This window comes from Nerophis lumbriciformis, linkage group LG17 (genome assembly GCF_033978685.3).
Source record: "Nerophis lumbriciformis linkage group LG17, RoL_Nlum_v2.1, whole genome shotgun sequence".
Lineage (NCBI taxonomy): Eukaryota > Metazoa > Chordata > Actinopteri > Syngnathiformes > Syngnathidae > Nerophis > Nerophis lumbriciformis.
The window spans coordinates 17,821,255-17,955,000 of record NC_084564.2 but is presented as its reverse complement, the minus strand read 5'-3'; the positions used below and the strand labels follow the sequence as shown (position 1 = coordinate 17,955,000).

The 133,746-nt window shown below is 40.0% G+C and overlaps 2 protein-coding genes across 5 annotated transcripts in view; both read right to left on the bottom strand.

Annotated features, from left to right (window-relative positions):
* Positions 1–10,962, bottom strand: part of brca2 (BRCA2 DNA repair associated) — a 25,819-nt gene extending 14,857 nt beyond the window's left edge. Inside the window, exons 1-11 of the mRNA XM_061972644.1 lie at positions 10,764–10,962; positions 10,410–10,508; positions 9,928–10,146; positions 8,887–8,947; positions 8,768–8,820; positions 8,658–8,692; positions 7,329–7,440; positions 7,190–7,245; positions 7,003–7,093; positions 4,934–5,509; positions 1–3,971 (exon numbers count right to left, since the gene is read on the bottom strand). The exon at positions 1–3,971 is cut by the window's left edge and continues 1,336 nt beyond it. Coding sequence (XP_061828628.1) covers positions 1–3,971; positions 4,934–5,509; positions 7,003–7,093; positions 7,190–7,245; positions 7,329–7,440; positions 8,658–8,692; positions 8,768–8,820; positions 8,887–8,947; positions 9,928–10,146; positions 10,410–10,464 — 5,229 coding nt within the window. The 5' untranslated portion in view covers positions 10,465–10,508; positions 10,764–10,962. The remainder of the gene's footprint in view (positions 3,972–4,933; positions 5,510–7,002; positions 7,094–7,189; positions 7,246–7,328; positions 7,441–8,657; positions 8,693–8,767; positions 8,821–8,886; positions 8,948–9,927; positions 10,147–10,409; positions 10,509–10,763) is intronic.
* Positions 10,963–12,472: 1,510 nt separating this feature from the next.
* LOC133614571 (protein furry homolog) lies at positions 12,473–99,572 on the bottom strand. Of its 4 annotated transcripts, none has more exons than XM_061972640.2 (61): positions 99,302–99,572; positions 83,324–83,523; positions 72,071–72,124; positions 71,352–71,491; positions 71,191–71,281; positions 69,459–69,538; positions 69,292–69,372; positions 68,284–68,452; positions 65,706–65,798; positions 65,521–65,619; positions 62,285–62,386; positions 62,047–62,150; positions 61,860–61,968; positions 61,714–61,800; positions 61,477–61,648; positions 61,265–61,397; positions 61,085–61,192; positions 59,560–59,806; positions 59,284–59,466; positions 59,127–59,213; positions 54,414–54,673; positions 54,086–54,272; positions 53,801–53,928; positions 53,486–53,543; positions 52,141–52,232; positions 51,894–52,066; positions 51,395–51,555; positions 49,679–49,789; positions 49,258–49,412; positions 49,058–49,157; positions 48,789–48,960; positions 47,140–47,396; positions 46,885–47,031; positions 45,506–45,677; positions 45,341–45,428; positions 45,186–45,268; positions 43,962–44,112; positions 43,182–43,285; positions 42,856–43,029; positions 42,246–42,444; positions 41,945–42,060; positions 41,679–41,866; positions 36,680–37,358; positions 36,518–36,615; positions 36,264–36,434; positions 36,049–36,189; positions 33,714–33,884; positions 33,050–33,214; positions 30,257–30,331; positions 30,013–30,183; positions 28,691–28,894; positions 27,131–27,265; positions 26,341–26,471; positions 26,069–26,276; positions 24,521–24,670; positions 22,535–22,633; positions 22,384–22,467; positions 19,663–19,680; positions 17,483–17,593; positions 17,218–17,414; positions 12,473–13,549 (listed from the first exon to the last, which is right to left on the bottom strand). In XM_061972640.2, exons 1-61 carry the CDS (start codon positions 99,456–99,458, stop codon positions 13,291–13,293), a joined length of 9,039 nt encoding a protein of 3,012 aa, XP_061828624.1. In that variant the 5' UTR covers positions 99,459–99,572; the 3' UTR covers positions 12,473–13,290. The 4 variants fall into 4 exon arrangements, with proteins under 4 accessions (XP_061828624.1, XP_061828625.1, XP_061828627.1 ...); XM_061972641.2 differs by lacking the exon at positions 99,302–99,572 and adding an exon at positions 89,878–90,138; XM_061972643.2 differs by lacking the exon at positions 19,663–19,680.
* Between the last annotated feature and the right edge of the window lie 34,174 nt (positions 99,573–133,746).

Genomic DNA, 133,746 nt, shown 5'->3' with positions numbered 1-133,746 from the left:
GTCTAAGGCCTCAGTTATAATGCTTTCATTCAACATGGAGTTTGCCCTTGTCATTGCATCATCGACGACAAGCACTTTTTTGCTGGCTGTGCAGAATCCACCACTGCTGGATGTAGATGAAAGGGTTGAATCTGCTGGGTCAAACACATGTTTCAGATTGTCCACATTTAACATCTTTTCACTGACTTTCTCCTCATTTTCATGACAATCACTGAAGACGGATTTTGCCCTGTTGAAAGGCGCGGATGAAACTGACACTCCTTTGCTGCTTGCTGTCTGGAAGCCAACATTTTTGTGATATTGCACTTTTTCCAAGCCCTCAACCGTGATGCTTTCATTCATCAGAGACTTTGCTCTTGTCACGGCATCACCGGATACAAGAACCTTTTTGCCACTGGCCGTGCAGAATCCGCCACCGTTGGACAAAGACACGTTGGGGGTTAAATCTGCTGGCTCAAACACATGTTTGGAGTTGTCCAGATGTAACATATTTTCAGTGACTTTCCCCTTATCTTCATAACAATAATTTAAGAGAGATTTTGCCTTGAGAGACGCTGATGAAACAGCCACTCCTTTGCCGTTGGCTGTCTGGAAGCCAACATTTTTGTGATATTGCGCTTTCTCCAAGCCCTCAACCATGATGCTTTCATTCATCAAAGACTTTGCTCTTGTCACTGCCTCACCGGATACAATAACCTTTTTGCCACTGGCCGTGCAGAATCCGCCACCGTTGGACAAAGACACGTTGGGGGCTAAATCTGCTGGCTCAAACACATGTTTGGAATTGTCCAGATGTAACATATTTTCAGTGATTTTCCCCTTATCTTCATAACAATCATTTAAGAGGGATTTTGCCTTATTGAGAGCCGCGGATGAAACAGCCACTCCTTTGCCGCTGGCTGTCTGGAAGCCAACATTTTTGTGATAGTGTAGTTTGTCCAAACCCTCAACTCCGATGCTTTCATCCAACATAGACGTTGCTATTGTCATTGCATCATCAGATACAACCTCTTTTTTGTCAATGGCTGTGCAGAATCCACTACTGTTAGACATAGATGCATGGAGGGTTGAATTTGCTGTATAAAACACACTTTGGGAATTTTCTAAGTTTGAGGTAGTCAACATCTTTTCACTGGCTTTGTCCTCTTCGTGGCAATCACTGAAGAGGGATTTTGCATTCTTAAGAGCCGCAGATGAAATGGCCACTCTTTTCCCACCGGCTGTCCAGAAGCCAAAGGGTGCTTTCGCAAGAGTTTCATGGGCAGAATCTGCTTTATAATACACACTTTTGGGATTGTTCACATTTGGCCTCCTCAACATGTCACTGACTTCATCCTGATCTTCACAGTCACTGAACAAGGACTTTGCCTTCTTGAGAGCCGCAGATGAAACAGAAACTCTTTTGTCGCCAGCTGTCTGAAACCCAACACTTTGCAAAATGTCCTCCTTGCTGGTTAGAGAAGCAGCTTTTGATTGTTGCTGTTGGCTTTCCTTTTCAACATCATCTAAGAGTGGCCTGGCTCTCAGCATTGCTTCATCCAAGACAGACCTGCTCTTTCCACTGGCAGTATGGAAACCACTGCCACCCACGGAACAAGATCTGGTGTTTTTTGGCAAGAAGGAAGGTAGAGTTGAAGACTCGTTTGTGTTATTGAATGATGGAGCTTCCATGTTTCTAATGTCTCCGCATCCTTTAACCATGGGCATATTTGCATTAAAGCATTCATCTTGAACAATTTCCTTTGTTTGCTGCTCTTTTACTAACAATCCCTCATTGCTCTCTGTCATGTCTCTAAAGTAAACATCTGCTTGTTGCAGTACTTCAGTGGGTAAAGTGCTGTCTGGAGTCAACAAGTCTAGAGTTTTTAAATTTCTCACACCTGCAAGTGTTGCACCTGCTGTTGAAAAGCAACCATCCATCTTCTCCACGTTTGTAGCATTTCCTGTTTTTTCATCCATCTTTTCAGTAGAAACAGGTAGACTATCAAAGAGGTAGCTGGTCAACATTTGCTTTCCAGTAGCAGACAGGAACTCACACCCCATTGATGGAGGACTTTGGGCTAGGGTTTTGGAACATTTTGTTTCAATATCTACATCATCTTTGATTCCATCAAACAAGGATTTTGCTTTTTTAAGAGCGTCAGAAGATATAGCAACTCTTATGCCATTGGCTGTTTGGAATCCGCATGGCTGATGGTTGACAGGGTCAACTCCTGGGAAACTTCCTTGTTTAGTTTCTGTGCTTGTGTTGTCGACTTGCAAAATACTTTTTGCTTTTGCCATTTCCTTGGCTGACACAGACACCTTGTTCTCGCTAACTGTGCAGAACCGAGCACTGCTGCTAGAGTCGATATCAACAGAGGAACCATGATTCAGTGAAGAAGATGCTGCTTTAGGTAAAGGGTCAATCCGTACAAGATGTAGTCCATCTTCTACACTCTTTTTGGTACCATTATTGTCCATATTGGCGCAATCTTTGAAGAAAGCGTTTGCCTTTAGCATTGCATTGGCTGAAATTGAAACAGTTTTCCCACTGGCCATCTGGAAGCCACTTGGACATGCGGCTGAGTTTTCCAAGCTTATTGAAGCATGTTGGACAGGTTTGACTGGTGAAAAGCCACTTTGAATTGTCTCCTCAGCTTTGTAACTGCCAAATGCCAACTGGTCCTCTTGCCTCGGGTCTCTACTCTTTGTTTGATGTGTGGAAATACTTTCCTCCAAATCCTGAAATAAAGCCCTGGCTTTCCTCAAACACTTTTTGGAAACTCTCAAAAAGTTTCCTTCTGCTGTTTCGGATGTGCTTCCTCTAGGTGAGATCCCAGCAGGGAAGGCAGAAGTTGTCCTGTCGTTCGTTTCCATAAAACTGGACAAAGGTGCGATTGGAGGTATTCTTGAGAGATTGGATTGTTCAAGATTGGTCGCTTGCTTTTCTGCCTCAAAACTATCATCAAAATCTATCCCCGACAGGAAGTTGGGATCAAGTTCTCTGTCCGCTTTTGGGCATGGGACGCCACTTCCTCTGCCCGATTGGGTTGACTGTGCAGTTCTAAACTGAGTGAATTCAAACTGACTGTCAGCTTCTTCAAGGAGTGTGCACAGCTCCATTACCTCTGCCCTCTGGGAGTCGGTCAGCTGGCAGTCATCCACTTTTTGGCCTGAGCCAGAAGCCACAGTTGCAGCTGCAGGAACTTTTATGGTTTGATCACCGAGAAGCGTTTGTGCTTCAGTCTCCTCCAAGAGACTTTTGTCTCTCTGAAGATTGGCGGTTGATATGCTTACTCTTTTGTTCGATGCAGTTTTGAACCCTGATGCCTGTATAGAGGGAAGCGAAACAGCGTTCTCGCTTTCATGATACTCATATTGAACTGAACCTGAAGCGCAGTTTAAGTTGTCGGCATCTGCTTTTGGACAGCTGAGTGACTGTACAGGTGTGTCCTTAGTGCATAAGGTGACATCAATGTGTGTTTTAAGTTCTTTACTTGTATACTTCAAAGGAGTAGTACATTGTGCACTAGAACCCGGTTTCTCCTCGCTTGGGAGAGCAGAGGATGCAGTCACATGAGAGATGTCAGCACCGGCTGACATGAAGCCGCTGTCACCCGATGCGTCCTCTGCGATGCACTCATGGGATTTATTAAGAGACTTTTTACGCACACAACTAAGGCTAGCTTGCCTCTTGGCTTCCTGTCGAGCCACCTTCAATGCAGTCAGACATGCTGATGAAGAGAAGCTGTCGCTATAAAGAGGTGGAGGAGGAAGCAGCGCTACCTTAGGTGGTGCGACAGAGTTGGAAGCTTGACTGAAATCTTGCGCAAATGCTCTGCAAAGCTGCGACATATCCAAATCCTGCATGCTTGAGCGATGAGATGGAGGCAGCTTTTCTTCAGGGATGTGTCCCTGTTGCAGATGTTTGCTGCTGAAGTCTGCTTCATCCTTGGCTTGAGGACTCAGCTTACCATGTTGGTTATGGCCTGAAATAAAATAACAAATGGTTAAAATTAGTGAATAAATTTGACCCCATCTCATTAACCTACTGATGACACGCATCAGGAGCTACTGGAGATTCGGTATCTGTCCCAAGGGTACTTTGACATATAAAGTATAGTTGAACCGCTATAGTGAATTATTCTATGACACTGGACGGCTTCAAAGTTGTTTTAATTTATAAAATGTTTATCCATGACATTTGAATAATAATTTTAAATATTTTGTCAGCTGATAAAACCTATAGAGAATCACAAATTATTAACTACTTAAGAATAAAAACAAGATGAAGTAAAAGTACTCATTCTTTAAAGACAACTGACAGACACATACTGTATTAGGGAACAGCCAGGCAACATTGTACCATGTACCTCCGCCACTAGGTTATGTATTCACTGGGGTTTGTTTGTCTGTGTGTTAATGGGGGATTTTGATGAAACGTTAAAGAAATGTCAGATATGGGATAAAGAACAAGTGATTAGCTTTTAGGAGTGTTCCAAAACATTTCTACTACATTACCTTACATTGATTTTACATTAGGAGGCTAAACTTCTGTGTGTGTATGCTATCCGTCCTGCCTCCACTCAGAGAGACATAGCGAGTGGATGATTGACAATTTCACTCTGTTTATTTATTTCCACTTGAGAACAACCATGCATATGGGTGGATTTGGATTGAACTGTCAGGAAATGGAATAACAAACAAGTGATTAGATTTTGGGGATGATCCAAATCACTGTCTGGGTTCAGGATTTTTTAACGGTTATTTTCTGTTGGGAAACAGGGCCTAATGGAGATCTGCGCTCTCCGAGGGCTTTTATTTTTTTTATTCTGTATTTGACTGTGGAGGTTCCACTGTGATATTTGTCACTCACAATTTGTTGAGATTTGTTTTCATTTAAATTTGACAAACGTGTTTCTGCAAGTTTAAATGGTATTTAAATAGTTACCTTGAAAAGATTTCTCCTTCAGCCTTTCCTTGTCAATGGTGTAGACAAATGTTCTCTTTTTCTTGATAAATGCGGAATCAGATATATTCACAGATGGTTTGACTGGCTGATCAGACCTGCATTGACTCTCTACTTGTGCTGTACTTGCATCTTGTAGTGTAGCAACATTAGTTTCCACAGTGGTGGCTGGAATCTCAGATAAACTCAATGGTGACCACTGTGTGAGTACAGCCTCTTCACTTTTCACAGGACTTTTTAGAGCGGTCTCCACATCAGATTCTCTTTGTTCAATGGATGCAGGCTTGGACTCTGCGGAGCTGCTGTTGTGTTCTTTCGCCAAAATAGATTGCCTCCTTTTCGTATTGTCAGCCTTCACCTTTCTCAGCGCCAAATGGGTGTTGGCAAAAACCACTGACAGGGTGTTTTCCTGTCTCTCGAGAACATTGCCGACTGTGCTGCAAATTCCCTCGTCCTCATTGCCGTGTGGGAGCTTTTGTCTCCAGATGCCCTCGCTCTGGTTTTGGGAATTTGACTTTGGGGACTCAGGATGAGGAGCAACCTCTGGAGGGTCAGCATCTGTTAATTGCACGTAAACAATCAGTCCAATAGTGGTGAAAGGCCAAAACATTAGATACAGCTACAAAATCCTCCGAGTGCCTAAACAGAACTGTATTAAAATTAATAATTTAAATGTAAATATTAATTGGAATTGCTTATTATTGTTGTCATACGTGACAGTGAATCATACACATAGATGTTTCTAATAGTTTGTCCCTCTCGAGCTTAATAAGGTACATTGGAACTTTGATTTAAGAACCACACACCGAATAAGAATATGCCTGGTGTGCCTCGCAGTACATCAGTACTATTGTTAGCTACTGTGCAACTTTGTGTGTTTTACAGCATTTTTCCAGTTTTGCTAGCTCAGTATGACTCCAAAGAAAGCAATGGACAAGCTAAGTGTTGTTTAAAACCTTCAACATTCACAGCGTTGTCGACACTGCCTCCTCTCCCTTCCCCCTCTCTTCCGCTGAACATGAAGCAGATTAACCAACAAAGTAAAGTGGAATTTATTTTTATTCCCTGTCATTCTAGCGACCTGGCTGGTACAGAGTTTTGTGATTTCAAACTGTGGGTGCACTACAGGCCTAGTGACTGTGTGTGCATGTCAGCTGGGCGGCTGAAAACACTATTTAGCACTTTATATTGGCTCAAAATGTATAAACTTTTACTAAAATATTGACTTTTGTCGATGCTGGAACCCATTAGTCATGTTTACAGTGGTTCTTATAGAGAAATTTGCTTCACAATACAACCTTTTCTATTTATAAACCCTGTTCAAAAAACAATGAAGTTAATAAATCTAGGTTTCACTGTATTAGAAAGGAAAAGAAAGAAGTAAAATATTAGAAATGGCTCTGTATGATTCAGTAAAATAGTAGACAGCATACTACAACCACTACACACACGCATGGTGCAAGGTGTGTCCAAACATTTGGCCTGTACTGTATATATACATTTACATACTATATATACTGTATACACACACACACACACACATATATATATATATACAAGCAGTATATATTGCTGAATTAGTAAATAACAATTATACAACTATTTTTATAACAAAATTACAATAAATGTATATTGATTTTATATTTGTCATCCTTGGAGAGAGAAAATTGTGGATCCATTTTTTTCTTAGCTCTTCTAAGCTACTGCTGCTACTACTACTACTACTACTGCTGCTACTACTACTACAATGCATTGGAAAAGCATTTACACCACTTCACTGTTTTTACATTTTGCTATGTTATAGCCTTATCCTAAAATGGAATACATTGATCTTTCTTCTCAAAATTACAGTATACAAACAACAACCCATACTGACAGCATATAGAACATTGCTTTCAAACGGCTGCAAATGTATTGACAAACACTAAGACCATATATAAAGCCTTTGCCATGATAGCTGGAACGTAGCATGTGGAAAAAAGTGAAAGGCTCTGAATACTCCCAGGATGCATCGTTGTGTACAAAATAGGCTCAAAACAATGTAGCAGTACCTTCTACAATCACAGACAGGTCATTGCTTTGGGGTGATGTTGCTTCATTTCTGGAAACATTTGAAAGAGAAGGGAAGAGCTTCCGAACAAACTTGAGAAAGTAGACAAAAAAGAAGAAAATTATACAAATTTACTCAAGACGGCTACAAATCATGTCCTATATATTACCGTACTTGAAAGAACTCACCACAACACTCTTGTCATCAAAGAATGTCGCAGAGCAAGGACTTTCATCGGTTTTAGCTACGGGATTAATAATACAAGTCATTCCAAAGCTTGCCTTGGTAGGTAAGAATCAATTAAACCATGCTGGTGAATGTGCTTACATAAAATCAGGGTGGACGCCAGAGCAGGTGGTGTATTCAGAGAGCTGGTCCATGATATGTCAGGGTGAATGTTTGCACCGAGGCTTTCAGATATGTGTTGGGCGTAGCTCAGCTGCATCATTATTAAAACAAAAAATGTTTTAAAACAGTAAAAGGTAATACAGTGGCACCTCAACTTAAGAGTGTTTTAAGATAAGAGCTGTCTCGACTAATTTTCACGCATTAAATTGCAAGCAAAAATTTGAGGTACAGTTATCACCGCCATTAGCTGGCGCAGCACATGTCACAGTCAACTCCTTGAGATCCACCCAAAACATCTCCAATGGTTGTTTTCCAACCAATGGAGGGAATAAAGTGAGTGTGAAGGACAGTACTGAGAAGAAAAAGTAGATGATATTCACCGAACGAAAGAAAGAAATTATCGAAAACATGACCGAAAATTTAGCCAACTTGGCGAGGCAATTTGAGAGTATCACTGCTCGTCTGCGCCATACTGAAGCAGAATGAGTAACGCCAGCCATCCATCCATCCATCCATTTTCTACCGCTTATTCCCTTTGGGGTCGCGGGGGGCGCTGGAGCCTATCTCAGCTACAATCGGGCGGAAGGCGGGGTACACCCTGGACAAGTCGCCACCTCATCGCAGAGCCAACACAGATAGACAGACAACATTCACACTCACATCCACACACTAGGGCCAATTTAATGTTTCCAATCAACCTATCCCCAGGTGCATGTCTTTGGAAGTGGGAGGAAGCCGGAGTACCCGGAGGGAACCCACGCAGTCACGGGGAGGACATGCAAACTCCACACAGGAAGATCCCGAGCCTGGGATTGAACCCAAGACTACTCAGGACCTTCGTATTGTGAGGCAGATGCACTAACCCCTCTTCCACCGTGCTGCCCTAACGCCAGCCAAGGATGTTAAAATAATATCTAAAGGGTGGACGTTTATCCATGAAAATATGCAAAAGCTGTTGACAGAGAAGCATCTCCTGTAGAAATCAACTCTTCAAGGTAAATGCTGTACATGATTATTACATTACATCATAAAACTACTATAGTTGTTTGTGCTACATTATATTGTATTGTTTTATACAACATGTATTATATAAAAACTTTGTTGTTGTTTTTTTAAAGGAAGTAACATGTCAAACGTGTGCTGTTTTGGGGGGTAAGCACCAATTAAATGTAATCAATTCATTTCAGTGGGAGACTTTGATTTGAGATACAGGTGTTTTGAGTTAAGAGCTTTGTCACAGAACCACTGGTAAGTTGAGGTACTACTGCACTAGAATTACAAAATGTATCATTTAATAAGTGGACTTACTGGGGATTTTTGTGGTGTATGAAGCAGATCTAGGCCTTGAATACAAAAATATATACAGCAGCAATATTAAAGCAAGTCAGCAAATTTAAATAATGTGACGTTAAACTTACCAAAACAGTCGCGAGTGTGGGGCTGTGCCTCTCCATATTTTGAACCCTTGGTCCTGTGTAATGGCAGCACTAGTAAGTCCAATCTATCCGCATTTGAACACAATTTAAAATTGACTTACGTCTCTTTTGAAAGATGAAACAAATATGGACTTCTTGTAACCCATGGAGCGGTTTCTTTTTCTAAGAGGGAGAAAAAAGCTTTAACTTTAACAGTGACATCTGATGCAAGAGTTTCATAAAAAAAATGTGGCTTTTGTAAAAATAATAATGCTCACTTTTACAGTATGGGCCTGATCCAAATAGGCACTGAATAGCATGTGCAAAATATAAAATTGTGTGTACTATTGTTTGAAAACCGCCATATTTAAGTACGTTTTTAGCGTGTATACTGGCTGTTACCATGCAGACACTCATTTCCCTCCACATTCATGAATTCATCTGTTGCAACCTGTAGCGTTTCGTCATGTTGTTGACAGGCGGCACACAAATATGTTCTTTCACCGTCGTCATTATCTTCCTCTTTATGCTCTACTCACTCTATACAACTCTCTTTGAACCACATCAAAACGAATCAATTACATTTGTTTTAAGTCATCAAGCAGCTATAAGATTATAAAATGTCATTGCTAAATAGATGATATATTTAATATTTTTATTTCTGATGATTAAAATATGTTGACACCCACACAAGCTATTCTCTCTCTTAATCGACTGCCTCTGCACCGTGATTGCCTCCTTTCTCACAGCCATTGGTGCGTGACTGTGCCAGTTTGCAAGAACGATCCCGACGTGCCAGGTATAGACACAAAGCAACGGCGGAAGAACAGTTTCAGGTTTGATAAATCACATTAGGAGCGAGAAATGATTATCACCCTTCCTACTATTTTGGGCGTTCTGATAATCGCTAAATGAATCGCGCTCGCTATTTTGCTCATTTAAGAGACACACTTTTTTTTCGCACAAACTGAGTAGATCATCTTTGCGTGCGCTCTTAAGTTGACACGCAATTTAATACATGCAAACCTTTAGTAGATCAGGCCCTATGTGTATTGTTGTTGTTGTAGTGTGCTGAGGTGTTAGCATTATACTGAGTCGTGCTTGTTTTAAATCAGTACCGCTCTGACAGTGTTAATCAACATAAAGTAAAATTTGCTTCGTACCTTGTTTGTCTTCGGTGTCCGGGAACAAAACACATGCACGTCTGAATACTTTTGGCGTTGAAAAGAGCTGACTTTCCACTGTGGTTTTCTCCAAAGGTGTTTTGAAGTTTGCCTCCTGGTTTGCACATAGGTCCTCCTGATCTGAGGCGTTTCCCTCAAGAGCGGCGGATGCTTTCGCTGTTAAAACATTGAACCAGTCTGGGTCCACTGGTCCCAGTTCTGGCATGGAAATCAGGAGGAAAATGAGTCACAATGAATGCACAATTAAATGAAATCATATATAAGAGCTCTATCAGAATTGTAATATGACAAAAAAAATTATGCTCAATTTTGATTGGCACTATTTTGTGAGAGGGTGTTCCAATGGTGCACAAAATATGACCCAAAGCTGATTTTATGAGTTGTATCTATTTGTATAAGTAGTTTTAATTCCCAATGGGTACCTTATGTTGTGGCCAATGTGTGTCTATTGTATGTTATACCTTTCCAGAGGTCTTCTGTCAAAGTATCGTACATGCTTCCTGGAGGTAAATCCATTCCCAGAGACTTGGATCATCCCTATTTTGTATCGTTTGTCCCACCTACGGAGGCAATAGTCCACATTTTACCTTTAGCATCAAACTGTTCAACGTTAGGCTTGGGGAATGTGTCACATATTAAGCTACATTGACTTCTACTAACGTCCAAAGAGATGCCGAACGCCGAGAAGCTGACTGTATGTTGTTTACAACCGTAACATATGTTTATAATGTTTCAAAATTTAGAAAATATGAAGTATCTTATTAAATGCTTAAAATACCAATAGGGCTGCTGAATTGGAATCTAAAGTTACTTACCATGACGCTGAGAGACACTACTAACTTTCATAACGACACGACTTCAACATAAAGTGTCAAAGTGAGACCAAAACGTAGTGAGATTGTTCGAAACACATCTTGGAATAGTCAACTTGAGAATATCGTACAAAAGTAAGTAATATTTAAACTATCTTGAAGATTTGTAACAATATAAACCTCGCGCCCGATGCCGGATACAGGAAACTACTTGTCATGCCTTCAAAGTAAGAGTATAGACGTGCTTAAATGTTCAAAATACGTTTTATTAAATTAATTTTCATTTTCATTTTTTTATTCATTTAGTTCAGGCTATGACATAAAAAAGTACCAGGTAGACAACACATAATAATAATATAAATTAATATAATGCAAAAGGTAATGCACAGTATGTAAGCATGATGATCCAGTTTTGCCTGAAATGGAGTGAGAAGAAGATAACTATCCACCCATCCATCCATTTCCTACCGCTTGTCCCTTTCGGGGTCGCGGAGGGTACTGGAGCCTATCGCAGCTGCATTCGGGCGGAAGGCAGGGTTCGCCCTATTAAAATAAAATAAAATAAAATAAAATAAACATAATTTATCAACGTCCTAAACAAACTAAATTGTTCGTTTTTAATACTATAAATTGTAGCAATAGTAAACAAGCAGCTTTGTTGCAAAATGAACCTCGCGCTCTCCCAGGATACCGGAACTACTTGATTTACTTTTAAAGTAAGAGTCCAGACGTGTTTCTCTTTAGAGCTGTTATAAATTATTCTGCAACAAATGACGCTAACCTCTCCTAACGAATTACAAACATGAGCAATTTATGAATGACCCAATCAAACAACATTGATTTATTAATGTGTTTTTTTTATCAGCATATGCAGCTGAGTTTTTTTCCAAACCTGTGACAGCATCCATCCATCCATTTTTCTACTGTTTGTCCCTTTCGGGGAAGCGGGGGGGGGGGGGGCCTGCTTCCCCGAAAGGGACAAACAGTAGAAACATGGATGGATGGATGCTGTCACAGGTTTGGAAAAAAACGGAGATTTGTTTTAAATTAATCCTACTACAGTAGCTATATGCGATACCACAATTTTTTTTCGGATCCAATACCGAATAAAATTCAGGCTGGTATTGCTGATACCGATCCGATACCGACATTTTGCGCAAATAAAACCTAAGGGACAAGCGGTAGAAAAATGAATGGATGGAAAACCTAATGTGTCTGGTTAAATATAAAATATATTTCTAGTGTTGCTGCACCAATGCGCGTTACTTATTTATATCAAACTCTGTAGCTGTAGGTGTCTCCAAATAGCCTACAAAAACGATACCTAAACTTGTTTTATAATATTGTGTGACTCATTTTAATTGCCAATTATTGTCTCGCTTGCGCATTACCGAGGCGGAAGAAAAATAGTTCCCACCATCCATCCATGCATCCATTTCCTACCGCTTATCCCCTTCGGGTCGCGGGGGGCGCTGGAGCCCACCAATTGCGTTTAATTCAGACATGGTCTCAGTTATTTAGTTACTTTATAGTGTTCCTAGTAATGATATGGATAATCTCAAATAACTGAAGTATCAAAAATATAGATATTTCGATTTGAAAATCGATATTATGCGCATAAAGAGCTTGTATTGGCGGTATCCGTATTTCAGTATCGACAGTAGTCCTCCTGCTAGAATGATAATAAAACGATTGATGTAAAAACGACATAGCAATGTTTAACAAATGTATGTTTTATTTGTTATTGTTACACAAGTGTACAGTACACCACTTTCAACACATTGCAAAGGCAAAACTATGTACAACATCAGACACACATACAATTCCTCTTGAAAGCTTTAAAAAATAACGTAACTATCTCCTCAAATTGCAATTTCATAAAAATACAATCTTGTGGCGCCAATAAAGCGCTCTATGTACAAGTGCTCCATGAAAATATTTGTTCCTAAAGATGACTAAGATAGAATTTGCAAACTTGACAAGGTTCAATAAAATAATTTCCTTTAAAATCTAGGCAGGAAAAGCTTGTATTCTCTCTTGCAAATATAAATTATTTGTCATATGCTGAAAAGCTGCAAAGTACAGTCAGGTGTTTGTAAATTAAAGCATAACTCAGACACCAGCAATGCACATTACAGTAGATCTGCAGCATTCCCAAGCAGCAATAAACTACAGTTCATGTCCTACACAACACGCTAAATTCCACACTCAAGCACACAAACACACAATCCCACCCCCACGCACACAAAGTAACCAAGTCTCCCTTATGTTTTTTTCCTGCGAAATTCAAATACATTCTTTGACTGTACAGTTAAACTCCTTCCACATGTGTGAAAAATTGCACAATTCCCCTTTTGACAGTTTAAGATGAGCTGCAAAGCTTTGGTATGCTATATTGTGAAATGTTAACGTTGTCGCTTTGTGACAACATCCATTGGTGCAATAAAAGCCTCTCAATATTGCTGCAAAGATCTCAGAACATTCTGATGTTTGTTATTCCTAAGTGCGGGCATCCGCTGGCGGTCTGCCGTCAGAGACTCGATCCCGAAACCCTGGCGTCCGGGAGGAAAGCAGTGATGGCTCGGTAGCCGCGCGCTTGCCGAATCATGTCCCGCATCTCTCCGTTGAGTTCCATCAACTTGGCGGAGATGTCTGTCAGGTCCTGCTTTGAGCCCACCAACGCGAACGTTCCCGTCTGACCCAGGGTTTGATGGCGAAAGTAGATGTTCAGTAAAGTCTGGACCTCATCCTCACAATGGTTGCCGAATATGTCATTAGGCCACGTTGCTCTGGAATCGAAACAAGGATTACACTGCAAATTACTTACAAAACCTAAAACTAGTGAAGTTGGCACGTTGTGTAAATCGTAAATAAAAACAGAATAAAATGATTTGCAAATCCTTTTCAACTTATATTCAATTGAATACAAACACCGTTTCCATATGAGTTGGGAAATTGTATTAGATGTAAATATAAATGGAATACAATGATTTGCAAATCATTTTCAACCCATATTCAGTTGAATATGCTACAAAGACAACATATTTGATGTTCAAACTGAACTTTTTTTTTTTGCAAATAATCATTAACTTTAGAATTTGATGCCAGCAACAGGTGACAAAGAAGTTGGGAAAGGTGGCAATAAATGCTGATAAAGTTGAGGAATGCTCATCAAACACTTATTTGGAACATCCCACAGGTGAACAGGCAAATTGGGAATAGGTGGGTGCCATGATTGGGTATAAAAGTAGATTCCATGAAATGCTCAGTCATTCACAAACAAGGATGGGGCGAGGGTCACCACATTGTCAACAAATGCATGAGCAAATTGTTGAACAGTTTAAGAAAAAACAGCTATTGCAAGGAATTTAGGGATTTCACCATCTACGGTCCATAATATCATCAAAGGGTTCAGAGAATCTGGAGAAATCACTGCACGTAAGCAGCTAAGCCCGTGACCTTCGATCCCTCAGGCTGTACTGCATCAACAAGCGACATCAGTGTGTAAAGGATATCACCACATGGGCTCAGGAACACTTCAGAAACCCACTGTCAGTAACTACAGTTGGTCGCTACATCTGTAAGTGCAAGTTAAAACTCTCCTATGCAAGACGAAAACCGTTTATCAACAACACCCAGAAACGCAGTCGGCTTCGCTGGGCCTGAGCTCATCTAAGATGGACTGTTACAAAGTGGAAAAGTGTTCTGTGGTCTGACGAGTCCACATTTCAAATTGTTTTTGGAAACTGTGGACGTCGTGTCCTCCGGACCAAAGAGGAAAAGAACCATCCAGATTGTTATAGGCGCAAAGTTGAAAAGCCAGAATCTGTGATGGTATGGGGTGTATTAGTGCCCAAGACATGGGTAACTTACACATCAGTGAAGGCACCATTAATGCTGAAAGGTACATACAGGTTTTGGAGCAACATATGTTGCCATCCAAGCAACGTTACCATGGACGCCCCCGCTTATTTCAGCAAGACAATGCCAAGCCACGTGTTACATCAACGTGGGTTCATAGTAAAAGAGTGCGGGTACTAGACTGGCCTGCCTGTAGTCCAGACCTGTCTCCCATTGAAAATGTGTGGCGCATTATGAAGCCTAAAATACCACAACGGAGACCCCCGGACTGTTGAACAACTTAAGCTGTACATCAAGCAAGAATGGGAAAGAATTCCACCTGAGAAGCTTAAAAAATGTGTCTCCTAAGTTCCCAAACATTTACTGAGTGTTGTTAAAAGGAAAGGCCATGTAACACAGTGGTGAACATGCCTTTTCCCAACTACTTTGGCACGTGTTGCAGCCATGAAATTCTAAGTTAATTATTATTTACATAAAAAAAAAAAAGTTTATGAGTTTGAACATCAAATATCTTGTCTTTGTAGTGCATTCAATTGAATATGGGTTGAAAAGGATTAGCAAGTCATTGTATTCCGTTCATATTTACATCTAACACAATTTCCCAACTCATATGGAAACCGGGTTTGTACACTGCAAAGACAATATATTTAATCTTGGAACTGAGAAACTTCATTTTTTTTTTGCAAATAATCATTAACTTAGAATTTAATGGCAGCAACACATTGCAAAAAAGTTGGCACAGGGGCATTTTTACCACTGTGTTACATGGCCTTTCCTTTTAACAACACTCAGTAAACGTTTAGGAACTGAGGAGACCAATTTTTAAAGCTTTTCAGGTGGAATTCTTTCCCATTCTTGCTTGATGTACAGCTTAAGTTGTTCAACAGTCCGGGGTCTCCGTTGTTGTAGTTAACGCTTCATAATGCGCCACACATTTTTAATGGGAGACAGGTCTGGACTACAGGCAGGCCAGTCTAGTACCCACACTCTTTTACTACGAAGCCACACTGTTGTAACACGTGCAGAATGTGACTTGGCATTGTCTTGCTGAAATAAGAAGGGGCTTCCATGAAAAAGACGTTGCTTGGATGGCAACATATGTTGCGGCAAAACCTGTATGTACCTTTCAGAATTATTGGTGCCTTCACAGATGTGTAAGTTACCCATACCTTGGGCACTAATACACCCCCATACCATCACAGATGCTGGCTTTTCAACTTTGCGCCTATAACAATCTGGATGGTTCCTTTCCTCTTTGGTCCGGAGGACACAACGTCCACAGTTTCCAAAAACAATTTGAAATGTCAATTCGTCAGACCACAGAACACTTTTACACTTTGCATCAGTCATCTTAGATGAGCTCGGGCCCAGCGAAGCCGGCCGCATTTTTGGGTGTTGCTGATAAATGGCTTTGGCTTTGCATAGTAGAGTTTTAACTTGCACTTACAGATGTACCGACAAACTGTAGTTACTGACAGTGGTTTTCTGTAGTGTTCCTGAGTCCATGTGGTGATATCCTTTACACACTGATGTCGCTTTTTGATGCAGTACCGCCTGAGGGATCGAAGGTCACGGGCAGTGATTTATCCAGATTCTCTGAACCTTTTGATGATATTACGGACCGCAGATGGTGAAATCCCTAAATTCCTTGCAATAGCTCGTTGAGAAATGTTTTTCTTAAACTGTTCGACAATTTGCTCATGCATTTGAAAGGTAAAAAAAAAACCTTACTATATTGTGGTTATTTTACATACCAGGAAACACATTAATACAAAAACAGTGTAAACCTTGAATAATCTCAAATGCACAACTGGTTGTTTGTTTATACTGTATGGTGACAGAATGAATGTCAACAACAAGTGCTTTGACAAGCTCATACATCAATAATAATACAAACTAGAAAAGCACTTGTGCCAGGTCCTATTTCGGACATTTTCTGAACATTTAATCAAAATCTGTCCATTACTTATGTTGGTAACTACCAATTTTTTTTCAAAGCAGTCACATTTTTCAGAACACACTTCATAGTTAACTTTGTTGAAAACTAATGAACATTTTGGCAAAAATGCACCAAATTACTTAACGCAGAGTTGATATAGAGGCATACAAAGTAGGGTAACTAATAAATACAGATACATTCTAAATTGTTTTTTTCTTTTTGGTTAAAATCTTTTAAAGTTATTTTATGTTATCATTATTACTCATATCATTATTTGTTTAGTATTGAATTTATTTTACCTAAAATCTTGTATTCCTATTTGTACTATGCTGTCTGCAAACGTGGCTGCTGTAGCAAAGTAATTTTCCTGCAAAGGATCAATAAATCATCGACTGTATCCACAGTGTCAATAGCTATACGAGCACAGGTGGGTTGGACACTGCTGGAGTTCCTATCCCCTGACATATTTGACGCCTCACATGAATGCATTTGTATTTATTTGTCACATTAAGTATGAAAATGTACCACCTCTTGTTTAAATCAAAGTTATTTGCTGTAACTAAAGCTAAACAACACGCTTATTTTTTGTTAGCTTGCAACTGCCACTTGATTGGGACCAGAGAAGTATGTAGTGTTTTTATGCTTCACTTTTCTTACCTGCATTCCCTTATATAGTAAATAGCCGTAGCGAAGGTGTTGCTCTTCAGAGCTTCCAGGATGGCCTGCACAGCCGCCTCAGAGGAGCTGAAGGTGGAAAGCTGGGACGAGTGATGAACCACTTTGTCATCATCCGCCATGAGGGCTGCTCTGAGATGACTCTTCAGCTCGGTCAGCTCTCCGGATGCATTGGTTAGCTGCGCGGTGAAAGGACCAAATAAGCGTCATGGATGAATATGACAAGAAAAACAGTGTGTTTACCTACTTTGGGAATGGAGCTTATTGCGTAGACCTGCTCGATCAGCTTACAGTAGGACTGAAACAGCAGCAGGAGCTGAAAGTGGAGTTTGTAGAGTCTATGACAGAGCTCCAGTTGCTGAGAAGTTCAAGAAAAAGATGTTACCATGATTACTCCAGTGCTCCCTTGTAAGACTCTAGTCCAGGGGTCTTCAACGTTTTCTAGGCCAAGGTCCCCCAAACTAATGGAGAGATAGTGCGAGGACCCCCTACTTATATATCCCGTACAAAACTGTGATTGTGTTTTCAATTAAACTGGTCCTAAAGGTACCTTTTTATTGTGCAGAACTAAGATACTTAAGTGATACAGAATAGCACCGCTAATAGCTAGCTGGAAACGAGCACGCTAATTGCTAGCTGCAACTGGCGCGCTACTTGCTCGCTGGCAAAAATGGTGCGTTTTCAATTACAAGGTCGGGTCTCCTACTCAAAAAGTTGGGAGAGTCGTCACCACTTTGGCTTTCAAAGATGGCTGCTCTGACGGTAAACAATAATAGAAGCTTCAATAATAATGAAAAATTATTGGCACTTCTGACTAGTTTTTGCTGAACTAAATCAACCGTAAACGATGTATTGTTGGACGTATACCACCTGACAAAAGGTCATTTACACTTAAGTAAAAGTACCATATACAGGTGAAATATAAAAAAATTGGAATATCGTGCAAAAGTTCATCCATGTCATCAATTCAACTTCAGATGTGAAACTAATAAGCGATATAAACTCATTACATGCAAAATTAGATATGTCAAGCCTTTATTTGTTTAATTGATGATCATGGCCTACAGTTTTTGAAAGCCCCAAATATTTTACAGCTTTCCAATTTAAGGTTTTCAGAAGCTGAACATCATCAGAATTGTATCAAAAGAAGGCTTGAAATATCTTGAGTTGCATGTTATGAGCCTCAGTCGTACAATAATGAAGGGATTCATAGACCCCATTCCTGGGTGGACCTCGTGTAAGAGGAAGGGGTGGGGGAATAATTTTTCAATGCAGTCTGCTGAAAATGCTGGAAAGCGACACTCTACATAGCAACCGACTCAGTGGTCAAAGTAAGAATTGCCACAAAACACATTTTAAGGTATTTAACACTACTGCTTACTGGCGGCTAAAGTGCATAATGCACCTCCCCAATTCGTCACGTTTCATGTGTCAGGTAAACCGCGACGAATGGGGCCATATGAATCCCCTTCCTACTGTATGTTAGTTTCATCTGATTGCTGGAATAAACAAACATTTACACGACATTCTAATGTTTTAAGTTTAAGTTTTGTGTTTCCTCTTCATAAACTGTGTTTGAAGGCTGCAGTGGCTTTGTGGTTAGAGTGTCCGCCCTGAAATCGGTAGGTTGTGAGTTCAAACCCCGGCCGAGTCATACCAAAGACTACGAAAAATGGGACACATTGCCCCCCTGCTTGGCACTCAGCATCAAGGGTTGGAATTGGGGGTTAAATCACCAAATGATTCCCGAGCGCGGCCCACGCTGCTGCTCACTGCTCCCCTCACCTCCCAGGGGGTGAACAAGGGGATGGGTCAAATGCAGAGGACAAATTTCACCACACCTAGTGTGTGTGTGACAATCATTGGGACTTTAACTTTGACTTTAACATATTTGTCCAGAAGTTGTTTGTATTCAGATGAGGCGAGCAATAGAATAGCTTTTAGCTTGATTGCATACTTTGTTACTGGAATGCTCGTAGCTCGGCTGTGACGTCACTCTCAGCTCCGACTTCCAAGGTGAATTGAACGCACCATTAGCGGGCTAATCGTTAGCTAACATGAATAAATAATACAATTATTTATTCAAGTTTTTATTTAAAACCTGCACGCTACAGTGAGTAGGGTGGTCATGCATGTTATTTCTAAACTACACTACAGTGTGTTGGATTAATGTATATTTAAAGACATTTGTGAAAAAATTGTGAAGAGAATATAAAAAATATATATTAAAAAAAAAAAGTCTAATCATTAAAATATTTCACGATCCCCAGGCAGTACATCTGCCGACCCCCTGGGGGCCACGGAACCCCTGTTGAAGACCTCTGCTCTAGTCTATTAGCTGCTCTACTATTCCAAGCTATTGTGCAACTAACTAACTGTAGTCCATGCGACAGGCAAATTAGGGGAAACAAGCCTCATCCAACTTACAGCCAGAGATTCCATTTGCTACAAAGCGAGCATGTTGCAGGACAGAAAATAAGGAAGAATCAAAAAGAGACGCCGTGCAAATTCATTGTTGACATGCACTCAGAGTTCATGTGTCGACCACACCACACCTGTCAATTCAGAGTTGAAAGGTGACGTGTGTGTGTAAATGCATGCAAATATTGTTTGTTAGAGCGATGACTATATGTCTACTGTATGTTTTCTACAGCTTCATCTTTCTCTTATCCTCATGAGCGAGAGGAATTGTTTGATGATAAAGGGTTTGCACAAACATTGTATTGTAGGACTTATTTACTTGAGTTTGAGTTTATTTCGAACATGCAAGCATACAACATGATACATCACAATTTCCAGTTTCTCTTTTCAACATGTTCGAAAAGGAGTAGGAAGAAGCAGAGTTTATTTAATCCTACCCCTTTTCTTTACATAACAGTTGCTAAAACTTTTTGTTCGCTTCCTGTTCACAATTTATTCACAATATACTCCATAAGTAATCACAATAATAAAAAAATAAATAATAATAATAATAATTTAATAATAATAATTGGTGAAGTAAGTCATATTTCATATGATGAGATAAGTAAGATTATTTTGAGAATAAATGAATGGATGGATGAAATAAATTGAGAATGTTTGTCATGATTCTTGTTCTTTGTACTTTGTAAACACTAAGTTTGAAGAGTTTCTTGAAGTGGATCATATTAGTACATTGTTTGATTGCTTTGCTTAATCCATTCCATAATTTAATTCCACATACTGATATACTGAAGGTCTTAAGTGTTGTACGTGCATACAAACGTTTTAAATTAAAAAAAATTCTAAGATTATATTTCTCCTCTTGTTTAAGCATGTTAAGTACACTGCTTTTCAACTGAAGATCAAAGCAGACCAAAGCTGAGATTTTTTATACAACAGATTCCTAAAAAAATATAGAGGATCTTTGACTTGCGTTTTGGCAGTTTGTCCTTACAAACAGCCTATCACCCCTGCCTCCATCAGTGTGTGAATGTGTGTGTGAATGGGTAAATGTGGAAGTAGTGTCAAAGCGCTTTGAGTACCTTGAAGGTAGAAAAGCGCTATACAAGTACAAGTACAACCCATATAGAGGATCTTTGAGTAGCATATTGGCAGTATGTTCTTAAAAACAGCAGAGCGCCCCTGTCATTTGGAGGATCTTTGACTAGCATTTTGGCTGTACTTTCTTAAAAAACAAACTTCTGAAAGCGCTTGTATTGTCATCATGTACAGGATCCTTGACAAGCATTTTGGCAGTGCAGTACATCCTTAAAAACAGCAGAGTGCTCCTGTCATAGAGAGGATTTTTGACTACCATTTTGGCAGCACGTCCTAAAAAACAGCATAGTGCTTCTGTCATATGGAGGACCTTTAACTAGAGTTTTGGCAGTACGTCCTATAAAACAGAAGAGTGTTTGTCTTGTCATCGTATAAAGGATCTTTGACTGGCATTTTGGCTGCACTCGCTTAAAAACAGCAGAGTGATCCTGTCATGTAGAGGATCTTTGATTAGAGTTTTGGCAGTATGTCCTAGAAAACAGTTCTTTTATTGTTATCATATAAAGCCCATGTGTCAAACTCATGGCCCGGGGGCCAAATCTGGCCTGCCACATAATTTTATGTGGTCCGCAGCGTCATTTTATGTTGTCTGCCATATAATTTTAAGTGCCATGCCAAATCATTGTATGTGATATGCCGCATTATTGTCATTATCTGTTGACTGGATCATGTTTTGTTTAGTTTGATATTTCTTTAGCTGGTGATTAATTCTGATTCAGCACCCTTGTTTGTTTTCTTTGTTGCCATGCTGCTGATTTTTGTCACCTGCCTCTGATTAGTGGTCGGGACGCTCACCTGCTCCTGGTCACTAATCAGACAGCTACTTATTCCTGCCTCACACCACACTCTGCCTGGCAGTCTTATTCGCAACACGCAACATTTACATTGGTTCTACTTGCTTCTTGCTCCTTTTGTTGTTAATCCTTTACAGTAGCTTCCCATGCCAGCGGCACATTTTGTATTTTTGTATTCTTGCCTGATTATTGGATTAAATCCTCACAAACATGCGACTCCGACTGTTTGTTTGAGATTGTCATTACTGCTACAAGAGGTGCCCCGCAGCTGAGAAACATATATTTTTTGGCGGCCCAACAATTGTGGTTAGGGAACACTGGTATAGAGGATCTTTGACTAGCATTTTGGCAGTGCAGTACGTCCCTAAAAACCCCAGAGTGCTCCTGTCCTATAGAGGATCTTTGACTCACGTTTTTGCAGCATGTCACAGTGGAGTGCTCCTGTCATATAGAGGATTTTTGACAAGCTTAATCATATTTACGTTTTAATATTTGACTTTATTAGAGACAGAACCTTACGCTGGAGTTATATACAAAATAAGATTTATAATAAAGGCAAAAGTCTAATGTCCAAGCAGAGCAATACATTACCACAAAGCACAGCTGATCATCAAGCAAATAGATATACAGTACACAGTGCACAGTTGGAGGAAATGAAGGGAAGCACTCACAGAACTACAGAGTCACAAATTAATGGCATAGCAGAGGAGACAGTGTGACAAGTCAGTTTAAATGGAATCCGGAATCTTGCGTTATTTCATGTGTCAGAACACCATTCATAAAGCTGCATAATAACATTATGATAGAATTGCAGACTGACAGGTGACTGCATTACCTTTTCCTCCTGCTCAGCTGGCTGACATGTGACCATAATGCCAGCGGGACTTCTGGGAAAAGTGGCCTTGCAGTTGCTGAGCCACTGAGAATGAGACAATGTGGTAAACGCATGAACTTTTAAGACGTGAATACTCAACGTTTGTCCTTACCGTCAGAGCTGCCTCCTTTTTGCTGTTATAAGTGTCGAGATACTCCTGAAGCTCCAACACGCTGAATTTCATTTTCTCCAGGAGTCCATACGACATAATCTGTGAACATCAGCAGGTGTTTGGTAAGGTTTGCTTACAGTACCATGAATACTTTTAACATCAAGGGTGATGGGTCAAATGCAGAGAATAATTTCACCACACCTAGTGTGTGTGTGTGACAATCATGGGTATTTTAACTTCAACTTGGTTTAGTACTGTGTTACTGACCAAACATTTTAAAAAGATACTTGTTGCGTGCTTTGGTGTGGTTAGGTTCACACTGGTATCATTTGTCATGTGATCAAAGGCAGTACATTAAAAAACAATTGGTTAACATATGGACTTAATTAGGCAGCATGGTGACAAACAGTGCATCCGGAAGGCAACGTGCTTCACTTTTTCCACATTTTGTTATGTTACAGCCTTATTCCAAAATAAAATAAATTTAATAATGACAATGTTACAAGGTTTTTAAAAACTTCTTTTTTTTTTTTGCTAATTGATTAAAAAGCTTAAATAAAAAAACATATGTACATAAGTATTTACAGCCTTCATACTTTGTTGATGCACCTTTGGCAGCAATTACAGCCTCAGACCTTTTTGAATACGATGCCACAAGCTTGGCACACCTATCACTGGGCAGTTTCACCCATTCCTCTTTGCAGCACCTCTCAAGCTCCATCAGGTTGAATGGGAAGCATTGGTTTTCATCCAGGATGTCTAGTCTGTACATTGTTGCATTTATCTTTCCCTCTATCCTGACTAGTCTCTCAGTTACTGCCGCTGAAAACCATCCCCACAACATGATGCTGCCATCACCATCATTCACTGTAGTTACGGTACTGGCCTGTTGATGAGCGGTGCCTGGTTTCCTCCAAACATGACTTTTGACATTCATGCCAAAGAGTTCAATCTTTGTCTCATCAGACCAGATAATTTTGTTTCTCATGGTCTAAGAGTCTTTCAGGTGCAAAACTTTTTACTATGAAATAGCTACTATTATATACAGGCCTGATTTGTGGATTGCTGCATAGATGGTTGTCGTTCTGGTAGGTTCTCCTCTCTCCACAGAGGAATGCTGTAGCTCTGACAGAGTGACCATCAGGTTCTTGGTCACCTCCTTGACTAGACCAAGATGTATTGTACTATGTGACGTGACTCAAATATTCAAAACCTGGGCTGTCCAAACCTTTTCAAACCAGGGCCACACAAAAAAATTAAAGGCTTTGTGGTATAAGTAACAAAGCAAATTAGTGAAATATCTAATCTAACACTCTTGAAGTATTTAATTCATTCTTATTATTATTTACTAATATTATTATTATCCTGCCAATTAAAACCTTTTTAAGGGTTTTAGCTAACTCAAAAATGGACCATATCTCACAAGAAAACATGTTTATTTGGACAGGATGCTTGGCGGAAGCCGGATACGAATCTGAAACGCTCAAGTTGCTGGCACACTTGCTCTACCATCTTTATCCAGGATGTGTGGTTTTTTTGTGTATAGATTGTGTCGTGCGACAGTAAAAACAAGCTGAGGGCTACAAATGTCCGTTTTTAAATTCTGTTTTTTTTACCAGCATAGATTTCAGAAAAAGCTTCTGAAATGTACAAAATACAAAAATATACTGAAGAGCAGACACACACTGTCCGGCAACTATATCTCTTAAGCCGTTACGGTACGTTTGTTTGGTGCACACAAGGGTTCAGATGATCAGAGCGGAGCAGACTTTTCTTCAACCCAACATGACAGAACTGAACGCGTAACGGAGAAACTTTGGTAAAACCTCACTCCCTGACGCCTTAAGCCTTTGCACTACACATTAGGTTTTAGCTTGTTGCCTAGCGCTCTCGCACTCTCATTTGGAGGACCGGGCTGGACTCGGTGCTGGACCAGGCGTGTTATCAGCACACCCTAAAATGATTGGAAAAGGCCAGGTTACTCACTGTGTCGGCATCGATAAACAACGTGGGACACTCGGCACACGCTGTCAGCATTTGAGACGACCTCAGGAACTTTGATCCTAATCCTCTCAGGCTGTCGCCGAGGTAACTGACGGCCTCACAGGTCAGGGAGCTAAATTTGATCTGGAGACTCTGCAAAGCAAATGAACATGCTTACTAGTGACAACATCTTGAAGGAGACCTATTATGCAAAACCAACTTTTCTTACCTATTGGTACCAGTTTTTGTGTATTTGGGATCTACATAAGTCCTGAAAATGTGAAATCAAACCGTGGAGACATTGCAGATATATTTATAAAAAAATCTCGCCTTCTTTCATACCTTGTCCAAATGAGCCGTTTGGAATTTGCCCAATTTGGGAAGTTTTTTTCCAAGTGTGACATCAGCGGATATCGCCATATATAGTAGAAATTTACCCGAAAAGCTTGCGCGAGTCCGCCATTGTAGTCTGACGTTGGAGTCAATAGGCTCCTTTTTCTCTATCTTCTTGTAGTGGGGCAGACTGCCTCTTACATGCACGTGCACCCTCCGCTGTTGCCATTTTTTAAAAACTACAACATGGATGACAGAGAGAAGACACTGTCGAAGTGGAGGCACGTGAATAAGACCGGCCGTAAAACGGCGCAACCTTAAGTGACGGTCAGAAAGTGGCTTGAAGATAGATTGTAAAACCTAATCTATGCAACATTTTGACCAAAGAACCACCATTACTTGTTATGTAGATCACAAGGAAGAGTTTTAAATATAGAAAAAAATATCATAGTATGACCCCTTTAAGTCTCACATGACATTTGATAATGGCACACTTAGCTGACTACATAGTACCTGTTCTTTTAAGGGTATTACCAAGCAGAGCCGTAAAATGAGTAGGTACCATGCAGTGGAAAATGGGCATAAAACAGTCTACAAAGTACATATGTAGTAGTGGAGTAGTCTAAAAACATTGCCATTAACAACTGTAAGTGTAGGTAACCTCCTGATGGAGCGTTTTTTATTATATCCACAAGATGGCAGTGGCTGCATTTGAAGGACTCATCTCTACTTACTATATAAAGAGACATTTTATCCAAGAGACTGAGGGCAGCCACTAAACCGACCGCTACAGCAAAATGTAAACTGTGGGCTAACACATTGCTTAGCTCATAATTAACATGTGGATTTGATGTAAATATTCCAATTGAAACCCTATTCAACTGTTTTCACTTTCTCATGCACTCCAAAATATTAATAAAGTAGATAAATAAATTGTTGCATTTAACACCTTGTGCTCTTTGCGGTTAGGGTAAAAAAATATATGGCCTCTCAAGTCATGCTTGCAGGGTGTCATCCCTCTGGGACGCCGCCCTGTCAGACTTGGTCAACATCTGCTTAATGAAGCTTGCAGGACCACTAATTGCCTTTTTCCCCAAATCAAGCAGACATCTTTTGACACAAAGCCTCTTTTCTAAGCTGAGGGCTAATCCTTTCACCCTTTCACTTTGATTAGTGGCTTCCAAGAGGCCCACTCCCTTAATGGACTTAATGGACTACCTGGAAGAGGGAGGAGAACACATGGAAGGTGTAGACCGCACAGGAGCCGTCCGAGTCGGACACGAGCTGGTTGACGTGAGTCCGCCAAGCCTCCTCGGCGTCGTCGCACACCGCCGGCTGGAACGCCGCCAGGATGGCTGAGAAGAAGGGAGATGGCGGCGGGGATGAGCCGGATTCCACTGTGTCGTCTCTCTCCTCCTCTGCGAGACTGAGGGCGGAGAGGATGTTTAGTCGTCATTATCTCGTTAGCCAGCGGGGAGGAGAGGGCGTACCTGGGCAAGCAGCTGTCAAGGTCCAGCTCTTTGTAGAACCCGTGAGTGCAGTGAAATTCAGGGGGAAGATCGCTGATGGAGAGCGACATGTTCTCCTCGTGTACATCTTTATCCTCTTGTGAGAAGTCATGCTGTTTGAAAGCAGGGGACATATTTTTTTTAGCACTTACACAAACACTAATGCAGAATGCACCACACCTCAATTCATAGAAACACATTCTTGGCGGTAAACGGTCACACTAACCTTGCTATGGGACACTCCTTGAGGTCTTTCATCGCATCAATTTAGCGTGGAGTCAGCCAATTTGTATTAATTATGCCGTCATTGCGGCCTTGCACACATTTTGAGGTAGGCAATGTGTACACCTTTCTTGACGTCCCGCATGCCACAATAAGAGTTTTTAGTAGCTGCTTAGCCCCACCCACACTGAAGCAATAGGTATACACATTGCCGAAGAGCGGACGGACACACAGAGAAAGACTCCAGAACTTCTAATACCCCAAAATAATCACTACTATGAAATTATGCTTGCAAGTTCAATCCCTTTTTTGACATGCAGCTGCAAAAAAAATAAAAATACGAGCGTCTCATGCTCTTTTCTGAGGAGAGGAAATGTAGAAAAGGAGGGGAGAACGTTTAAGAAAAACCCAAAGTGCAAAAAACAAAAACTATAGAAAGAGGGAGAGAAAGTAGCAACTATTTGGCAAAGTTAGTAAAGAACTCTAGGAAGGAGGAGCGATAGGATTGGTTAGTTCCCAGAATCTCAGACACCCTGAAGCCCTTATTCACCCGCTGCTTCGAGTCCTCCGGCAGTTGGACCTCGAAACTGGGATTTTTGGAACTCGGCGGCGTCGAGTCAGTCGAGGTTGTGTTACAAAAGGAGTCCATGTTATTGATCTCAGAGGTAGGAGAGAGGCTGCCGGTCTGCAAGAGAGAAAGAGAGAGAGAGAGAGAGAGTGAGAGACAAGACGAGAGCTGAGTGGACACACCCTGGGCCAAAGACATTTGACAAGAGTGGGCAACATTCCCCAAATGCGTGGAAGCGCGGGCAGCTGTGTGAATACATGCTTGTGCATCTACGATCCACCCATCCATTTTCTATACCGCGTGTACTCATTATGGTCACGGATGAGCTGGAGCCTATCCCAGCTGACTTTGGGTGAAAGGTTCTACACTCTGCCCTTGTCAATGTAAGGGCACATACCGGGGGGGCCTCAATCTACGCATGAGTTCTGTTCCTACGACGGTGATATAAATCAAGAATTAGTCCAAACTTTCAGCTAAATCAACACCTAAGTCGTCCACAAAACATGTTAAGACAGTGTTTCTTAACCATTGTTGGGCGGCGAGTGCCCCCAAGACGGCCGCCAAAAAAAAAAAGTTTCTCAGCTGTGGTCCTTAGAAGACGTCTGGAGCTAACGTCATAGAGAAGTTTGTTAAACGCAAAAAGTATAACCAAAAGTGGGGAAGCTGTATTTTCATTTGCACTTTAACTTTGACAGTTTACTTAAGAAACATATTCATTATTAATTTATTTTATTTGTTTAAGGACAACATAATAGCATGTCAATTATTTTTTTTGGTCAGTTATTTAGGGTACCTTCTTATGCAGTATATATATATTTTTTATTAGCCTGCTCTAAGTCTAAAGTGTATGTGTTACATAAATATTAATATTTGTGATCAACCTTGTGTGCTTGTTGGAGGACATTTAACTGTTAGCTGGCCTAAACATGCTTCAGGACTGCTTGTATCGGAGCGTTTATATCGGAGCGCTGATTCAATCTGATATTTGTTACTGATATCGGACTAGTTTCTCTACAATGTCCAATTCTACTTCACTTTCCTTTTATTTGACACACTGCCCACAGAAGAGTCACCTCATGCTTGGGAGACTTAATGGAGGAAAAGTTGTTTAGTAAAGAACAAAAGTGACATTGTCCTTCTTAAGTGTAGCAATGTCCGACTATGTGTTCTTCCAACCCACGCACGTAACTATTTTTTATTTTTTTGCACTGTGTTAATTTATAGGGGCGGACCCTAACGACAAAACAACGTAGAACGAGGACAGGCTGTAGAAACAATTATTCACACTCACCTCCACATCTGCGGACAATTTAGAGTCTCCAATTAGCTTACTATGTTTTGGGGATGTAGGAGTAAGCCGCAGTACGCAAAGAGAACCCACATACAAATGGGGAGAACATGTAAATTCGAACACAAAATCTCTAGACCAACGTGCAACGTTCAGTTTAGCTACAACTCTACTAAACGGATTAAACACATACTGGCACTTGCCACTGTATTGTCCGTATACGAGTCGGAAAGTAATAATAAAGGTTAACCTACAAACTGAGAGTGGGAGATTATTTGGCTGGCAGAGAGTGAATCCTCCTCAGATGACTCGTCAGAGTCCTCCTCGGGCGTGATGTGGCTCAGGCTGGGCATGCTGCTGGACAGATGGCTCTCCTCCAGTGCGTGCAGGTCGCTCTGGTCCAGGCTGTCCACCGAGTGACGGCGCACGCCCCAGTTGAAGTTGTCCATGGTCTCCCCCTGCAACAGCGAGCGAGAGATGGTTATCAAGCACAAGGTCATGTCTGTAACGGCCACAACATTAGGTACACCTACACAATCCGATACAAGCTGCACCATGTTTGTTGATCTATATCCATTTGTATTTGTACACGTTGATTCTGTGTACCTAATGGAGTGCTCATTTCGTGTTTGTACATATTCATGCAGTGGTCTAAATATTGTCCTTCTCAAGAAAAGGTTGTAATGAATGCTGTAGTCTGACCCATAGTCTAACTATTCACCTTCGCATCACACCCACTCTACTGATGTTTTTAGGAAAACTGAAGCAATCTTAGCATCTTTAAAAATAACATTGAAGTAAAAATTGCATTAAAGGTACAAAGTAGTTCCCTTTGAAATTCCTACAGGGCTGTATCCTAATCTAATTTTGAATATATTTTAAAATGTGTATTAATGTTAACACACTTAATTTAATTATTTTATGTTTATTTTTTTATGCATTTTATTCAAATAAAAATATATCATTATGAATAATGTATTGTATTTATTATAATTCTTACAGTTTTCTTAATTTGCTCATTATTTAATGGGCTGGCATGAATGCACTCTATAAATAAATAAATAAATAAAATGTGAAAAAACAATATATATTTGCAAATATTAATTAACAGTGGGCTTCATCCTGTAAATTACTAAAATAACATTTCTTTAAATAAACAACAAAAACAAGATAATTAATCTCGACTTTCAATTATTATATTACATTACATTAAATAATATTCTGTTATACTAAATTATATTATCTATATACATATACATATATACATACATATATATATATATATATATATATATATATATATATATATAAATAATTTTTATTGTTTTTATTTTTGAATAATACATAAAAAACATGCAATTTCCACTAACAATAATTAGTCATACCCCTGAACAAACAGTACAAATCATCGCATGCACACAGCAAAAACAACATCAACAAAACGGTAAAAAAAACTTACCTGCAACTCCTAGACAGCACACAGAAACAGAAAAGTAAAGCATTACTGCTTGAACCTGCATTGTGTAAGCAGATCCAAAACGACCGAGGATCAGTGTTTCCCTTATGGAGAACTCACCTCTCCATCCTCAAGCTCCACATCCAGGAAGTCAAAGTCCCTGAAGACTCTAAACTGCTGCTCTGAGGCGCTGTCATCCACTGTGTCCGCTTCTCGGGTCCCGTCGTCGGAAGACACGAGGCTGGGTTGGTGCTCCATGAGGTCCAAGTCTCCACAGCTCGAGAAAATTACCTTCACCACCAAAACAACAATTAATCAGGACAGTCCTGGATGAACAGCGTTTTCATCTATCAGTGTCACTTGCCGAAGGATTTTTTGTGAGGCCCACTTCTTGTCCGCACAGAGATAAAACATTGACAAGTTTCTCTCGAGTTCTTTTCTGCGGAGGGAACAAAGCCATAGAAATATAATCAGAAAGTTTTCGAACACGGCTTGGAAACGTGTCTTGAGCTATGATCTTTATTTAGCTAAAATAAAAAGAGAAGATATTTCATCCAATGGGACAAAAAAATCCTAAATAACCCTCGAATAGACAAGTAAAATTCTATTAAAAAGAATACCTGGAATTTTGGCGTTAAATTGTTGTTCTTTGCAGTGCTACCTAATAAGCAATCTAGATCAGATCCAAATTGGTTGGTGTTACATTACAGCTTCAGAGTTTGCATACACATTAGGGCCTGATCTACTAAGATCCAAATACCACACGATAATAGCATGTGCAAACTATAAAAAAGCCTGTACTGTTAGTGAGCGTGTTGCGTGTGAACTCAGAGGCAATGCAGCAGCAGCAGCTCAGTATGTCAATAGTTGCAGTAGTTACCTCTCTGTCATCAGGGCGCCGTGTTACTAAAAATTGTTTCTCAGCATTAGCTCTTATTAAAACAATGATGCCAATACTTATTTAATTTGATATGGAGTAATGTTGGCGCTTTTTGGATGTTTTTTTTAGAGGGCTTTATTAGCCGAATAGATGACTCCACTCCCAAATTGTTAGATTTAGAATGCATCAAAAAGACAAACATATGTGTTCTTGTCTCACATAGGGATTTTTAATGATAGGCAAAACAAAAAAAGTGCAGTTTTAAGAGACGCACTCCTGTGCACAGGAGCTTAATAAATTTGCATGTGTTTTCTTCGCTAACAGCCATAATATTTTGTATTCAACACATAATTTTAATACAACAGAGACACTGAAAAGGTGTTATCATTTGTGCTATGGCGCCATCTTTTGAACGAGTTCGCTCACTGCAGGTTGAAAAAATACCAGTTTTGTGCCTTGAACCGGAAGTTCCTTTTTCGTCTATTATTCGTCCAGAGCATTTCTGCTCGAAATGATTCTACATCAATCACTCCAAGCGACATTTGTTAGTTTTACAATATACCAAAAACAATTCATACTTAGTAAACCGTCCAATGTGTGATGTCTGTAAGAGTGTTTTTATGCATATTTGCACATGCTATCATTATGTAATGAAGCCAGTTTTGTTAGCATTAGCAAATATGCTGTTAGTATTATTAACTTACAATGGCAGTCTTTTTGTAATGTTTTAGTTTCGTAAATTCACCCAACCGTCACCATGGAGTTATTGAGTCTGTTTAGTTGATTAGAGAGTGAGCTGCTGCAGCTAGTGGGTCCATGACGATGGCTAATGTTTTGTTTGATCAATCCCTGTTTTAATGCTGTATGAAAGGCACTGTTTGGAAACAATTAAAGTATGTAAATAAACATTTACGAAATAGTTTGTACTGGTATGTGACTGCAGCTTATAGTTCGGTGCGGCTAATATTTATTTCTTCTAAAATTTGGTGGGTGCTACTTAAATACCACCTGGAAATATAGCCTGGAAAATACGATACATTACACCTTCTGACCCGACATACATCCATCCATTTTCTACCGCTTGTCCCTTTTGGGGTCGCGGGGGGTGCTGGAGCCTATCTCAGCTGCATTCGGGCGGAAGGCGGCACCTTATCACAGGGCCAACACAGATAGACAGACAACATTCAAACTCACATTCACACACTAGGGACCATTTAGTGTTGCCAATCAACCTATCCCCAGGTGCATGTTTTTGGCGGTGGGAGGACGCCGGAGTACCCGGATGGAACCCACGCAGTCACGGGGAGAACATGCAAACTCCACACAGAAAGATCCAGAGCCCGGGATTGAACTCAGGACTACTCAGGACCTTCGTATTGTGAGGCACATGCACTAACCCCTGTTCCACCGTGCTGCCACCCGACGTACCTGTACATATTTTTTTCAAATAACTAAATAAAAAAATGTTTTGCTCATCCCTTGATTATCATCAATGACAAGATCCTCCTCCATACATTCAACGCTATCCATAACTTTGCCCCGCCATATTTTTCTGACCACTTACACATTACCATTCCTACCCGATCACTCGGGTCTTCCTCCTCCATCAACCTGACCGTTCCCTCAGCCCGCCTGTCTACCATGGAGTTAGGAGCCTTCAGCTGCTTTGCCTGTGAAACTCCTTCCGCCCCGACATCAGGAGCAATGACTGTTATTATTTTTAATTGTAACCTCAAAACCCACCTGTTAAGGCAGGCCTATGCCTGACACAAATGTTTGTTTTTAATTGTTACTTTAATTCCATTTTTAGTTTTAATGCTGCTTTTATGTGATAAACCTTCTTGAGTGTCTTGCAAAAAAAAAAAATTATTACTATTATTCAAAATTACTTAGGGAGTTTGCCATTCAGAATGAGATAGAGATTATTTGAAATGATCAAGAACAAGTTTTGCCCATTCAGAATTAGATTTTTTGTTGATTAGTTTGCTCATCATCACTAAAATGTAATGTAATTAGAAAAATCATCCATATTATTTAAAAATCTGGATAAATCTACAGACAGGAAGTTGTATTACACTTCCAACAAAGCATGTTACCTGGGTCGTTCATGGATCATGGTGAAAAACTGTGTGTCGTTTTTTTTAAGCTTTACTTGATAGGACCAAAACACCCTCCCAACCCTGAAAACATAACCTCCTTTGTGCAAAATTACAAACAATTTAAGACACTTGTGGTAAACAAGTATAGATAAATTATTTCACTGGTATTCATCATCACCTGGGAAGACTGAGGCCTCTTCCAGCTGACGGGCACCAGCACGTTATTGGATGTAGATCCAGAGGAGCTGGAGGAGGTGCTGCGGGTGCCTGCTGTAGTTCTACTTTTCCCGTCTTGCCCCGGGGAAGCGCGCAAGTCGTCGTAGCGCCGGCCAATCACGGGCGTCTGGCGGCGCGGACACAAACACATGAGCCATGTCAGTCTCAGCAGGTCAAAGTTCCTTCGTGATAGTTCCACCTCCACTTGCGGCAAGAAAAAGACTGCATCTTTACAGTTTTAAATAACTTGTTGGCGATTTAGCTTGGATTGGCAGCTTGTCCTCGCACACTCAGTGTTTGGTGACAAGTCAGTGATTCACACACAAAGGGCTGCAGCAATGATGTGACATCACTTCCTGCCATTCATGCGCTACACAAATAGCTCAGTGTTCAGTTCCCACACATTACTTTTTTTCATGTCCTCTTGCTGCACAGCTTATTTACTGTGTTTACCTTTTCAGCTCGCAAGCTAAATCTCAAAGGGGTTTTGCTTGAAAAAGGGGAACATTTGTAGGAAAGGAAAGGGGGATAAATGTTTCCTCCTTTTAATAAGAATGTGAGCCAGACACCCACCACACCCAAAGGGTGGAGGTGTAGGGACAAGTTAACTTTTTGTGGTCTTTCACCTCTGATATGTCAAAGTGGAAATCCAGGGTTTTCCCAGGCAAGGCCTTGGAGGAGCGGTCCCACACTCTGCTGACGTCCTCATAGAAGAGGTCGCTGGAAGGCTGCGCCAAGCTGGCCGACCGACTGACCACCAGTTTCAGAATATTCAGAGCTTCCCTCCAGTGGACGCTCTGCAGCAGAAAAACACAAAACATAATAACATCATCGTTTGTGTGGTTTAATGGTTTCTATTTTTAGAGACGGCAGTGTTCTGGCGAAGCTGAGTTGAGACCACAGCTTTCAGCACGGTTTATAGTTTGGGTGTGTCTACAAATGTCCTGCAATGACACAAGACGCCCACTTCTTTTCTCCTTGTCTTTGAAGGAAAGTGACAGGAATTACAAGAACTTTCCACATTTGAAAAAAGCTGAAATCATAAAGCACAAAGCAATTAAACTACTCCCCAAATGATATCCAACATTTTTGTGCCTCAACCACACTTAAAACTTGTAGCACATCAATGTGTGTAGTAACATTTTTATCACTTAAATTGAATGTATTTATTATACAAAAGTAAATTTGTGAGCGTCTACTCCTGTTTTGATGCTTTATTATTTAACTACAGTTTCTGGTATAATTTATTTGTGATATTTAATAAGTTATTATTTTATCAAATTCCCTGTATGTGTTTATGTACTTATTTATTACACGCTTGCCAGTATCTACTCCTGTTTTATACTTGAACTATTAAACCACAGTATCTTAAATAATGTATCCTGAATTTATTCATTTATTCTAATTAAATACGTTATCATTTACTATGTATATTTATTATACAACATTACAGTCAGTATTTGCTGCTGTATTTTTTCTTTTATTATTGAACCACAGTATCTGATATCATGTATCCTGAATTCATTTATTTGTTAATATTTAATCAATTATTATTATATTATACTTTCTGTATTTATTTATTATACAATTGTCAGTATCGACTAATGTTTTTTAATGCTTTAACTATTAAACCGCTGTATCTAATATCATATATTCTGAATTGATCCATATTTATGATTTAATAAGTTATTATTCATTATATTTTCTGTATTCATTTGTGCATTATACAACACGTCTGTCCGTATTTACTCGAACCACAGAATTTGATATAATTTATCCATAATTATTTTATTTGCAATTGTTTAATAATGTACCGGTACTCATCACATATACTGTATTTATTTACTTTTCGTGTAAATTATGTTTTCTCTCATTGTTCATGTATGCTTCATTGTTATATCATTAAGTCAATTTTACTCTCTCATTTATCGATCTATTTTACTTCTTCTTCCATTACTTAACAAAGTACCTACAAACTCTATTAACTTGACCATCCCAACTGTCAGGACCATGCCCACTCCCTCACTACAGAGATCCTAATCTTCAAATACACTCAGTTGGCTGCTCATTTGCTCAATGCCTCACAGCCAAACAGACTCTTCCATTCCACACTCACCTGTGACTCATTACCAAACATCTATATATAAACCCTCCTTAGTCTGGCTCCCTCAGGCAGTATTGTTTGACTTTGAAAGACTTTAGCCTGACCACACGATCCTGTCCGTTTGTAGCATTTAGCTTTAGTCTTTGTGTGTTGCTGAACTATTTTTGCCTTTGACTACGTTTTTGCCAACTCCCTTGTACCTTTGCTTGAACTGCAGTAAAACCTTTGAAACCTGCGTCTGCATCCAAGAATGTCATTACAACAACTTTCTTACTCTTTTATTTCCCTATTACAAAATGATAACATTTGAAGATAGGAAATAAACAAATAAGTAATTACGGAGGCTTAGAGAAAGAGAATGATTAAATAAGTTCTGCTTCTTCCTGCTCTTTTTCAGGCATGATGCATTTCTGTAACACAGAATTATATTCTGTTTTTTATGGTAAATTGTGTCAAGCATGTTGTGCTTCACTTTCTGCAGGTGGTACTTCCATTCGTGCCTATTGTTTTGTCTATATAGTGCAGTGATTCTCAAACTGTGGGCTCCATCTGGTGGTATGCTAAAGAATCACTTAATTAAACATTCACCACAGTGTTACTGTTCAAACTGTGTGTAATGTTACAGTGGCCAAAATATTGTTAAATAAAACCTCTGCCTTGTTTTAATAAAAATGTAGGCCTACTACGCTACTGTATTTTAATGTTGGTCATTATTGTGGTACTTGGAAAGTCAATTGATTTCTGAGGTGGTACTTTTGAGACTCATTGAAATAGTACTTTAAACTGACAAGTAGAAAAAGTAAGAAGCAAATCATTGGACTACAGCAACCAGAAGCACAAAGGCGGTTACTGCTCACCTGAGCAAACTTCTCGATGGTCTTGAGTACCTCCGTGTTGAAGGGCTTGGCTTGGATTCCACTCAAGTCCATGTGACTCAGCAGACTGTAGATGATTTGCAAAAGGGTCTGCTGCATGCTAGGGAGACCTTTCTCCAACATCTGTTACAGAAGAAGAAGAAACACGAAGAAAACTAATTATACGCACCATCAGACGATAGGAAGGTTGAACAAACCTCGGCCATGTAAGTGACCAGTCTGACGGTGATGTCCGAGAAGGCCTCGTGCAGATACCGACACACTACATTGACCCACGAGAAGCAGTTTCGGGTGTAGGAGCGAGTTTTGTAAAGAGTCATGACGTGGGCCAGGTTGGATAGCTTGTCGTTCTTCTCCTCCAGACATACCTGAACAGCACAAGCATGCGATGAAGGACAGAAGTTTGTCTTGGGTCTGCAGATGTGCCTAATAAAGTGGACAGAGCAAAAACCTGAGCTATCCTCTCGGCAACATCCTGACAGAAGTGATTGGGGCCGTCAAAATTCTGCACCAAATGCGGAAGTAAGCACAGGACATTCAAGGGGAACCCTAATGGAGGACAGTAAAATATAATTGGAGAGGATAATTTAGGACAGGTGTTTAATTAATGTACCAATGACTTGTGAAGTGTCCACAACAGACACCCGTGACACAGGCGTGAGCTGCCAGAAGAGCTGCAGCGTGAGGTCTGTGGTGGCTACAGATGTGAAGCCCTTGAGCAAGAGCTGCTGGAGCCCAGTAAAGCTGCTCCACTTCAGCTGGCCCTGCAGCTTCTCCAACTTCTCCCGGTTCTCCGGTTTGTCCAGGGACACGTGACCCAGCAGCTTGTTGAGCAGCCTCAGAGACATCTGGTACTCAAACTCAAAGTCTGACTCCATCAGCGATACAGCAACCCAGAAGATGGTGGCGAGGAGGTTACTGGGATGGTTGACGTTGCTCGGATCTGAGATGTTGTCCTTGGAGGATGAGGGGCTGCTCCGGCTTTTGCCCAACAGAAGCTGCTGCTCGCACGCTTGGATGCGGTCCAAGGTGGCGCTGCGAGGGGGGTCCGACCACTTGTCCGCTTCGCCAAACTTCTTGGGGACGGAGGAGCTTCTCTGGTGTCGACTACGCTCTTCTCTGCGTAGGCTGAGCTGGCCCGTGCTTTTCCTGTTAGACATCAGCTTCAACGTGGTGAGTAGATCTGGAGATGACGCTCTGGTCAGGATGGCCATGAGGTCGTTGTTCTTGAGGCACTCGGCCAAGTTGTCCACCACAGATTCCAGTGTGAGTAACACTTCCATCACATAGCCCTGTAAGAGGGAGACGTGAGGTTGTTTGTGGAAAAAACATGTGTATGTTCAATGGACCAAAATTAGATGGACATTGGATTTGCATGACAATCTTGGATTTAAGCATAAATTATTGTATACCATGCATGCATTTGCATTCAAAATGATTAAGATTCCCTTATATTACATTTATTTGCAAAATGAAACAACTACTCAAAGAACTGAGTTCAATAAACTTTCAAATTGTCAGTAATCAATAAAGAAATATTAAACACTGTTAACTGTAAATTAAGAATTTTATTACGCCATCAGTGTGAATGTGTGAATTGGAAAATGTGGAAATCATACCAAAGACTATAACAATGGAACCCATTACCTCCCTGCTTGGCACTCAGCATCAAGGGTTGGAATTGGGGGTTAAATCACCAAAATGATTCCCGGGTGTGGCCACCGCTGCTGCCCACTGCTCCCCTCACCTCCCAGGGGTGAACAAGGGGATGGGTCAAATGCAGAGGACACATTTCACCACGCCTAGTGTTTGTGTGACAATCATTGGTACTTTAACTTTAACTTAAATATTTGTTTTTAATTATATGTTCTCATACTATCAGATAATTAATCTCGGAATTACAAATTAATCCACGTCATTTTAGGATTTTTTTGTTTTGTTTTTTGTAATAACACATTTTTTCCAACATTTTTCTTGTAATATTGCTTTTTTTCTATCTAAAATCTAAATACAATATAAAATCTAAAAAAAATATTAAAAAAAAAAAAAAAAAAAAAAAAAAAAATTATATATATATATATATATATATATATATATATATATATATATATATAAAATAATTTAGCTCATTAGGATTTGCATGACAGTCTTGGATTTCTCATGTTTTGGACACTCGGGTGAAGAGAGGGGCGGAGCTTTCTACCGATCACCACCTGGTGGTGAGTTGGCTGCGATGGTGGGGGAGGATGCCGGACAGACCTGGCAGGCCCAAACGCATTGTGAGGGTTTGCTGGGAACGCCTGGCAGAGTCTCCTGTCAGAGAGAGTTTCAATTCCCACCTCCGGAAGAACTTTGAAAATGTTACGAGGGAGGCGCTGGACATTGAGTCCGAGTGGACGATGTTCCGTGCATCTGTTGTCGAGGCGGCCGATTGGAGCTGTGGTCGCAAGGTGGTTGGTGCCTGTCGTGGCGGTAATCCTAGAACCCGTTGGTGGACGCCGGCGGTGAGGGATGCCGTCAGGCTGAAGAAGGAGTCCTATCGGGTTCTTTTGGCTCATGGGACTCCTGAGGTACCGACAGGCCAAGCGGTGTGCGGCTTCAGCGGTCGCGGAGGCAAAAACTCGGACATGGGAGGAGTTCGGGGAGGCCATGGAAAAAGACTTCCGGACAGCTTCGAAGCAATTCTGGACCACCATCCGCCGCCTCAGGAAGGGGAAGCAGTGCAGTGTCAACACCGTGTATGGTGGGGATGGTGCTCTGCTGACCTCGACTGCGGATGTTGTGGGTCGGTGGAGAGAATACTTCGAAGACCTCCTCAATCCTACCAGCACGTCTTCCTATGAGGAAGCAGGGCCTGGAGAATCTGTGGTGGGCTCTCCTATTTCTGGGGCTGAGGTTGCCGAGGTAGTTAAAAAGCTCCTCGGTGGCAAGGCCCCGGGGGTGGATGAGATCCGCCCGGAGTTCCTTAAGGCTCTGGATGTTGCGGGGCTGTCTTGGTTGACAAGACTCTGCAACATCGCGTGGAGATCGGGGGCGGTACCTCTGGATTGGCAGACCGGGGTGGTGGTTCCTCTCTTTAAGAAGGGGAAGCGGAGGGTGTGTTCCAACTATCGTGGGATCACACTCCTCAGCCTTCCCGGTAAGGTCTATTCAGGTGTACTGGAGAGGAGGCTACGCCGGATAGTCGAACCTCGGATTCAGGAGGAACAGTGTGGTTTTCGTCCTGGTCGTGGAACTGTGGACCAGCTCTATACTCTCGGCAGGGTCCTTGAGGGTGCATGGGAGTTTGCCCAACCAGTCTACATGTGCTTTGTAGACTTGGAGAAGGCATTCGACCGTGTACCCCGGGAAGTCCTGTGGGGAGTGCTCAGAGAGTATGGGGTAACGGACTGTCTTATTGTGGCAGTTCGCTCCCTGTATAATCAGTGTCAGAGCTTGGTCCGCATTGCCGGCAGTAAGTCGGACACGTTTCCAGTGAGGGTTGGACTCCGCCAAGGCTGCCCTTTGTCACTGATTCTGTTCATAACCTTTATGGACAGAATTTCTAGGCGCAGTCAGGGCGTTGAGGGGATCTGGTTTGGTGGCTGCAGGATTAGGTCTCTGCTATTTGCAGATGATGTGGTCCTGATGGCTTCCTCCGGCCAAGATCTTCAGCTCTCACTGGATCGGTTCGCAGCCGAGTGTGAAGCGACTGGGATGGGAATCAGCACCTCCAAGTCCGAGTCCATGGTTCTCTCCCGGAAAAGGGTGGAGTGCCATCTCCGGGTTGGGGAGGAGATCTTGCCCCAAGTGGAGGAGTTCAAGTACCTCGGAGTCTTGTTCACGAGTGGGGGAAGAGTGGATCGTGAGATCGACAGGCGGATCGGTGCGGCGTCTTCAGTAATGCGGACGCTGTATCGATCCGTTGTGGTGAAGAAGGAGCTGAGCCGGAAGGCAAAGCTCTCGATTTACCGGTCGATCTACGTTCCCATCCTCACCTATGGTCATGAGCTTTGGGTCATGACCGAAAGGACAAGATCACGGGTACAAGCGGCCGAAATGAGTTTCCTCCGCCGAGTGGCGGGGCTCTCCCTTAGAGATAGGGTGAGAAGCTCTGTCATTCGGGGGGAGCTCAAAGTAAAGCCGCTGCTCCTCCACATCGAGAGGAGCCAGATGAGGTGGTTCGGGCATCTGGTCAGGATGCCACCCGAACGCCTCCCTAGGAAGGTGTTTCGGGCACGTCCGACCGGTAGGAGGCCACGGGGAAGACCCAGGACACGCTGGGAAGACTATCTCTCCCGGCTGGCCTGGGAACGCCTCGGGATCCCCCGGGAGGAGCTGGACGAAGTGGCTGGGGAGAGGGAAGTCTGGGCTTCCCTGCTTAAGCTGCTGCCCCCGCGACCCGATCTCGGATAAGCGGAAGAAGATGGATGGATGGATGGATGGTCTTGGATTTCACGGTGGCAGAGGGGTTAGTGCATCTGCCTCACAATACGAAGGTCCTGAGTAGTCTTGGGTTTGGGATCTTTCTGTGTGGAGTTTGCATGTTCTCCCCGTGACTGCGTGGGTTCCCTCCGGGTACTCCGGCTTCCTCCCACCTCCAAAGACATGCACCTGGAGATAAGTTGATTGGCAACACTAAATTGGCCCTAGTGTGTGAATGTGAGTGTGAATGTTGTCTGTCTATCTGTGTTGGCCCTGCGATGAAGTGGCGACTTGTCCAGGGTGTACCCCGCCTTCCGCCCGATTGTAGCTGAGATAGGCTCCAGCGCCCCCCGCGACCCCAAAGGGAATAAGCGGTAGAAAATGGATGGATGGATGGATATTGTATAACATGCAGGATAGACATTTACCCTCAAAATTATTGACCCCTTATATTACATTTATTTTCAAAATAAACAAACAATTGATTCTTGTGTTGAGCTATTCATTGATTTTTGTTTTGTTGATTTTTTTGTAAAATACTGCAAGTTTAGTAAACTTTCAAACCGTCAGTAATCAATTAATACAGAGATAATTGTAAATGTAGGGTTTTATTCTTTCAATATCATGACAATTCTTATTTTGAAATAATATTTTCTTCGTCATAATACTATATAATTTATATCGGAAATAAATCTATATCCATGTAATTTTTATGATTAATTAATTAATTAATTATTGCAAAATAAAGTTTTTTTTCCTCATGTACATTTCTTCCTACATTTTTCTTGCAATATTGAACCTTTTTTCCTACAATTATGACTTTTTAAAATTATTTTCTCACGTATACCAAACATTTTTTTTCACATGATTACATATGTATTCCTGTCATTAAGTAATGACATGTGACAGTTTACTTGTAAACTATACTGTATACATTTTTTCTTGTAATATTACACTCTTATGCTACTAGTAATTTAGATTTAAATGTTGCCATTTGATACATTTTTTATTTAATTTATTCTTTTAATTTCAAATTTTTCCTGCAAAGTGTGGTCCTCATACACATTTTTAGCCTGCACCTAGACATCACTTTAAAATACACATTTAGTAAATAAATAAAGTAAACTGTTGGGCAACATCAGGTCAAGCTTGATAATTTACAGTAATAAAAGTTTCTACATTAGTCTTATACACACACTTTCACTAACCTGCACTTCCTCTACATGCTCTCCAACAACCTCCACCAGCCTCGAGAGCAAATCCGAGACAGCGTGTGCGTAGACTGGCCGGCCGAGGGCACGAAACACCTGGAAGGAGCGGCCGGCGTAGTGGCGCGAGGAACTGCACAGGGCCGTGTGTAAAGCCACGTTGCTTAGCTCCTGCTCCAGGTGAACATCTAAAAAGGAAAGAGTCACTAATACAACATAGACCACATGTGTTGATTATGGATTGTGGTTCCAGACTGAAAGCACACTTGATTCCTTGAAAACGGACACCACGTGGCGCAGGAAATGTGTCAACTGGCTGGTACTTTTGGAGATTTGATTCTTGGGTGAAATGTCTTCATGGCACCACAGGGGTCCATATGAGCTATAAAACAACACAATAAGCTATGAACTATCTTGGTAATCAACTGCAATACAAAAACAAACCTCCAGTCTAATGCATATCTGCACCACTAGGTGATGCTCTACCTACACTAAAATGAGCTCAGAAAATGGTCCTTTGTTGGTTATCGACATGCAGAACAGAATATTCAGTCTAGTTTGTGGTACCTTGTGATTAAAAACTCAATGAGCCTGTTTGTCTTCAGGTCCGTGTTAGCGGACGTCGCCAGCTCCTCCACCTCGTGTGCAATCTCGGGCAGGTTGTTGGTGCTGCCCCCGAGACTCAGGCTGGACGAAGTAGAGGAGGAACTCAGACCGGAGTCTGTTACGGGTGATGCCTGGCACTCCCTCAGAAAGTCAAAACCTCCTGAACACAACAGAGGAAATGGCGCGCTGATTAGATCTGTCAAACTTTACATACAAGCTTTTAGGGAATGGCGGAAGCTGGGTAATGATGTAATTATGTGCTATCGTGGCCTGTTATTGCACAGAGGTCTACTTTTAGGGTAAATATTTTGGACAATCAGGGAACGTCTTGACATTTGTCAAACAGTTTGACAGCGTGGGAAGCAAACGTCGCACATTGGAGCACTAACAGATGGCTCCACTTGGGGCAATCGGATAAAAATAGCTGCATGGAATGCTTTAATCAAGACCTTTGAAGGCCCCCTGCTCCATATTGCTTTTGGAACAGGGTCAAAATATTTTCGTCTCAGATAAGAGACTTATCTACAGCATCCTCTGACGGGAATGTAAGCTATTCCCTCGCATTTTCTACCTGGCGTTAAAGACTCGGCCTTGCAAGTAAGGGTCTTGGCACCGTGAAACTCGCGCGTCTGCAACAGCACCGAGGCGACGGCCTGGAAGTTGTTGTGGCAGGACAAGGTGATGAACAGGTGGAGGAGGAGACGCTTGCTGTGCTCAAACACCTCTGGACGGTAGTGATCCATGCCTGAGGACGAGACAGCAACTTTATCTGACCTCATGCTCAGAAAAAAACACAAAGTATTTATGCCTGACCTAAAGTATACACTATATCACAGAAGTTATTTTAATCACATAGATGGCTTTTCATCAGGATAAATAATTATAGCATGAACCTACCCAAAAATAGGGCATGCAGCAGTAAGGGGAGGTGCAAGGCCCAGTCCTCTCTCACACTGTGGTCCACTACCATCTCTGTCATGAATATGACTGCTATATTACACCTTGAAGAAAATGAAATATGGTAGGATTAAATAGCAAAATGGGGCTTGATTTCCTAAGATCCATATACCACGAGCTAAACAGCATGTGCAATCTACAAAAAAGTGTGTACTATTGGCGGGTGTGTTGTGTGTGATCTACTGAGACTGCGTGTGCAATTGTAAAGTGGTGCAGACCGCCCTATTTAAATGATGATTTAGCATGTACCATGCAGGGCATCTCACATAATCTCATTTACTGCACAATCATTTTATTATGCTCCTACCTGTGGGGTTTTGCTATGTTTTCAAACATGCAGCAGACATGTAACACTTTTTATGGGCATTTTAGAAGCAGTCGTCCAGTACACCTACACTGACACCACTTTTTTACCGCGAAGGTGCACTAATTGAAGAGAGACTGCACTTACTCCGCTCAGGATGCCAAAAAAGGATACTTAGAGAATTTTACGAATTTACGTTATTGAAAAACATACTAAAGAACACAAAAATTGAATTTGTTTTAATCAGCCTCTTAAGTACTTTAGCAGCTATAAAATTATACAATTATGTTGCTGAATAGTCTTATTTTGCTCACTGAACTGACGCAATCCACATTGCACACGTTTAGTAGATCAAGTTTGCACGCAAACCTTTAGTAAATCAGGCCCTTGGTGTGTTGTTGCAGTAGGTATTATACCTGTGCAGGGGTCCTCTGGGGGTGAGGGTCTCGGGCAGAAAGTCCACTAGCGGTGCCCAACAGCCGCCGTTTAGAGGCATAGGTAGAGGATGGGGCTGGTTGCTTTCCACTACGATCATCAGCCAGTCAACATACGGAGGCAGAGGTTCACCTGTGGCATTGACAGAACTTAATTCCCATTGTGTAAAAATTACTTTTTAATGATGTTCAAACAGTATGTGACACTAGAGCTTGTTTATGAGCACCAAACGTGAGAAATATATATCATTTCCCTCACTTGTTTCTCAATTTTTCAGAGAACAGGTTCCCAAATGGTTAGTATAGAAGTTTCAGGTTTTCATGATATTATCCTCCCGATCTGCATTCTAGCTAGAGGATCCCATCCCATTTTTATGCCGCCAATTTAGGCTTTGCGACACATCTTAAAATAAAGCATGGAGTTCTGAAATGTATGCACCAGTCAGCTGTTAGTTTGATCATTTTGTTTTTTCTAACAGCAACATCATGTTAGGTGAGCAAATATGCTTACCTAACATGATGTTGCTGTTAAAATGTGACTGTAAATTTGGCATATTGCTCACAAAGCTATGCTTGCGCTGTTAATGTTTGTGTCCTCCTGTGCGACACCTTAATGTTACTTTGTTGTATGTGATATATGCCATCTGTTAAATTAAGTTACAGGGTATACATAAGAAGCAGATCAAGTGCACAATATCGCTTCAAATGTAAACACAGTTAATTAGCATTAAAGCTACAGACAAATAAAACAGTGTGTCTCCAGTAGGGCCAGGGCTGCCCCTTCCTATACGCAAATCACGTACTGGGCATAGGTCCTCATTATCTCTCAAAATGGCTCGGGATCATATCTATTCATTCGAAAACTTAGAAATTATTTTGTTGTCATAAGTCAGATATATATGATAATAGCTTCAATTTAGAGGCAACTTGTTTTTCCACTCTACTGGTATTTTAAAGTGCAAAACAACCTGTTTTACTTAAAAAAGGGCTATTTAAAGCCAAGTTGTTGGCATCAACTCAAACCAGAAGGGTGTGACAGAGTTGCATTTGAGGGAAAATAGTATAAGGCCTGTGCTGGACTACTTTTTTCAGTGCCAGTTCTCACAGAAGTCTTTTCAAAGAGCCCCGGCACAATTTGCATGCACTGTGCTCATGCATTAGCAGACCGTGACAACACCATTCATAATGGCACCAAAACACACTCACTCTTATCTTCGTCGTATGATCCCCCCGAGCTGTTGCTGTAGCGAGATTCCAGACGACTGTGAGCTCGCGTCCCGTGGTTGTGCCTGACGACAGAAAGAAAAACATCACAATGCGGCGTACTATTGCGTCAATTTGCATCTTTTAACCATCTTCACCTCTCTTCATTGTCCTTCGCCTTGTTCTCTTCTGCATCTGGAAAGCTCTCCTGGCTTGCCACAACAGTGTTGCTGCTGGATGTGGTTCCTGAGGATGAGCGAAAGTGTTTAATTATGGTTGATCGACCAGGTTGTTTTAGATACAGTTTGTCCGACTAGAATTACCTGACGCTGCAGTGGCGGAGGCCTTGTTCGTGGTGGTGAAGCGATAAAACGGAGGGCTGTCACAGTGTTGCACTACTGGGTTGACTGGGTCTGTCTGCTGCAGCTCAAATATCAACTCCTCCATGGTTTGCATGGTGTTGTTTCGACACAGGTAGATCACCACCTTCTTTATCTGAGCGCATGAAGAGAACAACATTGAATAAAAGAGGGTGTTGAGCTAAGGATAGCTGGCAGTAAGTGCTCCAATTATCATTATCAATGTCTCTAAATGACACCGGGTCAAAAATAATTGGCTTTAACGGCTGTAGGCAACCTCCTGATGTATTTTTTTAAATCAACCCCACAAGATGGCAGTAGCTGCATTTGAAAATGAGCATGAGCAGCTTTATCTACACCTGCATGTGCTTTAAAATGTTGCTACACAGCTGTTGATGTGAAACTCATGCGTGTGCTGTACTGCATTGCAATAAGCTTGACGGCAGTATGAAGGCTGGCTGAGCAATTTGCTCTTTACCGCTATTACAACATTGGTTCTGTTGCTGTTTTGTATGGAGGGCCAAATGGGAAAAAATAAAAAAATACATCTTTAAATAATTACTGAAATGTGTCATTAATCAATTATAATTTTAAAAACATAAATGTGTTAAGTGTGTCATTCATTTATTTAAAGTACAAGTACATTTATTATTTAATGAATTATTTCAATATTTAATTAACTATTGAATTATTTAATTAATTACTGTTTTAGTTATTAAATTATTATTTCACAATGTAATCAATTATTTCAGGATTTATGGATTAATTTAATTATTTCATGAACATGTATGGCAGCACCTAATGAATTTGTTCTATTTGTTACACTCAGCTGTCAAAGTCAGTAATGAAATAATAATAATAGTAATATTTATTTAGTAATATAACATTTTGAAACAATTAATCAAACAATTAAATTATACAATAGTAACACATTTATGTATTTGATTCCAATTATAATGAATTAATGACACCCATCCATCCCATCCATCCATCCATCCATCCCATCCATTTCCTACCGCTTATTCCCTTTTTTGGGGTCGCGGGGGGCGCTGGAGCCTATCTCAGCTACAATCGGGCGGAATATTTATTTTAATTATTGTAATAATTTTTTTATTGATTTAATTTGTCTACTACATAGTTTTGTGCAATACACATATAACTAAGTGACCATGTGGTAAGAGAGCACTTTTTCATGCATTACAAATCCCTTTTAATGTTCAAATATGTAAAATGTGGATAAATAAAGAATCGGCCTGTCCTCTGTGGTTTCGGTAAAAAAAGGCCTCGACAACAATTACAGTATTTGCAGTCTATACAATAAGAAGCTGGCTGTTATGTCTTACAAAAGGCAGGAGGGTAGTGTCACTGCTGACACCACACAAGCTGATGAGAAACTGCAGCGTGGTTCTCAGGTTGTTGTTCCACTTTTCATTGCACACCAAAGCATTCCAGGCATTTTCCATTTCAGATCCAGGTAAGTCATCTCCATACTGGCCGAGGGGATTAAAAACAGCGGCAACTCATTGACATTGCTAACAAATGGTAGTCTTGACAGAGGTAGACTTTGAGTTTGTTATGACACAGGAACATGAACTTACCTTGGCAGTCATGTACATGAGGTTGTTGAGCACCATGGACGTGGCCTGCAGGGACCCCCAGCCACTCCCCCTCAGCTGCTGGGTAGAAGAGGAGCCACTCCCCCGTGAAGAGGAGTCATAATCGGAGGTAGGTTGCGTAAAGGCTGGAAGCAGCAGACCGCTATCTACCAGCTCTATGTTGCCAAGCCAGGGAAGGAGATAGGTCAGCATAATCTGCCTCCCGTTGAGGTGGGTGGTGGGGAACCTCTGGCTAACCTCTGCAACAAGCACAAAAATAAATCAGCAAAGTATCATCACACCCATTTGGTGCAATGCAAAAACTCTGTCAAGAATTCTGTTGGTACTACAAAACATTTGACCATTTTTCAACATCTATGTCCAAATCAGGAACATTTTTTGTAGGGCACTAAGTATATAATAGTATATGTATGGTATACATTTTATCAATGAGTAATTTTATAATAATGTTACAAATTAGTAACACTATGCATTTTATTATTTTACAATATTTATAATTTTTTATTTAACTGACACGATTTTAAGGAATGTACCAATGTGTACAATTATTATTATGTAAGTATTTTTAAATTGAGCAATCAAAAACATTTGATTTTGTTACATTTGTTTATTCCGTGAAGAACTAAACATTTTTTTCGTTAAAATCTAAAAATATTTCAAGTACTGTCTATTTAATATTATTTTGATTGTATATATTTTTATGAGTATTTAGTAATAATGTTTTTAATCATAAGACTAATTTGCAATATTAGGCATTTTAGTATTTTAAATCATTTAACACAATAATTAGCTACAAATATTACATAAATGAATAAAATAAATATTGTATGAATAAATATATACATACGGTATTTATTTTTTATATTTATTTTATAAATACATATAATGGGTGCACAAAAAAATGATTCATATGCAAATCGCAATGCTTTTTCATCCCTATTCTAAATTGATTCATGATTTTCAAAAATATTTTTTTTTTTTATCAAAACATAGAATACATTTTTTTAAATACATTTTTAGGCCATCTCCATGCAAGCAGAAGGAGCTTTGCTGACCTGTAACCTGTTTTGAAAAAGTTTTATCATAATTATTATACCAAATAATAAATTGTGAGAATCGGAATTTCGTGATGAATCAAGAATCGATATTGAATCGAAATCAGATCGAATCGTTAGGTGCCCAAATAAATATGTGCATTGTTTTTTTTTAACAAACTATTTGATATAGTCATTGTATTATGTCGTTATAAATGGCAGAGCTGCTCTTAGATGTTTATGTGACACGCTATATAAATCTTATGCTATATTGATGTTGATGACTGGTTTGTTTTACACAATGTTTGTATAGTGATAGTGCAAGCCTGAACTGCAATTTCTGTGCAAAGCGGTTGCCAGAATTTGACGTTTCGTGTGTGCGAACCGCGTGACTTTCTGTGGTAGTTGGGAGTGGCCTCACATACACTACATAACTGTTCGTGTAATAGAAGCGAAACCCTTCGCTGAGATGAGCAAGCAGTATTTAGTGGGAAACCAAAGAAAATGACAAGGCTGTAAGAAGTACAGCAGACAGAAATACCATCCCTAACTCTTTGGAGCACACAAACGCACAGGCACACATGCTGTCTACTCAACCTGAAAATAGAGGGAGCGTAAATTCGGGGTACATCCTGGCAAGCTGGCTGGAGAGCTGAGGGAGGGAGACACTGTAGAGAGGAGGCAAAGGAGCATGGGTGCCATATAGGATGTTGTTGGGCTTCTGGCTTGCAATCTTCTTGGAGTGCACAAACAACCTGGCCTCTAGAATCTGTTTCAAAGCAAAAAGGTGGAAAAAGGTGTCATGCCGACAGCAACTACGCAAAATGAAAAAATGCTTAGCTGAGAACTTGTGTGAACACTCGTACCTGCAATAGCTGCATTGAAATCTCATAAATCTCCCTGTTGGCCTCCGATGCCTTAAAGAGCACTAAATTGAGAAGCGTCACTATATCGCTTGGGTAGTTTCTGCAAACAGAGAAAAGAAGAAACATGAAAAACCTACAGCATTTATCGACACAGACAGTAGTAGCGTGGCAATAATGCCATGCAGAGGTTTTTCTTGCACCTGCTGCCACACACTGTCGCTATGGCTTTGAAGCAGCCTGAGGCCAGCTGGTAGGAGCCTGTGTAGCAGCGATCTACAGCCCAGTTGAAGAGGTTGACTTGGTCTGCGTTGAGCTCCAGAAGCAGAATGATGACTTCACATCCAAGCTGGTGAACCTGAGTCATGACAGGACAACAATGTATCCATATAGAACGTAAGAAAGGATGTAAGTAAAGTAGCCAATCATGAACTCAAACTTTCAAGTACAGTAGTAGCTACGTCTAATTGATATTTGTGCATCAACACCATGGGGTGCAGAACATTGCTGAAGTTGAATGTGGACAATGACGATGCATATGCTTTATCTTATCGAGAAGATATGCTTATATGAGACAAACATTGACTCTAAGTGTCCTGGGAAGGTAAACATTTGGACACGCACCCGCTGGTCCTGGCAGGCTAAAATGTTGTCCAGCCACTTGTAGAGGTATCCATCTGGAGAGAGACCCACATTGTCGAAGACCGGGCCACAGCACAGAACAGCAGACATGGCCTGCAACAACCAAAAGGAATGGATGATGTTTTTACTTGCACTAAAGGTTTTATTAACACTAAAGCAAATAAATGCATGCATAAATACTGCATGTACATGCCATATTGCCCAGGTATTTTGAGACTTAGTTGAATGAATTAATTAATTATAATTATAAAGCGCTTTTTCACTATTGTCTCAAAGAGCTTGAAATTAGGAAACCCAAACATTTAAATGGTGGTGGTAAGCTACATTTAAACCAGTGTGGGTGGCACTGGGAGAAAGGTGTTTGAAGTGTTTTGCCCAAGGACACAACGGCACTGACCAAAATGGCTGATGATGGAATCGAACCAGGAACTGGAACCAGGGAATGTTTAGTGGCTTGTTGAACACAAGAAGTGGGAGAAACTATGGTTTTCTGACTGTGTGTCGAATTAGACAAAATAGCAAAAAGAAATGTGGATTTATTCATGTAACTGGTAAAATTAAACAACTCCAGAAACTTAATTGGAATCAAAAGAGAACACACGTCAGCTCTACATTCATCTAATTAGAAATGTGTTTGTTTTTCTCAGAAAGACCTGACTGAGATTGTGGGCCTGATCTACTAAAATGTTGCGTGTATTAAAACACAAGCAAACTTGATAGCGTGCGCAAAGCTGATCTACTAAGGTTTGTGTCTTTTAAATGAGCAAAATAGCGAGCACATTCCATTCAGCATGTTCGCCTTCATCCATATGCAGAATATATCAGATCGCCCACAATACTGGAACAAGGAAATCCAAATGTAATCATTTAGCGGCCGCAATCTGATTTATCAAGCCTGAAATGTGTGCGGTTGCTGTTTTTGCGTCGTTATTTAGCACATTTGGAAGATACGTGCAAATTGGCACTGTTACCCCACAAATGACTGCAGTCATTGTGGCAAGAAAAAATGACTCAAAAAATGATTTGAAGCCATCAATTATCATACTAAATTAAAATGTCTCAAATATAAAAAAAAAACCCTATTTGTAATACATTTTATTGTGTTTGGAACTTTCCAGCGCACCATTGCAGTGTCTGTGTTCAAAAGTGCACCTTGGTGTGCTAAAAAGTGGGTTCTCGAGACGGCTTCTAATATTCCAGAAAAGTTGGTGCATATTATAGTTGTGTGTTGCATGCAGGGGCGCAGAAAAGGGAGGGTAAAGGAGACGGATTCTAGGGGCCCATGATGGTGGGGGGCCCAGAGAGGCCCCTAATGATGATGAAATTATAATACAGAAAAAATAATGACACTGTGTTGGGGGCCCTGTAAAGATTCTTTTCATGGGGCCCAAAATCCCTAGCGGCGCCCCTGGTTGCATGTTCCACAAAATGCAAAACACCAAGGCTTGGAGCATGATGCCATGGACGTGCAATAAATGACTGTCTCCATAGTGCCAGTCATAGTACTTGCCAAAACCTCATTTAAATAGGGCGGCATGCATCACTTTTATTCATCACTTTCATGTTATCTATTGCACATACAGTCTTGGTTAATCACCTGCGACACGACCCCTAATAATAAGTGCAATGTATTTGTTTTCACACGCTATTTTGTACTTGTTATTAGGGATCTTAGCAGATAAGACCTTATATGTTTACCTTCAAGGCACAGTACTGATATCTTTTGATCTGGTGATTTCTGTCACTGTAGCGGTCCAAAGGGGTGAACATGATGCTGAAGGGGCCGGCCCACTGGCTGAAGAGGATGAAGAGATGATGCCGTAGGCTTTGTTGTGGAAACAGGAAGCGCCTGTGGTGCACTATGGAGGGAAAACAAGTCAAGCTCTTACATGTGTACTCATCTAATTGTTAAAAGTCTGCAGAATGTTAAATTATCCAAAACATTTTACTTCTGAAATTGAAATTTCCATTCAATTATGAGATGTTAGTGTCCCAAAATAGAATAGAATATATATTTATTGTCATTGTACAACGAAATTGCAAACAAACTCATTTAGTGCAAATTCATAATGACACATAAAAAACATAAGAACATTGGTACTAAGATAAATAAAATGAATTGTCAACCATTCTAATGAGGACTTATCAAGGTTTAGAAACGTATAATCATTAACTGCTGTTATAAGTGTGCGACTACCTGGCACACACTGGATGAGGTTGGCTACCATGGCGCTAAAGTGAGCTCGGATGTCCTTTAGAATCTCTGCGTCTTTATCATTCTCAGTTTCTAAAAGCATCCGGGTCAGATCCACGTACTCCAAGAAGAGAGCGCCGAGGGCGAGGGTGTCACGTTCAAGAGCACCGTTTGTACTAAAAACACAGGCAGATGATTCAGCGCTCAGGTATGACAGTTTGTTAAATAACATTCTGCCAGATGCACAGACCTGTCACTGATGACGCCAGCGTCAGCAAGCAGCTCAAAGATGCGCAATAGCTGAAGTCGCAGAAGGTCCCGACGTTCGCGCCGCTTCTTGTTCTATAGAAATTATTATTAATTATTGAGAACGATCCATAATGACATAAGAAACATATGCAGGTATGTACTTTTATGGAAAATAAGGAAGGGAAGAGTGAGGCACAAAAACAATTAGATGCTCTGATCTTACTGTACATGCTCTATTTAAGCCCTCTTTTAAATTAACTACCAAATCTCCTGTTGTTGCCGGGTCCAAATATATAGGCATAGCTGCTGTGGCTGTAGGCGACCTCTTGGTGTAGTTTTTTTTTTTAAATTATCTGCACAAGATGGCAGTCTGCATTTAAAGTATCATGCCTAGTTGGCATCCAGAGGATTTATTTACCTTTGTGTGAGCTGAGAAACGACAGTTTTGGTACTCAGCTATAGATGTGAAACAAGGGCTCTGTTTACACTTGACACCAAATCTGATTTTTTTTGTGCCCTCAATGGACACATGCAATTAACACATCTCTTATTTTCAGCAGTGTAAACACTTCAAAGTGCTGCTTCAAATCATATATTTTCGCATTAGATTTGGGCCACATCGAATTTAGAATCTTTTGGCAATGCGACATGTTTGTGACTTTTATATCCTCTTTGCTCAAGCTACGTCATTCGCGTTGGCAGCAATGCAATTAACACATCTCTTATTTCTCCTCCTGCAGTTCTTCTCCAACAATTGCCTACTTCCTCTACACAACAGCCACGGCACAAACCCACCAACACGCTGATCTTTTTTGTCCATGTTAGTTAGATAGTCGCGACCTCCTTGTTCATTTACGGAATCCAGTCCACTTTCTTTGTTTTCAATGTATCGAACTGTGCATGCAAGTGACGTCAAGGCGACATTGGGGGTGCATTGAGGCCTGTGCGCGTGAGTCTGATAAATATCACATTTTACAGGCCTGTGCGCGTGAGTCTGATAAATATCACATTTTACTTGTAAACTAAACAATCAGCTGGAGAAAATCAGATTTAGAAAAAATCAGATTTGGTCCACTTTGGCCTGCAGTCAAGGTAAGACACAATTTGTATCACATTAGCGGTATTAATGCTGGCTGAGCAATTAGCATTTTTGTAAATGTTGGTTCTGTTGCTGCTTTTATGCAGTATTCTTGCTAATAAATGACAATGTGGTCATTTTCCATCCCACTTTTTCGTGCACTCCAAATCATTGTTAAGTTAAAAGAAAATTAAGTTTTCACTGAACAGGTAAATAAACAGTTATAATTAGAGCATTTAAAACTGTGCTTAAAATAAAAACAAACAACCTCTGGTCTTCTTTCCAGTGCCTCTTTCATTAGTGGATGAAGTTCCTCCACAAGTTCCCTGCACCCAGACACATATGTCAACCAGCGGTCATTGTGCCAATCAACAGCGAATATATTATTATACGTTTTTAATCAACAAAAAGCACTTAACCTAAAATATGTTAGACACTACAATAAATAACAACAAAGCATCACAGTAATCCTATGCTTGCCCCACATTTAAATCCACACAAATAGAGGTCAGTATGCTTTAATTACTTCAAAAAACTATGAAATGTGTTCTGACTTCCGTTGTACTGCTTCTGTGGGAAATACCTGAAGACGAGGGAATTGGTGCGGCCAAAGCCCAGAACCAATGATTCTGTCAGCTCCACACTCTCAGCCCTCATGAGTGGAACCAACTGCTTGAGGAGCCAAGCAACAGACGGACAACCTGCGACCACCTGAGACATCAAACCACAACATTACTTTACATTTGCTTAATGACTCCGTGAACAGCCAGAACAGTGGATAAACATGTTGCAGCCGTGTAACTGATCCTAACTAATTTGATATCTTACTCTTGATACCAAGGGACAAAGCTTAAAAGGACTCTGCTACCTTATCATAGCCCACGGCGCTGTCGGGCGTGGCCGTCGTGATCTCAGATGTCGATGCTCTCAGGTGGCCGGGGCTCATGACGCTGGGCTTGGCCACAGCAAAGCAAAGGATCAAGTAGTTCCTCCATAGGGTTACATAGTTGTCAGTGCTGCCGGACGTGCTAGTTTTCTTTGCATTGACCGGGTTACTGGAAATGCAAAGTGATAGAACATATTGAGAGTTCTGAGTTGTTTATAGCAACAGTTTGATGTACAAGGAGAAGTTGCAATTTATTACAAATACAGTATACAGACACAGTGTCTAGTGTAGGTGTTTCAAGCAAACTTACTTGGGGTCCACCACAGGCATGAGCATCTGCATTCGAGTGAAGGCATAGGGCCACGCGTAGCTGAGGGCCGTAGGGCAGTGTTTGGGCAGATGGTCCTGCCGGAGAAGGCTGTACATGCACAGCACCCATGGGTCCTTCACCGACTGCGCCAAGATCCAAACGTGCGAGGGGCTGCGGATGTCGTAGTGACTGTTGACGAGCCGGGCGTTCCACTCCACCAGCCACTGAAGGTCTACGTGGTGGCCAGCGGACGTGTTAGCCTGATAGGCAAAACAAGGTCAACTTTTAGTTGCTTTATAAGGCAAAGCAAATTATTTCTTATTTCTAGCAATTCTTACACACCTCCAACAAGTGTTACAAAATGTCAAACATCATTAGCATTTTTTGTTTGATTATTCATCGGTCTGTTAGCAAGCTACTTATGGATCATAAAGGATTTGTGAAATGTATTTCATGTGTAAGCTACTACTTCTATACCTAATCCGCTGCACAAAAGGGCAAACATTTGTACTGTATTTACAAATTACACAGTATATACAAACATAAGGTTAAGAGGGGAGGAGTATATTTACATCTAGAATTATATATACACAGTATATATCCGGATATATCCGTAGGGGAGATCCGTGGTGCGCTACTTGGACACAGGCCGGGGTCTGATCACCCCCGGCTGGGTCGCCCGGGCGAGGGTGTCTGATGATTAAAGACCCGAAACACCCTATGACCCCGGGTTTATCACTGATGACGTGTCCAAGCATCACCGTGAGGAGTATTCAAGTTCTATATATATATATATATATATATATATATATATATATATATATATATATATATACATATATATATATATATATATATATATATATATATATATATATATACACACACACACACACACACACACACACACACACACACACACACACACACACACACACACACACACACACACACACACACACACACACACACACACACACACACACACACACACACACACACACACACACACACACACAGGTAAAAGCCAGTAAATTAGAATATTTTGAAAAACTTGATTTATTTCAGTAATTGCATTCAAAAGGTGTAACTTGTACATTATATTTATTCATTGCACACAGACTGATGCATTCAAATGTTTATTTCATTTAATTTTGATGATTTGAAGTGGCAACAAATGAAAATCCAAAATTCCGTGTGTCACAAAATTAGAATATTACTTAAGGCTAATACAAAAAAGGGATTTTTAGAAATGTTGGGCAACTGAAAAGTATGAAAATGAAAAATATGAGCATGTACAATACTCAATACTTGGTTGGAGCTCCTTTTGCCTCAATTACTGCGTTAATGCGGCATGGCATGGAGTCGATGAGTTTCTGGCACTGCTCAGGTGTTATGAGAGCCCAGGTTGCTCTGATAGTGGCCTTCAACTCTTCTGCGTTTTTGGGTCTGGCATTCTGCATCTTCCTTTTCACAATACCCCACAGATTTTCTATGGGGCTAAGGTCAGGGGAGTTGGCGGGCCAATTTAGAACAGAAATACCATGGTCCGTAAACCAGGCACGGGTAGATTTTGCGCTGTGTGCAGGCGCCAAGTCCTGTTGGAACTTGAAATCTCCATCTCCATAGAGCAGGTCAGCAGCAGGAAGCATGAAGTGCTCTAAAACTTGCTGGTAGACGGCTGCGTTGACCCTGGATCTCAGGAAACAGAGTGGACCGACACCAGCAGATGACATGGCACCCCAAACCATCACTGATGGTGGAAACTTTACACTAGACTTCGGGCAACGTGGATCCTGTGCCTCTCCTGTCTTCCTCCAGACTCTGGGACCTCGATTTCCAAAGGAAATGCAAAATTTGCATGGTTGGGTGATGGTTTGGGGTGCCATGTCATCTGCTGGTGTCGGTCCACTCTGTTTCCTGAGATCCAGGGTCAACGCAGCCGTCTACCAGCAAGTTTTAGAGCACTTCATGCTTCCTGCTGCTGACCTGCTCTATGGAGATGGAGATTTCAAGTTCCAACAGGACTTGGCGCCTGCACACAGCGCAAAATCTACCCATGCCTGGTTTACGGACCATGGTATTTCTGTTCTAAATTGGCCCGCCAACTCCCCTGACCTTAGCCCCATAGAAAATCTGTGGGGTATTGTGAAAAGGAAGATGCAGAATGCCAGACCCAAAAACGCAGAAGAGTTGAAGGCCACTATCAGAGCAACCTGGGCTCTCATAACACCTGAGCAGTGCCAGAAACTCATCGACTCCATGCCACGCCGCATTAACGCAGTAATTGAGGCAAAAGGAGCTCCAACCAAGTATTGAGTATTGTACATGCTCATATTTTTCATTTTCATACTTTTCAGTTGCCCAACATTTCTAAAAATCCCTTTTTTGTATTAGCCTTAAGTAATATTCTAATTTTGTGACACACGGAATTTTGGATTTTCATTTGTTGCCACTTCAAATCATCAAAATTAAATGAAATAAACATTTGAATGCATCAGTCTGTGTGCAATGAATAAATATAATGTACAAGTTACACCTTTTGAATGCAATTACTGAAATAAATCAAGTTTTTCAAAATATTCTAATTTACTGGCTTTTACCTGTATATATATCAATATATATATATATATATATATATATATATATCTATATATCTATATATATATATATATATATATATAAATAAAAGAAATACTTGAATTTCAGTGTTCATTTATTTACACGTATACACACACACAACACTCATCTACTCATTGTTGAGTTAAGAGTTGAATTGTCCATCCTTGTTCTATTCTCTGTCACTATTTTTCTAACCATGCTGAAGAACCTTTCGCAGGTACCCAGAAAGGTTTCGAGTACCACCAAAAAAATGAATCTCTGAAGACAGTATAAAAATCTGTGTTAAAGGTGTACAAATACTGTTTGTATAATAAGCATGTTATTGTTTACAAATGAGGGTTAAGAGTTCAGTACTAAAAAAAAATAAAAGAATGTGGCTTAAGTACAGTTTTTTAATTGAGCTGCTGCATTTTTTGGTTGGGTTGTTTATTTATTTAGAGTAACTTCTACATTTCTAAAAGGGGAGGAATGTAATAGAGTGATCTATGTTTGTCTGTTGCCATCTCCTGGTGAATGTTGGCTATAGCGTACTGGGGTTACTTTTTGGTTGGCCAACGATTTATGTGGTGTTGCGCATCTGACGTCAAGTGTGTGAGTCTGTTCTGAAGTCTACAGTAAAGAGACGTACTTCATCACCTCGCCTGGTTATTGCCTCCAACTCAATATATTACAACAACATTGCTGTTTACGGCAGACAAACTGCTTTACGGTAGAATAAAACATGACTGCTGCTGTTGTGTGTTGTTACCGCGCTGGGAGGACGTTAATGAAACTGCCTAACAATAAACCCACATAAGAAACCAAGAACTCGCCCTCGATCATTCTACAGTTATAAGGTGTTTGGGCAGGCACGCTGTTTATATTGTGGGAAAGCGGACGTGAATACAGGCTGTTGACACGTCACTCAGGTCCGCATGGAGCTGGAGGGGGCGTGGCTTCCAGCACCGCCTGAATTTCGGGAGATTTACGGGTGAAAATTTGTCCCGGGAGGTTTTCGGGAGAGGCGCTGAATTTCGGGAGTCTCCCGGAAAATCCGGGAGGGTTGGCAAGTATGATAGGAGGTAAAACCAAATTTTCCACAAAAGCGACATATATTTCACATTTCACTGTTGAATATTCTGTTTACTTCAGAAAGTGACAATCGCCCTGCTGTCTTTGTGACAAGACAAATCCATCAGAATCAATCAGTGCATCCAAATCAAACCATGTCCGCTCGCTTTGTGTCTCTTTTACCGTGAGTGTAACTAAATTAAAGCATCAAAAATGAGTAACTTTGATGAAATCAGTGAGCGTGTGGTGCCCTCGCCTGCCCTGATAAATCTGACCAGATCGTGGGCAAGAAAGGTCGAGTCGTGTGTTTACTCTGCTGTTGTTGTCCCGTGATGCAGCTGTCAATGTTTCTCATAGTCATTCACATCGACGTCCCACTGGGGTCAGTTTTTCCTTGCCCTTATGTGGGCTTTGTACCGAGGATGTCGTTGTGGCTTGTGCAGCCCTTTGAGACACTTGTGATTTAGGGCTATATAAATAAACATTGATTGATTGATTGAATGTAAACCCCGAACACCCTGTCCAGGAATCACCTTAAAAAGGTGTTGTTTTGGATTAAATTTATTTATTACAGTGATGGAATAAGCATTCCCCTGAAAAAAAGAGATCTGTTTTCATTAATTTTTATGGCCAGGCTGGCACCATATAAGATTGCTTGATTTGTTTTTGCAAAGAAACGTTTGGAGTTGCCTGTTTTGCTGCAAAATGTGTACAACATTTTTTTTAAATTATCAAAATAACACATATATTACAAAATTATATTTTGTAATATATGTGTATTTTTCAAATTGAGACTATTATTTTGGTTCTTAGAAACGATTCAATTGCAACACAGGATGGCTGCTTCATGAAAAGCTCAGAAAATGGAGGAAAATCGAGATATCTGTTTTGCGTCGGAACTTAATTTTTTTAATGATGATAAAACGTTGAAAAAAATCTGGATTAGATTCTAGTATATATTCAAAGGCATTTGAAACGGGAGGGCATTTTACTTTAAATGGGAATCTGATGAAAGTTTATCTCAGATCATGCCTCACTTACTGTATCGGAGACAGCAACATTGACTAAGCTCTCGAGTATCACAGGGCTGAGCTGGTCCATGACCTCAATCATTGGTTTATCATCGTCCTGCAGATGTCAAAGGACAGCAAAGTTGGCTCAACTCAACTACCAAACGTCACCTCATTTCCATCTGTACCTCAGACTGCCCGATGACCGTAAAGAGGCTGCGGATCTCCTTAAGGACGGCAATGGCGAGCCTCCGTGTGCTGAGCTGACAGGAGCAGAGCAGCATGAGGGCCAGACCTTCTACGGCGTGCAGAACGGCGGTGTGAGGGCCTCGCTCTGGAGCCATCTTTGCATTGGAACTTGTCTGCAGCAGCTGTGAGATAAGACAAAAAACTATCCAGTTCAGGAAGACGATCTCAAAATGATGCTTTCGTATTGACGGGATAACGATGATGGCCGCACGCACCTCAGCAGTGTGTATCTTAGCAACCTTCCCCGGGGCCGCCACTGTGAGTTTCCACTGTGTGAGCAGTTGCAGCAGCAGTTTGAGCGACGTATCCAACAGGCTCTGGTGGGTGTCTTGGACCTCACGCAACACAAAGTTGGCAAATCCGAACAGGACGTCGTCGCGCCAGTCCGCGAAATCCACCAGCAGGCTTTGTAATGAATTCTGAGCTATGAGTCGGAGCTCATCATCCATGTGGATCGTCAAGCTGTAGGAGAAAGAAGCTCGGTTTTATTCTGAAAGTTAAAATTAATTTATAAATTACAAAATATTTTATTTGATATTACACAAAAAACTAAAAGCTTTATCTCCTTTTTTTGGTTGGATGTCTCTTCTGTTTTGTTTCTTATAGCATCTATAAACAAACAAAGTATATCAAAGTGACCCCGGTATCCTTCAATTTTTAAGTACGCAAAAAATGTTTGGACACCCATGGTCCAAGTGTTGATATAAGTGGAAAAAAGTAATATTTGTACTTCTGTTTGCTAATTAGTAACCCACTTCCTGTTTACGGAGAAGGATATGTTGCTTGCAATTTGGTTCTGGGTGGACTGTACAATATATGCACATTATCCAGATTTGCATCAAATTTTAATTTGTTCTTATTTTATGTCCTGTCCAGCTACTTAAGCAAATCATATTGTTGATGTATATGCCCATATTTGCTGTAATTGAATTTGTTATTTTGTAAGTAACTGTGATCTGAACATAACATGGAATAATTAACATTAAATATAGATAAAAAAATAACTTAAAAAAACAACAAGACTTATTAATCAAGTACATATTTTTCTAAATAATACATATTTTTTAATAATTAATTATGAATTCAAATTTAGTATAATGTTTTACATAATGCAGTGCATTGATTGATGCACTGTGATTTATGGTAAAATAGAGCTATGTCATGACCTATCCCCCAGGTCTGACTTTATCTTATTGGCCATCCTTTTGTGCTTTGTTTCCTTATTTCTTATGTATTTGTTTCCTTTCCATCGCTCTTATTTTTGTTCCACTTCTTGTTTGGCTCCACCACTCCTCTAGCTTGGGCGCTGACTCCCTCACCTATCTCTGATGGGCAATCTAGGCACACCTGTTTCAAGTCGCCAATCAGGCGCTTCAGACAGAGCTGGATCGTTATGTTTGTAACTCTCTTTATTTGCATTGCTGATTGCTCTGTATGTTTTTTTTCTGCATAGCTAGCCTGCATAGCTTTATATACTGTACTTCCTGTGCACTTCCCTGTTGAGGAATAAATATAGTCCTACCTGCACTTTGTCTCCTGTCTTCGCATTTTGGGGTCAAAACTATCGCAGTGATGTGTGTCCGTGACATAGTAAACAGATTTTTAATGGTTTAACTGTGAAAATATTAGACTTTTAATTCATGATTCGTACTTTGTGCTAATTAATTTATTGCGGTCAGGTCCAGAACTAATTAATAGTGATAAACGAGGGCTTACTGGACATGTAAGACATTCTCTCACCGTGAGAGCAGATCTATGAGCTCTGTCTTGGACATCCCATCAGGCAGCATGCGGGGGATGGCGGCGACGCACGTCCTGAACAAATCAATCTTGGGCTTCCTTTCACCTCTGCAATTGCGTAAGTAAATTACAACAATGGAGGCACCATTTATAGTTGGCGTTGCGGCATTTTGTACATACGTGATCATGTCCTCAGGCTCCTTGTTCAGCATCTGTGCATTAGTCATCATCATGCAGCGTCCCACCTCCTTGTCCAGGTGTCTCAGTATGTTGTCGATAGCCTTACGCACGTGATAGTAATACTGGGACATCCCTGTGGGGGACGTACAACAAAAGCTTAGATTCAAAGTGAGCATTTTAAACATTCCTGACTGCAATCAAGACTCCCTCACCGATGACTTTGGCCTCTTCGTCTGTCAGCGTTTTGCTCAGGTATGTCTTCTTTACTCGCAGCGTGTTCCCTGAGGGCAAAGTGCAACCCGTGTTGGGCATTGGGGGCTCGCCGTCCTTCTGCTGGAGTTTGTCGGCTATGACCAGGAATGCTCTCAGACCGATATTCATTCTCTGTGCAAAAAAAAAAATGTTCTAAGCTGTGTTTTCTACAAATATTTCAAACATTAGATGGGTACCTCTGGATTGAGACTGAAGGCTTTTGCGGGTTTCCCGACACACAAAAGATCAAAAATAATTTCTTTCATGGCAAAATCAAGTCTTTCCTGTAATGAAAAGTTTAATAAGATACTTAGTTGTTACACACTCATGTGAGATAGTTTACCTGTGCAATAAACTGTATAATTTTGACAAAGATGTTGAGAGGCATGTCTCTTGGTAGCACACTGCGAGATCCTTTGGGGAAAAGTGTTGTTATGATAGTGTTGAGCCGACTGCATGGAAAAAGACAGAAGAGAAGCTGTAAATAATAACACTGGCAATAAGAGTTTTAAGGAAGAACTGACACTTACCCTTGAGTCGCGGTGTTACTCTCACATTTAATTCTGATCATGTAAACCCACAGCAGGCGATACAGAGACTCCAGTGCCACACGAGCCATCTTAGGGTCTCGACTCTGCAACATGACGACATTCATTAGTGTGGAATTAAAGGCAGAAAGGTCTTAATGTTTCATCCTACTGAGACCTTTTGAACAATTATTTGCAACCAAAATGGTGGAAACAATTTGGGAAAAAGTTGCGTAGTTACCTTCAGATTTGAGAGGCAGTTGTTGAGGAAGACATGCCATCGGTTGAGGAAGAATTGCTTCTGGCTGACACACAGCAGGCACGTCACTAGGGGGTAAAAAGCCTGTTTTGGGGGTAAACAAATGTTCTTTGAGCATAGATTGCATTGCTTTAATGTAGCGCCACTCAATTATTTCTGTTAAGCCCCCCTCGGGAGAAGAAAATATTTTGCACACCCCCACTTTCTGGCGTAACTATAAATAGTAAGGGTGTCAAAAAATAAATACATTTTTTTTTTCCAAATGAATCACGATTCTTATTTAAAAGATTCTTAATCGATTAAAAAAATAAAAAATGTATTTTTTTTTTAAATCTGTCCTGTCCAGCCACTCAAGCAAATCATATTGTTGATGAGGATTTCCATATTTGCTTTACATAATTACTTTAGGAAAGAGACGTGTTGGATATTTCTCTTGTTGCCTTAACACGGTTCTTCTCTAATAGTGGGGCCTCGGACAACATGCTTTTTTTTCTGTATATGACAATTGAGGAGCACTGCCTTAACAGTAGTTAAATGTTTGGGTAGAATTTTATAAAACAAAAACATTTTTATTTTAAATAATAAAAACACTTATCAGAGCTGTTTATCTATTTTATGGAGGAATGTAGTTAATCATAGAACTGGCACCCAATGTTATTAAAAAAGTATTGATTTCGGATCTAGAATCATTTGAATTAAAACAATTATTCTTAATCGAATCGTTTCCCCAATAATCGAATCAAATCAAATGATGTGGTGGCCAAAAATTCACCGCCCTAATAAATAGTCTTTGTTAAAAAAATTGTTAACACAAATAACATTGTATCTTAATTTACATTAAGGAAAACAAAAAAGACAAAAGTAAAATAGATCACCTCAAAAACAAAAAATACTTTATGAACATTGTTTTTAGTCTGTAACAGAAACTATTTAATGAGTCAATTTGCCTGAAATTAAAAAAATCCTTATCTAAACTATAGACAGTTTTTAACAGACTTGACCTATTTGATATTGAAAAATAAAATACAATAAACTCAATAAATAATAATTCAAAATGATAAGCAACATTAACTCAGGAGCACAATATATAAAACACTTTAACCGACAAAACAAAAATGAAAGCAACAATTTGTTTTGATTTTTTTTATAAATAAACATGAGGAAGTCAGCATGAATGGCTACAATGAGCACGTGTTGCAGTGCACAGCTTTTTGAAGCAGGGTTTAAAGCATGATACTGATAACGCATGTTCCCTGGGGCCAGTGTTTACTCACCTGGCTCCTCTGTACTCAGCCATGCATTCATTTGTTCATATAGTTGTGTATTTGGTATTTGTGTCCGCGCATGCGTGTGTGATAATGGGGGATCTGGTTCATCGGGGTATTGTTTTTAAGTTTGCAAAACACTTTGCGTTGCATTTCTTTTATGTTTGAAAAGCGCTTTATAAATAAAGTTTGATTTGATTTGAGAATGGTGTCATTCCAGGGCCGGATTTGGCCCCCAGGCCGCAAGTTGAATAGCCCTGCTATACGCCCACCATTTCACAGAGGACAGCTTTGTAGTGGAACCTCGATGTATGAACCCCTCATTGTACAAACTTTTTATATTTACGAATCACAGACCGGATAAAATATGCGTTGGTATATGAACCTTGTCTCAGTGTACAAATATTTCATTCACCTGTTGTGTACCTCGCAGCGCAGCCATTCTGTGCCCAGCCACACATGCATTGTGGGCGGTCTGATCAATCTCCTGTGCTCATTGAGTGTCAGCTCAGTGTTGCAGGCGTTAGCCACTGCGCTTGGTGCCACTTTGTTGGTTTTTTAGCCTTTTTTACAAAATTGTTCTAGTTTTGCTAGCTCAACGTGATTCTAAAGAAAGCAGAGGACAAGCAATGTGTGTTTTGAAACATTCAGGAAGTATCCAAAGCCTTGTACGACAGAGCCTCTCGCAGACATCACCCTCACTTCCGCTTCACGCCAGGAAGATTCATCAACAAGATAAAGTGGATTTTATTTTATTTTGCTAAAGTTAAGGAGTTATGTGATTTTAAACTGTGAGTGCACCTCGGGGCTCAAGACACTCTGCTAGGGCGTGTTGAAAGGGCGGCTGCAATTGAGGACAGTTCAGCTAGTTTTTGGCTTTGTTAATAAAGGAAAGGTTGATCCATACCAACTTGTTATGATTGTATGATATAGAGCAATGCTCCCCAACCACCGGTCCGTGGATCGATTGGTACCGGGCCGCACAAGAAAAAATAAATAAATAAAAAAAATAAAAAAATACAAAACAATTTTTTTTAAATTAAATTAACATAAAAAACACAAGATACAGTTACAATTAGTGCACCAACCCAAAAAACCTCCCTCTCCCATTTACACTCATTCGCACAAAAGGGTTGTTTCTTTCTGTTAATGATATTTCTGGTTCCTACATTGTATATCAATATAGATCAATACAGTGTGCAGGGATACAGTCCGTAAGCACACAAGATTGTATTTTTTTATGACATTTTTTTTTTTTTCCCCAAATTAAAAACATTTTCCATAAACCCTACCCCCGGTCCATGGGACACATTTTCAAGCGTTGACCGGTCTGCAGCTACAAAAAGGTTGGGGACCACTGATATAGAGCACTGTATAGCCCTTTGTGTGTTTAAAGTGTACAAACTTTTACTAAAATAGGGATTTTTGTCAAGGCTGCAATTCATGTTATTCATATCAACATTGTTTCTAATGGGGAAATGTGCTCAAATATCCAAATTCTATTTATAGACCCTGTTTAAGAGCTGATAAATCTTGTAAATCAAAGTTCCACTGTGAAAAAAACAGACTTCACAATATATCCTAAAATTTTCCACACTATTAAGAACAAAAGCATGTCTAGGTTAGATCATTTTGTTTTCGTCAGCAAATAAGTTTACCTCGCATGATGTTGCTGGGAAAATGTGAGTGTAATGTTAGCACTTAAGCTCACATAGCTATGCAAGTGTTGCTAACATTTGTGCCCTCCTGTCCCACTCCTTTATTACTTTCTTATAGGCAGCATTTTAGATACAGCTTTTGCTTTTTAATAAGGACACTCATGTTACAAGAGAACATTGTACAAGCATAACCTTGAGGAAATCCATGCATCAGTGTTTAAAGAATCGGAGCGATAAAATTAAACATCTCCATGAGCCATGTATCATGTGTGTTTGCTTGCAGCTGTTAACTAACCAGTGAGTGCTTTTTCCTTGCAGACAGGTCAAGGGTTGTGTCGTACAAGCTGTCCACAAAGTTCCTCAAGCAGGGCACGTTCACTTCATTCTTCACCGCCTGCAGTGGATGATGCATGTTGCAAACATGTCCACCAAACATGATAATAATAAAACCATATGACAATATCGCCATGGGGAACTTACCGCCGCAACAGGAACCAAAATTTCCACAAAAAGCCCCGCCAGGGCATGTTTTATGTCCTTGTCCTTAACATCCAGGAAGTACTGGGCACATTCCTGCAAAGAACACATTTAGTGCAATTTAGTATTTTCTTTTATATATAAGTCATTGTTTGCACCTTAACTTCTAAAGATATTGTTTTCTTAATATCCAAATGTGAAGAACAATACCCCTTTTCTTTGTTTTTGTGCCTTTCCAGATACGACTTTCTTCAGGCATCTGATTGGCCTAAACAGCCTTATAATTATTAGAGATGTGAATCTTACGACTCAAGATTCAATTTAATTTCGATTTTTGGGGTGACGATTCGATTCACAATCAAATCTTGATTCTTGTTTTTCGCATTACATTATAAGGTATATCAATGACTATAAAACGTTTCAAAACAGGTTACAGGTTACAAAAGCTCCTATCGGCTGCAGATGTATGACCTGAGTAAGCTTGGGGATGGCCTAAAAAACATTTTTAAAAATCCATCCATCCATTTTCTACCGCTTGTCCCTTAAATCAATTCTTGAAAATTTTGAATCAATTTCTAATCATAATAAATAAGAATCGCGATTGGGAAGTGAATAGATTTCTACCGGCACCACAAATAATTAGGGTTTCAGCATGACCTGTCATTTTTGGCACAATTCACCATTCCTGTGTTTGTGATATTTCCGGATATGACTTTCATCGGGCATCTAATTGGCTTATTACAGTTGGGGGTTATAGTGCCACCAGTATGTTTTGGCAAACAGTAGGGAAGGGATTCATACGTACCCATTCCTAGGTGGATCTCTTTTGAGAGGCAACAGTCTGCTGAAAATGATGGAAAGTGCCACTTTACACAGCAACTGACGCTGTGGTCAAAGTTGGACACATTTTAAGATATTTACCACTCTACTGCCATGTGGCGGGTAAAGTGGATAGCGCAACCCCCCAATTAGTCACGTGTCATGTGTCAAGTGAATCCCTGTCCTACTGTAGACTTTATTTATTTGCACAAAACTTGGTAACAGTTTTATCTAAAGTTCTGTCAATGTTCTGTCAGTGACATTTGCCAGCGAGCACACCAGTCGGAGTCTCCTCACTCATTTTTGTACTGACGTATGTATTGATTTGATCACTGACCATATAGCAATCAAGGTAAAAGAGCTTGTATGCTCAAAATAACTTGCATGATTAATGTGATAATTTCCTGTGATTAATCACATGCGTTAACACATTACTTTTGACTGCCTTAATAATAATTAATACTGTCAACTGATTAAAATATTGAATTCATATTATTTTTTCTTCCCCTCTCCCTTCTGATCTGGTCCAGTTGCGCCAAACACTAAATATATTCAAACATTTAATAAAGTAAAACACATATAATGCAACAGAAGTTGCATTATATGTTATATTATATTATATAGATTTTACTTTTGTCAAGTAAATCTATAGAGCAGATTCAGGCATCTCTAGATCAATCACGATAATCGGATTGTGTCCATAGTTAACTTGTGAATAATTGCAGATAGAAGTTGTTTTTTTTTATCTTTAATAAGTGTGCCTAAGACAGATAATGTTCAAGTTTTATTCCTATCAACATGGGACTGGACAGTTTGTTTGCCGTATGCAAATGTTTGTTTATTAATCATTATGCTTTTTTAAACAGCTCAACACAAAATGAACACAAACACTCTTGTACAAACACACTCCGGCAGGGGTGGGACTCATTTTTAGCCCTGAAGTTTCATGCCTCAGACCGGCTCACTAAAATAAGTTAGTAACAACCTATAATGTTAAGTCTGTTTTGTAATGCCTTGTAATTAATTGTGTTTTTTTTCTAAAATATAATTTCCAATTCAGAAGAAATTAGGTTTTCTTCACATTGTACGTTTGTTTGATTTATTTGAGTCTAAGTGCAAAATTGCATCATATCCAAACCCAGAAATGAAAGTTTCCTTTGACTTAACTGCACCTGTATCATAAAAATAATCATCTGCAAGGCTTCAGCACATTTGATTGGTAAACAAATGTTTGACTAAAACAATTCAAAACATGGAGGTTTATATCAAAGTACTTGTGGGCTTTGTGATTACTATTGTGAACCAGTCATGATATTTTCTGCTGCAGCAGTTAAAGCAGGGCTGTCCAAACGTTTGCCACTGTGGGCCGCACACTAACAAAATCAAAGCAGACAGGGGCGACTTTAATATTTGTGGTTGTGAATTCTTCAATTCCTCATTGATGTGTTTGTGCTTTTTTTTCCAGATATGACTTTCGTCAGGCATCGGATTGGCTAAAATAGCTTTCCATTTTTAGCATGCACTTGAGCCAACACATATGATTCCCTTTTTTTCGTCAATTAACAAATTTGTGTTTGTGTTTTTTCCAGATATGACGTCATGTTTGGCCAGCACGACCTTAGGATTCAGTGTTGTTGCTTTTGCATGTGTTTGACAGCCTGCATAGTTTATGGTGTACACATATATTTTAACCCCAAAGTGGTGATAAAATAAATTTTCAAAAACACTCATGTACATAAGTACCCTCAGAAGTCTGGACTACCTGCATAAACTGAAAAGAAGCTTCAAAATCCTCGACGGGATACATCTTAATTCGGAAGAACTTGACCCCCATGATGAGGCTGATAGTACTCTGGACTGCATATGGACTCTGTTCCTTCTGTCTCAGCTCCTTCAACTCAGTTATGAACTTCTTCTTCACGGCAGGGAACCTGAGAAAATTGCAAAATGTCATATATAAGGCACACTGAATCTCTCACATTGGCCCAGTCAGATAAATTGGCACTTTCTGGATCTCTTGGCAGAATTCCAAAGAGAACCTAGACGCTATTCCAGGCACATGCCTCCTAAAAATATCACCCCTCTCCTTCTTCCTTAGAGTTCGACCCTACACAAGCAGACTGTGAGTCTGCATGCAAAAGATGAGCTGCTAATTTAGCACCTGATCCTTTGCTCCAATTGAACCAGAGATGAGACTAAATATAGACACAAATTTATTTCAAGAGATCAGACATGTGCTTGTGGGAAAATCAAGTGCTCTGAGTCTTGGCTTTGTGAGGACAAACTGCTGATACTGTCCTATAATACAAACTTGAGAAACACCTTATAAACATTTAAAAGGTCAAGTTTGGACCAAAACTTCTCATTTGCGGCTCAGAGGGGGCAGATAAATATAAGAATAGTATTTTTCCATCTACTCCTTTCTGATCATGGAATTGTATAAGAAACAAAAAAACAATGAAAATGTCAACTGTATATGGCTTGTATATATGCATTTTCATGAAAAGAATAAAAAGAAATGATGATGATGATGAACCCAGTCTCTATTTTAGGAGCTTTGTTCCGTGCTGCACATGATCTGAAAACATCAACTGGACAGACATCAATTTCCAGTCCTAGTTTGGTGTGAGGGAGGAATACTGTCCAAAAACGTGTTGTCCCTGCGCTGCGTTCCAGTGTCCTGAACAGGGCACCGTGGGCGGTAAAGAATTAACGGACATCTAGCAGAAAATAATACTATAACAGCTCTTTATTTGGGAAAAGTACTCACTTAGTTTGAGCCAATACGCCAATAACCTCAGCATAGAGGTCAGCTACAGTGTGCATGTTGCCAGTGTTAGGACCGTGATATCTGCAAAAGAAAGAAAACAAACACTCCTACAGTACAGTAGGTGGCGAAAAGTGAGAAATAATATGGAAAAGTCAAACGCTTTTTACCCTTCTTTGTATCTGAAGTGCTTGAAGGCTAAGTTGATGACCTCATTGACTAGACCATCGAGGACCGGGTGCAGTGGCATCTAGTGACATAAAATAATGATATGTTTACATAAACACGTAAACTGTAGGGACCTGTTTGATTAGGTAGACTTCTCTTGTAATACCACTCTGCAAGACAAAACCTAATAGTCTGGCTAACTAATATTTGACACTAACTAAGCTTTCAAATATATATATAAAAAAAATCCATCTATCTATCTGTGTTGCTATCCTAAGAGCGAGCTAGCTAAGAGCCACTCATTTCATGTTAAAAAGTGCTTTCTATCATTTTCAGCAGACTGCATTCTCCTCTCACAACAGATCCTGCTAGAGTATTGTTTGATTGTCTAGTTTCTTCTTGTAATACCACTTTGTAGGACAAAACCTAATAGTCTGGTTAACTAATATTTTAAGCTAATTGAGCTAATAAGCTAACGAATATATAAAAACAAAAAAATCTATCTACCTATCTGTCTTGCTATCCTAACAGCTAGCTAGCTAATAGCCACTCAGTTCATGTTAAAAAGCTAACACGCTAACCTCATGCACCAAAAGTCAACAAATTCCATTCCCAACCTGACGATAGTTTTTCTAAAATACAGTATAGGCATTTTTACTATTTTTTTTTTAGACAAAATGAAAATGAAATAATTAACAACCACAATTTAAAAATAAAAATAACCTTTATCCATCAACACCATTGAATATTCAAATTTGAAGCTACCATTTTCATCTTAGATTTGATTCCGGTGGCATATTGTGTATGTACATCAGTATATTAGTACTGTAACTAAATAAACTTGCTTTAACAGTACTGTACACTAATAATTAAAGTGATAGCATTTTTAACTCAAAAAGTAAACGGTAGTAGCACGGCAGGAAGTTATGTTTGTGCATGCGTGTTGCAAATGTGCCGCAATTGGATCGGGCAGCTCAGTTAGCTACGTTACCTTCTTAACGTGAACGGTTAACTATAGTAGCTGCTAAGGGTGTGACTCTTTGGGCATCTAACGATTCGATCCGATTCTGATTCCTGGGTTCACGATTCAATTCCGAATCGATTTTCGATTCAACAGGATTCTCAATTCAAACCGATTCTCTCAATGTATTATTTGGTATAATAATTATAATTAATGAAAGTTTTTCAAAACAGGTTACATGTTAAAAAAAAAACCTATTTCTGATTGCATGGCGATGGCCTAAAAACATATTTTTTAAAATTGATTCTAATAATAAATACAAAATAAATAATGTTTTGTTTTTTTAAATTTATAATTTTTGAAAATTAGGAATCGGTTTAGAATTGGGATGAAAAAATATCGTGATTCGGATGTGTATCGATTTTTTTGTGGACCCATGCTGGCTGCTGCTAGGATAGCAAGATAACAATATTAGTTAGCCAGACTAATAGCTTTTGTCGAGTCTCAAATCAAGCCAGTTAACAATACTTCTCTTAAAATGCTGCCCCCTGTGGGTGTGGAGGGATGAATGAGAGTGTAGCTCAGAGTAAGCTTTATATTGTTATTTACACTATATTTCCACACTATTAGTTAAAAATGCATCATAATTCTGCTTTTACAAAGATAGTACTGCTATTTATGCTAATATTTTGAATAAAAATTCACAATATGTATTTCTTAACATTTCATAGAAGATGATCGTAACAATGAAGACTTTATACCAGTGAAGTCACCTGTTTAAGAACTTCAATGAGAGCGAGTGAGAAGATAAAGTCGATGGCCAAGTCCCTCCTTTCAAGTAAATAATCTCTATGCTGCTCATCGCTGTAGAAAGACACAAACCATGACAACAGGCTCACAGAGACACACGCTTTTACATCATCATTGTTCTCACTTTTTGGACTTGGTGTTAGCTCTGGGGCGGTACTCGTGAAACTCTTCGTCCAGGCCGTTTTGTCTTTTGTACCAGTCGAACAAAGTGCGCAGGATGGAGGGCAGGCAGTACTCGGCCAAAGAGCTCATGGTGCTCAACAACTGCAAGAAGGAGAAGAACACACAACCAAATAGATTGCAATCAGCGGCTTCCTGCTTTGAAATTGTGGGGCCAGTACTCAATCAACACTTACTACGTGAATGAGTGTTTTGACTTAAGTGTGTGTTAAAAGTAGTGGGTGTGGTCGGAAGAAATACAAGGTGCCCATGGGCAGAGCCTGCGTCAGTCTTCTTGGGGGGACAGAAGGAGGGTGGGGTGAGTCAAAGGAAGGAACGGGTGGGTTCGGGCACACAGGAAGGGAGGAGAGTCCGCCGCACCGGGCTGGGAGGGGGGTTGGGGTGGGCACACAAGCGAGGCCTTCATTGAGCGTGAGGCTGGAGAAGAATCCTGGCTCTGTGCGGCCGCTTCAATGGCCTCACGCTGCAGCACAAACACAGCCCTGTGGCTGTGAAAGGAGGCTCTCTGCGCAACCACACGGCGGCTGGACACACCTCGGACCAGCGCCAGGGTTCAAGGTAAACACGCCTGCCCTTGACTGGCTCTTAAAGAGCTTTTTTGGATGCGGGCGAATGAGCCTTTTCAGGTAGCATCCCGTAGCAAATGAAGCCATGCATACTTACTTGGTCAAACTGAGGATCTTCACCCCTCTGGAGAGACTTTGTCAAAGGTTTTTCCTGCAAAAGCACAAACATAAATCATGTTATCATAGAACTAGTCCGGCCTGCCGCTTCACTCATCACACATTTTTAAGCTTGACCTCATTCTAACTATTGAGAGCGCCATCATTCAGTGTGGCACCAGCACGAAGGTCGAAAGATGGGACTTTGATGACGCCTCCCATTATGAAAGTCCTCAATCATGTTTGATGAAGGCTTTCATGACGGATTAAGGCTGCTCTCCTCTGGTGGACGCTTAATTAGTTTAAAACCCGCACCACATTCTCTTTGTTAGTAAATGTAGGCTGGATTGACAGCTGAGGGTCAGTAGAAATACATTGTAGGGAGAGAAGATCAATTTGGCATTGGATCAATTAGTACACAGGCAGAAAAAAATCATGTGCGAAAGTTGTGTACCAAAAAGCGCTTTAAAACACTGCTATGATGGTCATGAGTGATGCAGAAAGTATATTTAAATATTGAATTTGGTACTTATGATTTGGAGTATCAAGTGAATTTCTTTTTTGGGATTAAAAGTATAGTAAACTAACAAAATTAATCACATATAAAATACACTATGTTAATATTATACATATTTTATATTATGAAACACATGTATGGATACAATATAATAAGTAAAATAATTTCACTGTTTTAGTTACATATATATTTTTGATTAAGTGTATTCAATTGAGTGTTTAGTGTTTATTTAAAAAGCAATTACATCAACATTTTACATGAATGCATGCAATTTATTTGCACAAAAATTGGTAACAGTTGTATCTAAAGTTCTGTCAAGCTGTATTTTGGAGTGAAATTTGCCAGCGAGCACACCAGTCGGAGTCTCCTCACTCATTTTTGTACTGATGTATGTATTGATTTGATCACTGACCATATAGCAATCAAGGTAAAAGAGCTTGTACGCTCAAAATAACTTGCATAATTAATGTGATAATTTCCTGTGATTAATCACATGCGTTAACACATTACTTTTGACTGCCCTAATAATAATTAATACTGTCAACTGATTAAAATATTGAATTCATATTATTTTTTCTTCCCTTCTTCCTTCTGATCTGGTCCAGTTTCGCCAAACACTAAATATATTCAAACATTTAATAAAGTAAAACACATATAATGCAACAGAAGAAGTATCCCATACTTTTGTAAAGTAAATCTATAGAGCAGATTCAGGCACCTCTAGATCAATCACGATTAATCGGATTTTGTCCGTAGTTAATTTGTGAATAATTGCAGATAGAAGTTTTTTTTTTTTAAATCTTTAATAAGTGTACCTTAGACAGATAATATTCAAGTTTTATTCCTATCAACATGGGACTGGACAGTTTGTTTGCCTTATGCAAATGTTTGTTAATCATTATGCTTTTTTAAACAGCTCAACACAAAATGAACACAAACACTCTTGTACAAACACACTCCGGCAGGGGTGGGACTCATTTTTAGCTCGGAAGTTTCATGCCTCAGACCGGCTCACTAAAATAAGTTAGTAACAACCTATAATGTTAAGTCTGTTTTGTAATGCCTTGTAATTAATTGTGTTTTTTTTCTAAAATATAATTTCCAATTCAGAAGAAATTAGGTTTTCTTCACAATGCACTTGATTTATTTGAGTTTAAGTGCAAAATTGCATCATATCCAAACCCAGAAGTGAAAGTTTCCCTTGACTTAACTGCACCTCTATCATAAAATTAATCATCTGCAAGGCTTCAGCACATTTGATTGGTAAACAAATGTTTGACTAAAACAATTCAGATTGTTTTAATGACAAAACATGGAAGTTTATATCTGTCATGTCTGTGTGATCATGTTTTGTTTTAGTAATGTTCGGTTTAAATTTTGAACTTTTTGTGCACTTTTGTTTTGTCTTGTCACCATAGCAACCATTAGTTTTCACCTGTCACGTCACGCACCTGTTTCACGTTTTGAGTCACGCACCTGCTTTCACTAATCATGTCCATAGTATTTAAGTTCATTCATTTTCTGTTGTTCGTCCTGACGACGCACCACATTTATGCTCTGTCCATTCCTCTATGATCCTGCTTCATGTCCCTTGTCACAGTAAGTTTTGGTTCCATGTTTATAGTCTTTTTGTTTAATTGTTCATAGTTTATTCTCCGCCACTGTGCGCGCTTTTTGTTTGATCCTTTTTTTTTGTAGTTCTAGTGTTTCAATAAATCATGTACCTTCATTCCCGTCTCGCCCGTGCCAACTTTCCGTTGCATCCCGGAAAAGCAAACTCCCAAGATCAAGTCCTGACAGATGTCGTCAGCAAAAAAGTTTTCCCGCAGATGACATCACGCCGCCGCCTTGTCATGACGTCACCCCACCCACTGGTGATGACGTCAGAGACCAAGATTTTTTTTTAAATTCTGTTAACTTTGTCTATCAGCCACCACCAAAGGACTTTTTTGCCAGAATCAGACACTTTCAGAAAAATTTTTCACAGACCCGCTCACTGGGACAGTCCTTGCCCCCCAAGACTCAAGCCCCGCCCCCGTCACAAAATGTTTCTTTTTTTCCGCCCACACAACACCAGGTGGGGGAAAAAGAAATATTTTTTGGACAATTTAGTGGGGAGGATTCTGCCCCCCTCCTGACCTCCCTCCACCCACCCCTAAAAACGGTTCCAGACCGCGGGGAGCGCGTCTGGTATCCGCTCCTTGAGGGGGGGGCTAGGGCTGGGAACTGTACAGGTGGGGTGACTCAGCTTCGCCATGCCAAGCCGCAACCCCCAGCTAGACCACCTCCACCTGCACCAGTAGCTCCACGACGCCAAGCTCCGGTACCAGCTCCACGACGCCAAGCTCCGGTACCAGCTCCACGACGCCAAGCTCCGGTACCAGCTCCACGACGCCAAGCTCCGGTACCAGCTCAACGACGCCAAGCTCCGGTACCAGCTCAACGACGCCAAGCTCCGGTACCAGCTCCACGACGCCAAGCTCCGGTACCAGCTCCACGACGCCAAGCTCCGGTACCAGCTCAACAAGTCCAAGACCAAGACCCTCCACGCCAAGCCCAAGACCCTCCACGCCAAGACCCTCCACGCCAAGTGCCGCCAGTCGCAGCTCCACGACGCCAAGTGCCGCCAGTCGCAGCTCCACGACGCCAAGTGCCGCCAGTCGCAGCTCCACGACGCCAAGTGCCGCCAGTCGCAGCTCCACGACGCCAAGTGCCGCCAGTCGCAGCTCCACGACGCCAAGTGCCGCCAGTCGCAGCTCCACGACGCCAAGTGCCGCCAGTCGCAGCTCCACGACGCCAAGTGCCGCCAGTCGCAGCTCCACGACGCCAAGTGCCGCCAGTCGCAGCTTCACGACGCCAAGTGCCGCCAGTCGCAGCTTCACGACGCCAAGTGCCGCCAGTCGCAGCTTCACGACGCCAAGACCCGCCATGCCAAGACCAAGACCAAGACCCGCCATGCCAAGACCAAGACCCGCCATGCCAAGACCAAGACCAAGACCCGCCATGCCAAGACCAAGACCCGCCATGCCAAGACCTAGACCAAGACCCGCCATGCCAAGACCAAGACCCGCCATGCCAAGACCAAGACCCGCCATGCCAAGACCTAGACCAAGACCAAGACCCGCCATGCCAAGACCAAGACCCGCCATGCCAAGACCAAGACCCACGCCAAGACCAAGACCTGCCATGCCAAGACCAAGACCCACGCCAAGACCAAGACCTATACCAAGACCCACGCCGCCTGACTCGCCACGCCGAGCTTCGCCGCCTGACGCGCCACGCCGAGCTTCGCCGCCTGACTCACCACGCCAAGCCACGCCTGCCACGATGATGACGCGCCTGCCTCCTCGTCGGCCACGGATATGGCCGCTACCTGGTCGCCCGCCACGCCAAGTGCGCCCACCTCCCAGTCGGCCACGAATGTGGCCATTCCCTGGGCGCCCGCCTCGCCTGCTGCAGCGGCGTTCCACTCGCCGCCGCCACCTAACTCTGCCCCGGTGGATACGGGGACACGTGGCCTGGCGACCCACCGCCATGTCCCCCTCCCGCCCTCCCATGACTCTTGTTGATATTTTCTGTTTTTGGACATCTGGGATCTGTCCGTAAGGGGGGGATTCTGTCATGTCTGTGTGATCATGTTTTGTTTTAGTAATGTTCGGTTTAAATTTTGGACTTTTTGTGCACTTTTGTTTTGTCTTGTCACCATAGCAACCATTAGTTTTCACCTGTCACGTCACGCACCTGTTTCACGTTTTGAGTAACGCACCTGCTTTCACTAATCATGTCCATAGTATTTAAGTTCATTCATTTTCTGTTGTTCGTCCTGACGACGCACCACATTTATGCTCTGTCCATTCCTCTATGATCCTGCTTCATGTCCCTTGTCACAGTAAGTTTTGGTTCCATGTTTATAGTCTTTTTGTTTAATTGTTCATAGTTTATTCTCCGCCACTGTGCGCGCTTTTTGTTTGATCCTTTTTTTTGTAGTTCTAGTGTTTCAATAAATCATGTACCTTCATTCCCGTCTCGCCCGTGCCAACTTTCCGTTGCATCCCGGAAAAGCAAACTCCCAAGATCAAGTCCTGACAATATCATAGTACTTGTGGGCTTTGTGATTACAGTTGTGAACCAGTCATGAAATTTTCTGCTGCAGCAGTTAAAACGGGGTTGTCCAAACGTTTGCTACTGTGGGCCGCACACTAAAAAAAATCAAAGCAGACACGGGCCACTTTAATATTTCTAATTTTCAAAACCATTACAATATACATAAATATTTTTTTAACCTTAAGGGCTCTGCTCAAGTTTGGTTCTGGGGACCTGAAAGGGTTTCAGTCATAAAAATTAAAAAAATAAGTCATACGTTTATTAAATCTCTAGATCAGCATCTGTCAATATATTGTTTATTTTTTGTATGTGTTGTTCTATTTTTGTCAACCCTGTTTTTAAGGCAAAAACACAATATATGCAACACTTTACCCCCCAAAATTTTCAAAGTGGAATATTCAATAAGAAGTAATTGGAGCCTTAAATAGGTCAATAATTCATTAAAAACAAACATTGATCTTTTAAGGAATGACAGTTCCCACAAAAATTCTCAAGAATCCAAAAAAACACTATATATTTATTTTACTTTCAAATGCTTAAATCTCTAGATTAACTTTAGATCTATCAAATGTTATGTTTTTTTGGTTTATGTCCTATTTGTCATAGAAAACTATAAATACGCAATATTTTTTTCTCCAAAAATATTTCAAAGTGAAATATTGTATTCGTTATGAAGTAATTGAAGCCTTGAATAGGTCAATAGTTTATAACATTGATTTTGATTCATTATTATTTTTTGAGCAATGACAGTTTTAAAGAAAAAAGTTATTAGTTAACATTGCAACTTTTTCTTGTTACATGTCACCCATATGCTCTTTTATTCCACTTTGTAGTATTTTTAGAATGTGCCCCTTGGCCGTGCTATGGACACCTCTGAGTAAAGTAACATTTGTAAAGTAAATATATAGGGTGTTATATAATAATATATTTGACTGTGGTGTAAAGTGATCATACATATGCTGTGTATTTAAACATTTAATATATCATGCAGATATGACACAGACTGTAATGACAGAGCCTGTGCTACCTTCACTGACCCATCAGGAAACAGGGACACAGTATTACTTAATGACTAATCCCAAATAGTTGTCTGACATAGTCGCTTGCTCTCAAGCATCTTAAACTCTTTTAAATACACAAAAAAGCCTCATCAGATACAATAACAATGTTATAGGAGGAATAAACCTGACTGAATATTAAATATGCAGATAAGCTGCAACTTTGCGCTTACAACTGCAGGATACAAATAACAACAAATTAAGCAGCCTGCTCTCCACTGAGAGGAAAAACTAATAGGAAGATATCCTCAGAGGGGTGTGATGTTAACACTGAGGGGGTTGCACACTTTCCTGTGCTAATTAACACTTCCCTGCAGGCTGGTTACTCACTGCTTCCTCAAAAATGACAAACAGTACAGAACATGCCCCATGTGTACTCCAACAGTGTCTAATAGTATTTTTGAGTGTAACGCTTAAATGAGTGAATTAAATGTGTGAGTTTGTAGTTAAAATATCAACCTGGTCGTAGGAGCTGGTGGAGAGTAACCGCTCACTGGCTCTTTCATGTCGGTCAACAGTATTATTCATGAGTGCATTATTTATGACATGATTTATGACCGCTTCTGTGGGGCCAACAACTGTGGCTAGACAAACAGGAGATCACATGCAGGCTGCCTGTCTTCCTCCTCATTAGTCAGCACTTCGGCAGACTTTAAATACAGTACAAGCATAGACATTAGTCATTTATAAAAATAATAATGCATAAAGTATGAGTAAAATTGACGGCCTGTTGCCACAAGATAAGGTATCTGCTTATGCAGGATCTGCATTCCAATACACAATATGACAATGGTTCATGCAGTACAACAACAATGATTTACATATTGTTTAATAAATCAATAAAAGCGGGGCATTTTATTATATACTATAGTTCATTGTCTGTGACGAACCATTATCAGGCTATAGAAAAATGGAAGTGTGCAGTCCAAGTGTCCATTGTTGTTTTATTTGTAAAAGACAGAGAAGGAGTTTGCTCATGTAGTTTGAGCCAATGACTTGCGCTTATAATTAAAAAAAAAAAATATATATATATATTATTTTTGTCGCTTTAACTGTGTTTAAATGCATTTTCTGTAGGATTCAATTATATATTTTTTACCTTTATTACATAAAAAATGGTGAAATTGTTTCCTGATCAAATACAGAGAAAAACCTGAGATGAAGCTCCCCTCTGATTGCGCAATCCTTCATCACCCCGGTTGTCTGTTCGTCAGCATGTTGCCAACATGTTTGCGGCAACATTTGTTATATACCATGATTTTCTACAGCTGTCTTTAGCGTAAGTGTGACATCGTTATTTTAGCAAATCGGACATTAAAGTGCAGGGGACGGTGTGGCGAAGTTGGTAGAGTGGCCGTGCCAGCAATCGGAGGGTTGCTGGTTATTGGGGTTCAATCCCCACCTTCTACCATCCTAGTCACGTCCGTTGTGTCCTTGGGCAAGACAGCATGCCCTTGCTCCTGATGGCTGCTGGTTAGCGCCTTGCATGGCAGCTCCCGCCATCAGTGTGTGAATGTGTGTGTGAATGGGTGAATGTGGAAATACTGTCAAAGCGCTTTGAGTACCTTGAAGGTAGAAAAGCGCTATACAAGTATAACCCATTTATCATTTATACGACAAGGCGCACAATATTTTGGCTAACCATAAGGGGGGTGTACATGAGCTGGCAGGCTTTATCGCTGCAGTTTTTTAGTTGGTAGAGGTTTATTTCGAACATGCACACAGTTCCAATATGATAGATCACATATTTTCCATTTCTCATTACAACATGCAAGAAAACAAGTAGGAAGAAGCAAAGCTTATTTAATCTTACCCCTTTCCCACTTCATAGTAATTACCAACAAACTCAAATTTTTGTACACAATTTCTAACACAATTTACATTAAATATTTCTAAATATTACTGTTCTGGTAATAAATAGTTAAGACAGTTATGATTCACTTAATGAGATAATAATATCTTGTTTTCAAAAGTTCAATACATTTGTTACAATTCTTCTTCCTTGTACTTTGTAAACACTAAGTAAACACATACCGGTAGTTTGAATAGCCTCTTAAAGTGGATCATATTAGTACACAGTTTGATATATTTGCTTAATCTATTCTATAATTTAAATCCACATACTGATATGCTAAAGGTTTAAAAGTGTTGTACGTGCATCCAAATGTTTTAACTTAGACTGTTCTCTAAGCTTATACTTCTCCTCTTTTGTTGAGAAGAATTGTTATCTTAAAATAATAAAAGAAGGAAGACATTTACAGTACAACAAAGTAGCAGAGCTTTTCCTGGAGAATGATAGTGTCGTGTTATATAATCTAACACACTGCTAGACTCCAACTGTGTCTTTATTCTGCAATGTGCATGTGTTAGCCTCCTCTGAACTCTCTACCTACAAATCATTTCCCGCCTGCGGCTCCTCTATGACATCACTGGCAGTGGCGCAAAAAGTGGGTATGCACTAGTTTGTGCCCAATTATGTGCTTGAGTAGAAAACTCAACTGTGCAGATTCCTTCATCCAAGATGTGGAGGAGCAACCCTTAAATGTGGGCGTTTCCAGTCAAATGCGCGCATTTTCCCACAGACTTAAGTACTTTTGTGTTTCTGAGGCTGCAATAAAGGTGAAACATTATATTGCATTTGAAGTTTGGAGGCAGTGTACACCACACATAATAAAATCCGACTTTCAGAAAACCAGCAAATCTATTCTCATCGCTTCAAATAAGACAGCTGCAAACATCCATTGAGATTATGATAAAAAGGACCATAATGCCACTCTGAATTAAATAGCAAATATTAAAAATCTCATTGTTGTCTCAACTGCTTGAGTGGAAGAGAAGAATAGCGCGACCACAGCAAAAGACGTGTGTGCGTATTGGCCGTGTTTTGAAATCTAGGACTAACGGAGGTTTAATGCATAGATTTCACCTGGACCGTGATCATTGAACTATATTATGTATATATCAAACTGTCAGCTATATCGCTCCCCCTCGCAAGCACACCCACACAAGAACGCGCACACACACAGACACAAAACGCTTTCTGAGCCCATCCTGATCCATCACAACCTCACAAACAGTACTCTGAACATCACACCTAACAAGTGAAACAAAAGTTTAATCTACGGAGTTCCATCCAGCCAGAAGAAGTCGCCATGGTGATGTAGTCACCATGGCGACATACACTGCCTGGATTGGTACAACCTTTTCAAATGTAAAGTGCTATAATGAGCCTGCCTTCATTCACGACTTAAAGCTGAAATATACTTTTGCGTCATTTAGCTTGCGTAAGCGATGCCGTCTTGCTCCTCCCCCTGCGTACCCTCCCGCAGACCCTGGCATGCACCTCTCCAAAAAACAAGTAAATTAGTAAGTTTCCCCTCTCTTCTCTCCGCCATTTTACTTCCCACCCTGCTTCTTTTTCTTTTGGTGGACGGCACCATGCTCAAATAACAGTAGCTCTGACGGCCTTAAATTGACTCAGCAGCCCCACATGTCGTAGAGTGCGAACTACGGGTGGTCCGAGTGCTAGTGTGTGGATCACGCAGGGCGGAATATTACTGCCAAAAGTTTTAATTTGAAGAAAATTGATTTTAGACTTGCACATTTTTTTTTACTTGCAGAAAGTTTCTTTCTCCATTTTTTTAATTGAAGAAAATTTGTTTTTTTAACTTGCGACTCATTAGGCGTGAGTAACAACATTTGTGTGTGTTTCTGGAGTTTCGGCAATAATTTCACTTTATATTGGGTCGCTCTGAAAATATTTACTGATTTAATGAATTTTAATTGTTGTGTTGCGTCCAGAAATGTCACACACTGTAGGACGCTGTTTTTAATTTTTATTGCCAATCTTGTGCTAATGTTACAGAGGCCAGCCAGTGCGGCTGGGCCATGTGTAGGTTAGTAAACCTCACTGGGGGCGGTCATGATAAGGTGTCGGGGCAGGGGGGGTTCAGCTAGGTCTTCAGCTACAGTAGGTGGCATGTACTGTATGTAGTTGCTGGTGCTAGCTGTGGTTTGTATGAGAATTATTTTTAATGAATACACTAATGTTATCAGCCTGTGTTTGCATACACCTTAAAGCAGCCCAAAGTAACTTTTCAACCTTCATAAAATATTTTAATAACTTTTGGGGTGATACTTCGACTTACAACTACCGGTACTTGAATGACACCTTTGTCAATGCCTGAGAGTGTCTGTATCGCTTTCACTGGCACTAAGCAATTTTGAGGAGGGTGGCATGAACCCTGCCACGCAAAAAACTACAATTGTGCTGACTTGCTTTACGGCATACGTCACTCCCCCTTTCCCAAACAAAGACAGAAGTCGATGCGAATGCATACGTGCAATTTCTGCTATCATGGCAGAAGCTGCAAAACAAAAAACAAAAACAAAAAAACGGAAAGTTTTGTCTGAGGAGACAAAACTCGCTGGCGTGAGCTCAAAGACGAGGAGGGATTTCAGACCAATGGTGCCTTGGCTCTGTTCCCACTTTACTATGAAGTACCTTACTTAAATCAAAATCCATCCATCCATTTCTACGGCTTGTCCCTTTCGGGGTCTTGGGGGGTGCTGGAGCCTATCTCAGCTGCATTCGGGCGGTAGGCTGGGTACACCCTGGACAAGTCGCCACCTCATCGCAGGGCCAACACAGACAGACATGATAATGCTAATATTAGTGATCGGAAGTTTGCGTGGTAGTAATAAATAGCCACTAGCTTGATAGTTCGCAGCTCCACATTGACATGACCAGACACGCAAACTCAAAACTACTGTATAAAAAAAAAAATCGATGACTGCAAACCGCAAATATAAAGTTTGAGTACAATATGTAGGTTCCTACTGTGGAAAGATCAGTCATACTGAATCATTTTGGTATTATCGTGTCAGTTTGTATGTACATGACAGTAGTTTCTGATGATTTACGACGCTATGCGCTGGTCCTCATGGGAAATGTGGTCTTTATTCAGGCACAACACTCACGCTTTGGTCCACTGGCACCGCCAAAATCAACCAAAACTGAAAGTTCTTAAGTGGGACTTTAAAAAGTAGGTATAGTTGAACCCGTGATCACTGGTTGATTCTGTAATTCTTTCCTAACTAACACAGTTGCACATGGAGGCGCACAAGGAGTTATGTATACAAATTAAGGTAAGACGGCAAATGGTTTTCAGTTTTATATAAAAAACAAAAACAAAAACAAAAAACAGTTACAGCCCTGGAGCCATAACCAAGTTGTTGTTTTTTCCCGTATTTTTGTAATTGTTGCATTCATTTATCAACACGAGCCAGTAGACCAAAACAAAAACAATCCCTATTGGTGTAATGGTACACACCTCTGCTTTTCATGGCAGAGGGCATGGGTTTGATTCCCAAAACCACTCACAAGATTGACTCTCTATGGCAACCTTTGGCAAGGAAAAAAACCAATGTGGACAGAAACAGCAAAGTATTTGAAAACTTTTTTTTTTTTACTAAGTCAATGCCTCACTAGTCATGAACATCACTGTTTTGACCTGAAGGCTCATGGAGCGTGTTTGGTAACTTTTTGTGCTATTTCCTTCATCAGCTGACTCACCAGCGGCTCCGCCATGATGATTCGAATCTTGCGTTCTGACACCGTGGCAAAGATGGCGAAGAGGCTCTTGAGGACATACTCGCCCGGTTTGCTCTCCGGGTCCACGCTGATCGGCATCATGACCGGGGGACCCTTCTCTCCATGAGGACAGCAGACTGGAGGGATGGGGGGTTTGCTGTAGCCATTCCCCACGGGCGAGGCTGCAGAAACAACACAGAGAGAAAAAAAGGTGTTTTAATAAGTAAAACATGACCAATTGAGGCATGCACGAGAGCAACAGGATAAGCCACAGAGGTGTTTACAAAGAGAGACGACTGATTAGGGAGCTGGAACAAGGTTTCCCCAAACATGGACATGAAAATTCCCCCCATGTTGAGCATTCCTGACGCACACTGTCCAAAGGGCACTGACTTCTACGCGTCACACTGCGACGGTGCACAAGGAAATGAAAGCCTCATGGCCAGCAGCTGCTGTTTTCATTTCCTACCAGAGATGTCCCAAAGATCTTGTGACCATCTTGTTGTGTTACGATGTCGCCCACGTTTGATTACGCACGGTCCTGTCCCAGGCCAAAAAAACCACGCCAGCTAACATGCAAGTTAAAGTTTGCCTCAGTGTTACACTCTGGTGCCTTCACACAAAGACTTGCTAAATATAGTAAATAAGTGCATACAAACATCTCGTTAGAGCACAAACAGTCACTGTGCTTGTACTGACCACCATTAAACTCATGTAAAATATTTATTGCCATTACATTTAAACCTATTTCATGTTTTTTTATCCTCTCACTATGTTGTAGCTAAACAAATACAAATAGTAGTGCTATTTTTTTTTTAATTATTTTATTGTCATAATTTATTATTATCTTTTAACAATATTTTTTTTCTTATTATTGTGATTATTATTCAAAATAATGATTTGCTCAATTAATCTTTATTAATGTATTTTTTTTCAGTTCTAATATAATTTACAATAACTAGTATTCCGAACAATGGTTACTCTGATTACTAATAACGCTTATTAGTACTAGTAAAAGTAGTATTACTAATGCATCTGTTTTCTAATCTTCTTTTTTTCTCTCAATATGCACCATAAATGCATAAAAGATGACCATGTAAAATTAATTGTGTGCATTACTACTTTCCTAAAGATATAACTAAAATGCTTTTCTTGCATCCGCTGAAATATCTTTACCTTGTTAACGGAGACTGATACTCACTTTTTTTTTTAATGCAAATGCAAACAACAAAGACAACACAGGACATCATTACCACCAAGACAAGTTCAAAGGGCAGGTTGGGTGAAGAACTATAATATAAAAAATAGTTTTCTTCCTGTTTCAATGTTTTTTTTCACTTGAACTTGCTCATTGTAAATATTACTTAATTAATAATAATGTGTTCCTTATCAACTTAGATGCAAGTGAACTGTTGTATGGAAACACAGCAAAGTATGCAACATAAATGAAAGCAATAAAAGCAGCTTCACTCAAAACAGTAAGTGTGTGTTGACCTTATAATAGCGCAAGCACATTTATCACACTGTTAAGTTGAATCAAGATGTTCTACAGTTTAAAAAAAGACATACTTAAACACAACAAGTAAACAAGATGTGTTTTCCAGGTCTTCCCAGGACATGCAAGTCATGGTGCCTTTCAAGGAATGCCCAGCATGTGCGACCCCTCTCAGCACCTACCCAGGCCCTTGATGAAGCTGATGACACTGGCCTTACTCCAGCACACGGCTGTACCGTCCATGGTGGGGAAGGACGACAGGGTAACCAGGGTTCTAGCTCCCTTTAACCGAGCCAAAAAAGCTCCCTAAGGAAACACGTTGAAGTCCATGTCTTGTGTGTCAGCTGGCCGCGTCCTCCCCGGGCATAGTTTCCATGGCGCGCGCAAGCCAGCTAGCCGCTGGTGGGTGTCTCTTAAATAAGAGCGACTAGACTGGAGATCAGTCTCGGAGACTCGTCTCTCCCTCTCCTTCTCTAAAATTGCCGTCTGCGTTGATTTGCTTCTGCCTTGTGACCAGCTTGTGGTGCCTTCCAGGAGTGAAGGTCAGGCGGGAATTTTTAGCCGAGGCAAAGCGTGGTGATGCTACAGGGGCATAGCTGTGTGACTATAATTATCTCAGGGGATACACTATACTGGTGACTTGTGTCATCCCGAAGCATGACAGTCACCATTAGACACGTTTTGCTCCAATTAAATCAACATAGCATTGAGTGCATGAAGCCCCTTGTGTCTCACTCCGCACAAAGACTCCGACATGTGACTTGCAAACAAGGGGGCTCGTGGGGAATGACATCACCACCACTGCCAAGCTGAAAACAAACCCAGCATGGCAGCCCTCCCCTGACACAATGAGGAAAACAAGTGTCTCCCTCTCTCATTCAAAAACATTATAAATAGTGTGTTCTCCAGAGAAATTTGCAGAAAAGTATACAACAGAGTACTGCCCCCAGAAGTCGTACAATCCAAGTTCAAACTAAGAGTAATATGCCTCAAAAGTCCAGTGTGATATAAAAACATGCAAAAGAAAGGTGTTCTCCTGGGGATTTAGCAGGAAATTGCACAAAAAAAAAACACTATTCAGTGGAGCTTTTGCATTGATTGCTGTTGAAGTCATACAGTCAGAGTTTAAATACATTTTCCTAGGGAAATCTGCTCTAGAACTTGTGTTCACAAATGTTTCCCTCTGTCATACACAAACATCCAGCCAAGCAATAAATTAATTATTGTCCTAACAAACAAAAGTTTGAACTATATATTCTGGAGGAATTGTTCTCTGAAGTTCCATTCACAAATGTCTACCTCCATCCATCCATCCATCCATTTTCTACCGCTTAATCCCTTCGGGGTCGCGGGGGGCGCTGGAGCCTATCTCAGCTACAATCGGGCGGAAGGCGGGGTACACCCTGGACAAGTCTACCTCTGTCATACAAAAACATGCAAAATAGAAAGGTGTTCTCCAAAGCATTTAGTAAAAAAATGCACAAAACTCGCCCTTTTCAGTGGAACTTCTGAAGTCGAATGCACTCTGAAGTCCTAACAATCAAAGTTCAAACTAAATATTCTGAAGAAATTATCCTCTACAGTTTGAATTAAAAAATGTCTACCTCTGCCATACAAAAAAAGAAAAATAGTAAGGTGTTCCTCAAAGCATTTAGTAAAACAATTCGCAAAACTAACACACAGAAACTCTGAAGTCTAATGCACCCTGAAGTCCAGTTAAAACTAAATATTCTGGAGAAATTGTCCTTTAAAGTCACATTCACAAAGGTGTTCCCCAAAGCATTTAGTAAAAAAAAAAATGCACAGAACTAGCACTATTCAGTACAACTTCTGAAGTCTAATGCCTACTAATATTCTAACAACCCAAAGTTAAAAGTAAATATTCTGAAGAAATTGTCCTCTAATGTCACATAAAACATTTAGTAAAAAAATGCACAGAATTTCCACTATTCAGGGGAAGTCTAATGCCCCTTGAAGTACTAACAATCCAAAATTCAAACTCAATTTTCTGGAAAAATACTGTAAGTCTCAAAGGTCAAGTTCACAAGTGTCCCCTTCTCTCACAACATAGCAAGAGAGAGAATTTACTAGAAAACATAGCAAAAAAACTAAAGTAGAACCCATGAACCCATGAAGTCAAATGGTCTCTGAAGTCATAAATTCAGTCATAAAGTCATGAATTCAATTATCTGGAAAATATATTCCTTTTATGTTGAGTTCACATGTCTCCCTCTCTCACACAAAAACATTCAACATAATAAAGAGTTTGTGGGTTGTAAGAAATGATACTGAAAAACGCACTACACAGAGGAACCTGTGTAGTCGAACGGCACTGAAGTTGAACAGAGTGATCAAACTACTAATAATCACACACAAAATTTCCCCAAAAAAATTTGGTAGAACATTTTGCAAAAAAAAATCACTTTAAAGTGGAACCATTGAAGCAAAGAACGGATAAGCTGTATTTCCTGTGCGAAAAATTGCTCCAAAATTCTCAAAAAAAAATCTAAAAAAAAAATGAAACTTTTTTCCTTGACAGTTTTAGTAAAAATTGATTGCATCGATTAAACAAACAACTATCGCAGGTTGGCAGAAGAGAGATACACCACACTCTGAGGCTAAGAGCTAAAAAATTAAATACACTACCCAACTGTAAAATAATCAAAACAACAACACAATCTGTCCAGTACATGAAAGAAAACAAGCGTTTCCAAGGTACTAAAGTTAAGCAGCTGCATTGTGCTAACTTAGCTGGATGTGGGAACTTCACTTCATTCACCTTCACCAGTTTGTGTTGTGGGAATGACCGATAATTTCAACAAATGTTACTTTTGAGCTCAAAATGCTTCCATCATGAATACTTTCATTCAGATTGTTATGACAGCATGTTCAGGTAGCAAGCTAGTTGAATTAAACTATGCGCACTCTGTTGGTTGCCACTGAACAGTAAAATAAATAAATCAGGTTCCCTTGAACGCAGCACACTATATAAAAGCTAGATTTTGCGACACTTTTAAATTTTTTTTTTTTTAATCAAAATCTTTCGAGCAGGTCAGGTTATGTAGAGAAGTGATTCCTAAACTGTGGTGCGCGGGCTCTATCTAGTGGTATGCCAAAGAATCACCTAATCAAATATTGTAATGTAACGGTTTTATATTCCTATATTCAAACACAATGTTACTGTTCAAACTGTATCTAATGTTACAATATCATTGCTGAGTAAAACCTCTGCCTTATTTATAATAAATACTTAGGTCTACTACAATACTCTTAATGTTGGTCATTATGGTGGTACTTAGAGAGCCAAGTGTTTTCTGAGGTGGCACTTGGTGAGTTTGAGAACCAGAGATGTAGAGCAGTTATTTCTTTTGGATCATTCTGACATCAGAAACACAGCAATGTTGTCTATTCATACTACAAATTACAGTGCAAAACTTATATAATTCTAATGAGTTTCAGCTCAGTGAATGCATCCATGGAGACAAGAGAGTAAACACCCGCTTTAGCAGCCATTAGTGACGAGTGGGTCGACATTTGGACACAAATGACCTCTTTAACTGGGCCTGAATTTCCAGGGTCAGCATGGAGGTAGGGGGGCCATTATCAACACACACACACACACACACAAACACACAGGACTAAAAATAACAGCAAACTGTTCCAACAGTAGAATGTGAGGCTAATAAAAGCTTGTGCGTCACGTTACGTAATGAGCAGGAACCTCCCTGCCAGTTGGTTTATGATACAACATTTTTACGCTAAAGAGAGAGGGAAAAAAATTGTTCCATATAGTCAACTGGAAAAGGGATAAAGATCATTTTGAAGCGTTCATTCAACTCCAACCTGTGAATTGTGAAGACATCATTTCTAGCACAAAACAAAAGAGCGAGAATAGCTATTTGAGACTTTAACCACAAAGACAAAAAGCCATTGAGGTCAGTTAATTATTGCGTTTCATAACCGCGACACTGAGACCATGCCGTTGCTCGTCTCTGATTGGCTGACGTGGGACGAGCCTTCGGGCTGTTTGAAGAGCAGATATCAGAATGCCGCTGCTCACTCATTCCACACAGCTTGGCCTTTGAACTCACGGGCCACAACATTAGGCACACTTTTACAATCGAATGAAATCGCCAATGATAATGCTCAGTTTTAATACTGCTATCCAGGTATTAAATTGAACCAAAATGATTGCCCAAAATTATCATGTAGCTTTTGTTTGGTTAATTTGTTTTGGACATGCTTAACATGTCACATCATTTGCACAATTCAACATTGTTTGAAAAAGAGAAGGATTAAGCCGAGCTTATTTAATACGTCCTTTCCATACTGATAATTAATAGACACCCTACTTTGTATTGTGCTACTATTAATAACGGTGGCACAGTATCACAATGATATTGTATGCAAAGAGGAAAAAAACGCAAATTAAGTGCCACGTTAATAAATAATGGCAAAGGTTATTATTGTTGTCATCATCAAACTAACTAATTATCTTTTAAAAACAAAGCGTTTTCCGTCAGTGTCACCATCTTTTGCTGGGATGTAACATTGTATTAATGCACATGCACCTACTGTGAGAATTACGCAACATCCTCAGGAGATGGCTAATGGCGCCATGACGCTTCATTTACGGTATATTATGTCACTCTTTTGTAAAGACACTTTTTCAGTAACTTTCATTTTCTAGTCTTAGCTGATGCCCCCAATGAACAAGGCAGCAAAGCTTGCAGGTGAAGTACTGCTAATCCTATTAGGGCGTCCTCCCGCTTACTAAAAGCTATTGAGACCACGTGAGCGACTGGCACAGTCCAGTTAAAAACATGCAGACAAGCTGAATCATTGCATAGCGCCATGATAATGGGGATGAATCAGAGATGCAGTATGACAGCGACTATGTGCATGACGGACAACTTCTTGGAGGATTGTCTCTCTGGCCGTTGCTAGGAGACAGCCAAATAGAAGTTGCAAATGACAAAGAATAGTTTGGGCGACAAACAGGATTTAGGTTCCTTTACGAAGACAACAAGCTGCTACTCACTGCCGCTCCATGACTTCAGCAGGGATTTGATGCTGATTTCAAAGAAGCCCGAGTCCTGCTGGCTGGCCATGACGGCAGCTTCCGGCCAACTTTTCCCCCGGAGGACCAGCAAGGCTGTCACCTCTCCCACACTTGGACACTCAAAAGACCGCCGTCCTCTGTAGCGTCCTTTCACCGGCCCCCCTTCCCTCTTCTGTGCCTTTCCTCCCTGCTTGCGCTATACCCTGCGCTCGCTCTCAGCATCTCTCAAGTTAGAGGCGGGCAGTGGGCGGGAGAGTGAGGTCCCTTTAAATAACTGCGTGTGGAGGATGAGAGCGCAGGGAGAAATCCTCTTAGCTGGGCACAGTTAATAATAACCGCCGTTTGTCTGCGTGCGCCTGCCTGATGGTGATGATGACAGTGATGATGATGATGATGATGAGAGTGCTGGGCATCTCTTCAGTGCAGCCAGGCGCCTCTGAGAAGGCAGGAAGTGCAGCACATAAGCGGCAGACATCTGCGAGAGCAGTGGGAAGATGACATTAAAATGATCAGCAGAGCCGTCGGGATTACGGCCGCTTAGAGGATCTGACTGCTGGCTTTTAGCCCTTTTACGTCCTTACAGAAGTTTTCAGACACAAAGTTGATTCTTAACTACTTTTGCTCCCTTGATTGTCATCCAAATTTACTTTTTTATGCTCAGATTTTGAGGGAAATTAAAAAAAAGGTCCGCATGTCCATCCATTCAGGGCATGGAAAATTCTGCATTATAATGACAATTTTATAGCAACATAAGCGTATAGTGGAAACTCAATTAACCCCCTCTGTTTGCAAACTTGTCGATTTACAAGTTTTAAAATGGAGCCAATAATGCGTCTGTGTTCGAATCATGTCTCTGTGTACGAACGCTTCATTCATTCATTCATTTTGTGTCCTGCAGGCCCAAAGCAGGGCACAGCATTTTTGGGGAGGCATTTTTCACACGTCACTTCTCAGCACAGTGTTCATTTTCTGTGTTTTTTTTGTGCCTGCAGGAACCATTTAAACTTTTAGAAGAAGGCTAAAAACACAACTTTTTATTCAGGCTTTTTAATGATCATTAACCTTATGTTTTTAATTTTTTTATTATGTTATTTTATTTATGGCTATTATTACTACTATTATTCTCTCAATGTTATGTATTTATGTATTATTGACATTTTATTTATACATATATTTTATCACAGGTTTCCTACGATTTTTTAGATGGCGTTCATTTTAGTTACTTCCAGTGTGGACGCCTCTAAGGTGGCTTTTTTCTTCAAACCTAAATGCCATGCTATGTTCTTTGTTTTGTTATTGTCAATAATGCTGCGTATGTGTGTGTGTGTGTGTGTGTGTGTGTGTGTCTGTTTGTATGTATTTGTTTTCGTCTCTTCTTTTTTTTGTTTAAAGCACTTTGTGTTTGCCACTTGCATGTGTATGAAAGGTGCTATATAAACCAGAGTTTGATTTGATTTCGGCAAATTTTTTACATTTTACTAACTCAATATGAGTCCCAAAGAGAAAACAGACCCGCGTTGAAAGAAGGAGGGAATCGATGTGGAGTTAAAAAAAAAAAAAAGAAAAAAAAAAAGACTATTTGCGAGGAGTACATCAATGGCGCTTACAGGTCTGGAAGTATCGATGAACCACAGCAAGTTTTAATTGTGATGAGACCCGACTTGGAAAAATATGCTAAAGCAGACCTATTTCACAGCAGAGGAGACCTACCTCTCGTTCAGAGGGGCCTCTTCCACCCACACATGGCCCCTCCCCCCGTTCCCGCCTGTCCCTAAACTGTCTGCTTCTTTCTCGTCAGCTCCTCCTTTTGCCAACGATAATGTAAGAGGATTTAACTTTTTAAAATGTTTACTATTGTAGCAAAATGGTTGTTAAAGTTAAGGATTTTTGCGATTTCTGATCGTTTGTGAGGGCACCAAAGGGACTTCTATATGTGTGCACGTGTTGGCAGAGCAGCACATGCAGAGGACAGCAGCTTGTCGATGCTGTTGCTTTACCTTGTTAATAAAGAGACAGTTGATTCATCACCTCTATGTTATGTTTGTTTGATATACAGTACTGTATATCACTTTATGTTGTGTTCAAAGTGTACAAACCTTCATTAAAACATTGACTTTTGTCGAGGCTGGAACCTATAATTTACATTTACATTGTTTCTTACGGAGAAAGTTGCTTCAGTATACGAACTTTTTGATTTACAAATATTGTTCAAGAACCAATTAAGTTCGTACATTGAGGTTCCGCTGTACTACAAAACTACAATGGCACTCAATAAAGCCCGGAACAATCCATGAAATATCATCCAACAGCTCGACATGGCCCCAATGCAAGCTGACTGTAATAGCTAAGGCAAAATACATTAAATAAAATGTTTGGCCACCTTGTGGCACAAATTGTGAAAATAGGTTGTGTATGTTTTTGCATAATTGTAACAAAATTAACTAGAGAAACACTCTGCCAGGCCCTATCTTCCTACGGTAAAAAAATATCCTGAATCTAGACGGTGATCCGGATCAGCCCCAAAATATAATCACTTTTTCCTTAATGGAGACCTATTTTGTAAAACCAAATTTCTTACCTATTGGTACCGGTTTTTTTGTGTATTTGTGAACTGTATAAGTCCCGAAAATGTAAAATCAAACCATGGAGGCATGGCGGAGATATATATAACATGTTCCTTCATATTTCCTCCAAAAGAGTCATTTGGAATTTGCCCAATTTGTGACGTTTTTCCCAAGTGTTATTTCAGCGGGTATATCCATACATACAGCAAAGTTTTACCCAAAGTGCTTTGCGCGAGTCCGTTATTGTAGTCAATAAGTTCCTTCTTTTTCTCTATCCTCTTGTTATGGGGCAGACTGGCTCATAGATGCATGTGCATCCTCGGCTGTTGCCATATCTGATACGAATTAGCGTATAGTTCGAACTTTGATATCTGTTAGTAGACTCCATATGGAAGCACTATAAACTACAACATGGCTGGCAGAGAGAAGACGCAGTTGAAGTGCAAGAACATAAATAAAAACGGAGCGTTTTAAATGTCGAAAACATCATAATATGAATATAAAAAAGTAAAGTTAAGTTTATGTCCATAACTTTTCGAGTTATCTGTAGTGGAATGAAAGAAAACGGTGCGAATACTCTCATTCTTTTCCTCTGTGGGTGGAGGTGGGGCTGCAAGTATACACAGACAGAGAAGTTGCAGCTTGTAACGTAAACGTAAGGTAACTTAATAGAAATTGTTTGAACTAGCCCCAAAAAGTAATCACGTGTTCCTTTTTAGGCATTTCCTGAAGGGTAGATAAAAAGCCGCCAATAACTTTTTGAGCTATATATAGTGGAATGAAAGAAATTTGTCTGCGGGACCGCTAGCATACACACTCACACACACATGCACACACAAACGTAAGATAATGGAGTACAAATGATCCGGATCAGGCCCAAAATTTAATCAGTTGTTCCCTATCCTATTTCAGACATTTCCTGAAGGTTTCATGAAAATACTGACTAACAGACAAAACAATGACGACAGTTACGTAACAACTAAGCTGTAGCATAGTAAAAATGACAAAAACATGTTAGACATGTGGCTAAAAATATTTAAATGTGGTTAGTGTTTATAAATATTATTTTCATTAATTTTAGTAACCAAACAAGGCGTTTTAAGTAATCCCTACATTTGCATTACTTTCTATGCAAATTCTGCGACATCTTCGTGAGAGCAAGCTCATATGTTCATTTCAAAGTATGCCATGAAATCCTTGCGTGAGCAGTTATATCATACATACTGTGTGTACAGACTTAAACTCCAACTAAGCTGTCATGCAGCAGCACATCCCACCAGAAATATTTTCTCAGCTGCTGTAAATACCAGTTGGTAAACAAAACATTGCTTCAAAAAACCTTTTTTTGTGTGTCAATTGGACATATTTGCCTCAAGGAAAAGCTGTCTTTATCTGCTTTTTAAAAAAAAAAAAGAATAACACAGTCAATGGGTGTAGTCTGTTGTCATCATGCCACGTTATTAAGGTCGTCTGTCAAATATTTGAAGTGTGGAAATTTGGATTTGTAGCCTCAATAAAATATATTTTTTTCATGTCAGAAAACAGAATGCGGAAAGGTGTGGTCCACTGCAAGATGGAAGTGGGTGTGACCTATGTCTGTGTGGAAAACTTGATTTTAGCATCACCTCAACTAAATAAGTAAATATTTATCAAGCCAATGTATATATTGCTGGGTTTTAGTGCATCCCTCACTGTATTAGCTACAATTAACCACACTTTCTCTTACGGAAGCTGCATTTATTCAATTACAGTGAGTACTAGGCATGTAATAGAGGTAGTATGTAGTTTATTTATGAAATTTGATGATAATAGTGACTTAAAAAAAAATATTCAGAGCATTATCCCTATATAAAATATTGCCAGTGCCATTAGCGATGACATCATCCATCCTGTGCAGGCTCTCAGCAGCATAATCTCCATCCAAACACTTGTTCGTCATTACGTAATGTACTTTAATGATGGGGGGGCTCGGGCAAGCTTTTACTAAACTAACATTAACTAACAAGTCTTTCACAGCCTGGATGATCTATAACAGCCAACCTTTTTGTAGCTGCGGACCGGTCAACGCTTGAAAATGTGTCCCAAATTAAAGAAATACAATCATGTGTGCTTACGGACTGTATCCCTGCAGACTGTATTGATCTATATTGATATATAATGTATATATTGTGTTTTTTATGTTGATTTAATAAAAAAAATATAAATAAATACAATTTTTTATTTTTTTTATTTCTTGTGGCCCGGTGGTTGGGGACCACTGGTCTATAACACAGGTGTCAGGTCAAGGCCTAGGGCCAGATCTGGCCCGCTACATCATTTTATATGGCCCGCAGAAGCCTAGAAATAGCATGTTGTTGCGCTTGTAGCGTGAAAGCAAGACAACTTGAAGTATATTTGACACACAAAAACGTGTGCGTTGTTTATTCATCAAAGACGAGAATGAATGACTACTAACATTGAACGACTCAAAATTGCGGTCCCAACAAACCCCCACCTTTGGGAGAATCTCCTGACAGTCACTTAAAAGGGCCGCCTCGAATTACTTACTCTTAACTGCATATATGAATGCTAAACCAGAACAACATTGTTATGTGCACAATCGAACAGTGACAGTAAATAATAATGACAAAGTCAAGTAAACAGGTGTGGTGAATTATGTCCTTAAAGCAACCGCTACAATGAGTCAATAAAGTACTTTATCTTTTCTTACTAAATGTATTTGTGCTTTCCATTTTGACAGAATTCTTTTTTTTTAATGCATATCTTTTAAAATTTTTATATAATCTAATAATGCAACAAAATCATCATATGGTCCCAATTTATTTTTTTGTATTGTATTTTGTAAATACTTATATATCTGATTGACTTTCAGTTTTAAAGCAAGCTACCTATCAAATTGTACACTGTAAAAATGACAGAAGATTTTACGTTAAAATTCTGGTCACTGAGCTGCTAATTTTATACTGTAAAATGTACGGTAGTTTTTAAAGCATTTTATTGTAAATGAAAAAACAGTTTTTTGCTGCGCTGCTGGTAAAAAACCCAAAAACTTGGGTTACTGTTTTTTACATTTAGATTAGTGAACAGCAAAAACAACCGTTGTAGATTTTACAGTAAAAAAAAAAATTGTCAGGTCGTTTGCCGGAATTTTACCGTTAAAAAAAACAGTGCCATTTACAGTAATAGGCTGTAAAGAACGCCACAAATGTTATGATAAAATCCTGGCGACTTAGCCTCCAGTTTTTCACATTAAAATCGAAAGGTTTTTTTTTACAGTGCCCCTGAATTTTTTTAAATATTTAAATGCATTTGAAATGTGTAAATAATGTAATGAGGCGAGTTCTAATAAATGTATATTATTTACTGTTATAAGCGGCCGTCTGAAGGCAGACATAACTGTGTACAGCTCTGGTAATGGGTACATTCACACCCACCTGCACAAATGTACTTCAAAATGTAACAATCAAAATAAATTACTTTTTTTTGTTTACTAGGGTATGCATATATAATATGCATTAGTTTTACCATTTAAAATCAACGATAATAAAAAGGAGATGCTTGGAAATAGCATAAAAATGCCCCAAAAACTTGGAAAAATGCGATTCATAGCGTTACTTTTTGGTGTAACCATCATGAGCGTTCTGTTCAGGTATATTTCTTATGTATTAAGAAATTTAAATAGGTATGATCAATCTTTAAGCTGTGTGTATTTGATTTCAGTTTACTTTTGACATCTTATTTAGAATTGTAGTTGAAACTTTTACAACCTTATGTTGCGCTCATGATGGCGTAACCAAACTAGATTATTTTGAATAATTATTCCCTTTTTTACATTTAGTATATTTAAATATACTGTGTTTTATGCTTTTTTCTTTTTGGAACATGTACAATACATTTAATACGGGCGACGGCGTGGCGAAGTTGGGAGAGTGGACATGCCAGCAATCTGAGGGTTACTGGTTCAATCCCCACCTTCTACCATCCTAGTCACGTCCGTTGTGTCCTTGAGCAAGACACTTCACCCTTGCTCCTGATGGGACTGGTTAGCGCCGTGCATGGCAGCTCCCGCCATCAGTGTGTGAATGTGTGAATGTGTATGGGTGAATGTGGAAAATAGTGTCAAAGCGCTTTGAGTTCCTTAAAAAGGTAGAAAAGCGCTATACAAGTACGACCCATTTACCATTTAATACAATAAAGTCCCATATAAAATCATGTTTCCAGCAATACTTTAATTTTGCCTTTGAAAGTAATATTCCAATGTCCATTAGTGGAGCTGTACACAACTGCAATGAAGCCCTCACGAGTTTGACACCCATGGTCTATAAATTCTCAATGTGTGACGTAACATGGCCTGAGGTTGTGTCACTACAGGTGATTTATTTTTCAACTTCATGTGATGTAGTGACGCCAGGTTTCACGTCCAGACTGCAGATCACACTGCGTCACACGGCAGTGAAAGGACAAGTCAGCTGCCATACAGGTAACAGCCGCTACACTGTAGCAACACTACAAGAATATAGGAAAACATTAAGGAACAGGCTGATTTCACGACAGCGCCATCTGTTGGATCAGTTGGGGCACAAACCCACTTGCCCCTAAAGGAAAATTTCCACTTAAAGGTACATTGAAGATATGGGCATCAACATTATTAACAATATGATTTGCCTGAGTGGCTGGACAGAATTTGTAAGGAAAACAACAACAACAAAAAACTAAACAAAAACACTATAAGAATACAGGCAATATTAAGTAACAGGCTGATGTCACTACAGTGCTATCTATTAGATCAGTGGGGGCACAAACCCCCTTGCCCCTAAAGGTAAATCTACATTTAAAGGTACACTGAAACTCCTACAAATTGTTCTACAGGATTACTGTAAATATGCCTCTATTCTCTAATAGTCTCAGAATGCGTGATCAATAAAAGCAAATAACCACCGGTGACTTGAATTAGAGCCAAGTCAAAAAACATTGCAATTAACAGCTTGGGCTAATATGCAATTGAAATATTATGACTGGTAGACATCCAGCAGCTTTATCTACCTCTTCATGTGCTTTCAAATATCAGTGGTGCTAAATGGTGGTGTAAAAGTCTTTAGCAGTTCAAATAAGACAAAATTGGTTCTTAATGCGCGCATGTTGGTAAAGAAGAAACTTGTTGCCATGACATCAGAGATAAATCATTATATCTTATCTACATGTTTCTATCGCTGTCAAGCTCAAGTAGAGGCCAAAGACTTCAAAAAAAAAGAAGTGTTGGACAGTTTGCAGGCGTGCGCTCGGTAGACACTTTCATATCTGCGGTTAAAACATGTATAAATACATTCATGATCGACTTAATTTGGTACATCTTTTATATTTAGCCCCATATAAGATAGCTATTTGGTTGGTAATACAGTCGTACCTGAACTTAAGAGTGCCTCAACTTTAGAGTGTTTTGAGATAAGAGCTGTGTCTGGCTGATTGTTATTCTTTAAGTTGCATGCAAAAATTTAAGTTACAAGCATCCTCACCATTTGTTGGCATTGCAAATGTCACAGTTAACCCCATAGGATCCGCCCAAAACAACTGGTCTTACTCGCTATCATTAGCTTATAGCTAGACATTGGAAAGAAGAAAGTGAGTGTGAAGAACAGTGCTAAGAAGAGGAAGTGGATGATATTCATTGAATAAAAGAAAAAAATCATCAAAAACACGACACAGTGTGTCACCAATCAATTGGAGCGTATCACTGCTCATCTGCACCGAACTGAAGCAGAATGAGTCTAACGCCAGCCTATAACGTTAAAATAGTACCAATACGGCAGACATTTATCCATGAACATATGGAAAAGCTGCTGATGGTGTGTTTGACAGAATCAGCTTGAAGGAGATACTGTAGAAGTCCTCTCGCCAAGATATATGTTGTACATCATTATTACATTACTTCATAAAAGTACTGCAGTTATTTGTACTACATTATATTGTATTGTTTTTATACAATATTTCTTATTTAAAAGTTATTTTGTTCTTTTTAAAAAACATGTTACATGTTAAAAAAAAAAGCTCTTTTAGGGCAGGGGGCAAGCACCAATTAAATTGATTTGAATTAATTTAAATGGGAGATGTTTATTTGGGATACAATTGTTTTGAGTTAAGAGCTCATTCACAGAACCAATAAAGCTTGTAAGTTGAGGTAAAACGGTATCATTTAAAAAAATAATATTATAGTTAATTGTACTCACAACTATTGATGATAAATTGTTTACCTTATTTAGTGAGAGCAGATATAAACAAACACATCAATAAAAATAAACAGATAAAAAAAGCAATAAAAAATATGATAAATAACATTTTGTTGATAAAAATAAATAATACAATTATTTGAATTAGTCATGATCACATTAAAAACATTACCATAATATCCATATTGTACTATTTCAATTCTGACACAGCTAGTTTATGATGCAGGTGTACTGATGTTTTACCTGTTAAACATGTTGGTTTAAAAAAAAAAAATCTCTACCCAGCTCTTATTTGTAATTACTGCCTACGTGCAGATGGGAGAACACATTAGGAACTTATTAGGAGCATTATCAAGCGCTGATGAAGGGGAGGAATGCCAGCTATGTGTCTGCTCTTGTCGGCTATCTGTGGAGTTTTTTAAACTCCCCACTCGGACCCCCATGCAGGGGCCCCTTCTCTGCTCACGTCTTAAGACTGTCACTCACTGAATGCTAGATGAGAGTAATGCATTAAAGAGTTGATGTCAGGTGCATCCTTCATCAAATAAAAAGGCCACATCATTCCTGAGGAAGCGTGCCAAATGCAATAAACAAGTGAGGCATTTCTCTACCTACTTTCAAGAATGGTGGGCCTCTTCTTGTGCCGCATCTTTTTAAACTTGCCCCTAAAGTCCCGAGGCGGGAATGGGTCCAAGCTGGCAATGCGCCCCAGGACCACCTCGTCCAGCAGTTCTTCAGGACAGTCCGTCCCCGTCTCGGCCTCTGAAGTCATGTTGGTTGGCTGCGAGCCCTAAATGACTTCTATCATTCTCCCCATGTGAGGATGTGACAGACTTTTTTTTTTTGCCTTCCTTCTCCCTGCTGCTCTATCTCTGTCTGCTCATGTGTTCCCAGCCCTCCACTTGTCAGGGCAGTCGAGCTAGTTACAGTTCCAAAAAAAAAAAAAGTCATGAATTGGACAGGTATTAGATTACTTGGACAGCCCCTCCTCTTTTTGGGGCCAAAAGGCGAGGAGGAGAGAAGAAGTTATGACTAAAAGAGGGAGGGAGTGCGACGGAGAGAGCAACAGCCCCGCCTAGCGTGTGTGCCCACCAGGCATTCCTGAATAAATATCCTGTATTTGTCTTGTCACATCTTAACACCCTCCATCTCCGACGGCTAGTGCGCATTTGCAAAGTACACACTAATCACCACAGCCAAATGCATCACAGAAAGAATGCCAAATATGAATGCAAACTGAAAATACACACAAGGGGGTCTTTTCGAGTTGACCCTTGTAGCCTTTGGGCTCCAAAAGTAGAATTAAATGTAAAATAAATCAAAACGTCAAATCCAGTGTCACATGTTTCAAGAGAAAACTACAAAGATGTATATAAAAGTTGAATTAACGAAATAAAAAGATTCAAAAAAAATGCACACCTAGTCGAAAACAAAGACAGACAACAAACAGACACAACTAACAAAATAAAAAAATTAAAAATTAAACTAATGAAATAAAAACCATTGAAAGGTAAGAAATTATTAGAAAATGACATACAAATAGAAGATGTATTGAAGTAAAAAATGAATACATAAAGAAAAAAAGAAAACAAATATTTTTTAATCAAAACCAAAAAAATCTTATATACATATATATATATATATATATATATATATATAAATATATATATATATATACATATATATATATATATATATATATATATATATAAATATATATATATATATATATATATATAAATAATATAGTATACTGTATATATATATTTTTTTATTTATTAAAATTTTTTGTTGTTGTTATGTCTGTTCTGACAAAGACCTGATTCATATAAAAACCTGCCATAAACAATGCATATCAGGTGTAAAAAACAAAAACAAAGCCGAATCAAACATGTGCTTGGCAAATATGGCGAACACTGACAGTAAAAAAATAAAAAAATAAAAATAAATAATAATAACTAAAAAAATAAAAATAAAAATAAGACGAAAACATAGACAGACAACGAAGACACTACAAAAAAAATAAAATACACAAATATAATAAAAAGTATTGATAGGTAAGAAATTATTAGAAAATTACATACAAATAGAAGATGTATTGAAGTAAAAAATAAATAAGATAAACAAAATGTTTTTTTATCAAAACAAAATAATCTTATATACGTATGTATATTATATATTTACGAATGTATTCTATACATATATATATATAAAAACATACATATATACCTGCATATATACAGTATATATATATATATATATATATATATATATATATGTGTGTGTATATATATAATATATATATACACACACACACACACATACATACATACATATAATATATATATATATATATATATACACACATATACATACATACATACATACATACATACATATATATATATATATATATATATATATATATATATATATATATATATATATATATATACAAACTTCGTTTCCATATGAGTTGGGAAATTGTGTTAGATGTAGATATAAACGGAATACAATGATTTGCAAATCATTTTCAACCCATATTCAGTGGAATATGCTACAAAGACAACATATTTGATGTTCAAACTGATAAACATTTTTTTTTTTGCAAATAATCATTAACTTTAGAATTTGATGCCAGCAACACGCGACAAAGAAGTTGGGAAAGGTGGCAATAAATACTGATAAAGTTGAGGAATGCTCATCAAACACTTATTTGGAACAGGTGGGTGCCATGATTGGGTATAAAAGTAGATTCCATGAAATGCTCAGTCATTCACAAACAAGGATGGGGTGAGGGTCGCCACTTCGTCAACAAATGCGTGAGCAAATTGTTGAACAGTTTAAGAAAAACCTTTCTCAACCAGCTATTGCAAGGGATTTAGGGATTTCACCATCTACGGTCCGTAATATCATCAAAGGGTTCAGAGAATCTGGAGAAATCACTGCATGCAAGCAGCTAAGCCCATGACCTTCTATCCCTCAGGCTGTACTGCATCAACAAGCGACATCAGTGTGTAAAGGATATCACCACATGGGCTCAGGAACACTTCAGAAACCTGTCAGTTACTACAGTTGGTCGCTACATCTGTAAGTGCAAGTTAAAACTCTCCTATGCAAGGCGAAAACCGTTTATCAACAACACCCAGAAACGCCGTCAGCTTCGCTGGGCCTGTGCTCATCTAAGACGGACTGATACAAAATGGAAAAGTGTTCTGTGGTCTGACGAGTCCACATTTCAAATTGTTTTTGGAAACTGTGGACGTCGTGTCCTCCGGACCAAAGAGGAAAAGAACCATCCGGATTGTTATAGGCGCAAAGTTGAAAAGCCAGTATCTGTGATGGTATGGGGTTATATTAGTGCCCAAGACATGGGTAACTTACACATCTGTGAAGGCGCCATTAATGCTGAAAGGTACATTCAGGTTTTGGAGCAACATATGTTGCCATCCAAGCAACGTTACCATGGACGCCCCTGCTTATTTCAGCAAGACAATGCTAAGTCACGTGTTACATCAACGTGGCTTCATAGTAAAAAGAGTGCGGGTACTAGACTGGCCTGCCTGTAGTCCAGACCTGTCTCCCATTGAAAATGTGTGGCGCATTATGAAGCCTAAAATACCACAACGGAGACCCCCGGACTGTTGAACAACTTAAGCTGTACGTCAAGCAAGAAAGGGAAAGAATTCCACCTGAGAAGCTTAAAAAATGTGTCTCCTCAGTTCCCAAATGTTTACTGAGTGTTGTTAAAAGGAAAGGCCATGTAACACAGTGGTGAACATGCCCTTTCCCAACTACTTTGGCACGTGTTGCAGCCATGAAATTCGAAGTTAATTATTATTTGCAAAAAAAAAATAAAGTTTATGAGTTTGAACATCAAATATCTTGTCTTTGTAGTGCATTCAATTGAATATGGGTTGAAAAGGATTTGCAAATCATTGTATTCCGTTTATATTTACATCTAACACAATTTCCCAACTCATATGGAAACGGGGTTTGTATGTATATACACTATATTGCCAAAAGTATTTGGCCACCTATCCAATTGATCAGAATCAGGTGTCCTAATCACTTGGCCAGGCCACAGGTGTATAAAATAAAGCACTGTGTGTGTGTGTATATATATATATATATATATATATATATATATATATATATATATATATATATATATATACATACATACATACACATACATATATGTGTGTATATATATATATATAATGTATATATATGTAATGCATATGTATATATTAGTGCTGTCAAATTAATACTTTTTCAAATCAGATTAATCACACTTTACTATTTGCTTGCATAATAGAAATTAACTTAAAATAATTAACCAAATACTTTCACACAAATGCAATTTGTTGTCAGACTATTATAGAGGGTTATTTTTACTTTAATGAACCACATTTCTTTGCTCAGAATATTCTAAGAATTTTTTCTACAGTCCCATCTTATTGTCTTTTGAAGAGAAATTAGCCAGCAAGCACACCATTCATTTTTGCACTGATGTATGCATTGACCTGATTACTGACCACACAACAACCCGTGCCACCTTTCAGGTAACCATCCGCTGTTAAGTAAAAGAGCAGGTACAGTCAAAACTAATTCTGTGATTAATCTGCATATATTTTTTTATGATTAATCACATGAGTTAACTTGTTATTTTAACGAGCCCTAGTAAAACATAAAAACAATAAAAACGAAAAACTTGTGCAATAGTAACACCTGTATCGGATAGAAAACTATCAATACATGCATTAATAATTATTATTGCTGTAAAATTATAGATTTTTTTAAAATCAGATTAATCACACTTTTGAATTTTGATAAATCACAGGTTGATATTACTCGCTTGCATGATTTAAATTACCTTAAAAAAGAATGCCCCAAATGTGGACACAAAGGCAATTTTATTGTCAGAATGTCACACAGGAACATTTAAAAAAATGTTTTAGTTGAATGTACATCATTTATTTGCTCAAAGTGATATCTAGCCAATAGTTTTATAGAGTCCCATCAGAGTGTATTTTTTGAAGTGAAATTTGCCAACGAGCACACCAGTCAGAGTCTCCTCACTCACCTTTGCACTGACGTATGCATTGACCTGATCACTAACCGTATAATGATCGCCTTTCAAGTAACTAACAACTGTTAAGGTAAAGGAGCATATACGGTTAAATAAGTTGTGTGATTATTCTGCCAGTACTGTATACATACTGTGATATATTTTTGTTTTGTGAATTGGTCACATGAGTTAAGTTGTTAAATTTGACAGCCCTAATAATTATAAAACAAAATAACATTTCAAACATTAAACCTAGTGGAATTAGCCTAGTGGAACCTAATGGAACACTGATAACTGTTGGAATATGAATAAATGTCAAGTAGCAGTGCAACGATTAGTCGAAGTTTTATATAATACTTATAAAAAACAGTCACTGACAAATTAGTTTGTCGATACTAGTCAGTGACACAATCGCTCATGTTTTCCTAGAGGGAAATGAACATGCTCAAGTCAGCGCGACCAGTGACTAGCAAGCAACATGAAGAGAAAAATGGTTGCTGCCTCTGCAATAACACCGCAAACAGGGGCGCGGAAAAGGGGGGGTAAAGGAGACGGATTCTAGGGGCCCATGATGGAGGGGGGCCCAGAGAGGCCCCTAATGATGATGAAATTATAATACAGAAAAAATAATGACACTGTGTTGGGGGCCCTGTAAAGATTCTTTTCATGGGGCCCAAAATCCCTAGCGGCGCCCCTGACCGCAAATGAAAACATCGAAAGTATACGAACATTTTACCTTAATCAAGCGAAAAATCCAAATAACTCGCTCAACTTGCAAAGTGCACCTCACTTTTCATGGGAGAACGTGAAGTCTGTGATGAGGAAGCCTTTAAAGCGGAGGCATGTCAGATATCAGAAGGATGACTCGCCTCTCTGAGCTGCCACCTTAACGTGGTAGAGGAGTTTGCGTGTCCCAATGATCCTAGGAGCTATGTTGTCCGGGGGCTTTATGCCCCCTGGTAGGGTCTCCCAAGACAAACTGGTCCTAGGTGAGGGATCAGACAAAGAGCGGCTCGAAGACCTCCATGAATAATAAAAAACAAGGACCCAGATTTCCCTCGCCCGGACGCGGGTCACCGGGGCCCCCCTCTGGAGCCAGGCCCGGAGGTGGGGCACGATGGCGAGCGCCTGGTGGCCGGGCCTGTCCCCATGGGGCCCGGCCGGGCACAGCCCGAAGAGGCAACGTGGGTCCCCCCTCCAATGGGCTCACCACCCATAGCAGGGGTCATAGAGGTCGGGTGCGATGTGAGCTGGGCGACAGCCGTAGGCAGAGCACTTGGCGGTCCGATCCTCGGCTACAGAAGCTAGCTCTTGGGACGTGGAACGTCACCTCGCTGGGGGGGAAGGAGCCTGAGCTAGTGCGCAAAGTGGAGAAGTTCCGGCTAGATATAGTCGGACTCACTTCGACGCACAGCAAGGGCTCTGGAACCAGTTCTCTCGAGAGGGGCTGGACTCTCTTCCACTCTGGTGTTGCCGGCAGTGAGAGGCGACGGGCTGGGGTGGCAATTCTTGTTTCCCCCCGGCTCAGAGCCTGTACGTTGGAGTTCAACCCGGTGGACGAGAGGGTAGCTTCCCTCCGCCTTCGGGTGGGGGAACGGGTCCTGACTGTGGTTTGCGCTCACGCGCCAAACCGCAGCTCAGAGTACCCACCCCTTTTGGATTCACTCGAGGGAGTACTTGAGAGTGCTCCCCCGGGTGATTCCCTCGTGCTACTGGGGGACTTCAATGCTCATGTTGGCAACGACAGTGAAACCTGGAGAGGCGTGATTGGGAAGAATGGCTGCCCGGATCTGAACCCGAGCGGTGTTTTGTTATTGGACTTTTGTGCCCGTCACAGATTGTCCATAACGAACACCATGTTCAAGCATAAGGGTGTCCATATGTGCACTTGGCACCAGGACACCCTAGGCCGCAGTTCCATGATCGACTTTGTAGTTGTGTCATCGGATTTGCGGCCTCATGTTTTGGACACTCGGGTGAAGAGAGGGGCGGAGCTTTCTACCGATCACCACCTGGTGGTGAGTTGGCTGCGATGGTGGGGGAGGGTGCCGGACAGACCTGGCAGGCCCAAACGCATTGTGAGGGTTTGCTGGGAACGTCTGGCAGAGTCTCCTGTCAGAGAGAGTTTCAATTCCCACCTCCGGAAGAACTTTGAACATGTCACGAGGGAGGTGCTGGACATTGAGTCCGAATGGACCATGTTCCGCGCCTCTATTGTCGAGGCGGCTGATTGGAGCTGTGGCCGCAAGGTAGTTGGTGCTTGTCGTGGCGGTAATCCTAGAACCCGTTGGTGGACACCGGCGGTGAGGGATGCCGTCAAGCTGAAGAAGGAGTCCTATCGGGTTCTTTTGGCTCATAGGACTCCTGAGGCAGCGGACAGGTACCGACAGGCCAAGCGGTGTGTGGCTTCAGCGGTCGCAGAGGCAAAAACTCGGACATGGGAGGAGTTCGGGGAAGCCATGGAAAACGACTTCCGGACGGCTTCGAAGCAATTCTGGACCACCATCCGCCGCCTCAGGAAGGGGAAGCAGTGCACTATCAACACCGTGTATGGCGGGGATGGTGTTCTGCTGACCTCGACTGCGGATGTTGTGGATCGGTGGAGGGAATACTTCGAAGACCTCCTCAATCCCACCAACACGTCTTCTTATGAGGAAGCAGTGCCTGGGGAGTCTGTGGTGGGCTCTCCTATTTCTGGGGCTGAGGTTGCTGAGGTAGTTAAAAAGCTCCTCGGTGGCAAGGCCCCAGGGGTAGATGAGATCCGCCCGGAGTTCCTTAAGGCTCTGGATGCTGTGGGGCTGTCTTGGTTGACAAGACTCTGCAGCATCGCGTGGACATCGGGGGCGGTACCTCTGGATTGGCAGACCGGGGTGGTGGTTCCTCTCTTTAAGAAGGGGAACCGGAGGGTGTGCTCTAACTATCGTGGGATCACACTCCTCAGCCTTCCCGGTAAGGTCTATTCAGGTGTACTGGAGAGGAGGCTACGCCGGATAGTCGAACCTCAGATTCAGGAGGAACAGTGTGGTTTTCGTCCTGGTCGTGGAACTGTGGACCAGCTCTATACTCTCAGCAGGGTCCTTGAGGGTGCATTTGAGTTTGCCCAACCAGTCTACATGTGTTTTGTGGACTTGGAGAAGGCATTCGACCGTGTCCCTCGGGAAGTCCTGTGGGGAGTGCTCGGAGAGTATGGGGTATCGGACTGTCTGATTGTGGCAGTCCGCTCCCTGTATGCTCAGTGCCAGAGCTTGGTCCGCATTGCCGGCAGTAAGTCGGACACGTTTCCAGTGAGGGTTGGACTCCGCCAAGGCTGCCCTTTGTCACCGATTCTGTTCATAACTTTTATGGACAGAATTTCTAGGCGCACTCAAGGCGTTGAGGGGATCTGGTTTGGTGGCTGCAGGATTAGGTCTCTGCTTTTTGCAGATGATGTGGTCCTGATGGCTTCATCTGGCCAGGATCTTCAGCTCTCACTGGATCGGTTCGCAGCCGAGTGTGAAGCGACTGGGATGAGAATCAGCACCTCCAAGTCCGAGTCCATGGTTCTCGCCCGGAAAAGGGTGGAGTGCCATCTCCGGGTTGGGGAGGAGATCTTGCCCCAAGTGGAGGAGTTCAAGTACCTCTGAGTCTTGTTCACGAGTGAGGAAATAGTGGATCGTGAGATCGACAGGCGGATCGGTGCGGCGTCTTCAGTAATGCGGACGCTGTATCGATCCGTTGTGGTGAAGAAGGAGCTGAGCCGGAAGGCAAAGCTCTCAATTTACCGGTCGATCTACGTTCCCATCCTCACCTATGGTCATGAGCTTTGGGTTATGACCGAAAGGACAAGATCACGGGTACAAGCGGCCGAAATGAGTTTCCTCCGCCGGGTGACGGGGCTCTCCCTTAGAGATAGGGTGAGAAGCTCTGCCATCCGGGGGGAGCTCAAAGTAAAGCCGCTGCTCCTCCACATCGAGAGGAGCCAGATGAGGTGGTTCGGGCATCTGGTCAGGATGCCACCCGAACGCCTCCCTAGGGAGGTGTTTAGGGCACGTCCGACCGGTAGGAGGCCGCGGGGAAGACCCAGGACACGTTGGGAAGACTATGTCTCCCGGCTGGCCTGGGAACGCCTCGGGGTCCCACAGGAAGAGCTGGACGAAGTGGCTGGGGAGAGGGAAGTCTGGGCTTCCCTGCTTAGGCTGCTGCCCCCGCGACCCGACCTCGGATAAGCGGAAGAAGATGGATGGATGGATGGATGGACTCGCCTCGGCGGGATAGTTAGCTTATTAGCTAGCTAACGTCCGCTAAACTTTGTCAAACTAACCCTTTGTGCATCTTTCTAAAATCAAGCGCATTAACATTGCTTTGATGATGATTATTTTAATGATTTATTTGTGGTTAACATTACAGTAATATTATTGTTTACATTATTTTTGCAGTCCAAAGAAAACTAGTGGTTGAAATTATATTTTTATTGGACAAAAGTGTAATTGGTATTCCTGAATGAAGTTCAGTAGTCAACTTTATTGTTAGCTAGCACATACTTAAAAATACATTCAACTGAATTTTAAAGTTTTTTTTTAAATTACAGCCACTGCACACTTCATAATCCGAGTAGTCGACTTATCGTTGAGATAGTCGATGACTAGTTGACTATTAAAACAGTCATTAGTTGCAGCTTTAACGTCAACCCTAGTGTAGAACAGTGATTCTCAAACTGTGGTACGTGTACCACTAGTGCTACGCGGGCTCCATCTAGTGGTATGCCAAATAAACACTTGATTAAAGTACAGTGTTTTATTTTCCTATATTCAAACTGTGTGTAATGTTACAGTGGCCAAAAATATTAAATATGCTTGTTAAATAAAATCTATGCCTTGTTTTTAATGAATACTTAGGTCTAATATGCTACTGTAATTTAATGTTGGTCATTAAGAGCCACGTTTTTTTTCTGGGGTAGTACTTGGTGAAAAAAGTTTGAGAACCAACAGTGAAGAACATTGACACTTGTACTCGGGGGGGAAAATATAAATACATCTGGTGACAATAAATAAAATAGAAAGTCAGACGTGAAACCTAGCGAAACTATGACAGCCTATTTTAAAACACTGGCACCTGACTTGGTGTGGAAACTAAAAGTAAATAATAGTATATATTAAAAAAAAAATACAGAGGAACACTAACATTGTGTTCAGTCTTTCTCAGCCTTTGAAGCGATCACAGGCTGCAAACACCTTCTTTTTCACATGAACCAGTTTTTCCTCGTCTGACCTACATCAGCAACACAAACAGCTTGTGTGTGAAAATGTGTGTGTGTGTGTGTGTGTGTGTGTGTGTGTGTGTGTGTGTGTGTGTGTGTGTGTGTGTGTGTGTGCGCGCGTTGTAAAGGCGTTTTCTTGTTTTCACAGTGACAACATGGAACAAGCAGCCTTTACGCTCCTGGTCGTGCTCTTTAAGGCTGCAGGACTGAAGAATGTTCTAATGTTGTCAGACATGAGTACGACAATTGAATACCTTCTGTAACGTAACAACATGCCCACCGGGTAACATGCTTCTTTCCTGCCCACTTTGGCCCAAACCGGGTCTCGACTCATGCACCTGTCATCAACAGACGACTGCTTTTTCTGGCCAAAAACAACATAGAGCATGTGTGTTTGCACAACACCTGCAAAATAGCTAGCTGCATTACAATTACATTTGAGTGTGACCTGCATAATAGTGTCATCTTGTTTCTAGTCAGTGGGGACATATCAACACTTGTATCAGTCAAAGTCTGTAGAGAAGCACACAGCAACATACAGTATGCACACATCGAACACACCTAAAATACATTCTAAATAGGCCTACTAAATCTTATTAATCTATTTTATGAATACATGTTTATAAGAGAGCTTGATTGATAAAATATGGAGAGGAATGGTCATACATTTTAATGAAATAAAAAGGAATAAATGATTTAAAAACAACAACAACAAAAAAACAGGAAACCGAGTGACAAAGTGGCACTTATCTTAGTATAATTAAATTAGGGCCTATTACCATAAAATACATTGAACATACATATACATATATATATATATATATACACAAATATATATGAATATAAAATATATATACACATCATATATATATATATATATATATATATACACAAATATATATGAATATAAAATATATATACACATCATATATATATATATATATATATATATATATATATATATATATATATATATAAGTATAGATATATATATATATATACACACACACACACACACACACACACACACACACACACATAAATATACATACATATATATATATATATATATATATATATATATATATATATATATATATATATATATATATATATATATATATATACATATTCAATCCCAGGCTCGGGATCTTTCTGTGTGGAGTTTGCATGTTCTCCCCGTGACTGCGTGGGTTCCCTCCGGGTACTCCGGCTTCCTCCCACCTCCAAAGACATGCACCTGGGGATAGGTTGATTGGCAACACTGAATTGGCCCTAGTGTGTGAATGTGAGTGTGAAAGTTGTCTGTATCTGTGTTGGCCCAGTGACTTGTCCAGGGTGTACCCCGCCTTCCGCCTGATTGTAGCTGAGATAGGCTCCAGCACCCCCCGCGACCCCGAAGGGATTAAGCGGTAGAAAATGGATGGATGGATGTATATATACACACACACACACATGTGTATATATATATATACACATATATATTAATATGTAAATGTAAAATAAAATCGGCCTTATCACCAAAACCATATATAAAGACACTAAAATATACTATTAATGAACGTATATAAACACCATCTGAATTAATTTGCGTTTAAATGTGTTTTATAAAAAGGTATCAAAGTTATTTTTTAGCTGACAAGAGTGCACCCTCTTGTGTTCGACACTTGTATTACAACCACATGTCGCTCCAACTTTTACCAGTTCTGGAATTGTTTCATTTAAAAGTTTATTATTTTGAAATTTTAATACGATTTATAAATAACTGTAATGCTATTTAATCTTTTAGTGACTATCATAAACTCTTCCATCAATTTACCTTAACATGGCACCCTCTAGTGGTCAACTAATCAATGACAGTAATAACGCATAAGGCCACAAATTGATTCAACTTTGAACAATCGCTGATTTTAACAGCAAATATGAAGTTCAAGCTGTTCGATGCTATTGAACCTTTAAACTATAAAACAATCAGAATAACCAATCAGTTTGACAAATGCGGTAAAATAGTTAAATGGAGCAGAGTGGACAGACACTGTGGTAGGAAGACAAAAATGTTGGGGAGTCAAACACTGAAAGTAACACACCAGGAGCGTTTCCATGGCGAGACACATTTAGATTTGCAGACAATGAATAATTGATAGACATCAGGCTGCCTGTGAAGGTTGACTTGCGGACTCTGGAATTACACACAAGTGCACAAACAAAATAGGACCACTACCACCGCTATCACCATTATGTAACTTACAGGGAACTGAATGTACATACTTACAATATAGCACAGTGTCATCAATATGGCCTTCAAAACAAGTGGGGTGCACCTAGTTTTGCATTTCTTCATATAAAAAAAAACATTCTCTGGTCTCTAAGCAGCACCTGTCCTCTCTCGTGACTTCCAATTATGAAGCCGTGAAGAAGGGAGGGCACCATGGCTCCAATTACAGGGAGATGATTATGTTCTTATGCATCAAGAATGGACATGTACATGCCTCCATTTTAGGGGACAATTATTGTATTGTATGTTTGTAAACAACCTGTGCAGCTTTTTTTTTGTTGTAAAAAGTGACCCAACAAACTAAACAAATTCCCAGCATCTATAAAACCTAGTAGGAATATGCAAAATACTAAAAAGATGCATTATTGTTGTTGTTTATTTCAACTGGCCCAGCAAAATGTATTGTAATAAAACTATGTTGGTTTACATGTCCTGTAAAAAATATACAAAACAAACAAACAAAAAAAACAGCTAAGCACACAAGCTAGATTTATGTCATGAGTGTCCTTAATTGAACAATATTGCAGTCTAAAACATAACATTTGTCAATATAAACAAGTAGCAAATAATTACAGTTGCATATTACGTACAGATACAAAATATCCAAGGCAGAAGCGTATTAGAAAGTACCCAGTAGCAAACGTATCCGCATCATTCAACTTTCATCATGAGCTTAATGAAATATTGTGGTCACTATGCAGCAGGAACATTGATACAATGTTGATTATACACACATGTCCTTTAAAATGGACTTTGAAACAACGTTGCAAAATAGTTATATTTGTTAATTGAGACAACGTTGATGTCTAACATTGGATCCACGTTGTTGGTTGGAAGATGACCACATTTCAATGATCAAATCAACGTAACAACCTGACATTGAATAAACGTTGTCAAAAAGTATGTTGCTTCAACGTTGTATTTGTGTTGTAGAATATTGGTTGGTAAATGACCAAATTTCAATGGTCAAATCAACGTCAAAACCCAACATTGAATAAACGTCAAAAATCATGTTGTTCTAACTTTAGGTTTGAGGTGCTCAACATCAGGACCTAATTCAACAAGCACTCAACATTATTTGAATGTCTAGTGCCTGTTGGGTAGGTGCTTACAAAAAAACAATTACCACTCCACTTCAAATTAAAGACAGCATAAGTCCATTCCAGACAGTTAGTGTTTTTAATATCTACCATTGTTCTCTGTTTGACTAATTTGATTTGATCAAACCTTTTTTAACATTCCACACTACAAAGTAATAACAGTATGTATGATTTGTGCTGATATCATGTTGGACAAATATCGGTATTGGCCAATACTTCTGGTTCCATTATCGGCATTGTATCAGGAGTAAAAATTGGAACATCCCAACTTGGATTGTCTTGTTGTTTTCTATGGCATGCACTTTAATTTTCGTTTAAAAAAAAAATTATATTACACTGTAATCTGTTCATGTCAGTAAAAAAAATATGAATGTAATTAATGTGATACCCTCCACAAAAAATACACACTTGAAAATTATTTGATTTGCTTAATTAATTTAAATATTTTTGAAAGTTACCTTAGGTGTACTCAAATTGTCTTCATATTGTTTTTAGCGTGAAATTTTGTTTTGATGTTTAAAAGTATTTATATCATAACATTATATAAAGATGTATAATCTTAAACATATCAGAAAAAAAAATCTAAATATTGTTAGTTAGGTGTACTTGTAATTGAGTTGATGTTACCTTTGGCATGTACTGTAGTTATGTTTGACTGATTTAAATGACTTTTAAAGAGACACTATGTATTAAACTGTATAATCTCGGCAACAGTTTCCTTCAGGTTTACTGAAAAAAATCTAATATAAAATAGAATAATGTACTTGTTGTATTAACTTAGTTTTTAATGTTTAACCAACACAATAAAATTATGTTGAGGCGAAACATAAATTAAAGTACATGTTGCTTTGATTTTGCTGTGTTTACTTATATTATTTTCATGGGTTTGAACATTAATTTGAGTAATTTATAGTAAAAAAAAATGTTAGTTGTTTTAAATTTAATTCAATATTTTATCCATTAATTTTCTACTGCTCGTCCCTTTCGGGGTCGTCTTAACTTGTATAACTTATATAGTTCACTTCACTTACAGAGAGTTTTTTAAATAATTGGACATAAGGTTTAGGCACAACAACCAGCCAAAATACACCTTAAGTGGAATTTTACATACAATTACTCAAGTTAGCAAAAATACCTACAGGTGAAGACAAATATAACATTTAAGACGATTAAAGGATGACGAATGTAAAAAAAAATGTACCTTGATGAGTAGACGGTGTTGTCATTTTAGTAGTCCTTTTTAATATGCACTTTTTCCTCCACTTCTGCTCTCCAAAGACTCCGCCTTCGGTCGCCAGCCTGCTCCGGTTCTCCTAAATAATGAAGATGACATCTTTAATTCATAATATGTACAATTTATACACACTTTGAAACTGAACTAAATCTAAAAATGTACTAAATACAGATGATATCGGTACAAATATGATCATAACTAAAGTACAGGATGACACAAAAATGTACCTCTTACCTCTATCTAACTGCCAACCTCACATATGTTGAACAATTTAGAATTGAACCGACATTTTCTTGATAATATGTCTAAAAAGTCACATAAAAGTAACATTTTAGTGTTCAAGTGTACGCAGTACAATCAGCCAACACGCACTTCCGGTATATTCGATCACTTGTCCGTTAGATGGCGCCAGAGTGTTTGTATAGCAAACAAATTGGGAAAATGTTACCGCCGTAATATCATACCGATATAAACAACATTTAAAAAACCCTATATAAAAAAAGATTAATAATAAAAAAATAATACTAAAAAACAAACACACACACGCACATACATACATATATGCGTATGTATTTACATATACATACATACACACACATATTTATATACATATATAATATATTTATACAACATAAATCATGTATTATGTATAATATATATTATATATAACATATATTATACAATATATAATATTTTTCTATATTATATTATATATATATACAGGGGCGCCGCTAGGGATTTTGGGCCCCATGAAAATAATCTTTACAGGGCCCCCAACACAGTGTCATTATTTTTTCTGTATTATAATTTCATCATCATTAGGGGCCTCTCTGGGCCCCCCTCCATCATGGGCCCCTAGAATCCGTCTCCTTTACCCCCCCCCCCTTTTTGGCCCCCCTGTATATATATATATATATATATATATATATATATATACACACACACATATATGTTCATACATATATATGTATTTATATAAACACATATATGTATGTATATACACACACACATACATACATACATACATACATAATATATATATATATATATATATATATATATATATATATATATATATATATATAAATTGATATACCTACACACACATTATATATTATACAATATATAATATTTTTCTATATTATATTATATATATATACAGGGGCGCCGCTAGGGATTTTGGGCCCCATGAAAATAATCTTTACAGGGCCCCCAACACAGTGTCATTATTTTTTCTGTATTATAATTTCATCATCATTAGGGGCCTCTCTGGGCCCCCCTCCATCATGGGCCCCTAGAATCCGTCTCCTTTACCCCCCCTTTTTGGCGCCCCTGTATATATATATATATATATATATATATATATATATATATATATATATATATATATATATATACACATATATGTTCATACATATATATGTATTTATATAAACACATATATGTATGTATACACACACACATACATACATACATAATATATATATATATATATATATATATATATATATATATATAAATTGATATACCTACACACACACACACACACACACACACACACACACACACACACACACACACACGGGTGTGTGTATATAATAGACGATAAAAGTCCGCCTACTGCGGGGCCAATGGGAAGCCCTTCATTCTGCCCTTTAAAACCCAATAAAAAAAACATCAAAAAAGGCCAAAAATACTCCCTTTACATTTCGTGACTTGAAAAACAACCAAGTTTTTGTGATATTGTTATTATAAGCGCTAACGCAGAGAAACTATTTACAGCGGTGCTGTGTTCATTTGCGAGTGTGCCAGTGTTGATATCTGTCATGTCTGGATCATGTTTTGTTTAAGTTATGTTCTGTTTGGGTTTTGGACTCTTTTTAGTTCCTGCCTTTTCACTTCCTTGTCTTGTTTCCATGGTTACCCATTAGTTTTACCTGTTCCACGTTTGGACTCACACACCTGTCACCCGAGGGGGAGGTACTGTCACAGTCCCTGCAGTGTCTTGTGTGTTTGTGTCGTCTGTCTGGGTGTGGTCATGTGTGGGCGGAGTTTGGGTTCCTGGCTTCCCAGTCTGGCACACCTGGCGCTGATCAGCCCACTCACCTGCCTGCCATCAGCTAATCACCTCCACTCCACAAAAGCCCTGGCCTCCTCACACGACGCTGCCAGATCGTTTCAGAGCTCTCCAAGTGGTAACGCTTCTCGCAGCATTTTGACGATCTTGTTGATCTTTTGTTTGTGCCTTTGCTCCTGGTAGCTTGTTCCTCGACTCACCATTGATTTCCTCTGCCTCCAGTGCCGCCGACCTCTAATCCTGCCTGCCTGCCAGACACCTCCACTCCAGCCGACGACGCCTTACACTCCTCTCTCATCTGCCTGAATTAAACCCTTTGGACTTTTTATCTGCCTCTCTTGTCTACTTTTGGGTCCGCCAGCTTGTTAAAACGTGACAGAACGATCTGGCCGCGTCGTGTGAGGAGGCCAGGGCTTTTGTGGAGTGGAGGTGATTAGCTGATGGCAGGCAGGTGAGTGGGCTGATCAGCGCCAGGTGTGCCAGACTGGGAAGCCAGGAACCCAAACTCCGCCCACACATGACCACACCCAGACAGACAACACAAGACACTGCAGGGACTGTGACAGTACCTCCCCCTCGGGTGACAGGTGTGTGAGTCCAAATGTGGAACAGGTGAAACTAATGGGTAACCATGGAAACAAGACAAGGAAGTGAAAAGGCAGGAACTAAAAAGAGTCCAAAACCCAAACAGAACATAACTTAAACAAAACATGATCCAGACATGACAATATCGAGTGGTAAACTGCTTTCTTGTATCCTTTGTCCATCAAACTTTATTGTAGATCATAATTCATGCCACTCACCTTGATAGTAGAAGAATGAGGAGGTACTCTGACAAGTTGGTACACTTTGACAGACAATTTAGACCCAAAAATGGCTAGAACGACACAAAGACCCTTTTTCCATCCTCCTTTTCTTCGCGAGCATTAGGATTATTTTTTTTAATTTAAAAAGGCCTATAACAGGATTATATCAGTCGGCATCCTAATGACAGCAGACCTTATACAGCAAGTGATTTATTATCTTTGTTGGCTCTTAACAAGTCTGCAGTGAGTAGTAATCAGTGATGTAGTGGGGAAAAACTAAAGTTGTGATGCGTTTATTAATGTGCCACATATGATTAAAATTATTAAAAATACGTAAATATTAAATGTTATTATATATGTGCCTGTTACTGCATTACATATATACTTACAGCATGTATATACAACCTTAATGGAGGTGTTTAGATGTTTTTAATGACTTTATAGGCAGAATAGAGCGACTTCCATAGGCTTCATTGTAAGCGTCATTTATTTAATATTTAGAATGTATTTAAAACAAGAAAAACATATGTGTTCTTGTCTTTCATAATGATTGGGAATGATAAGCAACATTCTAAAAAAAAATGCAGTTCCCCTTTGACATTCTAACATTAGGATGCCAGCATTTTGATTATTTTTGCAAATAATTTTGTTACTTGACAAATGCTGCCTGTTAGCATGCTAAAGTTAATACGCAACCTTTTTGTTTTGTTAAGCTAATTTTGCAGGTATACACCTCAGTCATATTTTGCCAATGTTAGCAGGCAAGAATTTTAAAAAAAAATTTCAGGTTCACACCTTACAGTAATACATTTTGGTACTTGACGCATGTTACGGTTAGCATTTTGGCATTAACATGGTAACTTTTTTAGCTAATTTACTATACACGTCAGACTCATATTTTGGTATTGCTAACTCTAGGGCAGGGGTCGGCAACCCAAAATATTGAAAAAGCCATAGTAAACCAAAAAAAAAAAAAAAAAAAATCTGTCTGGAGCCGCAAAAAATTTAAAGCCTTACATAAATGTTAAAATGAAGGCATCGTATGATGTAAGTGTCTATATATTAGCTACATTAGCCTACTATCAAAATGACTACCGGTATGTGTCGCAGACTGATGCAAATCTTTGTTGACAGAAATGTTGAAATGTAATATTTATTCTACATATTTTTTACAACATTGGAAAACATTACTAAAACGGAGGCTTTTCAGAGGGTGCGATAACTCCTGGAAATTACTGGCTTAGAATGGCCAAAAGTAAAGATGTGTGTTCAAGTTGAAGGAAACGGAAACTACAAATACAAGGACCTCAAATATACCTAAAATACGAGGCATAATGATGCATTATGTACATATATATAGCATGTTACCATCGATTAGCTTGCAATCATGCACTGACCAAATATGTCTGATTAGCACTCCACACAAGTCAATAACATCAACAAAGCTCACCTTTGTGGATTCACACACAGCATAAAACGTTTGATGGACAAATAGAGACAAAGAATGGAGTTGCATAAACATGTCTTTCTGTGGCAGCATCAAGGAAAGTTGTACATGTAAACAAACTTCGGTGCGTTCAAGGACTTCCGAAATTAGGAGAAAATGACGCGCGCTAAATACTCTCATCAGTGAAGCATGTTTAATGTAAACAGTGGGATTTCTAACAATTAGGAAGGTTTGTGTCATGTTTGTCCTCCTACAGAAACCATATTAAAAGAAATTTTTTTTTTTTTCCTCATCTTTTTCCATTTTCATAAATTTTTGAAAAATGCCACTGGGGTGGCGCTAAAGAGCCGCTTGGGGCTCGAAAGCCGCGCGTTGCTGACCCCCGCTTTAGGGCAAGCTATTGTTAGCATGCTAACATAATACTTTTAGCATGCTGGCTTTTTTAGCTCATATTTTTAGTTACTTGACGCTACCATGAATTGATTAACGTGGACCCCCCCCCCCCGACTTAAACAAGTTGAAAAACTTATTCGGGTGTTACCATTTAGTGGTCAATTGTACGGAATATGTACTGTACTGTGCAATCTACTAATAAAAGTTTCAATCAATCAATCAATCAATCTGCCCAGCACGCTATCTGTTAGCATTTCAGTTCGACTTTGGCTTTTCAACAGTCACGCAAAATTTCTACCGAAATTGCTTTTTTTTTTTTTAGTTCTCTAAAAAATCCATATATTGTATTGGTTTTGAAGGTGAAAACAATCAAAATGGCCCCCAAATCCAATGTCATTCTGTAGCCCTCAGCGGAATAAGTTTGGGCACCCCTGATTTATGGCACCGGCTGGGTGCTGGGGCGCTGGTTAGTAATCGAACCCAGAAGCCACACAAGTAAAATATGCAATAAAAGACCAGTCGATAATAGGTGATGTATGTGTGTACTGAGCGACCTCACTGCTAAGGTGATGGCTGCAAACATAAAAAGCAGAATAACTTACAGCTTCTTTACAGCTCACATTAAAGTCTGCAAACTAGTAAAAAAAACAACAAAAACAGATGTTGACATGTGTTAAATCACATTACCCGCATCTTCTTTCAATCTGGATGCAGGCTGAAGTTCTCCTGTTGAGGCAGAGGGGGAGTAACAGGAAGATATAAAAGGCTCAGCTGGAGGTGTGCTATCACTTTATAAGAGGAGAACCCTCATTGGAACCTTTAGAGGTCCAGCACAAGTGATCAGCAGCCCTTGAAGATACATCTGCAGGGGGGGCGAGAGAGCAGTCAAGTGTGCAGGGAAGCCTTCATAGCCGACAGGAGAAGCAGGTTAGACTGCCCCAGAATCAGAATGTATAGCCTTCTTTACGAAGCTTTAAAGAGCCCCTATTCATGAGGTTCTAACTAATATGTGTCCCCAGGGCCTATTTAGGAACACTTAATGTAACAGAAATCTGTTACCAGTAAATTTTCTGCAAAAAAAATAAAAGGAAAAAATACAGGCTTCACTACACATCTTGAAATAAGCACTGTCAACTGAACTGGCCTGACAGTGCGCCTTATAACCCGGTGCGCCTAATGTACGGCATAATTCTGGTTGCGCTGACCGACCTCGAAGCAAATTTTTTTGGTACATGGTGTAATGATAAGTGCGACCAGTAGATGGCAGTCATACATAACAGATACGTGTAAACTGCAAGATGACGCCAGTAAACAAACACCAAAACGTTAAATGTTCCATTGAGAATATAGAACATTACACACGGCGCTCAAAAATCTGTCAAAATGTTTTTAGTACGACTTCGGTAAACTCTAAAGCTGCGCCGCTTGATGGATTGTTGGCGCATTAAACATACGAGTATTATTATGGTGTGTGTATAAGGCATACTTGCCAACCCTCCCGATTTTCCCGGGAGACTCCCGAATTTCAGTGCCCCTCCCGAAAATCTCCCGGGGCAACCATTCTCCCGAATTTCTCCAGATTTCCACCTGGATAACAGTATTGGGGGCGTGCCTTAAAGGCACTGTCTTTAGCGTCCTCTACAACCTGTCGTCACGTCCGCTTTTCCACCATACAAACAGCGTGCCTGCCCAGTCACTTAATATATGCGGCTTTTACACACACATAAGTGAATGCAAGCATACTTGATCAACAGCCATACAGGTCACACTGAGGGTGGCCGTATAAACAACTTTAACACTGTTACAAATATGCGCCACACTGTGAACCCACAAACAAGAATGACAAACACATTTTGGGAGAACACAACATAAACACAACAGAACAAATACCCAGAACCCCTTGCAGCACTAACTCTTCTGGGACGCTACAACACACACCACCCGCTACCACCAAACCCCCCCCCCCCCCCCCCCCCAACCACGCCCACCTCAACCCGCCCCCCCATCTCCCAAATTCAGAGGTCTGGCAAGTATGGTATAAGGACCGCAAAATGGCACCTAATAGCAGATATATTATCTGCTGTTTTGTTTCGCGATGTTATGCAAAAGCAACTTTTCTTACCTTCTGGTACCTGCTAATGTGTATTTGAGATCTGCATAAGTCCTGAAAATGTGCGTGTGTCCGCCATTATAGTCAGTTCTGACACCGTGGTCATAAGCTTCTTCTTTTTCTCTATCTTCTTGTTATGTGACATTCATCTTCCGCTGTTGCCATTTCTAATATAAAGTAGTGTAAACTTCTTACTTATATCGGTCAGTAGACTAGCTATCAAAGCGCTAAAAACTGTAGTGGGTTTATGTAATTCACCCACGGAACTTTAGTTATTAGAGGGTTCTGGTCGGACGGTTTTTCACGGGAACGTTGATGTTGCATTATAGAGCCCCGGATGACAAGATGCTGCTCTGGTATTGATTGAAGTAAAGTCTGAATGTCATTAAAACAGTTAGCTCCATCTTTTGACACTTCTTCCATTCCCGTCCTTGCACGCTACACCGCTACAACAAAGATGACGGGGATAAGACACTGTCGAAGGTGAGCCACGTAAATAAGACCGCATCCGGAAGAGACGCTCAGAAAATGGTCTGTAAAACATAATCTATTCAACATTTTGACCAAAGAACCACCATCACATGTTATGTAGACCACAAGGAAGTGTTTTCAATTTAGAAAAAAATCCTAATAATATGACTCATTTAGTGCGCCTTATATTTCGGTGCGCCTTTTGTATGAAAATAGAGCTGACTAGACCCGCTCATCGGCAGTGCGCCTTTTATTCAGGTGCGCCCTATGGTCGGAAAAATACGGTATGTGTACCTCAGTTAGCAAGAAGGCTACTTCCTGGTTCCCGAATAACAGGACTGTACATTTTTTTTACTCGTAAGAGCTGTCTGACTATTATTTTGTGGGTCAAACAAAGAAACAAAATAGACCTAAACTATTTGCACAAATGCATGCTTGATTGTACCTTTTCTAGCTAGCAGTCTACTTCCTGGTTTATGGAGAATGAATTGAGGAGACAGCAAAAGAAGGGCAGGAACGTACCTGTGGAGGGGGGCGTGGCCTGCGGGCCTGCCGCGTAATGGGGTGTGCAAGGACCAACCTCGAAGACAGCGACAGGTGAGTAGATGGCCCAGGTGGGCCTTGTTATCTAATCACCTGTCGCCCTTAATAGCAGCAGCCGGGCTGAGACACGGGGTGGAGTTGGAGTGGGAGCCAGAGACAGAGAGAGAGAGAGAGAGAGAGACACCAACAAAGAGAAAGACATTTTGCTGGAAAGCAAAAGTCTCTCCACATTTATGCAAATAAAACAGTGATCCGGGCTATCGTGGCAGAGTGTGGTTGGTCCAAGGAACCCACTGGAGGGCAACCTCTACAGTACCATTTGCAATCTGGGAAGGGGCGTAAGGTGATTTTTTTGAGTCAAATGTAAAAAAAAGACCAAAATTATTCCTACAAAAAATATGCACTGTACTTATGTTAGTTAGCATGCTACTTACTGGCTCATGGAGGATGACAAGACTGAACCATTTTTTTAAATATTAGGCGGTGTCGGACCATTATTTTGTGAGTCTAAGGGGAAAAAAATAATTATGGGTGCAAAAAACTAGTTTTTATGCATTATTCTGAGACAAATGTCAAAAAAGACTAAAGTTATTTGTAAAAATTTGTAAAAATGTGAAAAAATGTGTACTAATGTTAGCTCGCAGGCTACTTCCTGGCTTATGGAAAATGACAGGACTGGAATGTTTTTTTTTATTCTTAGGCGATTAGTCAAACGGGGGGAAAAAAACTAAAGTATTTGTGCAAATGCTTGTTTGTATGCATTCTTTTTGGTCAAATGTCAAAAAAAGACAAACATTGTTTGTACAAATGTGGAGAAAATGTGTATTGATGTTTGCTCGCAGGTTCTTAGGAGGTGTCGGACCATTATTTTGTGAGTCAAACCAAAGAAAAAGATATGATTGCGCAAAAACTTGTTTGTACCCATTTTTTTTTTAAACAAATGTAAATAAAACCCAACAGTGATTTGTACAAATGTGAAAAAACGTGTACTAATGTTAGCTAGCAGGCTACTTCCTGGCTCATTTACGGTTCTTTTACACTTGGGCGGTGTCAAACCATTATTTTGTGAGTCCAACGAAAAAAAGGCCACAATATTTTGTGCAAATACTCATTAGTATGCATTATTTTGAGTCAAATGTCAAAAAAGACAAACGTTCTTCATTAAAATGTGGATAAAATGTGTACTAATGTTAGCTCGCAGGCTACTTCCTGGCTTATGGAAAATGACAGGACTGGAATGTTTTTTTTTATTCTTAGGCGATTAGTCAAACGGGGGGGAAAAAAACTAAAGTATTTGTGCAAATGCTTGTTTGTATGCATTCTTTTGGGTCAAATGTCAAAAAAAGACAAACATTGTTTGTACAAATGTGGAGAAAATGTGTATTAATGTTAGCTCTCAGGTTCTTAGGAGGTGTCGGACCATTATTATGTGAGTCAAACGAAAGAAAAACATATGATTGCGCAAATACTTGTTTGTACCCATTTTTTTTTTTTAGACAAATGTAAATAAAACCCAACAGTTATTTGTACAAATGTGAACAAATGTGTACTAATGTTAGCTAGCAAGCTACTTCCTGGCTCATGTACTGTTCTTTTATACTTGGGTGATGTCAAACCATTATTTCGTGAGTCCAACGAAAAAAAGGCCACAATATTTTGTGCAAATACTCGTTAGTATGCATTATTTTGAGTCAAATGTCAAAAAAGACAAACGTTCTTTATTAAAATGTGGATAAAATGTGTACCAATGTTAGCTCGCAGGCTACTTCCTGGCTTATGGAAAATGAAAGGACTGGAAAGTTTTTTTATTCTTAGGCGATTAGTCAAACGGGAAGAAAAAACTAAAGTATTTGTGCAAATGCTTGTTTGTATGCATTCTTTTTGGTCAAATGTCAAAAAAAGACAAACATTGTTTGTACAAACGTGGAGAAAATGTGTACTTATGTTAGCTCGCAGGTTCTTAGGAGGTGTCGGACCATTATTTTGTGAGTCAAACGAAAGAAAAACATATGATTGCGCAAATACCTGTTTGTACCCATTTTTTTTGAGACAAATGTAAATAAAACCCGACAGTTATTTGTACAAATGTGAAAAAACGTGTACTAATGTTAGCTAGCAGGCTACTTCCTGGCTCATTTATGGTTCTTTTACACTTGGGTGGTGTCAAACCATTATTTTGTGAGTCCAACAAAAAAAAGCCATAATATTTTGTGCAAATACTCATTAGTATGCATTATTTTGAGTCAAATGTCAAAAAAGACAAACGTTCTTCATTAAAATGTGGATAAAATGTGTACTAATGTTAGCTCGCAGGCTACTTCCTGGCTTATGGAAAATGAAAGGACTGGAATGTTTTTTTTTTATTCTTAGGTGATTAGTCAAACGGGGGGGGGAAAAAATAAAGTATTTGTGCAAATGCTTGTTTGTATGCCCTCTTTTTGGTCAAATGTCGAAAAAAGCCAAAAATTGTTTGTACAAATGTGGAGAAAATGTGTATTAATATTTGCTTGCAGGTTCTTAGGAGGTGTCGGACCATTATTTTGTGAGTCAAACCAAAGAAAAAGATATAATTGCGCAAAAACTTGTTTGTACCCATTTTTTTTTAAAACAAATGTAAATAAAACCCGACAGTTATTTGTACAAATGTGAAAAAACGTGTACTAATGTTAGCTAGCAGGCTACTTCCTGGCTCATTTACGGTTCTTTTACACTTGGGTGGTGTCAAACCATTATTTTGTGAGTCCAACGAAAAAAAAGGCCACAATATTTTGTGCAAATACTCATTAGTATGCATTATTTTGAGTCAAATGTCAAAAAAGACAAACGTTCTTCATTAAAATGTGGATAAAATGTGTACTAATGTTAGCTCGCAGGCTACTTCCTGGCTTATGGAAAATGACAGGACTGGAATGTTTTTTTTTATTCTTAGGCGATTAGTCAAACGGGGGGGAAAAAACTAAAGTATTTGTGAAAATGCTTGTTTGTATGCATTCTTTTTGGTCAAATGTCAAAAAAAGACAAACATTGTTTGTACAAATGTGGAGAAAATGTGTATTAATGTTAGCTCGCAGGTTCTTAGGAGGTGTCGGACCATTATTTTGTGAGTCAAACGAAAGAAAAACATATGATTGCGCAAATACTTGTTTGTACCCATTTTTTTTTTAGACAAATGTAAATAAAACCCAACAGTTATTTGTACAAATGTGAACAAATGTGTACTAATGTTAGCTAGCCGGCTACTTCCTGGCTCATTTACGGTTCTTTTACACTTGGGCGGTGTCAAACCATTATTTTGTGAGTCCAACGAAAAAAAGACCACAGTATTTTGTGCAAATACTCATTAGTATGCATTATTTTGAGTCAAATGTCAAAAAAGACAAACGTTCTTCATTAAAATGTGGATAAAATGTGTACCAATGTTAGCTCGCAGGCTACTTCCTGGCTTATGGAAAATGACAGGACTGGAATGTTTTTTTTATTCTTAGGCGATTAGTCAAACGGGGGGAAAAAAACTAAAGTATTTGTGCAAATGCTTGTTTGTATGCATTCTTTTTGGTCAAATGTCAAAAAAAGACAAACATTGTTTGTACGAATGTGGAGAAAATGTGTATTAATGTTAGCTCACAGGTTCTTAGGAGGTGTCGGACCATTATTATGTGAGTCAAACGAAAGAAAAACATATGATTGCGCAAATACTTGTTTGTACACATTTTTTTTGAGACAAATGTAAATAAAACCCAACAGTTATTTGTACAAATGTGAACAAATGTGTACTAATGTTAGCTAGCAGGCTACTTCCTGGCTCATTTACGGTTCTTTTACACTTGGGTGGTGTCAAACCATTATTTTGTGAGTCCAACGAAAAAAAGGCCACAATATTTTGTGCAAATACTCATTAGTATGCATTATTTTGAGTCAAATGTCAAAAAAGACAAACGTTCTTTAATAAAATGTGGATACAATGTGTACTAATGTTATCTCGCAGGAAAATGAAAGGACTGGAATGTTGTTTTATTCTTAGGCGATGTTTGTACCCATTTTTTTTGAGACAAATGTAAATAAAACCCAACAGTTATTTGTACAAATGTGAACAAATGTGTAGGCTACTAATGTTAGCCAGTAGGCTACTTCCTGGCTCATTTATGGTTCTTTTATACTTGGGCGGTGTCAAACCATCATTTGGTGAGTAAAACAAAACAAAACAAATAAACATTGCTTGTTTGGTACCCATTATTTTCAGTCAAACGCAAAAAAAGACAAAAGTTTGTTGTACAAATGAAGAAAAATTGTGTAGTAATGTTAGCTAGCAGGCTACTTCCTGGCTCATGGAGGATAACACGACTGTACCGTTCTTTTATACTTGTCAAACCATTATTTTGTGAATCAAACGAAAAAGAGGCCACAATATTTTGTGCAAATACGTGTTAGTATGCATTATTTTGAGTCAAATGTCAAAAAAGACAAACGTTCTTCGTTAAAATGTGGATAAAAGGTGACTAATGTTAGCTCACAGGCTACTTCCTGGCTTATGGAAAATGACAGGACTGGAATGTTTTTTTTATTCTTAGAAGTTGTCGGACCATCATTTTGTGAGTCAAACAAAAGAAAAACAATATTTGTGTAAATGCTTGTTTTTACCCATTATTATCAGTCGAATGTAAAAAAAAGACAAAAGTTTGTCGTACAAATGTGAAAAAATGTGAACTAATGTTAGCTAGCAGGCTCATGGAGGATAACACGACTGTCCCGTTCTTTTATACTTGTCAAACCATTATTTTGTGAGTCAAACGAAAAAAAGGCCACAATATTTTGTACAAATACCGGTACGTGTTAGTATGCATTATTTTGAGTCCAATGTCAAAAAAGACAAACGTTCTTCGTTAAAAGTTGTCGGACCATAATTTTGTGTAGTGAAGTGAATTATATTTATAAAGCGATTTTTCTCTAGTGACTCAAAGCACTTTACATAGTGAAACCCAATATCTAAGTTACATTTAAACCAGTGTGGGTGGCACTGGGAGCAGGTGGGTAAAGTGTCTTGCCCAAGGACACAACGGCAGTGACTAGGATGGCGGAAGCGGGGATCAAACCTGGAACCCTCAAGTTGCTGGCACGGCCACTCTTCCAACCAAGCTATACCGTGAGTCAAACAAAAGAAAAAAATGTAAATGCTTGTTTGTACCCATTATTTTCATCCATCCATCCATCCATCTTCTTCCGCTTATCCGAGGTCGGGTTGCGGGGGCAGCAGCTTAAGCAGGGAAGCCCAGACTTCCTTCTCCCCAGCCACTTCGTCCAGCTCCTCCCGGGGAATCCCGAGGCGTTCCCAGGCCAGCCGGGAGACATAGTCTTCCCAACGTTTCCTGGGTCTTCCCCGTGGCCTCCTACCGGTCGGACGTGCCCGAAACACCTCCCGAGGGAGGCGTTCGGGTGGCATCCTGACCAGATGCCCGAACCACCTCATCTGGCTCCTCTCGATGTGGAGGAGCAGCGGCTTTACTTTGAGCTCCCCCCGGATGACAGAGCTTCTCACCCTATCTCTAAGGGAGAGCCCCGCCACCCAGCGGAGGAAACTCATTTCGGCCGCTTGTACCCGTGATCTTGTCCTTTCGGTCATGACCCAAAGCTCATGACCATGACCATTATTTTCAGTCAAATGTAAAAAAAAAGACAAAAGTTTGTCGTACAAATGTGGGAAAAATGTGTACTAATGTTAGCTAGCAGGCTACTTCCTAGTTCATGGAGGATAACAAGACCGTAGCATACTGTTCTTTTATTCTTAGTTGGTGTCAGACCATTATTTTAGTCAAACGGGAAAAACCCCCCAGAAAAGACAGACCATAACGAGGGAATGGAGAGGCATGTTTTTTGTTGATAACCGTCACATTGCTCGTCAAGACACTTTCTCTCTCTCTCTCTCTCACACACACACACACACACACACACACACACACACACACACACACACACACACACACACACACACACACACACACACACACACACACACACACACACACACTTCTGCAAGCAATAACAATAACAGCATGACATACGGTCCAACACAATGAAAAATGGCTTACATTTGTTTGCAGATGGAAATAAATAAATAAACCCGATGTAAAGTTGTTACATGTCATTATATCATCTCTTCATATACTGTACATCTGTATCTAGAGTTCTATATTATAAGACTATTTGAAATAGACTTTAGAAATGTGCACTTCATTCTTAGTATACTTACTGTCCGGGGCCGTATAGGATTTGACAAATACCGAGGTCAAAAATTGGTGGTCCGAGAGGAGCTTTGAAAGGCTGAAATCATGTGTGTCCCAACACCATAGAAATAATATTACCTTAAGCAACACAAAATATTTCCAAAATTACAAAAGCTTCCATTGAGGTAGAAAATGTTCTATTATTTACCACCTTTCACAATCAGCATGATTTTGTAACATTCCACTTTATTTTATGAATATGCTGAAGTTTTGTGTATTAACCAATTTTAACAACAATAAAACATCAACTATAAGCCTTACTATATTTTCAACTATGAACAGGGATCGAACCCACGACCTTCTGTATGGCAATTAGCGTCGTGCGCTACAAGAGTTATCGGAAATTTGTCAGCATATTCTTCTAAGCAGGGGTACGTTTGGGCTAACATTTTATATGAAGTGCCTTGTCACACAATAATTCTTCTTTACACAGAACGGGTCACAAATCACAAAGACCTACGCACAGCTGAGTTTAAGACAGGCGGACTTGATACCTGGGAGCAGAACCTGGCTGACATGAAAACGGTATTTTCCCGACAGCATTTCACATTAATTTCATTTAGGTCAGTGGTTCTTAACCTGGGTTCGATCGAACCCTAGGGGTTCGGTGAGTAGGCCTCAGGGGTTCGGCGGAGGTCACACACCCGACTCATCGTGTAATTAAAAACTTCTCCCTATCGGCGTATTATGGATACGGCAACAGCAGAAGTCACACTGATTTGCAGGTGTGTAATTTGTTGTGAGTTTATGCACTGTGTTGGTTTTGTTCTTTGAACGAGGTGATGTTCATGCACGGTTCATTTTGTGCACCAGTAAAAAAAAACATATAACTTTGTCTTGAATTTAAAAAAAAAAACTAAACATTTTATTTTTCACTAAAGAAGGGTTCTGTGAATGCGCAGATGAAACTGGTGGGGTTCGGTACCTCCAACAAGGTTAAGAACCACTGGTTTAGGTGAAAGCAACATTAGTTACGTCGGTATAATTTATTGTTAATGTTATGTTGACATCACATTTCGGATCGGATAATGTTTATAGTAAAAGTGGTCTTTATCGTGTTATATTGCGAGTTGTGACCGACTATGCATGACCAAAGAACATAAATTGTGAAAGGACCATCTACCGCACAGTGATGTACAAGCGCTATACAGTGTAGCGCACACAAAGTTCTACACTTAGTACTTTAGTGTTGGGCGGGTTAATAATGCTCTCTAGTTTAAGATAATTTTAGAGATCATGTTGATGTTTTACTTTTGTCTTTTTGAACAAAAGACAGCTACCATGACCACCCCCGAACTGTAAACCATCACTGTAGACACTTTTCACCTTTGATAACTAAAGACACTTTAACTGCTGCTGTAACCAAATGTCACCTTCATATTTATACTGTTGACTGTCAATCAGAATGTGCAATAATGTTATGTTACTTACTGTGCCTTGTACATACATTTTAATTTTAATTTTTAATTTTTAGCTAAGTACCGTGTGACTTGTTGAAGGGTGGACTAGCAAAGTAAGATTGTCATTGTACGGCAAACTGTCTGTTTAACTGTGTATATGACAATAAACAATCTTGAATCTTGAATCTTGAACACTAACCAGGACTAGTGAATGAAGGCCATACTTAGTCAACAGCCATACATGTCACACTAAGGGAGGCCATATAAAACAACGCCAACACTGTCATAAACATGTGCCATATAGTGAGACCAACACTAAACAACAATGACAAACACATTACGGGAGAATATTTGCACCGCAACACAACAGAACAAATTCCCAGTTTTCCCTGCCGCACCGACTCTTCCGGGACGCTACGGTACGTTTGCAGTCAGTCGTACCACCTTCATGTTGTCACTTAAAAAAATACAGAGGACATAACCTTGGTGCCCTTAAAGGCCTACTGAAACCAACTACTACCGACCACGCAGTCTGATAGTTTATATATCAATGATGAAATCTTAACATTGCAACACATGCCAATACGGCCGGGTTAGCTTGCTAAAGTGCAATTTTAAATTTCGCGCAAAATATCTTGCTGAAAACGTCTCGGTATGACGCCGCCTGCGCGTGACGTCACGGATTGTGGAGGACATTTTGGGACAGCATGGTGGCCAGCTATTAAGTCGTCTGTTTTCATCGCAAAATTCCACAGTATTCTGGACATCTGTGTTGGTGAATCTTTTGCAATTTGTTCAATGAACAATGGAGACAGCAAAGAAGAAAGCTGTAGGTGGGAAGCGGTGTATTGCGGCCGACTGTAGCAACAACACAAACACAGCCAGTGTTTCATTGTTTACATTCCCGGAAGATGACAGTCAAGCTTTACCATTGGCCTGTGGAGAACTGGGACAACAGAAACTCTTACCAGGAGGACTTTGAGTTGGATATGCAGACGCTGTACCGTGAGTACGCATGCAGCTGCGGCTTCCAAACATTTGATCGCTTGCCCGTACGGGCGTGCCGCTATGTGCATGTCACGTACGTAACTTTGGGGACTTTGGGGAAATATATGTGCTGTATGAACTTTGGGGAGGTGAACAGTACTTTGGGCTGTGGGATTGAGTGTGTTGTGCAGGTGTTTGAGTTGTATTGGCGGGTTATATGGACGGGAGGGGGGAGGTGTTTGTTATGCGGGATTAATTTGTGGCATATTAAATATAAACCTGGTTGTGTTGTGGCTAATAGAGTATATATATGTCTTGTGTTTATTTACTGTTTTAGTCATTCCCAGCTGAATATCAGGTCCCACCCGCCTCACACAGCATCTTCCCTATCTGAATCGCTCCCACTGCCCTCTAGTCCTTCACTCTCACTTTCCTCATCCACGAATCTTTCATCCTCGCTCAAATTAATGGGGAAATCGTCGCTTTCTCGGTCCGAATCGCTCTCGCTGCTGGTGGCCATGATTGTAAATGTGCAGATAGATGTGAGGAGCTCCACAACCTGTGACGTCACGCTACTCGTCTGCTACTTCCGGTACAGGCAAGGCTTTTTTTTCAGCGACCAAAAGTTGCGAACTTTATCGTCGATGTTCTCTACTCAATCCTTTCAGCAAAAATATGGCAATATCGCGAAATGATCAAGTATGACACATAGAATGGACCTGCTATCCCCGTTTAAATAAGAAAATCGCATTTCAGTAGGCCTTTAATGGTAGTTACAGCCATGTTACTGTCACCAAGTTTTGGACAAATCAATGACTTGCTGTTCAGTAAAACATTTAAAAAAATGTTCTGACTACCAAATTGCATTTGTTTCTTATGCACATTTTATTTATGCAAGCAAGTAATAACCTCTGATTAATCATGATTAATCTCAAGAGTGTGAATAATCTGATTAGAAAAATAATCGCTTGACGGCCCTATTTTTTTTTTTACATTTACACTACATTTTAATGTGGTTTTTCAAAGCAAATGTGCCACATTGTACAAACACATAGTTAATGTGTATCATTTTTGCTAAATAGCACATTAACCAATCACATTTCTTGCTCGGCAAAAGTAAATATGAATGAAGTAAGCACTTTTTTGACTGTGTCAAAAGCGAACGTTATTATGGGTATTAAAGCACATCAATTAAATGTAAATCCAAAGAATCGCAGTCGTTGTTTATCACTAAACAATCATGTGTCAATCAATCATTTTTAATCCTACTTGGTATTCCATTGATTGAATGGCCGCTGCACACATCTGTCACTGTGTGTGTGTGTGTGTGTGTGTCTGGCCTCAGTCACGAAGTTGCAAGCATCTCATTATGTGAAGGTCAATCAATTTGTCCCGGCATTAGCGCGTGCAGATCTTAAACGATGAATCGCGCTGATATCCAAGAAGCCATTAAGAGCAAGTGTACGCATTGACCTTTGGCGTTGACAACAATTCCCTTCGCCTGGGGGTCGATTCACTGCAGTGTTTTTTTTCTTGTCACTGTTGTGAGGTCACTTGTTGCTAGGCAGAAGTTGTGGCGTCTCCAGTTCAATACAAACATAAAATGAACTATGGGAACAGCGTTTAATCTTCCCAACTTTTGTACCAGTAGTATAAAATTACCGTATTTTGAGGAAAATTACCATACGTATCATATTTTACGTTTACGCTAGAGCAAAAATGCTACCACCGGTCATGTATGTTATTTGTAATGCAGTTATACCTTTAAATAAACTATCAGTACTGTTAATATAAGCTGAAAAGGGGCACAACAGGAGACAATAAAAAAAACATCAAACAGCATGCTTGATGTGTTTGCTAATATGTAAATAACGGGTCAAACTATTATCCATCCATCCATTTTCTACTGCTTGTCCCTTTTTTTTGACATTATTGAATTTTTGAAGTGGGTAAAAATATGGTCAAAATACGTATCAAATGTCTGGCACTGCTGTGCGCAACAATTATGACCAAGAATTATTAACATTTACATTGTCTTATGTCACAGTATACCGATACAACTTTTTCACTTCCAATACAATACCGATATTGTAGCCTTGATTACTGTCCCATACCGATATCGATCTGTTGAAATATAGGCACTAGAGATGCGCGGATAGGCAATTATTTCATCCGCAACCGCATCAGAAAGTCGTCAACCATTCGCCATCCACCCGATGTAACATTTGACCAGAACCGCACCCGCCCGTTGTTATATATCTAATATAGACGATGCAAGGCATTAGTGAGGTTATAAAGCTTTTGCCTGATAAAGGAGACTGATCCAATGCAGCACAGACATTCGCGTGCCACGCTGTCACGACCCAGACGCACACCAGTGCGCAATCATATGGGAGCCGCGCTGAGCGCACCTCCAAGCGCATCTCGCTGCCGGCGACGGCCGGGTATGGGCCCGACGCTCCAGCGCCATCCATTTTCAGGGCTAGTTGATTCGGCAGGTGGGTTGTTACACACTCCTTAGCGGGTTCCGACTTCCATGGCCACCGTCCTGCTGTCTATATCAACCAGGGTGAGCCCCACCCCTTTCGTGAGCGCACTGCGCGCGGAGTGACCCCTGTTACGCGCCCCCGGCAACAGGGGTGGCGGGCAGGTAAGCTGCGCGGGCGGAGCGCGCGGAGTGACCCCTGTTACGAGCCCCCGGCCACGGGGGTGGCGGGCAGGTAAGCTGCTTACCTGCTGCGCGTGACGCCGGCCGCGGCGAAGGCGGACGAGGCGGGGTGTCGGTGCGGTGGGCGCGGTGGTGACCCTGGACGTGCGTCGGGCCCTTCTCGCGGATCGCCTCAGCTACGGCTCCCGGTGGGGCCCTCTCGGGGGAAGGGGCCTCGGTCCCGGACCCCGGCTAGGCGTCCCTTCTCCGCTCCGTAAAAGTGTCCATCTCTTTTTTTTTTCTTTCTTCTGTTGTGGCATATGCAGCAGGTGCCTGCTCGTTTTTCGTATGTGGGTAACAACATTTAACTATGTATATATATTTCCGAATTGGTTTAACTGCCACCCGCCTGAATCTATTTAAAATCAAATTTTTTTTTATTTCAACCACCCGACCCGACCCGACCCGCGGATAAAATCTAATTTTTTTTTATTTCATCCGCGGACTCCGCGGTTGTGCCCGCAAACCACGCATCTCTAATAGGCACGTTTCATAGTACAATGTTGTACTGTGGGATGTTAGAAAAGGCTTGATGTAATGGAATTACTCATAGAACAATGGTAGGTATGAAAAGCTTTGGAAGTAAGGCGTTATTTTGTTTTTTGGCGACACCGAAGGGTCACAATAATTCATTGAATTCAGCACATGATGCAGAAAGTTGAATGATGCGGACACATTTGTTACTGGATACTTTGTAAAATGCAACTCTAATTATTTGCTACCTATTTATATTGACACATGTGCTGTTTTAAACTGCAATATTTAGCTTGTGTGCCAAGCTGATGCGTAGCTGCTAGCTCCTAGTAGCCTATAGGCTACCATGTTCACTTTTCGTAAATTATTTCACAAAAATATAAGAAAATACCAGCTTTGTGTGCTTAATGGAGGGCATTTAAATGTTAACTGGCTGTCCAGCTTTGCA

Excerpts from the sequence above, each read along its gene's own strand:
- LOC133614571 (XM_061972640.2), bottom strand. The coding sequence starts at position 99,458 with ATGACTTCAGAGGCCGAGACGGGGACGGACTGTCCTGAAGAACTGCTG. Across the intron at positions 53,544-53,800 it reads ACCAATTCCCTCGTCTTCAG|GGAACTTGTGGAGGAACTTC; the intron begins GTATTTCCCACA and ends GTCTGGGTGCAG. Across the intron at positions 26,277-26,340 it reads CTTGACAGCTGCTTGCCCAG|TCTCGCAGAGGAGGAGAGAG; the intron begins GTACGCCCTCTC and ends CTCCGCCCTCAG.